Below are 144179 nucleotides of genomic sequence, written 5' to 3'. Positions count from 1 at the left end.
TATCTTGTCTTCTTCCCCTACTATGTCCTGCATTACTTCTTCAAGCGTAGCAGAAGAGCCACTGAGCGAGACCATCTCCTCAGTTTTGAGCCTCAGCCCAGTTCTTTCCAGACTCTAACCTGCATGAAGTTTGGGAGAAAAAAAAATATTTGAATTAGTTCTTGCTAACCAGTTTTCAACAGACCTCCAGATGTTCTTTCTGTTTTCTTTCTCATAAGGGATAAATTCTTAGCAGAGAAGCTGTGTGAGAGCCATATGCCATTTCAAATTCATTTTCAGCCTTTTAGCACATTACTGAAAGAAGTCCTTCAGAATTTTAAGGTTTCTACATCCAGAAAACACAATAGATTTTTCAAGGATCAGGGACCTCTGTAGGTATATACATAAAATCAATCCAGCGTTGACTTCTTCCAAGATTCTGAGTGTGTGTGAAGGTTGGTAAATAAGAGCTGAAGACCTTAAAAAATCTTCTTACTCTTTGTAGATGTACCTTTTGGAAAATACAGCTCTATTCTGATTCATGTGGTACTTGGCAATTCTTTGTACACTCACTAGAAAGGAGTAAATGTTCCCTCTTTCCACCCACCACCATACAAGTTTCTCACAATCATCACACGCATTTCTCTGGATGCTTTGCCTGATTGCCTGCACAAGTCTCTCTACTCTCCCAAGGTCTATTCAGCACCATCGGAAAGTCTACAAGTTTCGAACAGGATGTTTTTATTATCTGCCAAATGTATAGACACTTTCATTGTGTGGGGCCGGAGGAGGAAGAAGATGGCAAGTCTAGATCTAAATGTTTTTGGTTTTGTGCTTTGGGAAATCTTCTTTTACTCAAACTGATTCTGTAGTCTTTAAGCATCTATGTTAGAGGCAGGCAGAGGAACAAGTGGCAGGCAGGAGGAGTTTAGCTGGTAGACGATTCCTTGGAGTTTTGTGCCAGAGCAAGGCCTTGTACCAGGGAATTGTGATCTGAAGATTTAGACAGAAACTGGTCATGAGAGAGAACCCATAATAGTCAATTATTATGTTAGTGAAATCACAAAGGCAGGAGAGGTCTGTATTCTCCTGATTGATAGTGATGTGCAGATCAGACCTGATTCTACAGGAAAACATTGAAACCGCTTTAGAATAAAAATGCAAAGTTGAGACAGTGTGCCTTTTTAATTGCTCTATTAGCACGAAATAAAAATGCACATAAACTTTAGTGCTTTTAATATTACACTTAGGAATGTTTACTTGCTGGAGGTAAAGTGCTTTGAGAAGGAAAACATACTTCCTCACAGGGGCTGCTTCCCATAATTGGAGTATGACTGTTTAAATTGTAGCTCAGCAGAAATATTTTGATTCTGTGGGGCACCAGCAGCTCAGCAACAGTGCTGCCTTTCACATGCACTTCTTAAGCGTAACAGATCATTTAGACCCCGGGTTGGCTAGCCTCATATAAACCAGGTTTACAAAGAGTTATAAAAGCTTGGCTTTCCTCCTCCCTTCTCCTCTACATTCCAATTTTCCCCCTTATAATTCTACCACAAGGCAATGCAGTCAAGCTTTTCTTGGATCATATGAATCTAGATCAATAAATATCAGTTGCAGAATGGGAATCTATGCACAGGCATGTGCTAGAAGGATGAAATGGTTGTGTTAGCTTAAAGGAACCTCAAATTTGGTTTATTCTCTATTTGCAGGTCAAAATGCCTATGTCATATAGGTACTAAGCTGAAGCTGGAGTGGAAGAAGAAATTTCCTTCTGAAAAAGCAGCAAGACTGGAATGTGCTGTGGAGACTCGTTTTTCATCTGTAGTGGCGTGTGTGGTAAGCAAAATAATGTTATCTCTGGCTGGATAAGGGTACTACACATTATGAAATTAACCTGCATTTCAGCTGTCATTAGATAGTTATTGTCTACAGACAGATGCAAAGCATCCTATGGGAACATGGTGTTTGGTTCAAGAAGAGACTGTTGAAATCATTAAGGAAATTGTTTTTCTCCCAGTGCTTAGATCATGAGTCAGCTTCCACCAAGGACCTTCTCCTCTCCTCCCCTCATATCTGCCTCGTAAGAAATAAATGGTTTTATTAGCTCCAAAGTGAGATTCAGAGTGGAATTCAACCATTTGCAGAACAACCCTACAAAAGTTAAACATTATTTAGCAGAGATTCTTTGGGACCCAAGTGGTACACAACACTTGTGCTAGCCCTGAGACTGCTTACCTTATCTCGAACACAGGATCTAAGTTCAGTGAGTTGTAGATCAAGTCCATGCTCCATCTAGTGTATGAAGCAACTGGCCTTAAGTCATGATTCTACCACTAAAGCAAGCATTACTGGGTTCTGGAACAGTATCCTTAATCAGAATTTCTCTTTCTCTAACATGGATTTGGACCTTTGCATGTGAAAGTACAACATAATTACTTGCCCTCTAGACTGCATAATGATACAAGTATTGCCACAGTGAGATCAAAGACAGAGGGTACAGTCAAAGGCATTGCACCTTTCCAATTACAGATAACTCCTATGAAGTTACAGTCTTTCTGATCATAACTAATGTAGAAAGTTGAACTGGAATTGCACAGAAGTATCCTGAGTCAGCAATGATGATGGCAGCCTCTGAAACTTGCTGAATGGAGAACATTGAACATACAACTTATCATGAGTTGTTGCAAAGGCAATCGTTTTCTTCATGAAAAGCTGCTGTTTCTGTTGTGTTTTGCTTTGAAGAAAACAAGGTGCAAGATTTATCAGACAGGAATCATGACTGTGAGTTTACTTAGCCATCTCCTGGAGGCCTGTTGCATGATTCTAAGCAGTCACTTCTTTGTGTGGCCATCTCTTAACTTAGAAACTGAGAAATAATGATTCTCAGGATGTGGGATTTTTTTAAAAGTTAGAAGGGATCATTATATTTATCTCACTCAACTTCCTGCGTAAAGCAACCATAGAATTCCAGCTAGGACTTATCGTTCTCTTACAAAGTACTGTGCAATCCCTGGCCAGATGCAGCTGTATTCATGACGAAGTGAGTGGGCTGCACGCTGATACAGCTCCTTTTCATTCATATGGCAAGGAACAACATTCTGTGAATGCTTAAAAAACTAGAGATTAGTAGATTTTGGGTTTTTTTAGCTTCCCTGACATATCACATCTATAAAGTATGACCCACAAAAGTAATTGTATAATTTTTCCATACAAAAAATCACCATCTTGTTTGTCAGGAATATTTTTTTGTGAGAAGGCTCTCTGTTTCATTAATTAAAAAGCTTTAGTCCTATAATAATACCACTAAAAAGTAAGTAGTTTCTCTTTATTAGATTCATTGGGAGTAAGAGTACGTTTGCTTGAACTTAAGATAAATAACATATAGTTGTGTAAGATTTATACTTATATGCATACATTGGTAGCTTTCTATGTGCATAATCATATATATCTGTACCAGATCAAGTCAATCAGAGATGTCTCTTCATCTGTCTCACGTTTTCAAAAGCTGAGAGTTTTGCACTGCACAGCACAACTGAATAAAACAGGCCTCATCCTAACCAAGGTCAGATTAGATCTTTAGAAGCCAACATTAATGATGTGCATGAGGCGTTCCACACACAGATACCAGAATGTGTGTGAGTAGATTAGCACTTAGATGCTCAGACAGAGTCGGTTCCTTCAATAAAGCCACTAATTCTGCCCCAGTAATAACGACCCTTAATATGTTAATATCAGGTTACCCACTTTCTGGGACACAGTACCTTGATGAAGCAGAATTGAGAAATTGTGTGATGCAGCAGTACAGCACATCTGGCTTTCAGTTCGATAGGCGTATGACAATGTGGTATTAATACAGAAGTCAATAGCTACATGTTGCTAAATCTCATATGGGTCTACCTTGCTTTTTTAAATTAAGTCCAGAAGATGCCTTTGGTTTTAGAAGCCTCAAACTGAGCATAACTTACATTTCATTGTCTATTAGAAGAAGCGTTTAAAGTGGTTTAATTCTGCTGATATCATGTGAAAACACTAGACCTTGAATAAAAGATTAGAGAAGAAAAGGGAGCTTAAATTCATTTCAAAACCATATTAATATCCATCTCCTCCTCTCCACTCTATGTTCTGCTCACACAACGGAGCAAGAGCACAGTCCTTATTACTTGTTTTCAACTGCTGTGGGGAAAGTCCTCATCATGCAAACCCTCCTGCACCTCATTTCTATGGTCCCCACTACAGTGGATGTAGCAACAGTGAGGAGGCTCAGACCCAGCACAGAGTAGTCTGAACAATAGAAATGGAGCTTGCTGGAGACCAGGAAATACCTGTCATAGCACCCAGTAGGCTCGGGTTTTTTTGAATTTGGTCCAAATACAGATTGGTAGATCCTAGCTTCACCCAGTTAGAAGCATCAAATTTCCTTATAAATCGTGGACCTCAAAGCATTCTCCAAATGTTAAGTATTGTACCATATGCCATACTTACCTGTGATGTAAATAAATATTAAGAGATACATTTTACAAATGGGCAGTTCCGAATTCCCTGAAACTACTTTGCAAGCCTGGAACCAAGCGCCACCAAAGCTAAGAAGGGACCTTGGGATTTGTGACAATATGCTGCAGGTATTGACTATTTTACAGCCTTGCCAGAATCTGACAGCAGCAATATGGGAGACATTCCCTCCAGCTCTGTGCTACCCTCTGAAAAACTTCTTCATTTTTCTCTAGCTGCATTTGTGAAAGGAAAGTGCCTGTTCTCTCAATCAGATAAAAGTTAAGAGTGCCAGGAGAAAGGGATTAGAGTATCCTGTTCCTCAGGCAAGGTAGTACTTGGTAAAAGACGTGGAAAAACAAGACACCATGAAGAGCCAAAACATGCACAAGTCTGACAGTGTAAGTACAGTACCAGGCCAATGGTATCCTGGGGCGCATTAAGAAGAGTGTGTCCAGCAGGTCTAGGGATGTTCTCTTCCCCCTCTACTCTGCCCTGGTGAGACCACACCTTGAATACTGTGTCCAGTTTTGGGCTCCCCAATTCAAGACAGGGACCTACTGGAGAGAGTCCAGTGGAGAGCTATGAGGGTGATTAAGGGACTTGAACATCTCTCCTATGAAGAAAGACTGAGAGAATTGGGGCTGTTCAGTCTTGAAAAGAGAAGGCTGAGAGGGGACCTTACTAATGTATATAAATACCTGTGGCGTGGGGCTCAAGAGGAAGGTGCCGGTCTCTTCACAGTGGTGCCCAGTAACAGGACAAGGAATTATGGATACAAGCTAGAACATAGGAAGTTCCACCTCAACATGAGAAACTTCTTTACTGTGAGGGTGATGGAGCACTGGAATAGGCTGCCCAGAGGCTGTGGAGTCTCCTTCTCTGGACACTTTCAAAACCTGCCTGGATGTTCTTGCAGCAGTATGCATTTCATAGGTAAACATATGATCAGCAAATTCAGAAACAGGGATATAGCCATTGTTTTATTTTCCTGTTTTAATTCACTGAGTAGCACTTTCTGAGTCAATTCTGCTGCATATACTGCCAGATTTAAAGACCAGCAAATTTTAAGAATGGTGAATCTGAAAACTGGATGAGGATATGCTGGGACCCAGGAACAGGGAAATAACTTGGTTTGAACTACATGGCAGTTCACCAGCCTGTATCAGAACAGTACAATGATCAAACTGTTGGGATACTGTGTCTTTCTGTTCTCATATCTCCATACATCGATATTTCAATGCAGATGTGATGCTATGTTACAGTTGCACTGTAGCATCCACAGTTAAAACTCAGACCCCAATGATAAGAAGTATTTTAGAAAAAGAAAATCATAAAAAGCAGTCCATGGTCTGCAGAGCTTACTTTCAATAACCCCAGTTGTACAGCCTGTGGTGACATCCAACACACAACTGACATCACTGCGAAAAGTAAAAACATGCTGACTCTCATTGCAGTCCTTCTTATCTAACCTCTTACGTAAGTTAAACAGAGGGGCCACATATTTTGCCTAGTAGAGACAGTGGGCTGAATTAGGACCCCAGAGATGGTCACATGGATCACTTGTTCAGGATTGTATCAAGCCCTTTTCCTGCCCCATCATGATCAAGTAACGTTCTTGTGGCAACCACAATAATTCCCTGCAGGGGGCAGGGATATTAGGAAAGTATGTTTAGAGTCTCTTAATGTAATTTAGCAGCAGGAAACTAGGAAGGAGTGCCAGAAACATGTGAATAGCCAGTTCTTTGTTCAGCACTTGCAAATGCTCCACCTAGGCCACAACAGGGCAATTGCTGCTTCGTTTGAGTTTATTTCTAAGTAGTGTTTGTCTACAAGTACATTCCACACCTGATTTATGGCTTTTCATTTGCATGGGACTTACATAATAGTAAATATGCAATTGAAGTGTGCTTAATGAAAATCAGTATTTTTTTTCACTGGAAACTCATGTTGGACTTTCCAATTATTTGCATATTTAAGCTCTGTGACAATTCCAAGCCAAAGTGTTTCTCTCCTAAGGCCAAGGCTGCCAGGTGACAGTGTTGTCAACACCTCTTAGTGCTGAATGTGGTATGTAGCAGTTTTTTGCACCTGAATACTCTAGATGTGTCTTTGGTATAGTTCTGTGGTAAATCAGCCATAAAAATATTTCATTGTAATAAACATTCACTTAAACGAAGTCAGTAAGCAGAAAACTCTAAAAACTACTTAAACATATTGAAGAGATGGTATGTATTGAAGAGCCTGTTGTAAGGGAATGATTTAGGCCAGGGATATCTAAAGGCACAGAGAGAAAAAGTGACTTTTTCTCAGGTTATGCCACTGTTTAGTGGCTGGTTCACTCCTCAGCCATTGAATCATATTGTTTCTACTCCCTTTTATATTGTTTATATGAACATAACAGTAATTTTAGTTACAGAAGATTAATGAAGCAGTTTACATAGCAAATACCAACTGACTGGATGGTTAAGAAAACCCAAAACAGCAAAACTACCAATCCTTACTTATGTCCTTAAAAAACAGTTAAAAATATCAAGAGAAATTTATCCCTCTGTTGCCCTCAAAGAAAATACATCAGGGATGAGTTTGCCCCATTTTATTCAGTTTGTCCTCAATTTGCTAAGCTCATTAATTTTCTCTTGTTTTACTCTCTGTTAACTGAGAAACAGCAGTGCCTTTGCAAATAGGCTTTAGAGGCAGGAAATCTCAGGGTATGTTTCTAATTGCCAGACTTTCCCTCTTTCTGCTGTGCCAGTTCTTAAGGAAGCATGAGGGGGAGTGTGAGCATGAGGTGCCACTGGGGAAATAGAAAAGAGTATCAAGGTCAGGGTGAAAACCACACAAGAAGCAGGAAGAGATACTTGCAGTTAGGTTCATGACCTTTGTATTTTTTTCTGGTTGTCCGGGAGAGGGAGGAAGGGGGTAGAGAAGGAGAGATAGGAAGTTAACATTAGAGCAGATGTGTGCATAACCTCTGCTAGAAAACATCAGAGTTATGAAGGTTGCATTGAAGCCGATAAAAATTTTAGAGTTCTCACTGCTGAACATCTGGGAAAATCAGAGATACGTCTGGTCTTTGTTCCCAGACAGCTAAGGTAGTTCCAACAGGTAACGGTCAAAGCCTGAGTTTCAGAAGGGAAACCGAACCATAGAAAAAACTTGAAACATGTTTGGTTATTCAAAAATAAACCCACTAAAAATATTTTGAAAGCAACAACACCATTCATAATGAGTAAAACTGAAGTTCTTACCAAATATAATCATTTACGATGTTCATGAAGACTGGCAGATACTAGCCTTAATGAGAGACTTCACATTCTCATGAAGGTAGTTACATTCTTCTCTGTGTTCTGAATTGGGTGTAGTCATATACATGTCCTGCTCCATAAATACACAAATGGAAAACTGTGACCAGGTCAGAGTGCCAGTTAATTTTGTCTGGGCTTGCTGAGATCTCAGACATTTCAATTTACACACATTCCTGAGGAAGATATAATCTTTCTTTCCAGTGCCTTGGGGAATAGTTTTAGTGCATCACCGCAGACTGAGAGGGTAAAAATCTGTTACAAAATTCAAGCACAGTCTTTGCCCTATTTCATTACATATGGAACTGCGTAGTATTTTTTAATACTCTTGCCCTGAGAGAAGACTGTAAAACTCACTGGCTCTGAGGCAGTGGGTGATGGATCACTGCAATTGAAAGACGATGGGCAGAATTAATACTCTGTAAAACTGATGATTTGCTGTGAGGTTGGAAGGAATGATGAGTCTTTGTGAGTGGTGTGCCAGTAAATAAAAGTTGGTATGCTAGGTGTGTAGGTGATCTTCACCTTCATGTAACACTGTCCATTATGTTGACACCTGTGTCACTTTGAGCCATGCTTCCTGTTTCAGTAGAAAATGCCATGAAGCTACAAAGCAGTCTTCAGCCACATATAAAACCAACTCTGGATATTGTAGTTTTTTTCCAACCACAATTAGAAGAAAAGGGGTGTGTGAAATGATAAGTGGAAGGAATAGTTAAAATACTGGTATTCCAACTGTAAGTAGCTGCTCACCTACCAGCTTATTCTAGGTGCAGTTAAGATACTCCAGAATTTAAATGGCTTTTCAGACTCTATGTGTGATATCCTCTGGTGTTTCACACACGTGAAACAGTTTAGAGGTCTGTTTGCAAGACTTTGTACCTTCATCCAAGATGATGACTCTTCTGTGTGTGAGAGAGCTCTATCACTAACCATCTGTTGACAGAGAGAAGAAACTGAGTTCATGGGGATTCCAGGTTATGTTTGGTGGGACCTTGTCACCACCTCTGGGGAGTCAGGCAATAAGACCAGGCTTCATTTGCCTTTCTCCTCTGTGACATTGGATTCATATTAGTGAAAATCAGATCAGTTTCATGTACATCAATAATAAGACAATAGAGACAATAGTCTCTGCTGGATAATTAGAAGACGTGAGAGTATCGCCTACAATGAATGGTTCTCAGGACTAATTAAAGTTTGGTGTGATTTTTTTCTGTGAAAACAGGAAAAAAAATGGGTTTTTTTGAATGGAAAAAAAATAAAATGGAAAAATAGTTTTATTTTCAGTAAGCATTCACAAGGGTAATGATTCTATTTGAGATATTACATGGTGCTGATCTTTCTGGGGAGAGCTAGTGTAAGGACAGCTTTTGCAAACCGAGCAGATGGTGTCCAGGTGGTTTTTGTTGACATCAGAGAAGCCAGCAGCCTAGCTGATGTTTTTTTGTGAGCTCCCCATTCGGTCATCAAAACAATAATGGCTGCATCTGGATTTGCAGAGTGAGTTATGATGCACTCCCCAAAATAAGAATTCGCCTGAATTCTGGACTTTATCACCTCTAAAGATCAAAATGTGATCTGCAAGCAGAGGGGTGTGAGCCAGCAGTTGCAGTGTATTGTCGTAATAGATACTCAGAGAAAGATCAAGATTAAAACAATTGCAGGAGGAACTGTGAGAGGCTTGCTTGTTATTTACAGGTATTGATGATCCGTTTTTGCTTCCTTTGCAAGTTCATTCTTTGCCCATTTTCCAGTTTCCAACAAAGTCCTGTGTTTATGCAGCTGGCTTAGTGCTTCCATTTGCTGTACACCTTTGAATATTTTAAGTTTAGTTCCAGTGCAGAATATAAATAAGTTCGTTAAATACCAGAATTGATCTCAAAATGAGATTTTTGTTGCTTCTTGAAAAGTCTATTTTCATGCTTCCTGTTCTAAACTTCTGCCTTCAACCAGCATTCAGAAATTCCATCCATGTTCATATAGATTCAGGGAAGAAGACATCTGTGAAAGTTGACAGTGACTTAAGTAATTTTTAATGATAAAGGACAGAGACAAGTTACCTACGAGCACCTGCATGAAACTCTGAGTCCTGAACCAAAACCACAAGGATGGGTATAAAGACTTGGTTGTTTCTTTTGTCTCTAGCCTGAAAATTATTATATTTTTGAGAATCAGAGGAAATAATGTCTTCTGGAAATCTATGTTAACAGTAAAGATAACATGTTCAAGTACTCAGGGGCTGTGTCTACAGTTGGAAAACTTTCACACATTGCTGGGTTTGCTAATGGTGCCTGAGCCCAGCAAAGCTAGCAATAAAAAAGGTCCCTGTAGGCTTCATCTGCTAGTAAAGTAAACGGTACCAGGAAGCATTCCTCAACACTGGAACTCAGTTCTCTGTGCTGTTAGATTGTTGGAAAAGTTCCTGGCACAGTTTCACTTCCATTACCTGGAAATCGCATCCACAATTCATGGGCAGGGTTCAGGAGTGAGAAGTCTGCAGTAAAGAGTTAGGATGTGGCCACCCTGTTACAGGATAAGTGAAATTAATAGCATGGAAGAGGACTGTTTCACACTAGTTGACATTAGTACCAAAGTACATGCTCGGGTATGTATTAACTCTCTTAGACAAGCCACACACTAACTTAAATCAATCTTAATACCAGCAAATCATAGCTTGTTTACCTGAACACTTCTGTGAAATTTAATTGTGCTTACAGTTCTAGATGCTGGGCTAGTGAAGCACCATTGAAAAAGAGAGCTGTGATCTGAGTCATTGTGAGGTCCCCACCAGCAGCTTTCACTGACCTTGCCTATGTCTTGCTGGGACTGTAAGATAATATTCTGATGCAGAGAACACTGCTGAGATGTTCTGGATTCACGTTCCTAGAGATGAAAGTTCTTGTTTACCCACAGAGCACTTACAGTATGGTAAATGCAAGTCTTTTCTCTACAGAAACTTACCAGCATGACTTAGTCTTAAACTGGGATGACTGTTTCTGGACTAATAAAGCCTGATTTAGTTTCCATAACTGGCAGGCATCCTGATGATCATGGTTTTTTTTCAGACAGCTGGTAACTCAGCATCTGGTACAGAAGTTCATCTAAGGCCACCTACAGCCAGAACCTGATCCTGGCTTATGATCATCCCTAGGCAGGACTGAACTCTGTTCGGTTGCCAGTCTTCTAAGTCATCATGTTGCTCAGTGTTGGAATTTGACATAAAGTAAAAGTCCAAGGCATTCTTCCTGGCACTGCAACAAATCATTAGATCAAGTGGGAGGAAAGAGAGAACGTGCTATCTTCTCCTATGTTCAATATTACAAAGCAGATATTTGGGAGGTTGCTCACTTACCCTCTGCCTGCCATCACAGGTGGAAGTCACAGCAATGTCATCAGCTGCTGCCACAGAGAGTGGGGAGGCAGTGTGCAGAAGGGAAAGGAATTAGAAGTTTTGGTTTTCAAAATGCACAGTTATGAATGTGTGGCATGGGATTCACTGAAGAAGAGAGTGTTGGTCAGCTCTTAATGGCTCAATGCCAAGAAAGCCCTTGCTGCTCTCTTGGGATTCCCTTGGAGTGGCAGCACTTGAAAGATAAGCAAAGTGCCACCTAGGAAGGAAAAGAAGGGACAAAAATGCCAGTAGGAAGGAGAACAAGTGAGCTTGCTGTGGAGGGTAAAACAGCACCAGCATTGTTTTGAAAGACCTCCCTGATTCAAAGTAGGATAAAGGGGAGATTGGCAAAGGTAGATGAACAAAGAGGGGACAGGGAATGGTGACTAATAGAATAACTAGAAATGGCAATTGCTTGAATGACCCAAGTAGTGTAGACCAGTAGTGACATGCCTTATGCTCTCAAGAGTAGTTGTCAGTAGCACTTGGTAGAAAATGAAGCTAAATGAACTGTTAACTTGAGGCTTGTGACAAGTGCTCAGGCTCCTGAGCGCCTGAAACTTGCTCTGACAAAGGGCACTGATTGGCTCCCAGGCTGATGCTGTCAGTGTGGAGGCCAAGGGTTCCTTCCCCTCTTGGGGTGGTCTCGCTGGCCTGAGCGAGCCGTGTGTGTGGCAGAGACCCTCTCTCTGCCACTGCTTGTCTTGTACCTATTCTGCAGACAGACGGTCTCTGTCTGCAGGCTTGTTAAACTGGCATCGTATCAGCAGTAGATTCAATAAAAGAAACATGTAGGAAGGGAGAGTTTATTTTGCTGATGCTCTTTATTTTAGTTATACAAAGAAAATGACAATTTTTATATAGAAGCCATTAGGGATGCAAGAGATGTCGGTTCCTAGCTCTGGGCTTCTTTCTTTTTACCAGACTGTGGCAATGCAAATACAGCCCATCATGATATTTATATCTTTAATTCTTGCATTCACTGCATTACTAACACACTGATGGGCCCCTTGTTCTTCATTTGTCTGTTTCCTTAAACTTTTTGCCCTCTTTTTTATTATTATTATTTTTTCTGTCATGTGTGCAGTTCTTGAAGGTCAATCAGACGTCATGGATAGAGCCATTCTGTTCAGGGGCTCGCAAGCAGCTTGTTTATGAATGAAGAAGGCTTTGTGAACTTCCAGGGACCTGCTGAGCTTTTTTATAAAACTAGCAGTGGGACAAGGAGCTTGGGAAAGTAAAGGCCTATTACAGAAACAGAAAATGGAGGCATACTGCCAAGAAACCTGGACTGACATTCCAGTTTGTCAGAATAAAGTCCAAGTAACAAGTTTCTAGAAAACAGATCAGGTATCTATATATTCAGGATTCAGGCCTATTGTATGTGAGCACAGGGCAGTATGTACGCTGGAAGATTGCCACAGCAAGCAGTTGAGTCAAGATTTGAACATAAAGGTGTCATAAAATGAACAGATCACGAAGACCAGAGCTTTGTGGAACAGAAAACAGAAGAATAAACACAGCTGAAAGGAAAAATGTAAAAGACTATGTCTGCAATGCAGGAAATAAGAGATGCAAATTGATTGAATACTGCTGATCACAAATTTTTAACTGAATTTTTTCTATCTTAAAATCAGTGCTTTGTGCAACTGGAAAGGCATTCTTTCATTAGAGATATGCAAAAACACAAAAAATGAAATACTTAGACACCACAAAATAAACACAGGTAAAGACAAACAAAAAATTTTGACTCCAATGCAGTATCTAGCTCATGCAAATAATTTTGAAGTGAATATCCTCTTCATCCTGAATATCCTGTGGAGTTAAACATTAGCCTAGCTTTTATATACACATGTAGTATGTTCAGTGGAGTTCTACACTGAGATTTTGGTGGTTTTGATAAGATCTTTTCAGCTGTTATCATCTCTACAGAACTTAATAAGTTTGAATATGTCCAAAATACTGAAAGTTTAGCTTGGTTTAGTTTGATTTAGTTTGGTTTTAGTTTGGTTTAGTTTGGTTTTAGTTGTTTTTAGGTTAGTTTAGTTTGGATAGGTGAAGACTGAGGGAGGAATCAGAAGCTAAGGAATTATAAAATTGGTTACTCTGTGCATTCTTTTTTTTTTTTTTACTGGGTCATTTCTGTTGCAAAATTAGCAGCATCCCAATTGTTGGATGATAACAATAGAGAACAGAGAAATGTAAAGCAAGTGGCTCAGCCCATTCAGGTTTGTTTCATTTTGTTTCATTGGGCATTGCATTGTTGTTTCCTAGGAGAGCAAGCTAATGCTAGATATGATATGGCCTGCTCTGTAATAACCCTTGGAAGGGTATTACTACTTTTGTGAAACCAAAGTGTGCAACTGATTCTTATGTGTTTTAGGCATCAGTAGAACAATTAAAAGCAATCTGTTTGAATATCTTGAATTCTGTGGGCCTTTTATGTGTGTAGCACTGCTACTGCATTTAGCTGGAGAAAAAGTAGAAGCCTAAATTTCCTTTAATTTGAATTGTAGTTGCCAACATATTGGAAGCCAGATGAATGTTGTTTACTGGAAGTTTCACTGTTGTGCTCAGTTTCAGTTCCCTCAGGGATATGCTGATATCCTTCATGAAAGCAAACTTAGGAGCACGCAGCAAAGTAACACAGAGACAGGCAAGCAGAGGTCTAAGCCAAGCCTCAGTGTTCTTCCCTGACAAGGTGGCGGTGCAGCCACAAAGTCTTTCTCTGAATGTCTTTGACATGCACCAGTAACAAGTGCAAGACTTGGAGAAAACAAACCCGTGGTCTCCAAAGCTCCATCGCACCAAATAGCCAGTACAGTTTGAAAATGCTTGTTGTCGTCAAAGGAATAGTGAATTGTGGAAATCTTTGGTTAAAGGTACTTCTTTCTTGTTTATCACTCCCAGAGTTAGATTTTCTCCAACTTACTTTCCAACTGTTGCCTTCCCGTCTCTGCATCATCACCATCATCGTCATTCCTTTCCTCTGTGCTCCTGATCACCTTTTCCGTATGACCTTGTCTCCTGGGATATTTCTAGATCCATGCAGTCATGCTTTTCTCTTCTCTGTACATTTGACTCCGGCTGCTTTAATGTGTCGATGTGGCATGTTAGGACATGGTTTAGTGGTTGACTCGGCAGTGCTAAGTTTACAGTGGGACTCCGATCTTAAAGGTCTTTTCCAATTAAATGATTCTAAAATTTTATGATTCTGTGTTCCATGACAACTGGGCACAATTAAGCCCTGTATATAAAATAGGGACATTTCACTTAATCTCAAATTTTATGTTTGAGCCAGCAGAATAAAACAGCAGTTTTGGAGAAAACCCTGATCAGCCCCTGAATCCCTCATTTGAAATATACTCACTGTAGAATTCAATTCTGAAACTTTACCATACTATTATGTATAGACAAATATTCATTTTTATCCCCAGTGATTTTGGCTAACTTTGAATTTTTTTAAGGGGAGAAGACGAAAGGCTTATCTCTGGCATAACAAAAACTCATTTAAATTTCAAATCACTTTTTCAGCACAACATTCTGAAAAAAAGTTGTGAGAATATATTTAACATGCACGAAACAACATCTCATTCCATAATTTCATTACTGGAAACAGCTAACCCTTTTCAGCACAGTGTGAGAAGTAATATAATAACAATTCTCTGTCAGACATTTAGCATGTGAAATTCCAGTTCTAACAACTAGTTTTGGCAAAGTCTTGTAAGTATCCTGAAGAATGCGAGGTGTTGATATGCCTAATGGCTGTAAGATGAATATTGGTCATCCTGTACAGCTTAGGGTGAAAAATAACTTTAAAATATGGTTTTTGTTTTTGATATTTCACAATACTTCCAAATCCAATCTCCCATGCTCCAGCTGTACTCAGTGTGGGTGTGTTTTTTCCTCTATGTATGTATCCTGTATTATATCCAAAATTATGGGATTGATTTAGAGATGAGCTATTTCCTCAGCTTTGATTTCAGGCCTTGCAAAAGTTGGAGATAAGAAACCCACTAATCAAATTGAGAACAAAGTTTAGAGTGACTGAAGAGTTCCTGAGCTGGGCTTTAAGAAGATCGATAGTTGGTTTTTTTTGAGAGGAGACAGCTGTACAACCAAGCAACAGAATCAGGAAGGAAGTTGTCTTTTGTAGACGTGTTAGGATGGAAGAAAGATGACTATTATATGTTTATTGCCTCAATTTGAATCCCCAAAACTGACAAACCTAAAATGTTCTTGGAGAGAAGATTAACACTGTAGAGGCTATCATGTGCTGTTCCCAAGAAGAAAGAAAGTTTGTTGGACATCAGTTCAGAGGATCAGATCACTATGTGAATCACTTCATGGGTTTTGGCTGACGAAGGAAGACTGAAGCCAAATTACAGCGACTCCTGCAAATTTACCTTGGAGGGCCAGGAAACAAAATCCTGATCTATACATCTGCTGCTCTATATGGAAACATCCATCCTCTTTGCATAAATGTAGTCTCGCTGACATACACTTAGCAACTCCATTTGACCTTAAAGTAAGACTTGAACTGTGGAGTGACAATTTTGTATTCTGTGCCCCATTTGCTATCAAAAATTCCCCCTGTTGCGAAGGTCCAGCCTGACAATTCTGCTGCTAAGAATTCCTTCTACACTGAAACTTGCCATGTAAGGATTCAGTAAAGACAATAGATTTTTATTTATACCCAAATCTGTTTTGCTGTTTGGAAGCTATTTGAAAATGTTATGGTCACTAATTGATTCAATATTTTTTGACAAAACATTGGCATGGCTGAGACCTTGTTTTTCGTAGACAAAGTCAGCACCACAGTTTGTTTTCATTCTTTACAAAGGCTTTGCAGCACATGCAATCTAAACCCCTCCTTCCTCTGTTTATCTCCTATGAGCTTAAAGTACAGATGGTAGAGTTTTCTTAGGCGGTGTGTAGGTTCGGGAAGGGTCAGCTCTAATAATCATGCAAACCTCTCCTTCCTTCTACTTCTGTCGCTCAGATCCTGGCCTTAAACCTCCTTGACTGGTGAGCTTCACAGTGCACTGCAATTGTGCTCATGTCTTGTAAGAGACAGAAGGATATTTAGCCCATCTTGCAGCAGCCAGAGCAGGAAGTGCTCCTACCAGCTATATCACAACCAAAAGCCTTCAGTATGATAGCTAGGAGACCTGGGATTTCCCTAGCTGCACACACCAAGTTCCTCGAAGTTTTAGGGCCACTCGGACAGAACAGCTGGTGCGAGCAGAAGTAATAAGGCTGGAGCAGAATGGAAGGGAGGCAGTGAGCCTCTACAAAAGTCTGTATTTTAGTAGCCACAGTAGACACCCCTACCTATAATTAAGATACCAGCCACAAACCACTCACTGAATTTCATTTTCTTGTAGGCTGGAGAATAGTGACGCAGATCTAAGGGCTGTGGATCAGAGTCAAAGGAGACTCTTAAGTGATGCCCACCTACAGAAAATGCCAAAGGTGATGCAGAATGGCATCCTAGTCCTGAGGGGAGAAAGGAGTCTCCTGGGACTTTGCAGAGGGCTTGGTAGAGGAAAGAGCATGGTAGATTTGTTAGGCTAAATATTTCTCAGTTGAGAAACAAGTATTCTTTAAATGCACAAATAACTCTGTTCCACTCTTGAGAAGTGTCAAGACTCAGAACAGTCCCACTCAATGTATGTTCTCCAGCTCTCCAAATGGTCTCACCTTGGAACTCCGGTCTATCGTTACTTTACCTCTTGTTCCTTGCTTTGCTTATTACACTCTCTAAATACTTCTTCTCACCACTATTTTTTCCCTGCTAATAAATCTATCTATCTGTCTATCTATCTATCTATGTATCTGTCTATCTATCTTAAATTATTTGTTCAGAGCTCTTCCTCGTTTACCTTTTCCCAACCTCTTGGGTCTTCTCTGCACTTTCATCTGGTACAAGACACACAAAAAAACAGATGAGGAACTTCTGCAAACTCAGGCCCAGCTACCAAAGGCTGGCTAGGTGTAGCTGTGAAGATCTCAGACTTGTAAACTCCAAGAAGCAATGAGCAAGGAAAGGCCTGGCGAAAGTTTAGGTAAGAAGTTAGTGAAAATATATTGGTAACTTCTTTGAAAGCAGAGATCAAAAGGCAACACAGTAAAAATTGCATAGCAAATGATTGATCTGAGGAACTCATTGGCACAGATGTCATGGAGACTAAAAGTTTACTAGGTTTTCAGAAACAGTCAGATGAATGTGAACATCCAGGGCAAATTACGAGGAATATAAAATTCTTGTGCTTTGTAAAACAAGCCAACTGCAATAGAGAGTTCTTTTCAATTTACAATTGGCTTTTTCTGTTAAAGCAAAGCTGGTTGCTTTCTGCTCTGATCATTGCTTTCCTGCATTCTTTCTTTTTGGCATATAGTACTTCAAGCAAGACCTCAAATTCTGTGTAATTTCCATAGAGCCCCAAACGAGGCTTTGCGATGACTGTGATCTCTTGAGTAGCGAAGCTCTATAATCTTATCTGGAGAGTGCCATGACAAGATCAGAACTCATATTGTATATAACATATTTTTCCCCAGCATTGTGAAATGCTTCAGTATTTTTTAATACCAAACCAATGTTTTGGAATGCTCCTCAGTATAAGCACTTCATATTCTTATACAGTGATAAATGAAAGCACAGTGACTTTTGCTCTTAAAAAAAAAGTACTGAAAAATTTCCAAAACGTAAATTTTATTCCAGTAGGAGAGTTTATTGAACGGATCATGTCATCCTGCAGTTTTATTCCATCTACTTTTGTAAAATTTGTATGAATTTAAAAGAAATATTTCATTGGAAGTCTAATCAAATGTCAAAACTGTTGTCAGGATCATTCTTAAGAACATTGGTGGCCTGCAGGGAAACAATTTTTACCTATATAGGTCTTGATGTCTTCAGACATAGCATGTTTATTCTGCTGCTTGATTGCAATGGTAAGAGAGGTTGCACGTTCCTCTCCTAAAAAGGCGTAATCAAACAGCTGCTCTTGTATGACCACAGTGACCTAACAGTGCAAGAACACACCTGTTGAGCTACAAATAAGATACTGACTTTTGCAAGAAACATCTAGAAATGCAGACAAACTCAGAGTAATTTCCGCCCTGACTCTTCAATGAAAGTACACCAGACCTGATCTATTGGGGTGGAATATAAAGGACTCTTGCTTTTTTATCCCAAATTTCTATCTCTGCATGAATCAGAGGCCCCGTTATCCCAGGTGCCCTATGATTTTTTCATACCAACAGCGTAAAACTGGGGCTTAGGTGATGCAGAAGCATAGACGGTGCTGTTGTCTTGGCTACAGAAACGGGAGTGAATTAAAGCATTCTGATACACAATTATAAACTGTGTTAAACTTTGCAGGTGACAATACTAATCATGTCTTACTGGAGGTCTGAAACAGAGCTAAGGATTTGTATGCAGTTTCTGATAAGTCCTTAAAAGCGAAGGTCTCGTTTGTACAGCAGTAATATTCTTTAAGGGCAGTGGGATTTTAACATGTGACTTAAGGCATGATGCATTAAACAAACCATCCCAAAGTGCTGGAAATGAGCATTTTCTATATCTGAAGTGACTGTGAAGATCTTTTTGTAGTTCCTATTTAGGACTTAGGCAGTTACAACTGTTACTGAGTTGCCATTAGGTTAATAAGAGCTTTGCTTAGAAAAGAGCACAGTTTCACAGAATCATAGAATACCGGGTCGGAAAGGACCTCAAGGATCAGTTGGTCCAACCTTTCTTGGCAAAAGTATGGTCTAGACGAGATGGCCTAGCACTCTGTCTAACCGAATTTTAAAAGTGTCCAGACTTGAAAGTTTGGCCTATGAAAACCTTGGAGCTTGTTTGTATTATTTGAAATAACTTAACTGAAATTATTTTTATCTAAAACTTATTGGGACTATACTACCTCAGAGCTCTGTTGTTACATTTTTCTTGCGGTTTTTTTTGAAAATTGTCTTTTTTTTTTTCCTTAAAATCTTAAATCAAGATTTACTCCAGGCATTTGTATAGTGTATAATTAAAACTTACAGCATTCATATGTCTATTGAGAGAAGCAGATGAAGGAAGCATCAAGAAATTGTTCTTAATTTTCCAACATCTAAAATCAGAGCCCCTAGCTGGAAGAAATGTTCCCTTCTCATTGCCTACAAGTAGTTTCTGTAATTGACAAAATGGCCTGTTATTGTTTAAGTGTGTTTGGTTCTCCTGTGGTAGGTTTTATATGTTTGAGAATTGACTGGAAAGAAAAGCAGTGGCTTTCCCAAGTCACTGTTTCATTCATACAGACTGAGCTGTAGGTATGAGATTAACAGGGTCTGACATGAATGGGGCTCCTTCTCTCTCAGCCCTATTGGAAAACAAAACATATACCGACATACATTTGAGCAACTGTGAGTTGACTTTGGAGAGCACTGCTATTTTTACACGATAACAGTCCATTGGATTCCCTCATAAGTCTTTCAGTTCTTCATTACATGAGGACTTTTCCCAAACTGCAGGGCAGAGAGCAGCATGTATGTAATCCCTGTTTCACACTAATGCATCACATGTGCTTTGGATTTCAAACATCAATATTTGTAGGAACATACAGTAGGGCTCTTTCTATGAGCAAGGATTGGATTCTCACACTAAACCGCCCTCCACAGACTCTCCATAATTCACTGAGTATGGACTTTGCTTTTCTTTATTTAAATATTTGGACTTTAAAATTGCCCCTTTTTATTCAAGTACTGTAGAACCCTCCAGTAACAATCCAGAGAACTACGACATGACATTTACATGCACGTTGCTGCACAGTCTTTATTTCTCTCCTAAGATAATTGTTTTAACTGATCTTACTGGCCAGGTTTTCATCAGGTGTAGATCGCACATCTGCACCTATTGCACCAACTACATCCCTGCACTGACTGGAGTGATACGCTTCTCCTGACATACATGTTCTCCCATTGGCAGGTGCATGCTTCCTGTGTGAGGCCATCTCTGTGCACCTCAGAAATATTTCCTATACTCAGAGCAGAGTTCAGAGCTTTAAAAGATGGACAGCAGGGTCTGCTACACACCTGAGGCCATTCTTCTTGCTCGCTTGGATTTCCTTAGGTGCTCATACCTGAGAGCTCAGTTTCCAAGTTTCTCCTCTTCCTGGCTGGTTGCCCATCACTTCTCTCTTCATTTTCTGTTTCCTTGTGAAGACCCTGGCAACCTTTCTATTTGATAGTCTGGACCTTCTTGTTCCACAACAGCTAAGAGCAGGGGCAGTAGGAAGGTAGAGGGTGATTGGTGCCTGCCTGTGTGCAGGATGCCTGTTCCCTAGTAGACTGTGTGTGCTGTCTTTAACAGCTGCCCTTCTGAGGAAGACATCCCATGGGCAGGAAAAGAACTGCAGAACCTGATCTCATTGTGTGGCACAGTCTCCTTGCAAAGCTGAGGGCTTTAATAGGTTCCCAGGTGCCATCTAAGAAGATGAATATACTTTTGGTGATTTCTACAATAGTTTGATGTAGGTTTATGAAGGAGAATGTGTGCTTTAAGTCCAACCACAGCTTTTGCAAGTGATTAAGGGTTGCTACTCATAGTGAATAAAGCAGCCGAGCCCTCATGTATGTGACACCAGCGAGAGTCAAGCTCTGTTCTTTGCACACAGGCTACTTTCTAGGGGTGATGACTGACTGCCTGAGTGAATTTGGACTTTTGGAAGTTCTGCTGCTCTCTTGACACTGCAGACAAACCAAAGGACCTGCCAAAAAGCTGCCACACGTATTTCTGGCTTCTCAAGAGACCTTCCAGCTGAGGTGGGAAGGGCTACTCTTTGCCCTCTTAAGAGATTCAGAAGTTAAAATGCGTGCTGACATTTGTCGTACCTCCAGCTACCGTAGCGACCTGCTGCTTGAGGGGCTCTCTGTGACGTTACTGGTGATGGTGGCCTGAGACAGAGAAGTGTTATTTAACAACAATTAAAGCTACCTCATAAAAATTGGTTTTCATGCTGTCTAGCAGTTTATTTGAAGCCTTGCTGAAGGACAGCTAGAGTAGGTCAAATCATTGCTGTCGTAGAAGTGTTTTTTCTTTGGCAAAAAAATCCAGATCATTACAGTATGCAAGTTCCTAGACATGTTACATTTTACTAATTAGATAAAGCTGAAATACATTGCGTGGATTAAAATGAATCAAGCTAAAGCTATGAACATATTGATACATATGTTTCCCTCTTACAAATGAAAAAAAAGCACATGAAAACTTGATCGTGTTAACATTCCTGATACGGTCTGGCTATGTAAATTTGTCATTAAGGTTTCAAAGTCACATTTAAAAAGATCACTTCCTTGACAAAAAACACAGTGAATTTTATCAAGTCAGGAGGAAGTACTTTATGACTTTTTTATTTTATTTTGAAGATTATTTATTTTATTTCAAAGATAAATAAATTTCACTATGGAAATGGTAAAATGCAGTGGAATAGGCATGTCTATGGCTTTTGTAGTCTTACAATATGAGACTCCACGATAGATTAGTCTTAGGCTTGCATTTACCTACATGCTTACTCTGAAGCTTATATTTAAAATCCATTTTAGCTTCAGTGGAGTTTAGGCCTGAGCTTAAAGAAGGTTGCTTTTGTGAAGAACATATTTCAAAGACTTCCTCAAATAATTTATGCTTACAAAGTATTAAGGTGTGCAAGGGTATAAGAATGAATAACACAGAGGTATGCAGAAGCTGCAAAGTTGAGCATGGACTGAACTGACCTGGAAACCAGACGTGTTTTTATAGCAGCTGTTACTTCAGCTCTGTTCCTGTTGAAGATATAGCTACCAGGAGAAGTTGATAATAATACTTTCATAATGGCTCAGTCTTCGCTTAGAAAGTCAGGTGATAGTAGAGTGTGAAATACCACCTGGTACAAATATGCTGTCCTGGACGGTAAGCAGAGAGACGAAGCATTCCTTATGGAATCATAGAATGGTTTGGTTTGGAAGGGACCTTTAAAGAACATCTAGTCCAATGCCACTGCCTTGAGAAGCCTGATATTGAACACTTTCAATGATGGAGCATCCACAGCTTTGCTGGGGAACCTGTTCCAGAGACTCACTATCCTCATCGTAACAAATTTCTTCTTTATGTCCAATCTAAACCTATACTCTTTCAGTGTAAACCATTGCTTCTTGTCCTGTCACTACAGGCCTTGGTAAAATATTTCTCTCCATCTTTCTTATCAGCCCCTTTTAAGTATTGAAAGGCCACAGTAAGGTCTACACAGAGCCTTCTGTTCTCCACCCTGGACAACTCTAACTCTCAACATTTTTTCTTAAGAGAGATGTTCCAGCCCTCTGATCATGTTTGGGGACCTCCTCTGGACTCTCTCTAGCAGGCCCGTGTCTCTTGTGCTAGAGCCATGTAAACATGGCTGTAACTCAATCAAGTTGGAGAGATCAGCTCCATGACCTTGAGAGGTGGTACCATTTCAGATTCAGTCTTGCATTTGGAAATTCTTGCAACTGAAATAAATAAATAGGTAGATAGATAGATTAAATAGATAGATAGATAGACAGATGGATAGATAGACAGATGGATCCAGAGTCCAGGATTTTGGATTGGTCACCTTAGTAAAAGTTGCAGCTGTCCAAAACTTCTCCACAATTTTGAAGAGATCTGAATGTCCATACTTACAGAGAGGTTTGAGCAGCTGTAGGAAAGAGGAGCTCAGTGGCACCAGCAGTTATGAAAATGTGGTTTCCTGAGGTGTAAAAAGGTAGCACACCCCCTGACACCAGGGTTACTTTGATCTTTCAAATATTCACAGCTGACAATACTGGCAGATAGCCAGGACATGGGGAAATGTCCCCAGCAGAATCCAGAGTTCATCAGCTGCTATGTGTGGGCCTTTGGTGCTTTTTTCATTTGTGAGGGAAGCAGCAGCAAGTAGAAGGCGATGGTGAAGGAAACAGTAGTGACTTACTGTTTATGTGCAGATTCCAACAAATGATAACGAGACACATGTTGTTCAAGAATATAAGGGGATCGAAGAAGGGGAAAGATACCCATAATGGTATGTACTGCCATGATTTTAAGGAGTTTTCCTCTCAATATATCTGCAGAGTAGATGAAGAACATAATTTGGACTGGATGAAGCTGGATTGGTTAAAGTTGAAAAGTACTTAGAGGCAGAACTAATAATCAGCACAGGAAACCCCATCAGCTTAAATGAATAGATGTATAATAAATATAACAAACATACGTATATCAATGCATGGTGAAAAAGTGAAGTGGTGTTCCAGTGCTTTACACAGCTAATCAAGCATCCACAGATCACATGGGAAAAGATGTGAAAGGATGTCCAGACTTGACTTCTAACATGGTTCTTGCTGAATCCCTGTGCACTCTCTGGGCCCATCAGTCTGTCTGCAACGGGATGTTTCCAGCAGGTAGGAAAACTGAGAAAGCCAGTCCCAGCACTCGGTGTGGCACTCACGTCTCCAGAGAGCAATGTGCTACTATTCAGAGAGCCGACAAAGTGCACCATCAGTTAAATCATGGAGGATGGCGACTTCCTGACCTCTCATGCTGTGTTCTAAACTTCACCATCATAAAACAAGCTGTTAAAGAAACAACTCAAAGCACTGTAAGTCACCATCGTTACCGTGATGTTTGAGGTTGCCCGAATTATGTTACGGGAGGGAGGAGTAGATGGAGGGAAAGAAGGGAAGCATCTAGTTCATATAAACTAACTCAGAAATAAGAAATGAGAAACAAGAATCTTATCTCCTTATTGCTTCTTGGGTATAATGATTTTTTTTTTTCACAGAAACTTCTTGTCAAAATGTCAAAGTACAACATTGTTGCGACAGAAACACTTCACAAACATCTATCTGGAAAACTTTTCCAGCAAGAAAATTGACATTTTTTCAACTAAAACTAGCACTTTGCTTGAAAGGTGATTTTATTTCATAAAATTAAATTTTAAAGCATCTTAGAAGATACGACACATCATTAGATTAAGAAAAAATGATCTCCCCTTTTACAATTAATGTTAGAAAAAAATACTGGCAGGGGAAAAACCAGATTTTGGTTTTGATTCATGGAAAAAACCCCAGATAAATAGTTCACAAGCCTAAGTAAGCTGTTCGAGTTGAACAGCTCTTATTTCTTATTGCAGTGTCCTACAGCCCACTTTTTTTTGAGTTGGCAAATGGATTTCGTCAGTAGACAGCACACAGTGCTAGCTGCTATCATGCATTAATGCTACCATAACTGAACCTTGACGACTACATTTTATAAGTGGATCTTTATATTAGACCTTTGTGAAACTACAGAGTCCCTTTCCCTTCCAGGCTTGATGAACAGCTTAGTCAAGGTTTTGACTATCTGTTTCATTTAATTATATATCCCTTGATTTGTGGTTCAGGAAAGGCTGTAAAGGAGGACATCACATTTGCAATCCAACCTCAAAATGTTTTCAAAATCAGCAACAAAAATCCTCACATGAAGTCTTATGAAAACAACTCTCTGGGGAACCACAGGCAGTACAGCCTAGTTAGTCTCTGTGTTTACTGAACAGGGGGAGATGAATGGCTGACTTTGATTTTTTCCTAGGTGTGCAAATAAGGAGCATTAGACTTGCTTATCCTGAAGTATTTACCTTCATCTGTCAGTGTTGGGAGCTGAACACGTGTCTCTGTGCCCCAGGGAGGGCACAAGACAGGAGATGTAAGGCTGAGTTAATGTGGCTTGGCAGAACTACATAGTACCAGAAAGGCAGGAGAGGGCAGACTGTCAATTTACAGAGGTAGCGGGTACCAGAAATCATAAAACAGAATTTTTAGATGCTCAGTCAGTCCACCTAACTCAGACATCAGAGTCTCCAATGAGCACATAAAACAAGAACAAAGAAATAAAGGCAAGACCCCTCAGGAAATATACACCAACTCCCTGCTCCCAGCATACCTGAATTTGGGAGCCATTAAATTCAGGCTCTGTCTGAGGCTCCATATTTATCAAGTGACCTATTGTATTAATATTGGAAGAAAGTCCATCTTTAAGCTTTCTGTTCCACGAGTGGCTCAAGGCACATGATTCATGTGGTCAGTGACATACAAAACATATAAAAGCTTATCTGGAATCTCCTCCACTCAGAGCTGTAGCAGGGTGCATTACGCACTCTGGAATGATGCTCCAGGTGTAGAGCTGGCAAAGCAAAAATGCCAGGTAGGAATAATCTCAAATAATTAATCTCATGAGTAGCAATTTTAAGGGACATTCTGGGATATAAGATAAACATGGAGGCAGAGTCCTATAGGATATGTAGTCTTGCATTATCTGAGGTATATTTTGGTTCATAGGCAGGCAAACTTTAAAACCATATAGGACCACTGTGATTATACAAATCCACATAATGATTTATACAACAATGTTGCAGCACATGGTTAATCTGTGGTGTACTGCTTAAAGTTAAAACGAGTGTCTTTCCAAATATCTGCCAGTGATAGAGAATCCACCATGTTTCTAGCAATTTATTGCACTAGTGAATTATATTCTGTTATATAAACTGTTAAAATATTTTTCTTATTAACAGATTAAAACAGAAAACTCTTCCTCTTGTGGGTGTTTTAACTCAGATAAGATTAATATTCTGAGCTGCTTAAGCCTTTTGGTCTAAGGCAGGTGTTCAAGATTTTTGGTCATTCTTTTCAAACTGTAAAGGTCTGGAAAAGAGCCATAATATCCTTGACAAATCAACACAAGCACTAGTCACAGTAGTCGCATGTGTTTTTTTCAGGTAGAAATTTTTTGCTGGGAGTTACTGATTCATTCTCATGCCATGCAGTGGCCAAGGTGAAACTTCAAGTGGGAAGTTCAGGTCCAGGATGGAATTTCTGATCAAACTGTGAAAGCAGCTTTTAGCACAGGCAAAGGTCTGTAACGAGGCAGTCACATGCATAAAGAAAAATGACGCCAAAGTTTCTTGTCTAGGACAAACACTTCAAGGATGTGAACTTGGGTCTCACAAGCCCTTGGTAAGGTTTCTTTGATAGGCTGTTTTGGAACGTTTCATGGCAATGCACCACAAAAACAGAAGCTGAAATATCTGTTTCTGAAAACCAGAATTCTTATTTGCTGATCAGCCCCAGATATTTCAGTGAAGGTTTCATTAGCTTTACAAACAGAAGTAATAAACTTCCCTTATCCTACTTGCCATTCCTGTGACTATATTCTGGCAGCAAGCAGAGATTTAAAATGGAAAGTTTAAAACAACTCTTTCAACTGCAAATGTTGTCTCAAGAAAAATGTCCTTTTTACATTTCTTTTGGAAATTCAAATGCACTGTTTCTGTCTAGATCATTCTGCACTAAATCATGGGGTCCACATCTTCCCCAGAACAGATGGAGAAGGATCTCATCATTCCTGCACTGCCTTGTTCACCCTTAGGTTGGCAGGAAATTTTTTAAGCCCTTTTCATGTGGCTCATGAAATTGCTTATGGGTGGGAGGGGCAGAACAGAGGCCAGGGAGTGTGATGCCCAGGGTAAATCTGCCTGAAGTGCTGAGCAGCTTGCTATACCGAGTGCTGTGTGGAGGCTATGTACACGGTAGTCTGCAGATGGAGGCACCCCGCTTCTGTGGTCACACACTCTTTTATTAAATGGGCTTTTGTTAGGCTTATAGTTAAGATTAATGCAGCTCAGTGAAGTACCAGCTCCTTGACTCTTCATTTCATGGGTAAATTTCAAACTGGACAAGTAATTAGAATATCTCACCCCCTACAACTTACTATGTTCCTGAAGTTCAAAGAACTATTCAGTGATAAACAGCTGTTGCTGATATTAAAGTCATTTTCCACATATTGAAATCCTTTATTTTCAGATATACAGGGAACATTATGATTTAAGACACTGGTTATTCTGAGATAGGAAAAGCTACATTTTACCATTCCTTTAGAACTAACCACTGTGGGGCAAAGGCTTTTGAAAATAGTATCTTTTTAGTATTTACATTCATACTGCCTTTCTGCGTATAAAAGGTTGCGTCTAAAATCCAGTCCTCATCTCTCTTTATTCCTTTATAGGCTAGGAGCTAGGCTTTTACACCATGCTAATGCACTCCTCATCTCTCCCACACGTGACAAGAGAAATCTGGGAGATGGCTTCCTCTATGGTGTACCTGCCTAACATCAGGAGCAATTTTGCCTCCAAAAGCCTTCTTTATTTAAAGTAGCAATGGTAATAGCATGAGGTGCCTTTAAAAGGACACTGCAATTTCAGGTGAGTATCACTGATTGGCACATCTCATATTGGGCCATAAAATAAGAACAGCAAAAGCACGTATATCACAGGACTTAAAAGTTTGAGTGGGGTTTTTTTCTAACTTTTGCAGGATGAAAAAACGTGCCTTTCAAGATTCCAAGATGTGAGGAAAATAAGCTCCAAACTTCTTGTGCTCTAAAGCCTTATAGTTCTTTTGGTTGTCACGAAAAGCTGATTTCCTGATTGTTGGGGGTTTGATTTCTGATTCCAGAATTTGACAACACTAAATATATTTTCCTAGAAAAAAATGGAAAAATGCACTCAAGTAAAAATCCCTTTTGCTTGTCGAACCTCATATCTCTTAGAGAGGTCATCCTCAGCATCCCTGTCATTATCACCATCCCTGTCATTGTATGTTTTCTGCTGCTTGTAACCTCTTTGCCGGAACCAGCTGCCTAAGGAACTTTCCAGAAAACATCAGATTAGGTTGCTTCCCTGGGAATATACTGGATTCTGGCATTCTATTTTGAAATTCTGAACTCGGTCACTTTCCAAACATGCTGTTCAAGAGCCTGAGGGCTCTATTTGTTTCAACTGCCTGTTAGGGTCCATGTAGTACTACCAGATTTTACATAGCACTCTGAACAGCTCTAGCTCAGTCTCTTTGATTGGTAGTCCAGGGCAATGGGAAAAATCAAAACAAAATTAAACAAAATACTGAAGAAATTTTGTAAAATACTCTTCTCTACCCCTCATCAGGTTTTGCAGCCTTGAAACAGCTTGTTCAAATAACTTCAAATCTGTCAAATTATCAACTGCCTACAGCCCACTCATGGCAAATTTCAGACTCAACACAGTAAGAAAGAAAGTTTCTCAGCAGAGATGCCAGTAAAAAAGGGATTTGCAGAGGAAAGCAAATTTTGTCCTCACCTGAAGACTGTAAGATAGTGATTCAGACTTACAGAATGCTATTCACTCAATTCTGAATGATCACTATATCCTCTACATAACAAATAAAAACTCAGATAATGCACCCAGTTCCACCCAGTCACCTTCTGAAAACAGCAAGAAATTGTATCTGCTTCCAAGATCCTTCAGTGCAAATGCGTAAGACACACAGAGGAAAGCAATATTCACTGCATTTCACATCCAGGCACAGGAAGACCAAGTGGATTATTCCTTGGCACTGAAGGGAAAGAATTAAACTCAGATCTATTGAGTCCTATCACTGAGCTTGATCTACTTTCAGGTCCATTTGCATATTTCCCTTAATATCTGTCACTATTTCTAAAGTAATTTGAAATCTCTTGATGAGAAAATGAGCAAAAATAAAATGTATTCTTACTTATGCTACAGTGGAAACATACATTTATGAAAGAGGTAGAAAATACTGCATTCAGATAATTCAGAAGTTGTAAGCATTTCTTATTGCCCATTGATTCACCATCTTTAGAAGCCAGTGAACAGATTTTTGTGGGTATTGCGAGGCTTGCATGAGCTGAAATTTTATTAAAGTTTCCAGAGGGATGAATCCACTCCCTTTTTGACCCTAGAAATATCTGTATCCTAACAACTACACAAAACAATAGTGAAGTGTGACTAAACGTGAATGGCAATGTACTGCTGACAAGCTCTGACCATTAACATTTTTCTTTCTGTTTAACTCAGCGGGCGAAAGGCAGCTAACAGAAGCTGTCTGCTGTTATGAGCACTCACAAGCGTTTCATTGTGAGCATGCAAAAGAAAATGAGTGCAATTCTCTCCGAGAATGCTACTTTCTAGGTTTTCATTCTTTCTTTACAGGTTAATTGTGGATAAATGCAAAGAGCATATTTAGAAATGGGACACTTTCTTCTGTTGAGATCTCTGAAGCCTGCAACCCAAACAGGTGAAATAATTGAGACATACAAGGCCAACATCTGCTGTGCAATTGTACTAATATGATTAGTTTTGCCATGGTGTTACTAAAAGAAGAATATAGTTCTTTGATAGCTCAACTGATCACGTTTAGATGTCTGGTGAAGTTTGAATGTGGTAGGAAAGTTTCTGCAGGGGTCAAAAGTGACTCCCCCTCACACTAGTACATAGCCTCATTATTAGCATACATATATACACTGACCCCCTTAAGACTTCAGCAGGGTATGGGGAGGCACAGAACTCAGCAAGTTTAATCTGTTAGAGATTCAGGCTTAGATAATGAGATACTTAGATTACTAGAACCCATGGGTCTTCATGGGAATTATGCATGGAAATTTTTTCTTAGAAATGACGGAACTTAATTTTCACTTTCCCAAGGGTTCAATTTTATACATGAATGAAACTGCATATACACAATCTTTATTACATACAAGTGACAAAGGCTAATATTAAATGTGAGTGCTACACAAAAGGCTAGCTTGAGGCTCTTTCTTCACATTTCAGAAAGCCATACTAAAGTATATTCTGAGTTCACCTTCCTAAAGAGAACAGTGCATTTGCAAATCGGTCAGACTACTTGCTCAAAGAAATCGAGCGAGGCTTTCCTAGGAGGAAAAATCATTTCAAGCTGTGCATCATGTAAAGTTGAGACACCAGTAAGCCTCCAAGCCCTGTGCTTCATCAGGTACCAGATACCAGACTATGCACTTCACAAAACTCTACGTGCATGTCTGGCTGGGAGTGACTCGTTTCATTCACTTCATGCATTTGCTGTGTGCGCGTGGCACCGCCGAGTGTCAGAGGCTTTAAGGCTCCTGCCAACAGACAGGTAGGCAAAAGGCCAGCACTCTCTGGCTGTGCCTCAGCTGGAGCTGGAAATGCAGCTAAGACTAAAAGAAGAGCTGGTACGCAAAGCCCTGCAAGGGTATGTTTTGAATTGCTGCTTCTTTTTAAATGTTGCCTTAAATCTAGATGGCGCACCTGATGTTTATCTCTTGTGGAGGGCTGGAGTATTAACAGTAAAGCTCTGGCGTGAAATGAATCACCTTGAACAGCCAGAAACTGCACTAGAAATGTCTGTATCACAGAGACCATGCAAACAGTACTGGAGTCAGGCTCTGTTCCAGCAGTCTTGTTGTGCTCTGCAGAGGTTTGGGGTGAATACTTACAGTTAAGCATATGTTGACATGTTTTGCTGAACAGAGAATGATTTAATATATGTATTTTTTCTGTGAAACTAGAGCCTCTGTTCCAGGCTGCATGTGATCAAAATAGGAATATATTTTTAGAAAAATGTACTGAGAAGCTGGATGTAAAGAATATTGTGAAGGATGAGAGAAGAGCATCTGCAGGTAGAAATTCTCACTCATCTGGGGAAGAATTATTTTGCCATGTAAATGTGATGTAAGGGTTGGGATTATTGGCCTCTAAATATCATGTCAGCCGTCAGATGAGAGAGCATGCACTTGGATTAGAAAGGAAGAGCTATTTGGCTATACAGTAGCCCTTTGAAAAAGGTCAGGAAGATTTCATTGTGTGAGGCTTCTTCAAGTGGATATCTAGTGAAACACCTTCATCTCCTGAGTCTGCTCATGTTTGTCAAACTGAAGCACATCTGGCTAGTGATTTGTTATCTTTGAACAACATCTTTAAAATGCAGGTATCTTCTAGGAAACTGTGTACAGACTGCCCAGCTTTTCTGTTCTCTTTTAACTTACAGGAGAGGAGGAGTCAGGCTGCCCAAAGCCACAAGCACATAACTGTACTTCACCAGCTACATATGTGTAGTGTCCCTGGAACGGATTCTTGTACTCCACCGGAGTCACTCTGGTTTTACACCAGACCAAGATGGGAATCAGGCTGTCCAGCACAGCAATTAGTCATTTCAGCTTGGCTCTGTCCTTTTTGTTTCATAATTATGCCCAGAGCAACTAAGCCAAAAAAGCTATTAGAAAGATACGTGATCAATCAAATTTATTTTGTATTAATTTTGTGCATGTGGGAGTTTCTTTGGTTTACCTTTTCTGTAGGTGGTAAGAAGCAGGAAGCACATGGATTTCTGGCACATCAAGGGAGGGAAATGCCATAGATGGGGGGGAGCAGGGTCAGGAAGAGTGGAGAGAGAAGCAAATCACATTCTGAACATCCGCTGCCCAGAGGCCATGCACTGAAGTGGTGCAAGTAATATTTGTTTGTTTGAAATGTCTTAATTTGGCTGAAAATTTGTGACTCCTAAGGTCTTTTTGAAAAGTAACACTTTCAAAAGTGAAAAATAATAATATTTTGGGGGCTTTTAAGTCAATCCAAAATATTTCAAATGTCTTGTGTTCTTTTTTTCATCTATACCTATTTCAGACTAAATATACTGCTGAATTTAATCTAAATTGTCACATTTGGTCTTGTTAACAGAAGTAACTTCACATATCTCTTGATAGTAGTAATAGGATGTCTGACCTAAAATTTTCATGTGATTCCCGTTAGTTACAGAACAGAGCATAACAACATCTTTGGACCTTCCTGACCTCTAAGAAAAGCACACGATAAACACTAGATTCTTGATTTAGCTCTATTCCCCCCTGCAGAACCTATACATTTTCACTGATAGCTATTATCATTAGCTATCAGTAAACAGTTGATTGAATCTTTTGAGATCAATGTCAGAGCCTTTAAGTGGGTGCAGGTTATACCAGTATATAGCAAGGAACCCAAGTGCAACGTGTTGTCATCTGCCTTTCCCTTAGCAAGAAAGAGGCAAATTGCTATGCGTTGTTGATTCAGCTGGAGCTCCTGGGTGGCCCATGTGTAGTTGGTCACAGGTAGATGTGTTGCAGCAGTGCAGACAAAATCCTGGATTATTATGCTATGACTGGCTCCAGGAAGAAAGGTATATCCTACCAACCGATTTGTGATATATAAAAAGTATTCTTGGCCATTGGTACTGTTTTGGGACCCAGAAACAGGAGAGGAGACCAAGAGGAGAGGAATGTCTCTCCAGCTGCTCCCCAAGTCTTTTGCTTCTCTCCTGGCTTGATCCCACTGCTTTTTATCTTAAAGTTGATTTTTATCAATTGGTAATATCACAGATTAATATCATCAAATGTGTGACATGAGTGCACTAGCGTAGGAATATTGTTCTTAACATGCTGCTTGCAGCAAAATCCACTGGCCTCTGATTTTTTGTATACAATATGTATGAATGGTGGATAAAGGCCAATCCCCACCTGTCTGGTGAGTAAGGCACATTTTCTTTTCTGGTACTTAATCTACTCCAGTTTACCAAAGAAGCCCCCATCACTATTGGACTTCAGGTTTTCATTACAGTACTATGTAAAAAGCCCTGCTAAACTGAGGTCCTCAGACTCTTTCAAAAGGTATCTGGGCTAGAATAATCTCGAGCTGGATCAAGGATGCAGAACTATAAATTGAAAGCGTGCTACATGGAAAGTCTCTGAAAGCAATTTCCAGGGTATAGCCAAACACTTGTGGGCAGCAGATAACACCTTGTCCTTCAGTTTATCAGTGGAAGCATCAATTCACATGGTGTTATATTTCTTCCACCATATCTGAAAATAATGGAAAGCACCTCCATAGACACTCAGGTGACGCATTCCCAGACATATAGAATGGTACATTTGTGTGGATCTCTATGTCTACACAGTGTTCTGTATACTTACTGTTCTTTGGGCTGAGTACCATCTTTCAGAGCTTAGCTTCTGGCATTTTTCTGTAAGGGAAAGGGAAGAACTCCTCATCTCTACAGCATCCCCCTTTAGGAGGGCCATGATGGAGGTGGGCTGTGGAATCTCACTGCAAGCTCACTGTTCGATACTGAAGATAAGTTTTCAGAACAATTTTTGAAAGGAATGGCAAGATATTTTGTTCTCCAGTTTCCACAAGAGACTTTTCCATTTTGTTTATTTCTCCAGCTGATGAGGTAAGGCATCCAAATAAAAGCAGTACATCAGAGAAACAGAAGGCAAAGGATCCCATGTAGAACACTGACACTGGAAGCATTTCCTCTCTTTTATGTACTAAAGTTCACTCACCTTGTTGCTTCAGTAGACCAAATGCAATGCACTAAGGAGGAGCTCCTTGCAAGCTCTTTCTATGTTATCCTCTTTCTGCTTTCTTACTTTGCTAGGGATGGTAGTAGGTCACAGTCCTAAGGCCAAAACAAAGTTCATTTGGCCAAACATGTGGCCTTTAAGATGATTAACTGGAGGAGTATGCTGCTGTAGTAGTGGGGATCTCAGAGCTGCCTCTTGGCTGATTATATAACTGCCTCTCCTATATAACTATAAATATTTGTGCATGCAACATAATTAGATTTCTCTGCACTTTTCAACAAAGTACAGGTCCTTGCCTGCAGGAAGACATCCCATGGTCAGGAAAAGAACTGCAGAATGTGCTCTCGTGTGTCACAATCTCATTATGAAGTTGTTCCACCCTTTAGAGGTGATGAGCACATCTGGGTTGATATCTGACTGCTGGTATCTAGGATATCAGGGACTTGGATGTGACAGGATTCACTTGCAGGGTAGAGCACTAAGAGAGAAAAACTTTTTTCCTACTCCATTGTCTCATTGTATGTATTTGTACTCATGAAAGAATAAGGAGTTAATATTAAACAAAAGCGAGTGCTTAATTGCAGCCTACGGGTACCAATGATCCGGATAGCATAGAACAAAAGAATGATGCAGCTGTCAAAAAGAAGAACTGATGTACTTCATTCTGAAAATGTTCCTTTGCACCTACAAAGATAGGAATCCCAACCTCTGTCGCCTCCTTAGTCGGTAAAACAGCTCCCTCTACTGCAGCTAAGTCAGAAATCTTGTCTATGACAACCTGTGCTTTGGGTTCTTTGACAACAGCATATTTATGAGCTACTTTCAAAAAGCAAGGTAGGTGTTTTCAAGGTCAGGTGAGATGGCGAACAGGTAAGAGGAGGACTTTTTGTTATTCCACTTGCATCATATCCTGGCTGTTGACAGGAGTGGTGCAAATCACCACGACTGTTCTCTTAATCAAGGAAATCTGAGTATCTCAATCCTTTGATCACAATAGTTAACAAAAAGCAGACAAATGTTTTCACCTACATACTGAAGAGATTTCTAAATTTTGGTTTTTTAACGTGAATAGAATATGTTAGATAGAGAATTCTGGAAGCTGAAACCTGTTCAAAGTGGAAAGGGAAGAATTATGAATGGAGTCTGTTCTTGCATTCCAGAGATCAGAAATTCAATTTCTGAGCGTAGCCTGATTGCTTCGTGTCTGCAGGATGGGTTCAGTATTCACTTGGCAAATGGATATAGTACAAGAATGAGTCCTAATGACTGTAGATTGCTCAGAAGCATTAATGAATGTGATTTTGTGAAGCAGCAGGCTCACAACAACCCAGTCTGGTGCCTCAGTGGTAAAACACTGATGATGAGTATTGTCTTAGTCCACTAAAACACCCAAACCCTAATCCTACTGTTGCTTTAATATAATTGGATTCTCAAATGTATTCACTGAAAAAATATGCAGACAGGAGTTTATACTTTACTAAGTCAGAAATCTTGTCTACTAAGTCAGAAATCTAAGGTGCTTTGCCTAAGCAGGCTAATTCTCTGCAATATAAAAACAGACTACTTTTCAAACTGTTTTTAACTGATAATGTGAATTTCCTTGGTCAAATTTATAGAAGGACTTAAAAAAAAAAAAAAGAGGAAATGTGTCCTGTGTTTGATTTTTCTCTCCCGTTGGCCACAATGCCCTGTCATTAAAACTAGCTGAAAAGGTTATAATCTAAGTTCATTGCAAAGTGAAATAAAAAGCTGAAAAAAATTACACTGCATTATGATAAATCTGGAAAAAAAATAAATCTGTTACTGTTTCAATCAAAACATTTCAGCACTCAGAAATGAAAACATTTCATGTTTCTCTATCTGATCTTATCTGAAACACTTTGTTGAAATTACACAGAAAATGAGATCTGGAATAAGAAGATACATATAGCCATATGGTGGCAGATAAATGCTTTGAAATGGTCTGAGACAGTTCAACAAAACAAAATAGTCTGTACTTTTTGCAGAACAAACTCGAAATTTTAGTTTTCCTGACTCAAAGGCCGATCCCTTTTTAAACACTTGCCACAATATCGTTATGCAGTAGACCTTGTCTTACACTGGCTGGCCGGGTCTCTAGCAAGCAGAGAAACCAGAATCATTCTCGTCCTGCTACCCTGCCACAACTGCGAGCAGTTATATTACTAGGCTCACAGTAGCCTTATATTTATGCAGGCTGGGGGCTGACCCAGGGGAACCTCAGTCTGTGGATGTGTTGGAGAGTGTTGAGAGAGCAGAGCCTTTGAAAAGGATGGATGGAAAGCCTTAGATGAAATTCTGTGACTTCAATTGCTTGTGGAGTGGGAGAGATTCATGACAGAGACTGATAAAAGAGAAATAAACAGAAAACATGTGGCTGCCTTGCTATGTCTCTTGCCATGAGCAGAGGATTGAGAACTAAGCATGATGCCAGCTCGTTGTGTTAGTTCCAGAGAATAGACACATGTCTGGATGTTGGGACGTCTTGTGTTCCCGGCCTTTTGGTTTGTCTAGGTGAAAAATGTCGCATGTATCTCTGGGCCTCATTTACAAATAATTTCAAGTCAGTTTTACAGGAAATGGCCCCTGAAATGCAAAGCTTAGAAGGAGAAAGACTGTAAGGAGGGCAGCTGTACTGGTTCCTCTTCCAGCCTGGCAACTGGTTGTTAGAGAGCCCTTCCCAAACACAACTTCTGAGGGAGGAAGAGGTTGGATACAGCAGCAGCTCCCCATCACTCAAGCAGAATTGCTAGGCCTAGGGCAGAAGAGGCCCAGAATGAGAGGAGAAGGACAAAAATTTAACCAAGGCCTCTTGTATAGAGCAAGACAACTATAATATTATGTGAGCGTGCAAGAGGAAAAAGAAAAGATGGAAAGAACAGATGTGAGCTGTCAATGCAAAGCTGGAGTGCAAAGAGAGGAAAAGGCTGTTGCTGAAGAAGTCTAAGAGAGAAGACAGATGATGGGGAGGAGGGGAAAGTCTTTCAGTGAGAGGAAGGAAAAGGAGACAAGAAATAAAGACTCTGCATGGGAAGAAAAGTAACAGGGAGTCTGATAGGTTGAGAGATGGAGAGATGATAAAGGGAATTCTTGCAGAAAGAGCTGTGTGAATATGCAATGCAGTCTTCTGATTTGATCTCCAGAGAAACTGAGTTTCCATACCAGTTCCAACTCGCTGACCAAGTGCAAATTGTGTGCAGCTAACTGACCCCCTCTGGGACCTTCCTAATCAATCATGGAGCCTCCATTAGACCTGTTAGCTTAAGCTAGTAACTCCACAGCATTGCTGGGCAGACACAAGTCCAGTGTGGGGCAACTGTGAATTAAAGTCTGAGTTGAATCTCCAGTGAAGATTTACTGTGTAGATTTACAGAACATTTACTGCAATGTGACAATGATCTCAGCTGGAACTATGGGGTCCTAATGTAGCACAGATAATATTAAAAGGAGAAAAATTAATGTTAGGGAGGAAGAATGAAGATATGCTTTTGTGGTCCTTGAAGCAAGTAAATGGATAATGAGCCTTGCACTTCTTGTGCTACTGGTTTTGACATGGCGAGTGTCTAATGGAGCCTTATTTTCTGCTTGAATGCAAGGAACAGACTTGCCCTTGGACTTGCAGAAGGTCGTTCAGTGATGTTGGTGATTCATGGTAGCAGGGCAGTGGTCTCCTGAGAGCAGTCAAGAAATCTGAATTTGCAAACTGGAAATAATGATATTGTGGTGGAAGGCTCTCATCTGCTGCCAGAGACTCAGCGGAAGCTTGTTCCAAACCATGTTTACCACAGATGTCTCCTTTCCTTTCTCTCACCAAGATTCATTCCTGGCACATAAAGATGAAAAGGATCATGCAATTTGCCACTTCTCTTGTCCAAACAACAAAAATTTTGGAAATTCTGACCTTATCCAGAAGAAGCTTTAGGGGAAACAAATTAGCTTTCTTCACCTCAGTAGTGATTAAATGTCAATAAAAGTTTTATTTATGGGAAATAAAACTTTCTGACAGCTAGGCCCATATTTGAACTTCTCCAACCTCTGCTGGAGTCCTTGACAGTTGGGCTAGAGCTCCTGGTTTCTGCAGAGGCTGGGAGGTTGTGGAGACATTTTTTGTGCTGGACTGGGAACAGAACACAGGGACTCAGAGAGTAGCTCAGGATGAATGTGAGACTGATCGACAGGCAACTTCTCTGCATCCTGGACTGTATTAGAAGGAGTGTGGCTAGTAGCTCAAGAGAGGTTCTCCTCCCCCTCAACTTTATCCTGGTGAGGCCACATCTGGAATATTGTGTCCAGGTCAAGAAGGACATGGAACTGCTTGAAAGAGTCCAACGCAGAGCCGCAAAGATGATGAAGGGAGTGGAACATCTCCCTTATGAGGAAAGGCTGAAGGAGCTGGGTCTCCTTAGCTTGGAGAAGAGGAGGCTGAGGGGTGACCTCATTAACGTTTATAAATATGTAAAGGGTGAGTGTCAGGATGACAGAGCCAGGCTCTTCTCAGTGATGTCCAATGACAGGACAAGGGGCAGCAGATACAAGCTGGAACATACGAGGTTCCACAAAAACATCAGGAAAAACTTTTTCACTGTGAGGGTGACAGAGCACTGGCACAGGCTGCCCAGGGAGGTTGTGGAGTCTCCTTCTCTGGAGACATTCAAAACCTGCCTGGACACGTTCCTGTGTGATCTACTGTAGGTGATCCTGCTCTGGCAGGGGGTTGGACTAGATGATCTTTGAGGCCCTTCCAACTCCTAACATTATATGATTCTGTGAACTTTTAGAAGACATCCTACCGTTGTGCTGTATTTGCTTAAACAAAGTCAAATTCATAGTGCAAAACCTTCAAGTGCTTTGAAATGGGAACGACTCACAGTGTCCCATTTGGCTTGTTTTGATCACAGTTGAAATCTAGCAAGAGGTTGCTGCCTCTGAAGTTCAAACTTTTGGAACAGGAGAATCATTCCAGCCATTAAAACCTCCTTTTGATTCTCTTGTGTTTGTCAATGCTTGCCGTGTAGAAGCCTTACTCTGACATTTTGTATCAGCAGCAAGTGTCTGTATGACAGTCTCATTCTTAGAAAAAAAATCGCTTATTACTCTTATCTCCTTTAGCAGTTGTATGGACTTAGAGAGATTTGTTTATTTTGGGGAGTTCTTCTGTTTGTCTGTGAGTTTTTTTCCCCACAAGAAATGAGAAGGAAAGTTGGGCAAAACTTATATTTTAAGATGAAAAGAAGGAAGATGACTTTGTAAAGCAATCATTTAGTACCCAGAAGAGGGTATTTTGTGTTGCAGGTCTACCAGATCCTTCTTCTCAGAGACCTGTAGCAAAGTATGTGGTGTTCTAACTCACAGACTTAGGCTACAGAGATTACCACTTGCTTCCGTTTGCTTCGCTTCTCTCTCCCAAAGATTCCTTACCCCTTGGAGAGTCCTTATACCACTATATGAGTAGTTTAGCTGATCCTGAAACATGTGCTATATTGTTGCAAGTTAGTGTAACATAACAAGGAAAACCAAAATCTCTGTTGGCTTCCTTGATATGCTAAGCTATATATTATTTGTAGGGGTTCAGGATGTTTGTTTCTATCAGCGTAGCTGTCCATACAGTATATATGTCTGAGAAACAAGTAAGTTGGACAACTCTGGTTCTTATTTTAATCTATCTGTATGTTTGTGAGTTGGAATGCTCTCATCTTTCTAGGGCTGATTGAAGGTCAATATTCGTCAGTCTGTATTTCACTGAAGATTTTTTTTTACTCAATTCTTTCATAAAAATATCGATTTGCAAGAATCCCACTGAAATCCAAACGCAATGTTGCTTCTGTCGGTACAGAATGTTTTAATACTTATTTTACTTCCTTCTCCCTGTATGGATCTGATTGTTTGGTGCTGAGAAACTGAGATTGAAGCCTTAGTCTTGTTTCCTTGCATCTCAGTAGGTAACGGAGTAACTGTACTTGTATTCTCCCAAATACAGAAATAACAGAGACATTTTGTTTTTCTATTCCACAAGAAAACTGAGTATTTCCTATTTTTTCTCATCTTACTGGAATGAAAAAGTGAAATCTAAAAAATTGCTAGTGGAAATAGAAAAAAATAAGATTAAGTTTCTCGAAATGTTGTTTCAGTAGTTTAAAAACATTGCTTCACTTTGATCTTTAAAATGCCTGCCCTTTGTACATAGAAATTAAATTTCAAAACAAAATTTCACGTTGAGAAGAAAAATAAATTTAGAAGAAAGTTAGTCACACTTACACATATTTTGACATTTCCCCCCTCCAAGCGCTATGGTTTTCCAGCAAAGTTGCTTCATGAAGAGAATATGAACAACCATTAGAACATGATACCTGTTTTGTTCTTGACATTGGACGAGGATGCCAAGGCTAATCGTGGTATATTCTCCTCCTCCTTTGTACATTAGTGTCTTCTCTTCAACTATGTCCCTGCAAAATCAGGCTGAAACCTAGGTAAAACATCTGGCAGAAAGCTGGGTGCTGTAGAGAGTGTGGTAGCCTACAGAGTTGAGAAAATAATCAGCTCTTGTCCTGAAGCATGAAATTCGATTATCCTCTTTTTCTCAGACCAAATCTCTGCCGTTATGTCTGCCCATTTAAAACCCCTGTCTCAGTGCTTAGTGCTTTGCCCCTCGCAGCAGTGAACGCGGCCATCTGACTATGCATTGCGTGCTATAATCTCTCTTCAGATTTATGTCACAAGACATTGAATTTCATTGACAGCCGCAGTTCATATCTCATGAAATGAGTTCAAAGGATGGCAGGATGGCGGGTTAATTTTCTTGTCCTCTCTACCTTTGATTTTATTTTTTCTAGTGTAATGCCCCCCACCCTTCTCTAGAATAAATAAGCAGAACCGTGCTTTTTCAGCTTTCCTCCCATATGTGGACTGGATTTACCAAACAGCAGCTTACAGGGAAAAGCGAGGCATGGGGAAACAGCTATCAGTTTCCTCTAGCTGTGTATGTATCATTTCAGTGAGGTCCATGGAGCTGTTTATCTTTTACAGAGGGCCTACCCAGGACTTTGTAGAAGTCGACACGAGATGATGATAACCATCTTGCTTTGGAAAAAATCCAAGAGAACTTCATGTAGGAGTAAGTCAGCATCTGAGTGACATTAGCAAAGACACGTCCAGTTCCCAGTTGGAGAACATGTGTTAGCCATAGCTTGTAAAGAAAGAGATTTCAGATGCAAGTGAAACAGATCAGCACTTGCAAAAGCACTTGCAAAACAAAGCTTAGCATGAAAAAGGAAGACATGGCAGGAGCGTGTTATATTCTATCACCTGAATGTCCAGCTGCCTTCAATTACAGAAACCATTTGACAAGAATGGAAAGTGCTTTTGAACACCAGCAAAACAACAACCACGGAGATTTGCAGGCAGATGTCAGTGAGCTTTGTACTGAAAACAGTGAATGGAAGTACTAGGAGATGTGGAGAAATGAAAAACAGAGACACTGGAAAAACAATTCCCCTTTCTGCTCTACCAGCATATACCTTACATGCCAGTAAATCAGTAGTCATTTTTCAATATGATTGTCACCTTCTGAAGGCATTTGTACAGCTCCATTCCCCTGCAGCACAGCCATCTCAGAATTTTAAATGCTTTCATTCTTTCACATAAAATCAAATACTATAATGCTATGTAATAGTGAACAAATTCCCTTTATGCAGAGAACTGGTACACTTTGAGCTAAATCCCAAGCATAATGCAGCCAAGATTCAGTGTTACAATGTCTGACTTAGATGCCAGGTCATAGAATGAATTTACAGTCCTCAATTAGGTGATCAGACTCCCTACACAATGCAGAAGGAGGTAGATGTCTAAAAATGTGTTTTGTGTTCTCCTGTTAGATACTCACCAGAACCTGTTAACCTGCACAGTAACTGAAAGGGAGGAAGAAAGTGAAAAATTGTCTAAAGAGGGTTAAACATCTAAGTGTGAACTGGGTTGAGGCACCGCTGGCATACTGGGCAGCCAGTATCCATACGTTTCCTTGCTGTGATATTCCACCACATAGGTTGGAGAACACCTAAGTGGTGAATCCTACAGCTGTGCCAGGTTGTGCAACAGTACCGTACGAACATCCATTTTAATGAGAAAAAAGCTGTGTCATGCTGTTTGAAAAGCTTCTTCAAATTCTAGTTTATACTTCCCATGTAACTCTTCATAATTTTCCTATTAACTTCATTTTTTAATGTAATTAATTTTTTAAAGTTCATTTTAAAATAATTATGCAACTCTCAAATATACCTACCTGTATGTATTTTTAATTTTCATTTTTAAAGATGAAGAATTTTCAGAAGCTGTTTTACTACAATGTACATATAAGGATTCTGAATTTTTAGGAGATTAATGAAAGCATTTCACCTGGACTATAAGAGTGGCCATGATACATGAATAGAGCTGGCCAGTACTTTATGACTGGCAAACTAACCTCTGGTCAGTGCCACCATTCTTTGTGGCTGCATTACAGAATAAAAGATTAAGATAAAGGTTAGGTTTGGGCTTTTCACAGGATACACATTTATATTCTTTAGCAGCACTGAAAAGATTCTTATTTGCTCTTATTGGAAGAAGAGTTAGACATAAGTGGACTGTGATGTCCTCAGAAAAGTCAGACATCATGTATCACTTCAGGACTACACAAGAATAAATGCCAAAAAGTAATTCTCATGTAGAAGCCAGAGGACTGACAAAAACATTGTTTGGTCCCCTCTGAAAATCTGAAATACCTGAGCACTTTACTACTGCTGTAGCCTTTGGCTGCAATGGAGGTGATTGTAAATTTCAGATAATTTGTATGTATTAGGAAATAAGCTGATCGCAGAAATATTCTAGAATCCCTCCTAATTTACACCCTACCACTCTGGTTCTATAGCCCACTGCCTATTCCTTCTTAAGGATCTTTCTTTTCCTCCTCTTATCTGGTTTTAAATTTTCATGCTCTGATAGCATGTTTTGAAAAATCAGGTCTTTGATATTTGGCCTCTGTCATTTTAAGAAAAATAAATCAAGGTTGTCTTGCCATTGTTTAGATAGTTTAACAAGTTAAAGGGGAAAAAATGCCCTACTTACTGTGTTTCTCTTCTCCATTCAGTGCTATGATGCTATTAGCATCTCTGTGTTTCTGCTTAAAATGTCTTGACATTTTTTCTTTATATGTTTCTGAAATAAGGAATAATTCTCTCTCCAGGGGAACCACACAAAATGCCTCTTTTATTTTTTCATTGTGGGGTCTGCAATCTTCATAGATATTACAGGTTGTGCTTATTAGGAGGTGCGGTCCATCTACATAAAAGCCCAGTGACTCTGCTTTGTTTTTCAACACATTTATCTTAGCATAATATCCCCCCAAAATGGGTTATGTGTCCTGTGCTCACAAACCAAAACTATTTCTAGTCTATCCACTTGGATGGCTTGCTCATTGTCTGTTTTTTACCCTATGCGCAGATTTCCAAAAACAGTTTTCAATGCAAAGGAAGAGAAATGTTTTTAAATGAATCAAACCTCCTTTTCTATAGAGACAGGTGAAATCCCTGTGTTTTTAAACCATTTTACATGTGGATCTCAGCATAATGCTCAAGTTCATATACACAGAGGTACAAGGCAAGTTAGTAAATACTAAGCAGATACGTAGCGCTTTTTTAAATTTATCTCAACAGCTACAACAGTTTGCTCCTGTTACTGCCTCCCACTATGTAAAAGAGGTTGTGTGTGCTTCTGCAGCTAATTAAAATTGTGCCAGAACAAAATGGTCCTGAAAGAGAAGTCAATTCCAGTTCAAAGTTTGATTTTGTTCTTATCAAATTGCAAGTGAAGCAAATTGTTGAGGAGGTGTAAATTGGATTACATTCAGATGTATATTGCAATGGGGCAGCACTGGCAAGCTCTTCTCTCATCCTTTGCCCCCTTATGACCCGCCATTACAAGAGACTAACTGTGTTACATGAAAGAAGATTCTGGTCATGGTGGTGTGTTGGGGAGTGTAAAAGCAGGCTTCAGCAAGAGCATGTGTGTGTCTTGTGACAAAGAACAAACTTGAATATGATGTTGTTCATCATGATCAGTAGTAATAAAATTTGTTGTTAAGAAACTGCTTACCAGAACCTAAGCAGCACTCTGTAAGTTTCAGGGAAATCATTTGCCACATCAGCTTGACTTTTTCTAGGCTTCATGGGGTTAGGTTACAAGCACGGAAACTTTCATGCATTGAGTATGCAATGGGAGAACTTTCTTATTGTTCCTGGAACACAGCAGAAAATCATGCTGAGAACTGGAAGAACAACTTAGCAATAAAAAAGGTGAATACAACAAATAGTTCCCAGGATATGAGCTTTCAGGCAATGCAAATTAATTCCTCATCCCATCTGGTCTCCAAGCAATGGGTGAACCTCTAAATAACCAGAGTTTGGTTAATAATTCAAAAACTGGAATCTCCCTGCAGTCACAGTCATATGACTCTGTGTTTTATCTCCAAAATGCCTATCCTCACAAAACCCAAGCAGCAGAGCCCTCATTAGTATATTGTATTAGATTTGTTCCTGAAACTAGAAGGACAACAATCACCACAAAAAAATTAGCACCCTCTGCTGCAGTCTCCAGGTTGTCTTTGGACATTTTCGCTAGCCTGCCGAACAAGGCTGCCATAACGTTTGCTCACGAGGTCCAGTTAGACTCCATTCCAGTGTGGAAGGCTGGCTCGGAGCAGGTATCACATTTAGACTTGACCCTGGAATTATGTCAGAATCACTGGCAGAAGCTGTTTGCTGTGGAAGGCAGAAGGGCTAAGCAACAAGATCCTGGCATAAACAAGTGAAAAATCAGTGTTATTGACCAGAACTATGTTTATGACTTAGCAAGCTGGAAAAGCCTGACATTTCTCTGGGCATGTCTAACTGGCATGTTTGCTGCAGATAACCCAAGCTGCCACTGACTTGGCCAGAAAACACAAGACTAATATTTTCCTTTGTATAAACTGTTCCTGAGCTTTTTCCATAAAGTATTGGAACGTGCTTTTCATCAATATAGGTTGGCATGACTTCTTTTTCCAACTGTTTGGAGGAGGGGGGCAGGATGGAGTCAATGTTTTCATTTCTAAAAATAAACATCCCACTTACACAGCCAAAAAATTGGAAACCTTCACTCAACAATAGTATTTAGAGTTTCCATTTGCTTTGGCTTCCTCCTCTAGATTCCAGTGTTGTGGAAGAATATTTGCTGTATGAGCAGTACAGGTTTATGTGAACAAAAGCTTATCATGACAATCCAGCCAGTCAGCAGAGTATGGCACGGGCTGGTGAGACCAAGATCCATTAGTTTTAAGAACAAAGTGGAGTAGAAGGGATTGCTCTTCTTAGGCCATCGAAAATCACAAGGTGGAGAATCCAAAGAGGAGCAAATCCTCAGGGCAGTCCATGTAGGTCATCACAGATGTCTGCTCATTACTTCTGCTTGCCTTTTTCCTATAAAGGCTGCTGCTTTGGCAACTGTGTGGAATGGGATGATTGGTGGCACAACGACAATTGCAGTTGTGGGCGCTATCATCTGCCACCTACTGAACAGTAATTAATAAGGTCTGCCCTGAACAATACCGCTGGCTCGTTGAACGCTGACATGTGCAACAAATTCTAAAGGGAAGAGACACTCGGTCTGGGGTCCCACCCATGCACTCCTCGTCCTCCTCATCTTCTCACCCTACTTAGAAGCATTTTTTTTTTCTTTTTTGTTTCTTCTTTTTTTCACAGCTAAGGTTGCAGTGTATAAAAAATTACTGCAAAACGTTTTGCCTCTTCCATCTATATCTCCAGCAATGTCATGGACTTCATTGGTGTAGTATAGCTAGAGCTCCATTCTGAATTCACCAATAGCTGAGTTTATTTGTTTATGTTGATCTTTTGCAGCTATAAGAGGTCTGCATGTTGCTGAAAATCACTGGTTGCTTCCCTTTTTAAGTGCAACTTTCTTTGCTCAGTAATCACATTGTATTTTGTCACGTTCTCAAGTTTCATTTTAATACAGTTCTTTAAGAGACATTATCAACCAGAAATAAAGGAAAATAATAATTCTGTTTAATCCAAAAGAATCATTTTACTGCTGTTGGGTGAAAACATTAGCAGAGAGACACACTATTTTTTAAGTAGTGACCCATTAAATTGCTATCACATTTTCCAACACTGCCACATCTGCGTGCAGTTTAATTAATGTGCATCACACAGTAGGCTAAATCAGGTGGAACTACTCTGACCTTTGCAGGGTTATAATTTCCAGACAGCCTAAACTGATATTTCTACAACTGAATGTGATACTCAAATTCTGATTTCTGCTACAGCATGTATATCTAGGTTAAATTAATCACTAACATAAAACATCCCAAATAGACAAAGAATTTTGTTGCTTTAGTGATGCGAAACTCAGAGCAGCATTAATTGTGTATTTGTCTCACACAGTACTGTGCTTCTGTCCTATAGAGATACCCCAAGCTAGCAACATTTGAGCAGGCTTCAGGGACTGGAAGCGATAAACCTATGTAAAAGTGACCCTCAGCTAAATTAACTGTCTTGCTGAGTGATAATCTTCACAGCCAAAGTACTATCTAGTATAAGCCTATGTTAGTGTATTACGCTGCGTCACTCAGAAGCATCAGCTTGCAGAGCTGTGTTTTATGGAGTAAATACTCCCAAGGTTACAGAGGTTACTGCTTGGCTGCCTGACAAAATTCAGAAAGCAAGCAGGGTAAAGCACAGCAAGCAACTTGACCTCACTACATTATATGCCCTGCTAGGGCCTGGAGTGCTTGTCATTTAGTTCAGTGATGCAGACGTGAGGCAGGTCACGCCTGGGCTGCCTACCTGCTCTGTTATCCTTTGGCAAAGAGAGCGATGATGCTTCTCTAGGCAGAATACAGTGACAAGTTTACCTTCTTAATGTGAAGTATACTTGGACCCATGCTGAGTCTTAATGGGGTGCTAAATCCATTCCCCTGTGAAGGAGCCTTACTACAAGGATGTGCCAACACACTTTGAAAAGGAAGTGAATTTAGGCTTTAATACAGGAAACTGCCCATGTATCTATCTGTAAAGGCAAAAGTGAGTGTGACTGGAATTAAATTTGCATCTATTCTTAATCATGCTGCCATCATTGCTTTCCATTAATTTTAACAGATGTGCCAGGTATGATTTTATTGGCTAAGTCCCATGAAAGTGTAGACAATGTGCATTATTGCATGGCTGCTTTGTAGAATTTGGAAACAGATGCTGTTGACTCACTTCTGTGGAATATAAAACTGGATTAGAAGGAAGACACTTCCTGCTTCTCTCCTGGAAAATTTAGACAGGAATTAACTGTCCTGAACTTGGCTATTTTGAATAAAAGTGAGAAAGTGCAGAGTACGTTTTATATACATGCACACATGTATGTACACATTTTCTTTTTTAGCAGTAGTGACTCATGACAACTGGAAACTTGGCACCTTTCCTTATCCCAGGTCTGGCGTTGTGCCCACTCTGTATATAGAAGGAGTGAAAAGCTTTTCAATTTCTCCAATCCAATTCATTATGCAGCGGTGCACAGGTTGCCACATGTGCACTGTTAGGAAGTCTCAGTGCAGATGCAAATAGACCTTGTCACAAAATATGGGCATTCATCACCGGTGATGCTGAGCTTCCCCACTTGGAGAATGATTAGCTGTCCTGAAGTTCATTTACAAACTGATCAAAGCCGTGAAATGGGGCTGACTGGCTAATGCCTGTTTATTCCCTCATTCTATTTAAAACAAATTGAAGGAAGACCAAAAAGTGGATATTTTTGAATACCACAGGTAAGAAAGGCCTCCTACTCTGAGATTTGTAATTCCCCTTTTCACTAGAATAAAAGGCAACTTTTTTTGCAATTACACTTTGGATTCACATGATGTATGGACTCATCATAGCAAAAAAAGCCCCCAAACCTGAAGTTAGATGCTAGATGATCGGGCACTACTCAGAGCCACAACTGATTGTGTAAAACACGTAGGAAATCCTTAGAAGCTGATTATTTCTTACGATATGTAGTGTAGTACAAGTGGCTGAACTGGTTCTTTGTTTCTTTTTCTGATCTGGACAGTGCTATGAACTTGCAGCTTCCCTTGAGTTCAGTAAGGTGCTAATGGAATATAAGGCAGAGTTGAAGTATCTGGTTTGAACTAAAGAGTTTTGAAATTTGTGATAATGCACCTCCGAAGTATATGTCTGGGAGAAGAGGGAATGGAGAAATTTAAACCTTCATAAAAAAAAGGTTTCAATGTCACTTTCAGTACTGACTGACAATCTCTCTGCCAGCACGTGGAAAAGTTATGCTGAGTGAAGCTATCTCCTCAAATGTGAGTTACATGTTATGTTCTTTTCTAGCTCTGTTTTGGTTTTGGTTATTCTTAGAATTAAAAAAAATGAGAGATAATTTTACTAAAAACTTAGTGTTTGAAACCAGAGATTTGCTATTGGACATATCTTCATTGAACGCATACATAAAATCAGCTCCCTTATGATGCTGTGTACTTTGATTTTAGAAGTCAGGGACTACACAGCACCCCTTACAATGAAGTCCTAAACCTGATGGGAAACAATTTGCACAGTGCAATCCAACGATTGCTGCGATAACAAACAGAATAATACATACAGCAGAGGATACAGAAACTTTTTCATACTGAGAAGATGTCAGTGCCTTTCTGTATTCAACAGGGCCATGACACAGCGTGCTTTTCAACCAAATGGATGCAGACTCCAGTATTTCCAGTTGTGTTCTGCCTGAAACAATGTCTGCTCAAATGGATTCTGTGGCTCATCTTGGCAGCCTGGAAGAGCTTGGTTCAAAGTGTCCCTTTTTTTGTTAACAGTGATTCTTTTTCATGGCTGTCTCTCCAGCCCCTAGTTTCAGCTGGAGTCTGAAGCAGAAGTACTTTCTTAATGCTCCACAGCACAGGCTGGGGTTTTCCAGCCCAGCCAGATGCTGGAAGTCCTGGAAATCTTGCAAAAAATCCTGCATGTATCTGCCAGCTCAGTTGTTGCTTGGTTGTCTACAGCTGTGGAGGATGGCTTTGATGGTCTGGATGCGCCCTACCAGGCCTGTGTTCACATGTTCACGTTAAGATGGTTTGGTTGTGATCTAGAGAGATAGACAGACATACAGACAACTTTTTAGACTCTTTCCGCATTTTTACCCTACCTTTTCCGCATAAGATTAATACTGTCAGGTTGCAGCATATCTTGAGAATGGTATGGCACAAAGCTCTAAAGGCCAAGGCTGGAAGCAGATTGTCGCTTGAAGGGGAAACTATGGCTGTGCATTCTTCTCTTCTATACTAAAATCATATTAAACTTTACCAGTCATTTTCTTCTGGCTAGCTTTTTCTTGTGCCAGACCCTTCCCACTGACCAGTGTACTGAGGAGGAAGAACTTCATCTTTTCCATGCCTGCCCTTTAACACTGTAAGGGGAGGGCTAATGATAATTCTGCATTGAGAGTTCAAGGAACTTTAAGTACTTTATTTATTCCCACTATTCTGAACAATTGCATAAATCAGTACACTGGCTTGTGAAATTAGCTTGGTAAAAAAAAAATACTACTCTTATTTCTTTATTCCAATATTTTTTGCATCTTTTATCCAGCAGTGTGTCAAGTGTCAGGTTGCTGCTTCCTGTAAGGTGAAAAGACCGTAACTGTTAATTTGTCAGAAAACACCAGGGATGAGTTCATGTAGGCTAACAGCCATAGACATCGGTAGTGCTAAATCCTGTTATACATGTTAGATAAGTAACTTAGAGGAGAGAGGAAAAAAAGAAAGCAAACATCTTACCATAACCCAAGTCTAGATGGGAAAAGGGAAAAATTGTTTGTGCCAACCATCCCCCCCCACCTCTTTCCTCCCACCATTTCAGTACCAAATGTAATGCAAACCTTTGGAGTGTCTCAGCTATTGGAATAAGATGTTTTTTTCATGTCTGGTTTCCATCTGAGTCTGGAGGCAGAAATGCCATAATACCACAAGACAAGCCTCTTGCATGCTACTTCTGATCATGGACAGGAATCTGTCCTGCCCCCCCGAAGGGCCTAGATGTGTGAGAGGATTAGCAGGCATCCCCCAGAGCTCTGGGAAGTAGTGCAGCATCAGGCCATCAGCTCCTTAAACTGTACTTTCCTGGTTACTGGGCATGCGCAAACTTTCCCAAGCAAATCTACGCAGCACATGAGGGTTTTCCAAACACAGAACCAGGCCAGCTAGGGGAAACTTGTGTGGGCAGATCCTGAAAAGTATTGCCCAAAATGCTCGTCAAAGATGAGTAGATCTTGAGTATTCTCAAATGCCTTCCATGTTACAGCTCTCCCTGTATGTTGCTTTTAAAATCACAGACAAATATAGCCATACATTAAAGAGGACCCTTGCATGAAAATAAAAATTGCATTTCTGAAAACATGTGCAAATCAGTGCAAGTTTCATGGAGTAAGATGAAGTAAGAATGTGTCATGACATTGGTTACATTTGTTAGTTTAAGAGCATTCTTCGGGCTTCTGTATACAGCAGCAAAATCCCTCAGTCTATCTTCCCTTACCCTGACAAAGTGCCCTCATTAAGGGATTAAAGATGTTATTGCAATACTGTTCATAATGTATACACTTTGCAGCCCCTCACATCTGTTTTCTGCACTATTTATCTAATCATCAAGACCCTTATTCATATTTGCCTTGAGATAACAGGGCAGAATACCAAAGGATTCCTAGGCTGGGAGGAAATGACAGAGGGTTGGTGTAATGGACTAATTAAAGGCTTCAAGGTCAAACTAGAGAAATCCAGAATTCTGTGGTGTGCAGAGAATCAGAGGATACACAGCGCTACCCCATTTTTAATGGCACAGGCATGATCAAAGCCACCTGATGGTTACTTTCCAAGGAACATCCTTCTGCCAGATCACCCACTTTCTGATAAGTGGATAATGTTCTCAACCACACATTAAGAGAGGTAGCAGGCTTTAATTTGCCTATGAGGAATTATGAGGAAGCCAGGCAGCTTGTGAGAGCAGAGAGCTTGCTCTCCGTAGGACACTAACAGGCCACATGTGAGTGAGTCCAACTTTGCTCTTTTCTTGCTGACCTGTCAGTTGTTTGACTGTCTTGGGTCAAAGAGCTCTGATGGCAGAGTAAAATACAGTGTGAAGACGAAGTCTGTATTCTTTTCAGTATGTAATTTCAGATATGCATTCCCATATCACTTTTACTGCAAATATGTAGAGCAGAAGAATGTTCCGATATGTGGTTTGTGATAGAACAGGGCTTGGTGGCTCCCTGGGTGGTGCTTAGTTTTCATTTCAAAAATTCCCGGAGAAAGAGAATTATAGAAAATTTCTCTGTCTTTGAGAACTGACAGTGGAATACTTAAAACAAGTCTGAAGACATTTTGACTATCTAAACATTGCCCAATGTTCTGTAGAGATCTTTATGGAAGAGAGTTTTAAAGAGATTTTTGAAGAATTTTAAGGTCACATGCTCAGCTTCCTCATCTGGCCAATGTCACTAGCAAATCAATTCTAAACAAATGACTGTTTAAGTGTGTGTTTAAAGACTCGAGAAGACTTGCCAAAATCAAAGTGATCCAAAGTTCAGAACAAGATGAAGCTGCAGTTTATGCAACCTGCAGGCTACTGCAACTTCTCTTTTTCCTGGGCATCTCTCAGCTGTAGAGATAGTGCTGAGACAAACTAAATGAATCCTTTTGGCAGCCAAGTGCTTTCTTCTGTTACAGACCAAAAGAGTATCTTACAGAAGGGCATGTGCTGAGTCCCGTTGAAAGTCATGTCCCATAGCAGGGTAAGTCCTACTGTGAGACCGGGAACCCTTATTGCATGATCAGAATTCTCATATGTTCTGTGATGCTACTGACTGTGCTCATTTTGAGGCCTCTGCTTCCTCAGTGGATGTAGTTGCAATTACTCAACAGACCTTGTATCCATAACTGTCTATGAAGCATGTCTGCTCGGAAAATTCCCATCTCTTTTTAGAGCACTCAGAACATAAATCCATTTAGGGCTTTTGCAAGCTTCTGTCACTGTATCAACAGCTCAATTTGGTTATGGATTTAGAGAGAACTGGTAACATGATCATAGACTCCTCTGACTTGGAAATATAGTAGAAACAACTGGAACTTGCTACACCCTGAATCTTCAATGGAAAATCCCTTTTGTGTTTGCTTTAAAGTTCTGCCTTCTTTCAACTTATCCCTGCACTGTATCTCCTTTATTTATAGTGGTTTGAATCAAATGTCCCTATTTGAACTCTGCTGAGCTAACAAGAGTTCGATAGTACAGATGAGAGCAGCTATTCAGACACATTCCTGTTTTCTAATTTGGGCCTTAGGAAGTGTTTGTCTGCCACTGTTTTCCCTTGGAAAGCAAACTGGCATAACGACATGCTGAAAATTACCCTAAGGTAGAGAATGAGCTTATTTTAACCAGAACTGGTTATTGTCCCAAACTAGAACCTCTGAATTTCAAGGGTTTCTTTGATTGTCACAAAAGTAAAGTGCACTGGGATCTGTACAGTTTTCAGTGTGCCAAATGGTAGGGTTAATGTTTCAAAAGACCTGAATTTCTCATCTGCTTTTCTCCTGGCTTCTCAGATCATAGTGAGAACATCAGTTTAAGATTTTCCTCTTTTCCTCTTTCCACACTACTGAAGTTGAATCTCATTTGTAAAACACCTTAAAATCTGTGGATGAGAAGTATAAAATATTGGTTCACCATGATGAGAATATGATTATAGTTATCTTACTAGTAGAGAAGGTGACTTTTATGTGATCTTCTGTATCTGTACTGAAAATTAGAGACTGATCAGAGATGTAATTAGTTAGGTTTTCACAACCTGTCTAAGTCTCTGTCCATCACACCCTGACAGACCCAAGGCATCAATAAAGGGCAGGAGGCAGTTTCCTTACATTCCATTACTATCTAATGATCTGGGAAGAGACAGTGGCTGGCGTGAATGGCCGTGATGAGCAACACACCGTGCTGCCTGTCACGGTCATATGTTAATCAACGTATAGTAATTTGTGAGAACATCAATAAATACAAATCACTCTCTAGGGGACTGCAATACATTATTTTACCTCTCAATAATAACAGACCTTATTATCTTGCAGGGAGAAACTCCTGTCAGGGCAATCAAGGATGGGCACTTTTAATGAAGACAAATGATCTCCTTCAAAGGAGCAGCGAGCCTTGATTTGGCTTAATGGCTCACCAGTACGAAGCATGGATTTAATCAGAGCTCTAGCTTCTGTCACGCACAGGCCTTGAAGTCAGGTAATTGGAGGCAGGTGCTAAGTACAATTTAAATGAAATGTCTAGTTAATAAGGACAGTTAGAAACAAGCAATTTATACCCCTCCCCCAAGCCCTAGCCCTCTCAGGGATGTGAAGGCAGCCAGCTGTGCTCAGGAACCAGATGACTTAATTTCTCAGCACTGCCTTTCTCACTCCCAACAATGTGCTGCTACTTTTAGCTTGCCAGATGTCCCAATTGGAGAGATCCTCTTTCAGATAAGATGGGCAACTGAGGCACTGTTAGAGCTCAGTATGCTTTGTTTTGTACTGAAAGAGGCAGCTGAGCCAAAATCTGGACAGAGATGAGGTCCATGAGATTCTGACTTTTAAGCATCTCAAAGTCCAGGAAGAGACTGCGAAGGAACAGAGTAGCAGTGTTTCCCTAAAATGTGTGTCATTGTTCACCCCTAAACTGTGGATCTGAATGAGGGGATTTGACTCTCCAGGCTGTATTGTGAAGGTCATTTTAAATGGTCAGAACTGCTATGTCAAAACTGGAGTACATATGACCAACAATGCCTTTCATAATCTAAATTGAGGAGCCTTCTAAAGAACGCCGTGCCCCCTTTCCCACCTGCTACCCTGTTATGTTTCGTTCCAAGAACATCATCACAGTTCATGTTTCTTTTTATATTTTTTTCCTTTTTGGTGGTGTTAGGACAGGGAGGTGCGCAGATCCTCTAAACTTGTGGGTGCCAGCAAGAAACTTTCTACAACCCACCGCCTATGTGCAGTTCTGTTTAGAACCATGTAGGAATCATCAGCATCAATAAGTCTTGTTCTTTAAAGGAAAGTCTTACAACATTTGTGGGTTGTTTTTTTTTCCCTTGAAAACTCATCTTATGGAGCCCTGTGTTTATGACGTAAAAAAGGCTTGTGGCTGGGGGAGAAAATCTGAACAAGTTATCTACACCAACTGCAACATCAACCTAACACATCACTGAAAAAGAACTACTTGTTTTTAAATTAATCTTAACAGCTTTGAAGAAAGGCCTCTCTTATTTTCAGGCATTTGATGTCAGCAATGCTGAACCTTATAGGGAATATAGGGAGTTATAGGAAGTCTAGTGAATAATAATAGATTTTTTCATATTTTAGATTTTCAGATGTGAATCAACAGAAAACCAAACTGGGTTTTAAACTCTATTTATCAGCTACTTAAAAGCAAGGTCTAAGAGGCAAAAACATACTAAGAGCAGTACTACTACGGAATCTCCCTTGTCCGTTTTAGGTCTTCCTGCATGCCTTGAAACTCAACAGTTAAAAGGTAGCGCACTTATAACAAAACCAAGATTTTAGTTCTGAGGCAGCAAGTAATTAGCCACTAGGTGTGCGAGTATTTTCCATTAGCATTTTTTTAAACACAAGCTGGAATGCAGCTATGCCTGTAGGGACTGCATGACTGGGAGTAACCACAAACCTTCACTACAGGAAGATTTCTATGATCAGCTTCTGTGAGACTCACTTCTTAGTCAAGGAAGTGCACACAGGCAAGCAAGGACCACTGATGCAATTAAGGAGCCAGGTGTCTTTATGTGCTTTCTCAGGATGACGTGTGCTGGTTTGCTTTGCACTAGTGGCCAGGCAACTGGTAGGACTGCCTCTGTATGGCAGGAGCAAAGCTGCTAAACCTGAGCCGTGGTAGGTGCACCTACTTCTGGAAGCATGACATGGCAGTGATATTGGAAATTGATTTCTCTCCATTAGTATTTCATTATTTTAATTCATGATTATTCAGTTCAAGATTCAGTTCCAGGTTATTTCAGTTTAAGATTAGTTGCCCTCTAAGGAATCTTTTTTAGAGATGAATTAAAGTAATCCCTGGCTCAAATTGCTTATTGAAATGCTTGGAAACAAGAATTCTTCCTGAGGGCCTCTGCAGTTTTGTCTAGATTTTGGGAAACCAAAGAGAGTTTGGCTTTTCAGATATGTTTTGAAATTCATTGTTGATTTGTTGATTTTTTTTTTTGATTCTTTTCCCTTCATCTCTTTTTTTTTTTATTTGGGGGAAAAAAATGAACTATCATTAACAGATGAGAAGTAGAACAATCTTGAGAATGCAAATGGGTCAAGAAAAGATTCAGAAGTAAAATACAGGCCTTTTAGATTAGAAGTTAGTGTTCAGCTTATCAGAGTCATTTTACCCTTCTGCTTTATGGTTTGAAATCCTTCCAATAGCCTGAAAGGTGGAAAGTTTCCCACTAGTTAGAGAACAATTAATATGCAAAATGTTCAGATGGCCTTTCAAGTTTACAGCAACATTGTGGTCCTGGGTGTGATTGCAGCTCAGGTAGCTGCAAAACATCTGCCAGCTATTAGAATTACTAAGCCCAGCTAAACTGAGTACCAGAGGCAGTGGACGTTCAACAGCCCAGGCTGCACCACGAAGTGAGGAAGGCCGGCTGGTGTGTGAGCAAATGTATTGTGTCAGTTGTGGTCATGGCTGGCCAAAGTGAAGGAGAGAAGCAACATTCTGTAAGTGGCAGAGGTTTGTGCTCCCAATCCCAAAGTAATTTCCTATTCATGTGTGTATAAATAGGGTTTGTCATGGGCATGCATTATCAATAATACTGATGGGTGGGAGAAAAGAAGGGTAGTTTGATTCTGTACTAGAAGGGGAGAGATTACAGTGTCCACCCCACACTTTAAATGTTGGTTGTTTCTGTGAACCTGTCAGAGCAAGATGTTTGTGGAAGGAAGCTAATATTCTGTCAGAGAATTAAGGATTGGAAATGCTATGATGCTGTGTTTGGCCCAGCTGAAGATAAAAAGAAGTTCCCAGATGATAAGAGGTTTGTAATAACCGTGTAGATCACTTTTATTGATGTAGGGGAAAAAAAATGGAGAGAAAGCCCAGGCTGGGATTGCAGTTCCCCTCTCCTTCTTGGGAAGCAAATTGGCACCAGCTAATCATGGAGCAGTGAATAGTTTATGTGTTTTCTGTCTGCTGCCCTGAACTATTTTAAAAAGATATACAGAATTCATAGAGACACGTCACACCTTAACAAGTGCAGGTATTCGAGTTCTAGATTGGAAGCTATTTTGATAGTCCAGGAGGACAACATAACACTGAAAGCTGCAGTGGGCAGGAGAAGGAGTGGGCAAGTCTAAGGTTGCCTTCTGAGTCACAGAAATAATGCGTAAAACTAACTCCCAAGCTGAATCACCCTGTGACTGTTGTCAACTTGTCAGGGCACCAAAGAGTAAGGCCAAACCGTGCTAGTTCTTCTGCATGCCCGTGGCTGTTTTGTACACTATAGGGAGAAATGTGCACTCTGTTCCCAGCTACATAGGACAAAGAGGCTTTGCTGTTTTTATGGTCAAGGATCTCTTCATTACAATGTCAATTGTGAGAGCTGGTGCAATAGAAACCAAGTGCTATGCTTCCCTAGGAGCGAGGTTGCAGAGGTTCATTTATATTGATCAGGATTTGCTTTCCCAGCTCTGGGAGCTGCTCATCGTGAGGCCAAGTCATTTTGTCCCAGTGTGTACTTCAGTGTCTGTACAAAGCCTGGAATAATGCTACCAGCCTCTCAGAAGTGAAATGATTTGAAGCCCCCCAAGAAAGGTGCTATACAAGCCCATAGTCAAGCCAGCCCTAACAATACCTCGTGGAATGTGTGCCTTTCATGTTTGTTCTGGGGCCGTGGGGAACAATGCCCTTTGAGAACAATAGATGTCTGTGATTCGTGGTGTATTTCCTTCCCTTCTCTCATTAAAATCCATTCATTTCCAGTTCAGCCTCTTCATTCTCAAACATACATCTTGGACATTTGTCAATTTCTATTCATTTTGCTTGGTCTGCGCATCTAATCTCTTTGAGTCTAAACATTTCCTCTGATGGCAGAGCCTTGAGAGTGCTATTCTGCCAATTGGGCTGCACTGCGGAGAGCCTCTTGGCAAGCTGGCTCATTCTTGGGGAACACGCATATTTGAGAAGTGAGACCTCAGGCATTTATGCCGTGCAAGACACCACAATGCTTAGCACTCAGTGAAACTCAGAAAGAGAACCACTGCCTTGAAAAGCAAGGTGCTTACTGGCAAGTGTTTGTCAGGATGGGTATGGAAAGCTGGCTTCAGTGCCCGGTGTAGCTCACGGCTCCCTGTGCAGTTCCAGGCAGGTCGCTGCATCTCAATCTGCAGCCCGTAAAGCAGTAACACAAGGTTCCTTCTTGTGCGTGGTGTTGTACTGCCTGCCTGCTCCGCCGGCTGTTCCAGGTAGCGGAGAGCAGAACTGGGATGGCAGTGTTCCCTAATAATAAGTGAAGGGACTAAACTGTCCAACAACAGTGAAATCACGGCAGCTTTGGCTCAGTAGAGATTCAGCAGTGTTTCATCCACTGACACAAGGAAAGGCTCTGTCCTCAGCTTCTTAGGTTTGCTGTTTTACCCCTTTCTCTTTAAAAGGGAAAGACGCTCTACGCGACCGGCACTCAAGCAGGAGGCTCCGGCTGCCCTAGCTCCAGAGATCCTTGAGAGCCTGGTGACATCTGGTGGGAACTGGAAGGATCACAAGTCTTTTGTGATCACTCCCAGGTATCCCTCAAAACCAAGCCATAAATATTTGTATTTATTTTATGCACAGAATTATAAGAGTACAATACTAAAGCATGATGTTATAATGATGCATACTGAGCACTGCCTGGTTAAGAAATCAAAGGGCTTGTGATGCTGGTGGGACATAACAGAGCTGAAATATGAGAAAATTGGCACTGGATTTCTGCAGGCATCTAAATGCCATCTTTTTATCAGCCTGATCAAAAAATAGGCACAAAAAGCAAATGAATGCGGATCACATTTGCTCCTCATGTGCTGCCAGGCCCTTGTGATATAACCAAACTCCATCACTTTTAAACTTTGCATAAAACACATACATCCTTTAGCCTAGAAAGTACCATTGTGGGTATGTTCAGCAGCCCACTTGAGAGCAGTTAGGTACATGTGCCCAGAGTATGGATTAGATGAGGGTCCAGTGAAAGGAAAGGCAGTGAAGTTAATGTTAGATTCAGGCTAGTTCTGGCAATTTTTCCATTTTTTTCTAGATCTTTTCAATGCTATAAACATAAGCAGTATTGCCTTTGCTCTCATTTTTGCAAGTGCTCTTTCTGGATGTAGCTGCATACAGCATTTGTGCAGCTTCACAAGATAAAGCAAGTAATAACCAACATCCCCTTAAAGGCAGAGGATTCCCTGCATTTATTAAGGGTTTTGTGAGGTCTTTGATAAAGGGGAAAGAACATAAAATGTTACCAATCTCCTTTTCTTCTTCATCCCTCTCTAGGCTGTGTAAAGGGAAAAAATGGATATAAAAGACAGAAATCAGTAAAATGATGGTCAAAGATTTCAGAAGCAACTGTGAAGGCTACACCACAGATCTGTCTGCTACTGAGGATTTAGAATGTGGATACCTAGCACTTCCTGAAACTCAGCCTCCCTTGAAGTGTGCTGAACTGAGACCTTGAAGTCACTGGTAAGTTTAAGCAATCACAGCCTGCTGCTGCAGTCTACTTATCTTTTCATCCTTCAGTATGAAAGAGTTAAGTTAGAGGACAAATCAGGGTGGATTTTCAGGGTGAAATCCTTCAAGTCCAAAGCGGATATCCTCTTAGCTACTTAGGAGAAAGATTTTCACTCAAAGGATTCAGGTTGCCTGCCTTGAGCTGAACAGACCTTTGCCTCCCTTCCCATGCCAGCTCATCTCTGCAGTGATGTCACGACATGTAGTATCACTGCTGGTAACCTTATTAGTGGAGCCAGTTGTCCAAAGACCCTCATATGGGAGGCTGCTTGCGTTGTATGAGCTCTGGCCCTATTGTTTCTGACAGCACTAGGTGACCTAATTCACTCCAGTGGGTCCATCACACAGAGCCTCACAGGGTGATTTTCCCCTCTGACAAGCCGTTGCCACCATCTCTCCTGTTAGTACTCTGCTAGCCCTAACCTCATGTTCATGCAAACACAAAACTCCACACAGATGGGGCCCTTACTGAAAGCTCATCTAGTTAGTGGGTGTTTACATGGGCATGGTGAGCACAGGCTGTGAGCCTAAAGCTACTTGAGCAGACCCTAGGCCTTTAACATAGCAGACTACATGGAGTCTTTGGAGTTCAGTGCTGGGCAAGCCCATTATTTTAGTTTCACAGACCAGTACTGGAGCAGGAGACAGTTCTGCTGATACTGAGGTGTTCATGGTACTATTATGACACAGTGAAAAGCTGTCAAGTCCATACCCAGAGATTAAGCCGTGTTCACCACCATGCTATACACATGGCACGTTTTGGGGCAGAAAGATTCGCTGGCACAAACCACAGACAGGAATGAAGGCAAAATCCCTACTGACAAAGTCTCTAGTAGCTGTGGACTGTTACTTAGTTGAATGTTTTTTGACTCTGTTCTGTAGAGAGCAGTGTTACATATGTGCATACCTGTGCGCTCACACGAAAATACACACATTACTGTGTCTTAGGATGTGGAGTGAACAGATGTCTTACTTTAGTATAGATTGTTCTGTGATTTGGCAGAGAGTGAGAACATTACTCCAAAGAGTTAAAGAAAGGTGGGAATTCTCTCTGCCTGCCCGATTTCCTGCACAATTTGTTTGCAGCCTGCAGCCATCATCAAGGTGCTCGCATGGCACTGTGCCCTGGTGAATGCAGATGGCCTTCCCAATCCTGCCAGTTTTTTCTCAGACCAGGAGAGGCCATGTGTGTTTCTGAAATAAAATGGATTAGAAATGGATATAGCCTATCTATTTCAGAGGACAAGGCAATTGCAATATTCAGATTTGGTACCCCCAGCTGTTGAAGAAGTAATTAAAAATTAAAAACAGATTCATCACATCCTAGTCAGTGTTCCAAAAGCAGCCTGACAGGAAGAAAAGTTTTGGAGGGAAACCTCAAAGGAAATTGAATATGTGTAAACCCTGTGGCTGAAAGCTGTGGAGAGGAGAGGGTGTCTTTCCTTTGGTGGGCAGGGAGAAGAACACCCACAATGCATCTCACAAACACATTAGTCACATATCAGTTTGGTGGAAAAAAAGGGATGAGGGTGTGATTAAACTTTACCAGCCTTGCACTGGTAAGAAGCGGACAAGGGCATGGGACCAAACGTGCTTTGATTAAGAACCAGCCTCTATCAGCAGCAGTGTGGTACAGATCCTAGAAAATCTAGGCCATGGTAAGAAACTGTAAGTCCTGTATATGGTTTGCTCTTTGAAGACTTCACAGGGAGCTGATCTGTCTAATGATTTTGAGGCAGCTTGGACTGAAGCTACAAAGAGCAGAAACTTTGATAAAATTTTCTCTTCCCTGCCCAAGGCTGTAGACCCTTCAGCTGGCTACAGGCCAGTGCAGTCCTCACCACCTGGAGGTAGCCTAGCTGCACTTCCAGGGACTTAACACAAAAAGGTGAGAATCAAGGTGCACAATCAGAAGTAGAGTGTGCGAACTTGTTGCCCTATTAGTTTTATTTAATGGATGTATTTTAAGATATCTACTTGGTAGTGGTGCTCCCAGCTTATTCTGCATCCTTCTCAGAACTCCAAGGAGATAATCAATTTTCACCAGATGCTTTAATGAAGCTCAATCCAGTGTTGTGTAAGTCCCCAGGAGGAGGACTCCTTGGATAATTGAACCTGGCCTTTTGAGCTGCTGCATAGTCTAGCAGAAGAATATAACCCACTAGCCACCCACAGTCTTAGCTAGTGATCTAAGTGATTGTTGATGAGAAGGGGAGTAGGTGGAGAACTCTCTGTGAGATTGAAAATCTCAGCAGGAGCTGGCATGGAGTGCTCTGGAAGGAGCTGCTGTTGCCTAGAGCAATGTTGTTCCAAAGGAGTTGAGCGTTTGTACTGAGCTGAGCGATGTGGTCAGCCCACTGCTGCTGGCTTCCCAAGCTTTGTCCAGATTCTGATTATGGAAACAGTTTTAGAACTTTTCATCTAAAACTGCTGTCAAGCAAAAGGAATGATGCTCATTCTGCGCTAAGTGGCTCAAGTTAGGTGATACTGATGGATTTTCTAGCTGTGAAATAGCCACTTTATTCTTGCTCACTGTTCAAATGATACATAAGCAGAATCCAACTCTTTCCAGGGGACAGACACATGCAATGAAAATATTTCACAGTCATGTGAAACATTTCCCTTAATGAAGCAGCTCAAATTTCCTAATAATAGAGATGAATGCTTACCTTATGTACCCTAACTCACATAGTGGTGGAGAGGAATGTGCGGTAAGTGAAAAGTGCAAGAATTAAAAATATTTTATACTTTGTATTGTCTTTTTCTTGTGCGTTTTTCCTCGACACTTCACAAGCATAACCTGTGACTCATGCATCTCCTCTAAGATGGCAAAACATACAGATAGGATGAAGAGAGGAACTCAGGAGTTCTGGAGGATTATGTGAGGTGCTATTACAAGTTAAATAAACTACATTTTATTTCTTTTATCTACTGAAAGTCAAAATTCCCCAAGAGTCATTCTAATATTTCAGCTTAGGATTCAAAAAAAAGTCAGGTAGCTCTGTCTGTGTTCCTGTTGAATATATGACTAGAAGTTTTGCCTGAATTATTTGATAAAATAGGTTTGAGGTAGAGGCAGGACAGTTTCATGAAAGACCAAGGTTCAGTTCCTTCCTGTTATCAGTGTCATCATTCCTTTGATGACGTGGTGCTAAACTTGCAGTAAAATCTGCAGCCAACTGAGTGAGGTTTGGGATTTCCATGCAAAGGCTCAACAGTTTTGGATCTATTATTTCACCCAACGTTTCCAAAAGCATGTGAACTAAGTTTCTGTCCACTGTAAGTGTACTTTTGCATGTGTTACTGATTGTGGCAAGACTGCAGACCTGGCGTGCTCACTCCTGGTGCTATGTCTAAGTTCCTGCCTTATCAGCACTTTTACATACACAGTAACAGCAGTTTCCTTGCACTCATGGTGGGGATTTGCTTTGCGGGTACTAGTGTTGCTATAGCTACGTTTCCCTAATGTTCATTATTTTTCATAGTGTCACTCATCCAAGGACGCTGGCATTAAACAAGCTCACAGCATGTCATTCTGCCTTGGGAGCTATTGGTAGGTGTGCTGAATGGGCCAGGAGGTGCTGCAGCTGGTGCTTTGCCTGGGCTAAATCTACTTCAGCCATGAAGGAAGTGTTTGGGGAAATATTTAGGAGCCTTTTTACAGCAGGATGATGGGAAGGGAAAGCCTACAATCACTAGCACTGCTTTCCAAGAAGGTCAAACAGGAAGGAGGGGAAGGAATTGTCATCTCTCAACAGAACAAATGCAAGGATCGGAGGGAGTACAGGCAACTTCAGTTAATTGCTGGATTGTGTAATAGGCTGGGCGGCTGGGCAGCTACTGTATAGTCCCCATTGTGCCTGTCGCCTGGTTTGGGGCATGCTGCTTTCGGGCATTTTAGCCGTTTTTTGGTTTTTGGTTTTGAATGATTTAATGAGCAAGCCAGATAGCTGTAAAATTCAGAGCAGGATCTCAAAAAGTTCACTGTCCCTCAGGCCTGCATGTGTATCTGCTGCTGTGCAAAAGGGGCAATGAAGTTTGAACAGCCACCTACTTCCTATGAGAGGGAGCTATGTATGGAACTCAGTTGCACAAAGAAAGACACTGAGGAGTTAAGACTAGCTAAAAAGTAGAGCCAGTTGCTGGCAGATATTGCAGACTGACATTGCAGAGACAGTCCAGACTCTGCATCTTATCCTGAACTCCCATATTGGCTTCTCAGGCCTTGAACAGTGTATAAGTGGTATTAAAACAGCAGCTCTCATACTAGTAGTCCCCAAAAAAATGTTTCTCCTAATTTCAGTAGACATGAAGCTGTTGGATGAAATCTTGTCCTTCCGCTGAACATCTGTCATATAAGGAGGAGCTGAGAGAGCTGTGGTTGTTTAGCATTGAGAAGAGAATGCTCTGGGGGAATCTTATCAATATGTACAAATCCCTATATGGGAGAAAGTAAAGAACTAAAGAAGGCAGAAGCAGACTCCCCTTAGCAGTACTCAGTGACAGGACAAGACACAGTGAACGAACGCAAATTGAAATGCAGGAAATTCCATTTAGAAATCCTCTAAGGCTGATCAGGTACCAGAACAGGTTGCCTAGATAGGCCATGAGGTCTCCATACTTGGAGATATTTAAAACCCATCTGAACACAGTCCTGAGCTGTAGAATACACTACTCTGAGTAGGGGGATTTAGACTAGGTGTTCCCCAGAGGTTTCTTCCAATCTCAATGATTCTGTGGTTTTGTGTTAATTATATCATATCATATCATATCATATCATATCATATCATCATATCATATCGTATCATATCATATCATATCATGGCCTAAGCTGGAAGGGACATTTATTGTTCCATGCTATAGTGCCTGGAGAAGCACAAAGTTTGAGGTTCTGTTATTTCTGGTGTGCATTATGTAACTGACAAGAAAAATTACACTTATATGGCACTACAGAACACTATTCTGGGTTCACAAGCTTATTTCTAAGCCTACAGAGCTACATCAGTGCAAGATTATGTGCAAATCACACAACACTTACACGTATCCTTATAAGTGCTGTGCCCTTCCAACACACACATTATTGGACATTTAAAAGACCACTGTGATAGTAGACTGTCACCCTCAGTTTGCTTAGACTACAAGGGTGAGCTCTGTTTTCAGTGTAGAGATCTCTGCTGGCAACTTTTTTTGGTAATATTACAATAATATTTAATCAACTTTGCAAGTGGTAGGCACACAATCTTCTTGTTAAGTCCAGCTTTGTGATTTAGCAACTAAGAAATACTGTTTTCCTTCACTGGTAACTGTTTTATACCTGGAGGTGCTGTTCCTTTCTAATTCCAGTAAGAAAGGCACTCTGACTATGCAAAATATAATTTTAAGTGTTGTTTATTAGAACTAACACTACAAAGTAAGATAGTGTAAATAATCTTACGTCCTTTCAGATGCAGGAAATGCCAAGTTGTGCAGCATCAAACAGGCATCTGATTGGGCACAGCACACCGCCCAGACCCTGTCTGTGAAGGCATTACCTCGTTTTGGTCATTTGAACTATTATATGATTTTCTCACAAGAAAACAACTCCATTTAGCATTTCTACTGTCCAACAGAAAGAATGTTCACCTGTGAACTTCTTGATGCACTTTTAGATAAAGGTAAGACCTCTCAGGTGGCATAATCACCAGTAGCCAGTGGGAGCTGTCTCTGTGTTACAGCTAGCTGGCTAAATTTATTCTGCAGCTAAGATATTCACAGAACAACACAGGCCTCAAGGCTAAGTTGTATGTGCAGCAGAGCACAACACACACTTGAGCCTGCTCACGTTAACCGGTATGTGGATCGCATTCCTCAGTGTGAAGTGATTAGGATCATTACACCAAGATACCTGACACTATCTCCAGTCCTCATTCTGCAGATGAATTCACAACATACGTGACAAAAGAAACTGGTATATAGAAGTTATTTTACACCATATATACCCCAGCCCAATTAAATTCGGCTGCTCACAGTGTTTCATAAAACCAGTTCTTGTAAAACTCCTGGAGGATTTCCCATTACCCGTAGTTTTCTGTAAATGAAGAAAATCTTTCATTCCAAAAGCGCCCCTGCTTTAGGGTCAAGAGTACGTTTATTTATCAGTTAGGCTCTTGTCAGATCAGGACAGATCCTGTCAGATTTCTAGGTAATTGCGATTCCCGCTGTCGCAGTGGCGATTTGCCCATAGATGGCAGCATTGGTTGTTCCTTTGTCGTACTGACGGTATTTGCATTTACTGTATTTGTTCCGTTGCAGAAGATTCTGTAGTTGAGTAAGGCCACAAACTCCAACTGAAGAAGCAGTTAAAGAAAACTTACTGACTCATCTCTCAGGCTCTCTATGAAAATTAAAAGCGAGCCTGACTATATTACTAGAAGTTGTAAAAATACAAGTTGATACTTTTTAAATTCAGCTGTTCAAACCTGACAATGTTATTGTAGCCAGTAGCACCCATTTTGGCATGTCTGGGTATTTTAAGGTATCTTGCCTTTGCAGATGGGGCATTAAAGTGCACAGAGCCAGCAGCATGAAGCATTCCTGAGTCCATGAAACTCAATGAAGATATTAAAGGAAAGGATGGGGACAGTGGTTTCCCCCTAATCACATGATTTTGTGACTTAGTAGCTATGAGATGGTTGTCCTTGCTATAGTTGTTTTAAAATTGAGATTAAATGATAGACATAAAAAACTTAGCAGCAGTTTCAATGGCAGTGAAACCATCTCTTCCCCAGAGTAAGATAACAAGATGCGCAGTTCTGTGGACAGAACTAGTGTGTGAACATAAAGTATGACTGACAAGTTTTAGTGCCACCGTATGAATCTGAGGACTAGCAGGTGTTTGCTTGTTTTGAGTGCTTGTCATGGCAGGCATTGCCTCCAACAAATCTGTCCTTTTTGTCTGCATTTGTACTGCAGCTTGTCCTCATGGGTGACTTAGGCAGTAGAGTCACATGATTTAGAAATAGAAATAGTGATCTCAGTGCCACTTCTGAAGTAAGCAGAAATGGCCAGAGCAGTGTGATACTATTTTCTGACTTTTGTGTAGACAAAGAAGCAGATCTTGTATCATCTTGGTTTAGATCTCAAGTTTTACAAAAATGCTCTAGACCTTGGACGAATTACCAAACCCTGCTTCGGTTCTCTGTGACCAAAATGGGACAGTAGATCCTCCCTGCCTTCCAGTTTAGCCTGACTTGTCAAGCAGTGTGAGCTCTTTAAGGTGTGGGTTGTCTCCTGTGTCAATGCATATCATAAGCCTTGATCTTCATGAGAGTTTTGCATGAATAAAAACCACGGAAGAGGGACTCTCATGTGTGCTATGTATGGGGGGAAATGGTGTATGAGCTGCTGAAAGTAGCCAGATTCCCCCATACTTAAATGCTTCTTAGCAGTCTTCTAACTGTTCTCAGGCTTTGAGCTCACTGGCCCCATCTATAAAGGTTATGAATGTACCCCCGTAGTACAATGTAGAAGAAGAAACCTGTGAGGCACAGAGAATCCTGTTTCAGTGGTTTGGCTTGTTCAGGAAGTCTGCAGCAGAGCTGGAAGTTGAATCCCTGAATCCTACCTTTAAAGGGGAAGCTGAGAACAGATGGTTCCTTAGCATCTCCAAGAGATGCTAACAGCATAACAACATAACAGCAGCCACATCTGCTGAGCACTTTCAGGTGATGACTCATTCTTAATTTCTCCAGACATGGTGTCTGTCATAGGAAGAACCTGTGTCTACCATTTCAGTCCTTCCCTTCTCAAAATTTTCTGCTGTCTCGGCTGACTGTCAGCAGTGGGGCTCCTGAGCAGTACTAGTACTGAGATGACCACCCTCTAGCTTCAAACATGCGCAGAACCCTTGCAAGTCTGAAGTTTTCTTAAAATGTTTTCAGGCTCTGGATTGAGAGACTTGCTCTGTGGGATCGCTCTGGGACTGTGACAGATGGAGAGCCTGTCACCCAGCATGTGGTAAATTGAATCTATCCGGCTCCACTCAAAGTTGTTTTGAGAGGCTCTGAGATTTTCTCAGAGGGTGGGTGAAAATTTCTTTGTTATGTAACAGATTATGAAATATCTGGAAGGACAGTTCTGTTTTATCATACTCTGCAAGCAGCCTTAGAGGACTTGATCTGTGTAAAAGTTTATGTCTCATCCAAAATGAAGTTCAGTCTGAATGAGGATGTTGCTATGGGGACCATAATCATAAGATCTGTTTACAAGCATTTAATTATTATATTCATAAAGGATAAGAACATGGAATATGGCAGAATGTCTCAGAGGTCAGAAATACCTGCTTTAGGGGAATATACAAGAGATACCATCATCTCTAAGCCTATAAGATTATTTTCCCTAGAGCTCTTACTGGTTAGTAGTTATGTATTACAGCTGTTTTTTCATAAAAATAAATTAAAATGAAACACAGTGTTTTCAGAAATATTTTTAATATTCCTGTAAAACAGGAAAAACTTCTGTCAAACAGCAAACACTTCTGTCAAACAGCTGCAAAGATGATACACAAATGTGCGGGAATGAATAATGCCATGAAGATTGTCTTCTAAATCCAGAATGCTTGTTCTAAACCACCTTTACATAAAGTACAGGAATATTTCACTGAAAAGCGTTTTAAAGTTATTGTGGTACAAAAAGTGAATTGTGCATTTCTGTAGAGCATAGTGCATTCATTGCATAGTAGTACATGTGTAGTAATTAAAATCAACGTGAAAGGCCAAATACCAAATGAAGGTAAGAAAATTATGAACTGGCTGATGACCCTTGACAAAACTGTGGAAATAGTCTTTCATATGCCACATAAAAATAGTAAATGCAGAAGGTATGGAGAATAATACTTATTGGAAGGCTCAAATTCAGTGAGTTTAAGACAAAACATTGATTTCTGTTTATGTATATACCAATATAAGTCCAGGGTTTCTTCACTAATTTAGCATTACTCTGGATCTCTATAAATAAGTTTGAAATGAGCATCTAGCTAACGTAATAAATTTCATTTCTGTCTTTTCCTGACTTCCAGCAGAATATCTGAAGGCAGAAAGGAAAAATGGCCCTTGACCTTAATTATAATTGCATTGCAGTGGCTTTTTCTAAAAGTCATGCTTTTAATTTGTATTTAATCCCTCGTTCTTTCTGAACCATAAACCCTCTCATTTGTAATTAATATAAACAACTATTTTATTGTCTTGTTTTTAATGCAGTTTTGTATTCAAATGCATGAATATTTTCTCCTTTCCTGAAACCAATGAAGTTTTAAAAATATGTACAATTCAGTTAAATATATGCTGTTATAATTTCCTATGTTTAAAAGTTATTCTCTCAATGCACATCTAACCACTTCCATATGTATCACCTTCTAGGTAAAAGACTTTGAAGTAGTACTATAGAAGTGAGTACAATCTTATCAACTTGAACAGCAGATCTCTGCTCAAATCCACTCAAACTCACACTAGCAGAAACGCTTTTTACAAAAGAAATAAACTGTACAGAGAGGTATTTATTCTAATTTAAAGATCTGATTCAGCCCCTACTGAAGCAAGTGGGACTTCTCACAGATTGGTTCAAATCCTAGATAGGAATTACGAGATTAGTTAATCAATGGAAGGGATCAGGGGAAGATGAAATGTATGTGTGTAGCCACAATGCATGCACAGTCATTTCATCTGGCGAAGTATTGTATTTCTTTTTAAATGGATGCAGAATGAAAGAATACTGGTGCTATCTACAGGTGTTCAGATTGCTGGGAAAAATTAATATTCCATCCTGCTCTGAAAGAGAATAAACTAGGGTTTAAAGGCATCCTATTCTTTCTTTCAGTTTCTTGATTTAAGGTATCTAATGATGCTGGTATAAATTTCTGGGCTGGAGTGATGACTAGAAATGGTTCTACATTGTTTGAGCAACCAAAGGTAAACAAATTGTGGCCTTTCACACAAAAGCATAACTACTGTAGAAAATACTGATTTGCAGTCCAGAAGCCAGTAGTACACAACAGTATGTAAGGGAAAACTAACCTTCCAGCCACACCAGCAAGATCTTAGATCTTTATAGTCACTCTCTGGAAAGTAAAGCTAATTCCTAAGGCTGCCGCCTCCTTGTCACAGTCCCAAAATATTTTCCTAACAATTAATATACTATTACACAGAAACATGTATATTGTCCATGGCAATTTAACAGCAGTGCTACAGTGCTGAGTGGTTGTTTCTCCAAACCGTCAGCCAGATTTAAATGATTTGCTGTCCTGGCTCCAGCTGGGATAGAATTAATTTTCTTCCTAGTAGCTGGTACAGTGCTGTGTTTTGGATATACTGTGAGACTAATGTTGAGAACACACTGATGTTTTAGTTGTTCCTATGTTCTGCCATGTTCTGCCAGTGAGGAAAACTGACACAAAAAGCTGGGAGGGAGCATGGCCAGGACAGTAGACCAAAACTAGCCAGAAAGGAATATTCCCTACCATAGAATGTCATGCTTAGTATATAAACTGGGGTGAGCTGGCTGGGAGAGGGAGATCACTGCTCGAGCATCGATCACCAGGTGGTGAGCAATTGCATTGTGCATTACCTGGGTGATATTTCTCTGTTTTTTGGCATATGCCTTTCCATTACTCTTATTAATTATTATTATTATTATTGCTATTAGTTTAGTTTAGTTATTGAACCATTCTTACCCCAACCCATGAGTTTACTTTTTTTTCTAATTGTCCTTCCCATCCCACTGGGAGTGGGGAGGAGCAAGTGAGCGGCTGCGTGGTGCTTAGTTGCTGGCAGGGGTTAAACGTGACACCCAGGGCACGTTAAGCAAGGTTTTGAAATGCCTTAGAAATCAGAGTAACCTAACAAAGCATGTAATACAACACTTGTCTGTGCTGTCTTGACATCTCTTTAAATCAATTGCTGAGGGGTCCCTGGAGTCCAAGGGGAATAGCCACACAGAACAGTTGTGTTGCAGTCAGTTGGAGTCCATTGCTTGAAGGTTCTGAAGGACTTCCAGCACAACTTCATAACAGAATAAATATTCATCCTGCGGAGACATCAGTGTGAAACACCTGGTTACATTCAACACATATTCTAGACAAAGAAGGATGAACTGGCTGAAGTGCTGTCTATAACATCAACATCTTCGTAATATGGATACAAAAACTTAGATTATAGCATCCTTGTTCTTATTCAGGGCAGTACCTGTAAGCATGTGCTCAAATCTCATTTAGGTCTGTGAAGGCTATCTGTTTGCTTCATTTTAATTACTCGCTCAATCATTATCCTGAAGAAAAATATATCAAAACACACTAAAATATTTGCCTATAGGAAGAACTTATCTGAATCTTGTCTTGCTTTTGTTCCCGCCACTTCTTTGCTCTGATTGGCCACATCATGTCTTTTCCTGTGTGAAAACTCTTTTTAGGGGTAGGTTTAAGTCAGCAGTAGGAGGTTTTTCTGAGGTGATGATAACTCAGCAATAGCAAAGATTCAGCTGAAGACTGCAGTTTTGCAGGGTAGAGTTTATGGTATCTCACCATCCCTGCTTTTCTTTTTGCTAAACAGAAGGGGTAGGGGAGCTGCTATCTGAACTATATTGATGCAATGCTTTTATTTCAATTAATTAGTGAAGGGACAGAACTTTCATATTTAAATCTAGATACCACCTTTTTGTGCTGTTAGTTTCCCTAAATGAGAGGGCTAAATTATGCTTTGAGCCCCATATCAAAGCCACTAACTGAAGCTTTTAAAAATCATGATCTGGTTGAATATTGAGAACTTACCTTAGTTCGGATCATGCCAAAACGCTGATCTCTCAAATCTCTCACTATATGCTTGATGTTGAACTACCAAAAGAGAACAGGTTTTGTTTTGTTGTCATGCAAATTGGAGAAAAAAAGACTTAATCATGTTCAGATGGGGAAGCTGTGACCCACTTCTTTTACAAACAGTACATTATCTTTGTTGTTTAAAACAAGAAAAGCTGGGTTTATTCCATTTTGTCAGCATGAATTCTACCAGGACTTACTTTAGTCTAAGGTACCCCCACATGTTCCATACAAGTTTTTAATACTTAACAATGATGTGTTTGATACTTACACATAAATCTTTTTCTATATAGCTGAGCAGAACTTCAACACACAACAAAATTCCACTTCTTCCAATGCCAGTGCTGCAGTGAGCAATAATAGGTCCTGTACTGTGAGCTTTTCTCATGTAACAAATAAATTGTACAAGCTGCTTAGCCAGTTTGGGAATATTGTGATCTGGCCAAGTGGTAAACTGCAAATGACTAATAATGCGCTTCTCTTCTGTCTGGAAGAGAAAGATCAGAAATGTTAAAAAATATGAATCCTAAGATCAATTTTCAAGGAATTCCACTGAAAAATTTTCCTTCAGGCTCATTCTTTGTCAATTGTTTGTCTACTCTATGGTTCTTCAGCTTTTCATACTTGACTCTATTCTTTTATAAATGCACTCAGAAGACACAGTGCTAGGGTATTTACTTCATATAATTTTGATGAGGCACTGAAGTTACTCTGTTGTCCCAAAAAAGATGTAGTTAGCTTATTTGTTAGAAAAGAAAGCAAAAACATTAGTTACATTAGAACATTCCAGTACTGTTTACTAGAATGTTTTTTGTAACTGAACTGAGATATACTAACAGATGAGTAGTGTTATGATAGCTGCCATAGTAAGAGCATAAGATCTTACATCAGCATCATAACTGCTATGCTGGCTATCAGATATAAAAGAACAATTTGTGATTATATACCCTAACATACAAACAAAATCAACCAACAAAATGCTTACAAGAATAATCATAATGTGAGTGAAGAGTATTATTAATTGAATGGTCCTGGGACAGCTTGCCAGCTATTAAGCTGAATGCAAAAGTATGACCTGGATTTTTACCATCAGAAGAATTTAAATGTGTGTCTGGATTTCTGCTGAAGTAAACCTGTGGTTTTCTGTAGTAGTGTAATACTGGTCCAAGACAAACATATTAAGCATAACATGTTCATTGAAACAATCACATATAATGGCTCAACTTGCCATCTTCGTAATCTTTTGGGAGGGGTCATATCAAATGCTTTACTGTGTTTCACACAATAAAGTGAATAGTGTTTTGTTCATATAGAGAAATTGTTTCCTTGATGGAGAAAGAAAACAAGTTAGTTTGGCACAAATACAAATCTGATTATTTCATTAGTTAGTATGTCCTTCAGAAATTTGAGGCAAGACTGATGGACTTACAGTTGCCCCAATTTACATGTTCTTATACCTGGATTCTATACTTGTTACATTTCTAGAAATTTGCTGCTAGATTTGTATTTTCACGTGTATTCATGTCTTTTCATGAATGAATGAAGTATCATTTATTCTAAATTCTGGCATGGAAACCATCTTCTTAATTTTTTTTTTCCCAACTACCATTACACAATATGAATCTGCTCTGGCAGCCCTCACTGATTTGATTTAATGGGAACAGTAAGCAGTGCCATAGAACACTGAACACACCAGCTCTGTGACTATTAAAGGACTAATTTTTGGACATTATTGTCCAAGTGTATGTAATGTGGGATCCATTGCTTGTGAAATGAGCAAAGAAGCATCATCTCAGTAACCCTAATTTCATGTCTGTTATTCAGTTTTTTACAGAGAAATCAAAAATTTTACATACAGAGAAAACAATACCACTAGTATTTACTCATGTAAAATATCTAATCAATTTGACTATATGTGAAAGTATTGTCTACTCAGCTTACCTGCTTGTTGATCATTTCTATTGTTCTAATTACGATGTATTCCAGAATCTGGTAATTGTCTAGCCTGAGATGGAAACTGGCCAAGTCTATGGAGTTCTGGGGAGGTTCAGGCCAGTATCGATGACATCTGACTTGCCCTCGCTCCACTTCTTTTGTCATCATGGCAATCACATCTGATTCACTCTCCCAGACCATTTGCCAGAAATCAGACATAGTGGATGGCAGAGGTCCTTGGGTTATAATATAGAAATGTTCCTCTTCTCCAACTTTCATTCTAATGTAACTTGCATTAATGTAGCCATTCTTTTCTCCCAGAGGAACTCGTGTTTTATCATCTGTACAGAAAGAAGAAGTTGCTGTTTCAGCTGTAGATCTGAAACAGAGTTCTGCCATCCCTAGCACTCAGGAGATGAGGAACCTCAGCCTCTAGCAGCAAAGTTTGCATCTGGCGTTTAGCATATATTTGGCTAGTAGCACTAATATTAATTACTGCTAATATGAATTCCCACAGATAAATTGTATGGTTCACTGCAGCTTTATTTCTCTTAATATACTTGCAAGAATTATATAATCTTAATATACTTGGCAAGAATTCTAATTACAATAGAATTGTTGGGCTGTGATTCAAAATATTGTATCCAACACTGCTTTTAATGTGTGGCATGGGAATGTTATCACTGGCTATTGGTGTAATAAAACAGGAAGCTTCTGAGAATGTATATTGCATCACTAATATGCTACAAATTTTGCATGTGTTATCCTGCTGCTGCAGTTTAGAAAGGCATCGAGTGTCTAGAAAGTGTTCTCTGTCTGTCCTGATACCCTTCAGGAATCATTGGGCAGTACACTATTTTTCTGGAAATCCTTATTAACAGCAGTCATTTGGCTATAAAGACTCACATCTTCGTTCTAAAAAAACTTCTCATCAGTGATGGAACTTGTTTCTGACTCAGATCAGAGCACCTGAAAGCTGTGGTTTTATATTATGGTTTCAAACACTTCTAACAAATCTTTATCTTTGCAAGAGCTACATCACTCCAGGAATTCGACTGTACTTTTCAGAATTTCACTGCATCACAGGCAGTAGACATAGCTGTACATTTAAATAAAGAACTGCTATTATAGTTTGAGTTACAGGTGACCACAGAAATGGAGATCAGTATCTCTGAAAAAGAGAGAAGGAAACATCAAGACAGCTGGCCCTCTATCAGGCCAAGAGCTGCCTTGTGGAAGATTATAATTGAGAAAATTACATAGTGTGCCATGAAGACATACTTTTATAAATTCTGCCTCTTTTGGAAAAATCTCAACACGTTTTCTTAGTGGAGCTCTCTGTGACTAAGGCTGTGGTGAGATTTGCACCTCCTATATCTCAGTGTTACAACTGTGTCTGTTTTCTGACGTCTTTGTTCACTGAATGTATGTAGTGTAGATACTTACATGGAAGAATATCTCGGTATCTGTTTTTATCCTGGTTTTCTGGTGCTTTGCCAGTTCTGCAATCATCTGTTGGTTTCACACGTTCTAAAGCCTAGATCAAAGAGAAATAATCAATCCATGTTGTTCACATCCTTCATAAGCAGCCTTTATAGAGTTGGTGTGAGCAAACTTTACTTCTGGGTCTGTGACCCAAGATTGTCAAATAGCCTTCTTACAGAAGAGAATCAGTACATCATTCTCTAAACTTCTAGGCAAGAAATTCAATTGCTTTGTATTTTCTTCACACTGCACAAAATTTCTAGGGTTTTCAGGTGAGATTTCCAACCCACATTCTCAGTCACTGTCATTACAATTCCCTGTCCTATATTGCTGTAAAATAGATATTTGGAATACTGTCTTGGCCAGATGTCAGCATTCATAATTGATAACATGCTGACTAAAACACCAACTATTGCTCTGGTAACAGGTAGTGAATGTGAGTGAATACTCTTCAGTGATGGAGAAAGTGATGGATATAAGGAACAACATCAATGATGTTAAGTGCAAATCATATGGTCATTAAGTATTTTATAGCAGATTTAGGGGAACAGAATGCAGTGTAGCCTGAAGCAGGAATGTGCAAGTTACTTTCATGTAAAATTTTGAGTTTCCTTCACTTTTCTTTATTCTTTTACCTCTTCTGTATGCATTGCACAATGCTTAGCCATCACATTATGCCACTATACAGTGTATATGGACTGAAACACATGACAGTTCTTTAATATCTTCATCAGGTACTACAGCTTTTACTCAGATAAAATATCCATTGACATTGGTAACCAGTGCTTTCCCTATTAGATCTTTACATTTTCTGTGCAGTCGTGTGACTCAGCTCATAGTGTGCTATTCTCACATCAGTAACAGAATGGAATGAATGAAAATTAATACAGGCCCTTAAACCTTCAGGGAAAGTCAGCAGATTCTACACACTTGAGCCTGTGGGATTTTGTACACAGAAAGTCTGAGATATAAAGGCAAGTGAAAGAAACTGATAACATTGTAATTACTAGGGAGACATGTTAGCAATCTATTTTACTGGTGAGGAATATCTCCTTTAAAGGAAATTCTAGTGGTATATTGAAGATTATGAAATAATCTGTTCTTTGGGAATTTGCTGATAACCAAATACTCTATTTATATCCTGAACAAGGGATTTTATATGCTTTCCTAATTTTACATTTTTTCTTTATTTATATGCCATTATATGTAATTATATGTTTTTCATTATCTATGAAAATGTTACTTTTTAATTTCACAAAGTTCCTGACCTTAATAGCATCTTGTGGCAATGAGTTCCATGAATCAGTGAACTGTGTGAAACATTTTCCTTTCATCAACAAAGTGTTTCAACACTAGTGCATCCCTAGTAGGTTGGATTTCTTGGTTTAGTGCAACCTCTAGAATAGTGCTTAGGCAGATGTCCAGCAGAGCTGAGGGAGTAATAGGAATAAGTCTGTCTAGGAAAAAGCCATTTGTACCCTACTTTTGTGTACTATTTATTTTCAATTCTATGTGGGCACTATCTTTGGACGGTGAACAGTGTAAGCCTGACCTGCGTGGAAAGAGAGATCCAAATACTGTAGCATCACCCAAACAGCAGAGTAGAAGCCCCATTCTGATTGGAATAATTCTGAGAAAGTGGAATCAATAAAGATATACAAGTTGATCTCCCATACAGTATGCAAAAGGCTCGCACAAGGCACTTTCTTAGCTCTGCTGAACACTCAGATCTTAAAAAACAAATCACACTTTACCGTAAACTCCTTTAACACCTCTTGATTCTGAATCCGCAACTCAAGGCTTCGAATAAGACCTGTGATGCGAGTCCTTGGACCTACTCCAGTCAGTGATTGTTTGAAGTTAATTAAATGAGTCAGTTCATCTCCAGAAGTAAAGGTTCTGCCTATATATCAACAAAAAAAACCAAAGTGGTTTTTAATTATTATTGTTCCTTTTGCAAAGTCTTGGCTTTAAAAACTAGGGGCTGTCGTACTTAAGTACATTTTGACGCTTATACTGTGGAAGTGAAATGTGAAAAAAATATTTTTGGCTTACTTATGTTCACAGCAGAAAGAAGAATAAGTTAGCACCATGGATACAACCAGTACCACATTTTTTTGTGATTTGGAAGCAGATCCAACTATTGCAACTTATGGCTTCATACAGTTTCTAAATACACTCTGTTCTCTAAATCATAGAATCATAGAATGGCCTAAGCTGGAAGGGACCTTAGAGATCATTTTAATCCAGCCTCCCTGCCGCCAGGGACGCCACCTCTCGACTAGATCAGTCAACACATGGTGACCAAACGGAAATCGAACTCGCGTCCTTAGCGTTGTTAGCGCTATGCTCAAGTGACTGAGCTAACCGGCCCCCTAATAAACTGTTCTTGCAGAACTGTAAACGTTAATGCTAGTTTATATTGATACAGGATACTCCGGCCACGTCTTCACAGGAAATCATCTTCACGTGTCCAATACTTTCCTGAAAATTAGTATTGCTACACTCCACTGCTACGAATAATCACTGCAAATTCTACCTCCCTGAAGTAAGAAAACATCTTCTGTTTTTTTCATCTTACCTCACACTCCCTTTCAAGAATGAGTTGTGAAGTATCTTTGATGAATCAGAACCAGGATTCAGTTTACTAATTAGCTCATCCTGAAGTATATGTCCTAGTCTAAAACTTGTCAGATGGATAAACAATTACACCTCCAGAAATAGCACCACTGTAGTGGAGCAATTGAAGAATTTTTGCTAACATGTAGAAAAAAAAATAGCCTGTTTTGTAAATAATAGTGATTTGAGGCACAGAAACTATGGAATTTCTCCTTTTAGTCATAGGCTGCTGTTGGCAAAGAATAATATGCAAGCTGTCTCAAAGAAAACATGATGATCTGTTCCACAGGTTTGTCGTATGCTGAAGAAATGGGGCAATGCTATCATTGCTACGCCTAAGTAATCTCTGTTACAAAAGTGGTATGCTTTTGTCTGGGCTACAACGTGCACCTGCCTTGCCTGAGCTTTGAAGAAACTTTCTCTTCTCTAACCCTCATACACGTGAAAGTGTTTCTTTTAACTAGTTGAGAATGCCAGTGAAGACAGATCTCCCGCTCCAGACAGAGTGCACTATTTCCCATACACCTCTCTTTCCTTCCAGATCAAGTAGAATAAAACCCCCAAACTTTGAGCAGGTAATAGAGGCTAGATTGATTATAATTTTCTGTTTGGGAGCCAGCACAGCTTGGTAGTATAAAGGAGATAACTGTGGTTACTTCTGATAAGAGCCATCAGCAATTCATTGCTTCAACAGGGCAAGAAAAGGAAAGGAAAGATCTGTGTTTCAGAGAATCTATGGAATATCACAGCATCCTCAGTATGATTCCTTTCACAAATTATTCTTGTTTGGGGCAGAAGCAGTTTGATTTCCTATAGGAAGGAGTAGCAGATTCTTTCTGTAAACTATCTTCTGGTATCAGAGAGGTTTTAGCACCTGAGCTGTGAAAGTACTTCACTATACGTTTAAGGACATCAGCTCTAGAGATTTTAATGAAGTTACAGGAAGTGAAAGTCTTGAGGTAGAATTTGACCTTTCTTTCTATGTTTTTGTGTAAGCATTTAATTTACTTTTTTGAGTTGTATGGGAACAGTTTCAAAAACCTATTGCATCCAGTGACAACAAGCACATTTTGTAGTATACTCCTGGAATTTGTTCCATTGATTCTCAAAGTCTTCTTTGTTACTCCCTATCATATATGAAAAAGGCCTTCTACTACATCTAGTCTGTTTACTGTATCTCCTTTAAGATAATTTTTTTGAGGACAAACTAAAAATTTCCATTTTTTAATTCTGCACTGAGAAGCTCCCACAAATTTGCTACTGACTCAGATTACAATGTTTGGGTTTTTTTGTTCAGCCACTGAGCCAATGTGCCATTTCTTTGTGCTACCCAATAATGTATGATGTGAATAAATGCTCAAATTAATTCAATAACTTTCTTTTCCTCTTTTTTGCTCAGTTGGTATACCCAATTGAGTATAATCAGGATATTCAGAGATTTTCCCTTGGGGAAGGATGTAACATATAACATTACAAAAAACCCCACAAACTCCAAACAAATCCTAATCAAAAACCAAAAGAAAAGACACAAAAAAATCCCACAAAAATAAATTGTTGCTCATCCTTTTGAAATTGGTGCTCCAAAGCAGAGGCCCTCTGAGGAGTGGCAAGTGGGTGACAGCCAGCAGAGCTGCTCTCGCTAGGTTCAATTAACTACATTCAGACTCATGTAACTTCCTTCTAGCAGTTCTCCAAAAGAGTTGGAGAGCTCCTGACTCAGGCCGCCTTCTTGTGGATGATGGTCTTCATATGTAACAATGGTAAAAATTGTGTCCTGAGTGCCCTGGTCTTTGGGACACAAAGAGAAAATCCTTAGCTTGTATACAAAGGATTAATGTTTTTCTCACTGTACATACATAGGAAGAGCTGGCCTATAATTCTAAAGAAAACAGAGAAGTTTTTGTGTGGTTACTTCTAGGTAGAATGGAAATCCTGTGGGGCATATCATCATCTTCCTTGTTCCAGCTGTCTGACTCACGTTCGGCATATTTCTGTGACCTGTAAAACAGGTGTGCAAAATATGTCAAATCTTCCTCTACTCACTAACTCCAATACCCTCAGACCTAACATTTAACTATGTCAGTAGGCTTAAGCATATCCCAGTGTTACATTATCCTATCCTATGTATGATTATAATACATAATGTTAGAAGTAGTAAAAGGTACACTTGAAAGGGACAATGAGATAACAGGCAGCAGCTTTGCAAATATCAGTAACCATTGCAGACTGTGCATGTTCAAATTACACAAAGCTTTTGCAAGTAGAAATTAGAAGTACTAGAAAATACTGGCAGTGAACAGATTCAGATGACAGAATAGGAGCTGGAAAACCATGCAGTTTGCAAAACAACCAGAAAACATACTTGTTATCCCTATATATGATAACTTTGTATCAGCCATAGATGCATTTATGCATCTTGCACACAGAGCAACATAACTTAATAATAATCACATCCAATTAACTGGTATATCACAAGATAATGTTTTATTAGCAATGAGATAATAGCAAGTGGCTCTGAGCCTATGTTTACATGAATGTTCTCACTTGCAGATGCTCTCAAAGCTTCTTTCAAACTTTACTCTGCAATAAAGTAAGTTAGAGAAGATTTTAATCCCTAAATGATTGGCTACTGTTCTTACAAAATTTTAAGTTTTAAGTGTAACTATTTATTCCTTCTTTCCATTTATGTGAGTTATAAGTGATAAAGAATCATATTTCATGTGTGCTGCATCATTGTAATAGACAAAACTGCCTGTCTTATCAACAGTCCATTATTCTTTGACTTCCTATTGTACGGTAGATTTAAAACTTGAAGTAAAATTCTTCTCTTCTAGTACTCTGTAATTCCTTTGGAGTGACATCCTCAAATTCTCTTGATTCCCAGATGTCTAGAGTTCAGCATCTCTATTGCTACAGCCACAGTAAGCACAGGCTGCAAGACCTGCTCGGAGCACTTTGTAAAACCTGCGGGGACCCTGCTCACACCACAGGATGTGCTACCACGGTTCTCTCCTCCTCAGCCAGAAAGGCTAAAGCTACCTTAGGTGCGTCTGCATGAGCTGTGACACCTGGAAGCTTCCATTTCATTTATCTTACTAGTTATGTGAAAGCTGTTTAACAACTCGTAACTGCAGATGGAGCTGCATTCCAGTTCAGCTGTATTTCTCTCATTTGGGACGTAGGAGTGTATTTGCGTGCCATATTAGGACAGCTCTGGAAATACAATAATAAATAATACTATTTAAGAGTTTTACTGCATTTGAAAGACTTACTTCTCTGAAATATTACTAATGAGATCCTTATAGTCTTGTCCAGCCAACTGACCTTGAAGGGGCGAATTGTGCATACTTTCTGGATCCTGTGGGTTTAAAATAAGAAAAAGCTGTGAAAAATCAGGACAAAAACATCAAGAAAATAGCTGCTTTCATCAACATTCTTTCTCACATCTGACAAAAATATGTCCTTCACTCAAGAAAGAAAGGGAAAACAGAAGTTTCAGAATAAAGTATGTAGTTTGACTCATCATTGCAGTATCACTAGGACTAAGAAGCCACATCAGCTGCTTTTGTGAGTTTCATAACAATACAGTCTTCAGACATCTCTACCACATTGCATGCATAATGAAACTTTGAAAAGGTTCCTGTTAGTTATATCTCTCTGATCTCATAAAGAAAATGCAATCACAGAAATCGTGAGTCACTCTCTTCTGCTTCTCCCACTTCTTAGCAGCAAAAAGCACCAGTGTCTGAGATGGAATTGTTGGTAATAATTTCCTTTTTTTATCTCAGACACAACAGTGCCAGCTGTTAGGAGCATGGTGCAGCTGCTCTACTGAAGCAGCACTCAGCTAACAGACAAGGCAGACCCTTTATCATCTTCCATATGCAGTAGAAGCAATGGTATTGGTGGCTGTTTCTTCATCGCAGAGATTGATAACTGGGTCCTGCATTTAAGTAATGATGTAGGACTCTAAGGTCCCTTCCAGCCTAGGCCATTCTATGATTCTATCATTCTAAGACTTCTGCCGTTAGTGTGTGGAAGCGGCTCCTTTTCAGATGTAACACTTGATAGATAATTATTTAAATTTTAGTTCAGAGTGGTGTTTCTTCTTTCTTTTTTTTTCTACCTCATATTCCAGATGCACTCAGAAACTGCCTTGGCATGTTACACAGTGTAAGCTACTGAATGCTCCCCAGAATCTTAATGGTAGCTGCCACTTAAACCTTATTTTCTTATTTTTGTGCTTGTATTTCCCCATTAGAATAGCGGAATCCATGGCTGTCTATTTAACCTGGAATTAATTTACCCAGTTTCTGTATCTGCTGACTACATTGACTGGAGAATACGGTATGGATTTTTGTTTTCTATTTGTCAAGGAAAGGCATTTTAATGATGCTTTTTTCCATCTGTTTTTTTCTTTCTTTTTTTTTTTCCCCAGTAGCTTGGCATTTTTGAGGTCTACATCTTTGGAGTAGATGGCAGCTGTGCTTTATAAAGTAAAGCATAAATAGTTTCTATTCATAGGAGACAGCTAAAGGCAAGCTGGAAATAATTGAAGAAGAGAGTTAATGGAACCAATTCAGCAAAAAAGTTTAGCATGTGCTTAAAGTTAGGCATGTGCTGTGCTGAACTAGATAAACTTAACCACATGCTTAAAACTAAATTTGTGCCTTAATACCATGCTAACTCAGGGATCTAATAAGGAACTTGTAACCTTAGTACTACTTCTCATTGATATCATTTCTTGGGTGTACTTCTCTGTCAGATCATAGACGTCACCTTGTTTTGATATTACATTTTACCAATCTCTAACAGTTTCCACACCCCTTCCAACAGTGTCCTTAAAGCTTCCTCAAACAAATTTCTCTTCAATGTTTTCTCAGTGTATGCACATCAAGGATTTCCTCTTTCTAGTTTGATTACATTGTTTGTGGCAGGGTTAGAGTTTTTAAATTATTCTGGAGGATAAGACGATTTATATTTCTCACATTTTCTGAGGAGAGATTTTACAGTTGTAAACTTAGAAATAATAAATTCTATAAAATTTATAGATTCAAATAGGACTCAAAAAAAAATAATAACCATGTATGAAGAACTTTGGGTGCCTTCAAGTTCGGAATAATGGAAGATAGTTAGATAGAAATCCTTTAACATATACTTTAAAGTATATGTTTTGAAATACTGAAAGAATGGTAAAATTAATAAATCAGTCATTCCAATATTATAAAGCACCAGAACTAGATTTACACATGCATGCTTTCTTCCCCCACCCTTTTAGCATATATGTATTATACTAATCATATTCTCTTATCTCAGTGGAATCCCCTGATTCATTCAAATGTTAGCAGTTGCAGTCATTGCCACACACTTCCCTCGCATTAATCTTTTTTCATTGAGGAGGTGTGGTTCTTGCCCACATTACAGCAAACCCCTTTTACAAGCAAATATATGAGTACATTGCCTGATGACTTTCTGGGAGCCTGATTCAGATTTTACCTTGGTGCACATCTGGTTGGATTCTTCTTCCTTGAAAGTGAAAACAGGCTGACCTTGCAGTCTTCCCTCAGCACTATCTAAATACCAGAAAACAAAATCAAAGTAAAATGCCTAAAAAGTATGAAAATATAGATCCATTTCTTCTGTGCCGCCCACACCAGAGGACTTTGATCTAGGAAGAGGTGCTTAGATACAGGGCCAGAAACTGGCATGAAACATCCTTTCATGGATGCTCTGAGATGGTTAGTACAGCACAAACACCAGACATCACCACTGAAGAAGCCAGCATAATTCATGTTGCCAGAAGATACACTGAAATAAACCCCTATATCAATAGCAGTTATAAAACTTCTGAGACAGAATTTAATTTTGCCCTCCTATGCCCAGCCCATTCCTTTAAAACATTAAGAGATAAACTGCATAGATTAACTTTGATGTCGTTGGGGTTTGCTGGTCCAGGAAAACAGGTTAAGCTTTCTAGCATCTACATAATTCACTAGTGTCATGTGACATGCAAATAAATGTCCCCACATCTAATTGCTTGAATTTGCAGAGCTGAAGAAAAGGCTAGTCTCGCTGAATATTTCCACAGCCTTCAATAGAGAAATAGCTTTAATCAGCCTTTTTATAACTGTCTGTCCCTCCATATTTTTTTTGAATCATTAATCCCCCAAATTAAACTAGAATAGAGATGGGGCGCTGAACATCCTCCTTCCAGGCTGGTGCTGAGCATAGCTTTCTCATCCTTACAGAAAAGCTTTGCTTGAAACAGGGTAGCTTCCAGTAAGTGAAGGAATGTCCATTGCTGTGTCTAGACACAGGCTAGGAGTTCCACAGAATTAGGTTCAGTCTAACAGAAACAGGGGGAAAAAAGAAAAAAGAGAACCTTGAAGTCTAGAAGCAGCTTTGCCTAACAGCAGAATTGCCTAAAATACCTTTGCGGGTAAGTTTGCACCAGTAAAGATGACTAGATGTATAAGTGTTTGCTGTAAAGTATGTCCAACCCCCACATCAGCTCTGCATCTCTTCCTAGTCAGCGAGGGAGAAAGAAAATAGTAATGGCTTATTGCCTGAAAAGATATGAAACAAAAGCTCCAATTTGTTATCAGCAGAGCTGAAGTTATATTAAGGAGGATTTTTTATATTTTTCCCACGGAAGTTTCTTCATGTTATAGGAAACATTTATGTGTTTACAAAAATAGGAAGTTGAGGAATATAAACCCATAATCTACTGGTAATAGTATACCCTTGCTTCCGTTCCCATTCTGAAACAGTATTTAAATTTTGAGAGTTCAGTAAAGCAGAGCCTGCAGCACAAGTTTTTCCCATTAGTCAGCTCCCTAAGTACTGCTCTGTGCAGGTGGCTGTGGTCTCAAATTAATAGTAATTAACCTGGGAGCAGAGGCTTCTGGATGTGAATGTGAACAACCGCAGAGGGGAGGGGAGCTGTCTGCCAGGCAGAAAAGGAGGTGTGGTGTTTCCAAGAGATAAGGTAGGAGTGCTTGGACGTGAAATTTGTAGGGAATGTATTTTAGCAGCTGGGCTGATAACTGGCTGTGATTCCATTAGTGAGTTGTATAAGATTAGGAACCTTTGTGACTTAAAAATATAAGCTGAGTTAAAGAATCTTTAAGGGTCTTGCAGCTTTGCTTCCGCTAGTCCTAGATGTAAACAATCGTACTTGGCCATTCCTTCCCTGTGGTCCTATGTCTCGCATAGCTTAGCCAGAGCTGCAGATCAGGGAGCTGGTTTTCTATCTACAGCTATGAATCAGGAGTAACTGCAAAGTTGTTAATATTGAATTGTTTTGCTAATAAGAAATTTGAATTTAGGTAATACGTAATCCCACTTTTCTAATATGCTGAGTGGATGTAGCTGCTTACCAGGCTCTGCTTTTGTGTTTGGGGGGGAAGGCATGCTGTTGCTCTGATTGCCTGCGTAACCCCAATGCAAAGTCATGCTTCGGCAGACAGTGAGTTGAACAGTGCCTTGAGCCTTGCGTAGCAAATCTATAACTGTTTGGCGTGGCAGGCCAGACACAAAAGTCTCATTCACCTGAAAAATACAATGATATGTACTTCCAGGTTCCTGTAACAGAAAGCTTTTTTTAATCACGTATCCCAGCACTGAACAATATTTACATAGTTTCTTTCCATTGCATGTGTCCTCATCACCTCCCATTTCAGTAACTTGCTTAATCCTTTCCTCTCTACTTCTTCATACCATGTTTGCCAGCAGTACACCACAAAAATATAGTCTGCATCTCTTCGGAGACACTCAGAAGGCATTATCTACCCCGCTCTTCAATGGAAGATGGAGGAGAGATGGAAATAAATGACAAATAGAAAAGCAAACAAAAATATTGAAACTCCTGGCAGGGGAAGAAAAAATAATTTGGGGTAAAAAAGAAAAGATTGTTCATAGTAAAAAGTGCTTAAGATAGTAAGATTTCAAAGATTCAAAAGATCCAATTCCAGTGCTTTTTGCTTATCTTGATAATACCTAACTGGCACCAATGGCAAGTTCATTTCAGTATCTTTCTGGTTAGCTCCTATATACACAATTTGTCAATTAACTCTTGTTGCCCTGATTTTTTTTTTTTTCCATGTATAATCCTTGCTGGGCACAGTTATGCTCTAGAGTAGTTGCCCTTTGCTGCTTGCCCTGCTATTCTTGGTCTGCTTTTCTGCTGGAGCACCCAACAGCCGAGGGACACCATCTTCTACATGTTACTGTGCCAAGTAGCCTTAGATTTCTAAACTGCACAACATTTATACTGACCAGAATGCTCAGTATAGAGTAAGTAGAGAAAATAGAGGCTAAAGCAATGAAGGACAAGCATTACCTTAAGTAGGATGTCACCAACTTGAAGCCTCCCATCTATATCTGCAATGCTGTCCGGGCTGATGGCTTTTATTAGGATAGCCCTGCCATTTCTTCCACCTACCAGTGCAAATCCTAGGCTTCCATTTTCTGCTTTTTCCAGCTCAATCTTAATAATGAAGTCCTACAATAGAAAAGGATGCAGTCTGAAGTGGAGCTTATTCAGGGCTGTGTTTTGTCTGCATTTTTAATACCAAAGAATCCCATTATGCCTCACAGTCCTCACTGGCTGATGTGAATTGTGGAATATATCCTTCTTTTGGATAGGTATATAGGGCTTCCAGTGATTAACATAGCAGCTGCATGCATGTATCAGAAAAAAAATAGTACAGGCTTGTTTCTATAATCTGTTTTAATAATTGCTGGAGGGGAAAATAACCTCTTAAGCACAAGGAAGCATGTACTTTTACAATATATCAAATACATCACCTTCATCGACAAGCAAGTCACTCATCTCCAGCATGGCAGCAATGCAGTACATAGTCCATTCTTTTATTGTTCTATAATGCAAATTTTAACCTCGCAACCCCAGTATACCCATCTGTTTAGCACTTCATTCAGTTTTAAAACCAGATACTGTTTTAGGGTCAAGTATTATGTCAGAAGTAGTAGCAGCCTAGAAATGTTTATGCCTTGTAGCATGACTAATTCCAATGTTGCAAACATCATCCTCAGAAGTTATTTTAGCAAATTGAACAGATAAACCATCATGGATTAAATGGTGCAGAGGAAACAGTAAGAGTGATGGCTTAATCAAGAGTGAGAATATTGTTCCAATTTTTCTGCTGGGTTAGGGGTCTACTGTTAATGAGAGACAGCCTTTTTTGCAAACCACAATCAATAGAAAACTAGTAAATCTATTCCCATGGAATATCAGTCCCAATGTAGGTAATTTCAATTCCAAATAACATTGTTTTCCACATGTTTGCACAAACAGAAGTGATGTTTGCGCTTCTAAGAATTTGCAAGCACTGTATGTTGAACATGGAGATTACTTCTTTCTTCAAAGAACACACGTGTGTGTTTTAGGAATTCATTATTTCAAAATGGCATTACTTTTGCCAAATTCAAACAGTTATGGTTTATGTCAATGCTGCATAATACTCCAAAGGTTCAAACTAATTTTACTGTCTTTTCAAATGCCCCATCTGAGAATTTCAGAATGAAGCATCTGCTTCAGGTTTCAAAGATTTTTGTGGAAAATTCCTCACAATTACACTTATTTTCCCCAGAATCCCATACTGTGTCATTGTGTATCTTTTTCCTGTGCTTTCATTCTAAACAAAGGATTAAGCTTGTAAGCTCTTAAAGACCTAATGAAGGGCTACATCCTATGAATTGTGCTTATATTACCAAGCTGGTAAAACAGTGATAATGTACATGGAAAAATGGCAATAGAGGCGTCCGACTCCAGGAGGTGCTCAGTGCATTCCAGTCTATGAATACTGAAGCAATTCAGTGCTTCACAGGACACTCTCCAAATGCATTATATTCACATTTTTAAAAGAAATTGGGGAGATAGCCAATATGTTAAATATAAATTTGGAAAAAAATGTCACCCCACATAGCTCCCTTCATTGAACCATCTCACACTTGATAAAATTGTTCCTTACCTTAGATTCTGGAGAATCAGGAGTGTTTTGCTGAGCACCGGAGTTAGTTTCCTCCAGATATTTCTCTGTGAAAGAGCAGTAACAAGTTTTACACAGTTGTACTGGTAAAATTTTCTACAGTACTACACTCAAAATTGTATTCAGAGACATAATAAAATATTTTATATTTGACATGTAAAATACAAAATAAATTCTGTGGACTGAATGTCACCTTACACTGCTGAACTGTGAACTGAGCCTTCTGTGCATTATCCCTCCAAACTTTATACCTCCCAGTGAGCAGGTCCCAAAACGAGCTTTAAAAGCTGCATGTTATAGGGTAAGAGACACCAGAGGGACAATGGGTAATGTATAAATGTTCTCTGAAACTCAGGGAGGCAACTTTATTTGCAAAGAATTAATCTTTCCCAGGTGCTGCTGGCACCAGCTACAGACTTATTGTCTTTGAAAGAGAGTGGACAAAATTTTACAAACCCTAATTGAAAAATACAAAGTTCCTTACCATGGTGATGCAGCAGATGCTGTTCTTGGGCATTCACGTTTTCATTTGAGAAAGAAATATTGGCTTTCTCTGTCTCAGCAGGTGGCCCTAAAAGCATACATGTAGATTTGTTCTGACAGGCCTCCTGCTAACCTTCATATACACAAGGGAATGTAAACTCTGTGCTTAGATTATGAAACAAAGCATCACTATCCAATATTGATACCATATGAGGCAGTTTGAGACTCTTACTACTGCATGATTAAGTTTGCCAATTAGCACAGCGATATAAACAATTCTGTCGTGAATTTCAGAGATATTATATCAGTCGTTGCTATTTTTAAAATTGTAACAACAATTAGAGATCAGACTGAGTCATTCTAGACATGTGGCAATGATTAGGCAGAGGAAGAAGCAGGGTGTGTGTTAGTGTCTGCAGAGAGGGATGTGTAAGAAGACACTCCCACCTCTATGCACCCAAGCCCAATTTTGGGGTTTTGCTGTATCATATCTTGATGATTTTAGTTGTCATCCACAGACTACTCTTAATGTATGAATTACAGAAAATGAGGAGTGTTCTGTTGTTTTGTTGTTTATTTATTGTGTTTTTAAAAACCTCCCTGTCGCATTTGCAATTTAAGTATGTATTTTGTAACTAAGAGAGTCTAGAAAAAGAAGGCTTGCTTCCTTAATAGCAGATAATTATAGATTTATCTATAAATCTGTCAGAGATATTAGCAAGCAAAATCTATAGTAATCTGGTATTTGGTGTTCTAAGTGCCTTATAAAAGAAAAGAATCTTGTTCATAAGAGGGACAGGTAATTGTACCATTGTAGAGTTCATGAATCTGTATCAGATGTGGTCAGATCTGGTAACCTATTTTGAAGGTGTATTGAATAATCTTGGTATCTGGAAAACTCATGGAGCATGGATGTGTAAGTAAGGTCACAGAATCACAGAATGTCAGGGGTTGGAAGGGACCTCTAGAGATCATCTAGTCCAGCCCCCCTGCCAGAGCAGGATCACCTACAGTGGGTCACACAGGAATGCATCCAGGCGGGCTTTGAATGTCTCCAGAGAAGGAGACTCCACAACCTCTCTGGGCAGCCTGTGCCAGGGCTCTGTCAGCCTCACAGTGAAAAAGTTTTTCCTAAAGTTTTTGTGGAAATTCCTGTGCTTCAGTTTGCACCCGTTGTCCCTTGTCCTATTAGTGGACACCAATGGAAAGAGCCTGGCTCCGTCCTCCTGACACTTACTCTTTACATATTTATAAACGTTAATGAGGTCACCCCTCAGCCTCCTCTTCTCCAAGCTAGAGAGGCCCAGTTCCTTCAGCCTCTCCTCATCAGGGAGATGTTCCACTCCCTTCATCATCTTTGTAACTCTGCGCTGGACTCTTTCAACTCTTTCAAGCAGTTCCCTGTCCTTCTTGAACTGAGGGGCCCAAAATTGGACACAATATTCCAGATGTAGCCTCGCCAAGGCAGAGTAGAGGGGGAGGAGAACCTCTCTCAACCTACAGGCCACCCCTCACCCCAGGATGCCATTGGCCTTCCTGGCCACAAGGGCACATTGCTGGCTCGTGGGCATCCTGCTGTCCACCAGGTCCCTTTCTGATACTTGGGGTTGTTCTTTCCCAGGTGCAAGACTCTACACTTGCCCTTATTGTATTTCGTAAAATTTCTCCCTGCCCAACTCTCCAGCCTGTCCAGGTCTCTCTGAATGACAGCACAGACTTCTAGTGTGTCAGCCTCTTCTTACAGTTTAGTGTCATCAGCAAACTTGCTGACAGTGCTCTCTCTTCCCTCATCCAGGTCATTGATGAATATATTGAACAGGACTGGCCCCAGTACCAGCCCCTGAAGGACTGCACTAGATACAGGCCTCCATCTACACTTTTTCCTACTGACCACAACTTCCTCAGTTTAGCTACAAGGATGCTGTGGGAGACGGTGTCAAATGCTTTACTGAAATACAGATAAAGAACATCCACTGCATGGCCATCATCTGTCCACCTGGTTATGTCCTCATAAAAGGCTATCAGGTTGGTCAGACATGACTTCCCCTTGGCAAAGCCATGCTGACTGCTCCTAATAACCTTCTTATCCTTGATATGCCTAGAGACACCGCCGAGGATAAGTTGTTCCATTGTCTTTCCAGGGATGGAGGTGAAGCTGACTGGTCTGTAGTTACCTGGGTCCTCTTTCTTGCCCTTTTTGAAGGCCTACCAGGATATGCATTTACCATGTTTTAACTATACCACAGGAACTGAGAGTACACATAACATTATCTGTGTCTTGTAATAAATTTGAAGAAGTTTGTTCTTCAGTAAGTGAAATAAGCTGCTTACGTCTATAGAAACAAGCACATGACTAGTTGATATAGAATAGGAAATCTATAACAAGCTTGACTTGGAATAATTTCTTTGGGTAGCTATATGTCAGTATTCAGATAAGTGTGGGCATATGAGCAGTTTTGGCCCAGGGTTATTTCTGCATGATTACAAAAAAAAAAAAAATCAGTCAGGTAAATGAAGCTGTGGGTTAGGCGTGACTTAAGATTGCAGCCAAACGTACACTAGAAAGCATTACTTGCATAGCTAACACACTTTCCACACAGTGTCGTAGACGTGATTCCTCTCCTTCCACCTGATCGTGCAGATGTAACCTCTGCGTGGTGAGAGTCCTTTGGCTAGAGGGATTCTGGTCAAGTCTTTCTAGTGCAGGTTTTCAGGTTTTGTGTCACTTATAGTATTAAATATTGTTCCCTGATAGGAATGCCCTTGTACTGAATAAGGGATGTTGGTGCTCCCTGTTTCAGATTTTCTATAGATTTACTGAAAACAGTTCCAAAAAGTAGGTATAGAAGATGTAGTGTTGGCTTATATTCAATAGTGTCTCAAAAAGTGCTGGAAAACCCCTTAGAGAATAGGGGTGTTGAAATATGACAATGTCAATTCCCATTTAATAACAAATTAAAAAAATAGAAACTGACTATGCAAAATGCAATAAGTATTTTTTTTTACAGATAACTGTGCATTTTATTTCTATCTTTAAAGAGGACTAAATCTCTTCAGACCCTTAGAATGGTTGTAACAGAAATACTGAATGCCGACTAACAACCTGTTAGTCACTTTTTAAATGCAATGAATCAATACATTATGCTTAGTTCAAAAATCAGAAGCAAATTTTGAACTAAAACCCCAAAATATTAGCCTTACTTACTATTTTCCTGTTCTATAGGAACCACTGGGTTGCCATTTCTGGGGGCAGAAAAAGTGAAATACGTGAGCCATTAAGAGCTGCATGCTTTGTGAAGCACATATGAAAAACATTTTTAGAAAGTCAGTAGTCTAAACTGTGGTTGTGCTTCTATGATTGTGTTAATGGTGTTTTCCTAAATAACATTTATATAAAACATTTCACTGTATTTAACAGCAGTCAAAACATTTTATTTAAATGGGTTCAGGAAAGGAAGAACGTGTCCCAATACAGAACTGCTTTGTGATACGTTTTGAATTCAGTTTCAGTCCCTCCTCTATAAAGTGGCAATGTTCTTTTGCCATTTCCTTTACCCTATTTTTGTTTATCTCCTTAGACTGTAAATTCTTCGGGGTGTGCTGACTACTAACTGCTTGTGCAGCAAGAAATATAATGAGGCTGCAGTTTCTTCATCTGCTAGACCAGTGCAAGTTAATAAAACGCTGACAAAAGTTGGAACTCCATTAAGACAGCTGTGACAGACATGCTGTCGCTCACTCTGGTTCTGTAAGTTATTCATGTGCTTTTGGGTTACTATTTGACTGTTCCTCTGAGATCTTTGGAATCTATTTGCATATCAGTCCAGGACCTCTGCTGGCGCTATATCAGACTGCAGAACACAATATATCTAAACTGCAGCCAGGAACTGATAAGAGAAGTGATAAATCCTGGGATGACCTTTTGTTACATGGTACAGATGAAATGCTGCATTTTTAAATACCTTTCTAAAACATTTGGCTGTTGGAAGTAGCTCAATGTTTCCCATCAGAGGTAGTTTCTTGCCTGTAGTTGTGAATCTGAGATTTTATGGAGAAGGTTTGCATGACTAGTGGAAATATAAAAATTTTCCTAGAGAACAGAGTATCTGAGACTGGTGGCCAGCCTCATGGCTAAAAGATTCATGTTTGTGTAATGGATGACGTTTGAAGAGTTCTCATTTGTGCTGCGTGAGTCTACTTTGTGTACTCACTGTGTAATTGTAATTACAAGGAGTTAAGATATCTTACGGATGGTATGTATCAGGTTGCAAGGTTCAGACTTTGGAGGTAGAGCATTTTTCTTGTAGTGTGTGTTGATTTTATTGTTTGACTTGTTGATGTAAAATTTAGAAACCTGCTTCAACATGGGGATTGAGTATGCTCACATTTACCTTGTCGGCTCAGGTTTACCTTGTGGCTTTGATTTGGACATTCTGGGTGGCAGCTTCACACACTCTCACTGCATCATCCAGGCTAATGCCCTCAGTCCACAGTCCACAGATGTAAACAATCTGATCTCGTAGCTGCAAACTGCCTTCCACACTGGCAGGAGAGCCAGGCACTATCTCTAGCACATAAATACCTTGTAACTTGCTTCCAGCTCCTCCTGTCAGCTTCAAGCCTAGAATAATGCAGAGAAAGCATCTTTTGTGGCAGTGTGTTTTGAATTGCACTGTCAGGGACACACAGCCTAATGGAACAGATGTAGGTCATGGAAAGATAGGCTGAACAGATCACCAACATTATAAATAGCAGTCCTGCCCCAGTGAGATCAAGTATAAGAGCTGGAGTGTTAGAGTGAGAAGTAATTAGATGTTTAAAAAGTATGGGGGGGGAAAAAAAGGTATTGTCCATCTCTACACTTGAACTATTCCATAGAGCTTTATTTCACCTGATGTTGAATAGACACTTGAGTAAGACACTTGGCTGCGTAGCAGTAACTCCGTGATTACCAGAGTGCTTGAGTGCCTTGCAATCTTTAGAGTGCCATAGGGAACAAAGACATACGATGACTAAGAAGTTATCTACATAGTACAAAACTGAGCTGTGCAACAATATTCAAGCAGTCTCCAAACAAGCTAGTTTCTGAAATGGAAACCTGAGCAAATGCAGCTATGCTCTTTCCTGACTGCAGTTTTATCCCTGTGCAATACTCACCGCATTCTGCAGAAATACCAAGCTATTCACACTGTGAGGATTTCTTTTATTGCTTCTATTGCTCAATGTGGATAAAGCTTTGTGTCTGTGGTGAATCAAGGATCTGAGTGGATGTTTTTTGAACAACAAACTATTACCTTCAAACTTTGCCTTTTTTCCTTTTTTCCCTCCAGATAGATCTTTGTGTATCTCAACAGGTAGCAGACATTATTATCTAACTACCAACAAGTTATGTATATCAGTAACATAAAAATAAGAGACTGGAGATCTACCAGAAACTTCAGCCAATGGGATGATAATACAAAGATTATTTTTTTCCATCTATCTTCACGAGTCTAATAGGAGATATTTGTCTTTCCTTTAAAGTCTTCCTCCAAATAAAGCCCTCCATCCTTGGTCACAGGTGGTGGAGGAGAACATAAATGTGTAAATGTCATTCAGGATCATATTGATCCAAGATCACAGTTACTTACAATTGTCTTATGATTGCTGCAATCTCTGTCCAAAATAGCATGCACAGTATTTGCTACGCACCTAGCTGTCCATTGGCACCTTTTGTGAGAGTAATTTCGGGAATCTCTTCTGGACTAATAGAAGGATGTGGGTCACTGTCAGCACGACCAACCACAAGGTGCAGATCAGGAGGAGATCTTTGCAGTAAAGTCAGAACTTCATTGCATCGTAAAGATGTGACATCAATTCCATTCACCTAAATGACAAACCGGTAAAATGATGTTATAGATCTCATTGACCATCCACTCTCAGTTTTGCATATGAACATAAATTAGTTTTCTCTTTCATGTTACTGCTGTTCTATGGTATTTGTTGTCAGTTAAGATTGCAGAAAGATTGGTTTTTTTAAAACTTTCATTTTTTCTGAATGCAAAGCTTTTGTAAAAATAGATGTTTAGTTTGTTTTTTTTTCTTGAAACTGGAGGTCTCGTAACAAAAACCAAGGAGGAGAGTCTAATGCAACAAATTGAAGATGAACCAGGCTGAAAACAGGCTTTACTCATACATCACAAAGGACGTAACTCCTGCATTCTTTGTATGCAGCCTATCCTATTACATTAATTCAGTTTATGTAATTTAATTGGGAAGGCATTTAATGTCTTGGTTGTCTTGCATTGCTGCTAGATGATTCATGTTGTTTGCCTACTCATACAGTTTATTTGTTGTATGATTCATTTGCATTTCAATGCCTAAATGTGTGATAAACTGAACCCTATGAAAGAAGAATGCCGAAGCTAAATGACATTTATCTGCAAATATTTTTTTTCCCTCTGAAAATTCAAAGAACTATTGTACCATAATGATTCTGTCTCCCTTTCTTAATCTTCCATCAGACAGGGCTGGATCATTCAAGATTTCATCAACATACAGGCAGTTGTCCACTTTGTTAAAAACTACAGAGAATCCATAACTGTTGTTCTCTGACCTTGTCAAAGTCACGAAGATCTCCATTTCCTGTGAAAATAAGCACAAGATATGTTTCATGCAGGCATTTCTGTTGCTTCGTTAACATATTCTCTTATGTTTTATATGCAGATAGGGATCAGGTCCTCAAGTGGTATAAATAAGAGCATATGTAAGGGTTTCTCTAGTCTGTCACTACCTTATTCCAGAATTAACCTTACTTCATTTTACCTAGTGGAGCTTCATGGTGATTGCTTCACAGGGCCTAGTAAGGCAGAGAATGCCATTGGGGACTGGAATTCTGGCATTTGAAATATGTAAAGAAAGGCTTGGAGTCCTCTGAGCTGACAGTCATTACAATAGTAGGGTGCAGAGATTGTTATTATTGCAATTGCTGTCCCACCGAAGGAAAAGACTGAAGCTAAATTTTGTCCTCAGCACTCTCAAATGAGTAGGAATTCAGAACTTCAGCAGGAAAGCAAGATGTTCAGCATTTGGCAGGACTAAGCCTTATATTTTGAATAGTAATTAGCACAAGGATCATGCTTTCTTATCAGGACACTACATCAGTATCACTGTAACAAAGTGATTTTCCACATGGTTTTAAAACACGACAGAAAAAAACCCAAGCAGCTGGCTAATTAATTTTAGAGGCTACTAGAGGGCTTTTAGGCCTTTATACGCTGAGAAAAAATCTGCAGAATGCTGGAAAGTTGAAGAGATACTAAGATGGCAAGAGCAAGGAAATTGTTCTTAAGGCAAATGGTAAAGAATTCTGAAGATCTGGGCATAGTGGAAGGCCTGCTTTACTTGAGGGATGTGGACATTCAGGAAAGTAAACAAGAGCCATTAAGAGATATCATAGATAATGAGTTCAGAATAATGTTTAAGAATGTTGCATTCTTAAAGTTGTTTCTTCTCCCTTATTGCATTCTACCCATTAATAATCTGGTGCCTAACACATACCCTAATGCGATCTTCCTTTTCTTCCTTCTCTTCCTCTAGTTCTTCCAAGTCTTCCCATTCATTGTCACTGTCATGTGTCTCTCTAGCAGGCAGGGCTGATGAGAAGGGACCACAGACACGGGGTTGTGGGGTCGCCATGGTTGTGGAGAGTGTTTCAGAGCTTCCTCCCCGTGAAGGTGAGGTCACAGATGTTGAGCTGATAGTTGGATACTCTTCATCAATAGGGGTTAGAGAGAGAGTTTCAGGCATACATTTTGTGTTCGATAGGTCATCATCACTCTTATTTAATATGCAGCTGGAAAATAAAAAGATTGCAGTGCTGGGGTTTTCCTCCATATGCTTTATTAGATGGCCACTGAAAAGTCTACTGCTTATGCATGACCTTATTTTAATTTTAACTGAAGTGCTAGTTATGGTATTAAATTGCTGTCTGGGTCCACCAGTGTTACTATAAAAATAGGTAAGTTATCAATATTTTGCAAATCTAGTTAAAAATTTTTTTTAAATATCAGAATTTGAAACAGCCTTTGCAAAATCTTGTACTCTTTTTTAAAGACATTAAGTAGTATTTGGTTGCTTCTTGAAAACAATAATTGGATAATCGCTAGACCATTAATTATTTTGTCTGTCATAAACAACTTGTCTGGTAAGTGGTATGCTTGTAATACTACTCCAATTTCCATATCTGCATTTTTCTTGAAAAACGAATGCCAGCCATACTCCTGTTTCCTATAGGTCTTTCCTTGGTAAACAGAGCACAGACCAGAAACATGAAATATAAAATGATTCCTGTCTCTCCATAATAAATACAAGTCCTGACTTCTCTTAGTACGCTTGCTTTTTTTCTTATGCTTGCCTTGAAGCACAAGCATTGTCCTACAGAAATCAATGAATTTGTTCAATTACTTGAATTAAAATTATTATTGATTTTATTTCACTGTATTGGAAACATAGTATTCAGCACTTTTGATGTTCAAGCCCAGACTGCAATCATATCTGCTCTATTTTATGTTAGTTTGGCTGTTGTCATTAATGAACTCTAATAGATTACTACTATAGCATTGTTTCACATTAAATTCACTGCTAAAGCTGATAGAATGCTTAAAATATTTTTAATGTGTTTTCCTCATATCAATCCTTATTGAAATATTGCTAATCCTTATTCATCCTAAAACCCATTAATGCTTCACACAGCAAAGATGCCATGTCATTTCATATAGAGCACTTAGGCCCTTTTGCTCTCTGATACAACAGAACTGTCTACCATCTCCCAAGCAAACAGACACAACCTAAAAGAACACAAATTGCATATCTTATATGAAATCACTGACGATCCCCAGTGTTAAACTTTTATTTCAAAAGTTGTGTATAGTTGGCGAGAAAGTACAAAGCATAGTAGCAAAGGAGACATTTTGGTTGAATACAGCTGGTAGCCTTCAACGGTATTTTTTAAATGCTAATGAAAATAAGAAAAACATGTAGGCTCATGTCGTATGCCCACAGTGAGGGAAGCAGTCGAGTCTGTTAGTTTTATCTGTGCAGGGAGGAAATAAGTTATTTCCAGTGGCACAGCAAAGCTGAGTGAAGCTGACAGTTCATGCTTTAATAGCTGGACAACAGATAAAATACTGGGCAATATGACTGGGATCATTAAAAGAAATGTTTAAGGATAGCAGCAAATGCAGTCTGCTTCTTTCTTTTGGAGACAGGAAAGAGAAGAGTAAGTTCAATGGATGTTGGTGGGTGTCATTGAAGCTGTCATGTGCTAGTGGAGGGCTGACTGACCTTCAAACGCTATGAAAGGTGTTTGGCAGAGCTACACAAGCTCAAGGCGATGAGTCAGCAGTGGCTTAATCACAGCACAGCTTCTAGCCCATCTGTACATCACTGTGGGAAATAATTGAAGTCTTAGTCCTGCAAGCCCATACACAAGCTCCGCTGGCACGTTCAACTTTCTTTTGGAGTCGCGTGACCCCTGCATATGGACCTCACGGGAAAACTGTGGGTTAAAGTTTTTCAAAGCAGCTTTTTCAAAGGCTCTTATTGGTGGCAATGAGAAGAAGAGTAAAAAGACTTTTCCATGTGAAGATTTCTAAATTTGCATGAAAAGTTTTGAGCAATCTGAAGAACTTTCTTTGTTATTCAGAAGGAATGCTTTCATTAATTCCTATTTACTTCTGGGAGATTGTGTGTTTTTAGCAGGAAGGATCATCTAAACTGACTTTATGTTTCAAATATAGGCTGTCTTAAACTGCTCTGGCTGCCTTTTGAAAATGCATACTAAATGATACTGAGAATCTACCAAACAAAAACATTTATTTCAGAACTTCCTTCTTGAGAAGAATCCAACTTTTCTTGGAATTGATATTTTCCCACCATAAAGTTAGTTTTGTTGAAACTGTATCTCTTGGCAAATATGCTTGCTACAGGCATGTTTCTGTTGGTTTTAATCTCAGCAGAGGGAGATATGACTACACATATGTAAGCAGAAGCTTCACTCATGAACGTGAGTGAAGCTTCTCCTCTCAAGAGAGAGGAGCTAAAAGTATGAATTGCTGTTATAGCCCCACTTGAATTGTAGTCAGCTAGCGCTGTTACTCCCCAGAGACTGGAATATCTGACTGCCTGGTTCTGTGCTTGATGAATGTCAAGCGTAACAAAAGGATTTCAAGTGACTGTGTAGAAAAATATAAATTAGTTTCTAGATGAAATTGCTAAAGCTGTAAGTTAAAGGCTTCTAGGAGACTTTCAATTTGGTTTTCCACCAATCATTTCTGTTCTGATAATTTTGCACTGGGAAAGATTATTAAAATGTAATGAATTGTCTTCTGTGTGCAAGTATCTGGTGTATCCTAAAGAGTGCAAAAGGAGGCGAAGTCCATTTGCACTGTATTTTATGGTATAAGACCTCTGGCTCAGGGCTTCTATTGGCTTCTGAAGACCAGAAAATATTTTACTTTTTTTGCTGCATGATCACAGTTTGTCTTCTGAGGTTTTTTATTTTCTCAGAAAAACTTTGAAATTAGAAGACCATGCAATAAGGAAGACTTTTTTGTTGCCTATTTAAGTCAACTCAGAAAATTGAAATTAAAAGATCATACAAAAAATAAGAAAGTCTTTAGTTTCTATTTAAGTCAGTAAGAGTCTGTCTACTGATTTGTAACTGCACCCAGCTTCAGCTGAACAGGATTACAGTAGTTTAATACCCATTCAGTTGTCTTACAATGTAGATTTATGCCAATTTCTAGTAAAATGAGAGTAAATAGAGACAGCAGATTAGGATAGCCAGAATAAGATGGTAAAACAGAATCAGCAGTGATTAGAAACAGATGATAGCCCTGTAAATAAACCTAAGCAATTCACTTTCAAAATTCTAAGAGCCTGAGGAAAGGCTGCAGAACAGATTTCAGTATTCCCTACCTTTTGGCCCATGCAAATTCAGATGGTGAGCAGCAGTTCTGCTTCATTTCTTCCTCTAAGGAGTGGTAGACTTCAGAACTGGCAGCTTCTTGGTGAAACTTCCAAAGATGCTTATAAAAACCTTCCCTTGAAGTCATGAGGTTTTCTATGGGCTTCTCTCGAAACTCAGCTTCCTGCTCTTCATAAGTTGAGCTGTCCTCTTCAGGAGGCTCACTGAAATCTGCTGCCTCTGGAGAATCCAAGCAGTCTTCGAGGTCTGGAGAGGTGCTGCCTCCATCACTGGTAGACTGATCCGTACTATTTCCTGCCTCTGTGCGGCCTGGCATTTCTGCCACAAACTCCTTAATTGGAGATGGTGCTGGAGTCTATCAAAATAATGGAAAGGTTAGTGTAACACCTTTTTTATCTCCCATCTTCTCTCCTTTAAGAACAAAATAATTTCCAGAGGCAATATCAGAATACAAAAATATTAAATGGTAACTGGAAGAGAGGGAAAAAATAGAGGGAGGTACTCTCTCACTAAATAACTGTTTTGTCTTTATGCTTATCGTCTGCATTCTTCAGGATTTCCAGACAGAAGTTCACTTTTCCCAATGAATTCTTTGCTAGAGGTGGCACTTTCTTATTTCTTTTCCTGTCATGCCTCAACTTTGTGTCTATGTTCTCTTTATTGAAGTGGCTTCCAGATTTGACTCCTGTGCAACTGACCACAGAAGTCAGCTAAGGGCACATTGCAGGAGCGCAACAGGAGCCAGTTTGTTATCTGGAGATGGTTCTGAGAGTTATTTCTGTCCATGAACAGCTTTTATAAATCCTAGTGGAAGTGGAACCGTGAGTGGGCCATCCTGCACGGAGCAAGAGGAATACAAGTATCTTTGTAAGAGTACTTGCGTATGTGTCCATGAGTTGTCAAGGAGGAAAAATAATGCTAGTACACCTAATGGCACTGTTTTAGTCTCTGCAGTTTCTACTGTTTGTTTTTTTCTTTCCCTTTTTTAACTCTGCAGATTCTGCTATCAATAAGCAGTTGAATAACCAGTTGAAACCTTTATTTCTTTTATTTAAGTTTATTAAGAGGTAGCATGGATGGCAAAAGTTCTTTATTTTCCTCCTGCTTTTGGGAGTAATATAGCTACCTCAAGCCCATGAGTTTTAATATCTGCAGTTGAGAATATCTTCAGTTTCTGGCTCAGAATCTAGTAGACCCTTCACTCCAATGACAGCAGTGCACTTCAAAAGTTGTTGAACTGGGATAAACATGTTTCACATCTATCAGATTTCCATTATTTTGGTTGCTAAGGAAGCCAGGAAGGGAGAGAATAGAGGGCCTTGGAGGAAAGGTTGCCTTGTTCAAGACTGGATGGAAACTGTAGTAGTGTGTTTCCAGGAACAAGTTGGGTGTTTTTACAGAAACACGTTTACTGACAGAAAGTTTGCCTTACCAGGGCAGTCTGCACTATTTCTGGAAGGACACCTTTTGGTGGTCTGCAAAGCAGTAGGGTGACTTCTGGAGGAGCTCCTCTCAACAAGTGCAGGACATCCTAAGCAGGAGGAAGGAATATTAGATTTCTTGTGGAACATAGTCTATAGTAAATAGCATTTTACCAACTGAGATGGAGACAATTTTTATTGTGAATACTAAATTCCTTGTATTTGTGTCTCTCCAAAGTGTTTGGAGGCCAAAATTCACTACTGTATGATTGTGATGTAAGTCGACCATAGTTTTTATGTGAATGTGTTTTTAAGCCAATTCTGTTCACAAACTTTTTTTCTACCAACAGACAAGACACACAGGTTTAAATTAATTATTTTTCTTTTCTGGAAGAAAACAGGCATGTATAATTACAACAGCATCAGGTGTCTAGAACTTTGTCTAGAACAAAGTTTCCAACTGATTAGCAACTGTTGAGCACCTAACAGTAGATTTTATGCATCAGAGATAGAAAGTTAGCAGAATTTCTTCCACCATTTAATTGATAAGAATTCTGTTAGGAAGGGAATTCTTCATAAGAATTCTAGAGAAGAATCCTCCATAGAAATCAAATTCATTATACATATTTTCTGACTCTTTCTGGTGATAATTAAGTTTAAATGCAGTTTCATCCCATTGTCTTTATTGACACGTTACCCATCTGGAGTCCCAGTGATAACATGGCCTGGTACCTGATACAGGAGTCCTTGAACAGATTTTCCATTCACAGCTAAAATGATGTCTCCAACTTCAATTTTGCCATTCTCTTCAGCTGGCTGCCCTGAAAACAGTCTTTTGATCCTGATAATAGCTCCTCCAAGGTGTTCATAAGCATCTCCTTCCATTTGCAGAACACTAAAGCCGAGGCCTCCAGAGTTCTTTGTCAATTTGACTTCAAATGTATTATCTGTTCAAAGCAGGGATTGGAAAAAGAGTGGGAGCCGTGGCATATGTACCCCCTAAGGAGCTGATGTAAGTTAGACCCTCAGCAGACCTTTTGCCTGTGTGCTGCAGAGGTAGGTCTACTCATACTAATGGAAAAACTCATGTGAGCCCTTGAAATTGCACAGGCAGAATAAGAGCTGCATTTTATTCCACTACATGTCCACAGACCTTATGTCATCTGGTACAGGCCCATAAAGGGAGAAGCCTTTTGTAACAACATAAAAAGGTTCAAATGCTATCCTTTTCTGACATTCTTCTATAAGTGTTGGGTGGATCTTACCATTCCCTAGCTGTCTGATATTAGTTTGGGTCCCGCACTAACCAGCATAAACTAGAATAGGAGCTACTGCTCTTTCTGGACAAAAACAAGAGACCAGTCCTTTCACAAATACCATACTTGAAGCTGAACCCCATTCTGCCAGGGACAATGTAGAGAAGTAACTGCCCCATAGAAAAGTATGGTTCAGACTTGGAGATGGCCTTACAGGAAAAGAAACAGCATTTATTTGTTGGCTAAAGTCAGTGAAAGTGATCTCTGAATCTTATGCTTGTAAGAAATGAAGTGATGGCAGTCTTCAGTCCTGGGGGGCAGCAGTTGACCCGGGCTTCACCACTGTCACAGCATCAGCAGTTGTGCTGGTGGTGCTCCCCTTGGGGAACAGACTGGTAACATATCAGCACAGCTGCCTCCTGCACGAAGGGACACAGGGACATCCCCTGCCAGCCCTGTCGCATGAAAGCTGAGGGATACAATATTTTTGCCTAGGATAAATTCGGCTATATCTAGTAACTGTAACTCTAAGTACGTCAGAAATATTTTCTTCAGAATTGATTTTTGACAATTAATAGTTTAACATTAATATTACACATTATATTTTTATTCAGTGTGCAGTTTTCCTTCCAACCCACAGAAATTTTGTAGAACTATTTTCATTCATTCCTTATTTGCGCATTGTAAGAAGTCACCCTGAGTTCCCTTTTTATCGCTCACCATCTGTCAAAAAGCAGTAGTCCTTGCTACCATCTGTGAAGGATGTTGCCTCAGAAACAACTGTACTTTGGTCCTCCTTTCTGTCATTAGCAGTCGGGCATGGCTCTGCCAGTTGGTAGCTTCCCCTTTCTAGAACCAGCTTGGCAATCTGGAACAATGATGAACAATTCCAGTTACATGGAACACAGTGAGCCCTAAGTCTTTTTACTTTTCAGGAGAATGGGGTTGCGTGGGGTGGGGGGGAGAAGTTTCTTTCAGCTCAGCTTTGCTACTGGGTATCTTATTGAGTTCTGCTATTACACAAACCTGGCCGGATTTCTTAAGGTGTTCCACAGCCTGTTTATGGGTGATGCCACAGAGGCTGATACCATCTACTTCCAGCAGACGATCACCTGAGGCAAAGGAAACAAGAAAAGGGTCAGGTTGCTCTGATGTTCAAGTTCAATGGGTGTAAATCTTGAGGCTGCCTAAATTGCAATAGATCTTCATGCTTACGTGTGCTAAATTATGTTACGCTGTATGAAAGCAATACTGCTCATTGGTTCGGCATTCTGTAACTAGCACTTAAAACGTACCAGGGTATTGTGTAAGTAAATGCAGTGATAGTATTTTGTTATCATAGCAGCACTGAAAGTAGATATCAGAGTCACTAGCTTGATGTGCAGCCACATAAAGCATCAGTACAAGGTTGGTATGAGGGCTCCTGTTGTTTTCAGAGGGATGTCTGCTTGTAGGACAGAGACAGGCTGAGGAATATATGACCTCCAATCCCAAATGTGTTTCACTGTCTCTGTGGCAAACATTGCACACTAATGTTGAGATCTGCCACCCAGACTTTACTACCAGACATGTTACCTGACTTTATCTGTCCGTCCTTAGCTGCTGGTCCACCAGGAATAATTGACTTCACATATATCCCACCGTGACGCACAGTAGTGTTAATTCCACCCTGCAAAACATGTGCTCACAGGTTAGAGTGGAATCTTTATATGTTCTTCCTCTCATAAAAATCAGAGCAACTTACATATGCATTGCAAAGAAACTGATTCAGGAATTACTTATTTTTTAAAATATAGGTAAAAAATGAAAGAGGATAATACTCCAATGTCCCATGTAGTTGTAATATACTTCCCTAGGCAGTAATCTTGTTTTATTTTCCCAGGAAAATGCAATGCATTTCTACATGGCTATACAAAAACATTTACTAAATGTTCATAATTTTCTTCCATATGCTAACATAAAGATGAAGCTTCATTTTTCTTTCAGTCTCTAGCCCAGCTTCCAAACTATGCCATACCCATTTGGCATTTATTAACCTTTCAGACAATAGCTGGACTTGTGCAGCCACTTGAAAGCCTATAGCTCAGAGAAATTCAAATTAACCTAACAGTCATGTTCTGTCCTACTACATCCTCTGGCCAAGTACAGATGAAAAAGGAGCCCTCAATTTCTTCTGTAGGCTTCCTACTTCATTTCAGCAAGGACTCTAAAGGCATCTCAGCCTGGAGGGATAAATTCAACTTTGATAGCAAGGACAAGGAATTACTATTCAAATACAGCAGATGGTTTTCACTGCTGCTTTCTCTGGTCATTTAAATATGTGGAGAACTGTATTTCCTTATGTTAGGAAATAAAACTGACTAGGAACCTTTGGTTTTCAGAGTAATAAGCATGGCATATCTTGAGTTGACTCAGCTAAACATCCCATTTGATGGCTTCTGGTTGTACTGCTTGTTGAGGCACAAGCCAAAGCTGTATTGAAGGCCATCAACAATTAAACAGTGCCTGTGGGCCACTACTTGAGCCTATGCCATGGTCCTTTGTAATCTGCTTGTACAGACACAGCCTCTGAGTTCCAGGAGCTCCAGGGGAACAGCAAAACCAGTCATGACTTGGAGAATTCTTTGCATCGCTGCATTTTCTAGAGTCTCTATCTATGTCCCTCCCTGACCATTTTCAGCGGTAGGTCCTGTTCTCAAAGTGAGTAAGGCTGAAAAGGGCTCGCACTGCCATGTGCTTTATGCTGGGACACTTCTTTCACAGACTCTGTGGGCAAGAACCAGGGAATGAGCAGAGCCAGAACTTCATGCTTTCTCTGACAATCAGTTGGACACTTAGGTTTGAAACATGCCGTGCTAACAGTTTTTGTTATCAGCCTATCTTTCATCTTCGTTCCACATAAATACACTTCCCTCTGTGTTTCCTGGTCATGTGCCAGTTTGACAGACACACTGAAAGATTAACAGTAACACTTGCAGTCACACTGATTCCAAAAGTCCCGTCTTCTTTAACAAGCTCCACAGTATAGATTTCCTTTGAGTTGGTTTCAGATGAAGATGGTAAGTGCGAAGAATCAGCTTCCTGTCTCAAAAATATAAACACTAATAAGACTATGGCATCTCAATTAAAAAGAGGGGGAAAGGAAGGGGGAAAAAAAAAAAAAGAGGCTTTCCAGAAGAAAGGGTTTGCTCCTGCTGTCACTGTAAGACTGGAGTGGCACCATTTATATCCCTGACTTTATTTCAAGCTTACACTAATATTAGTCAAAATAAAATCTGTCTAAATGTGCATGAGCTGAGTATAGAAGGGAGATGGCTAATAGTAGAAAACTAGACAAAAAATGTTTCTGGTTTATGTCTGACTGAAAACTTAAGAGATTGCAAGAAAATAATCCAAATTTTGTACCTCCACTGGAAGAGATAAGAGAATTTTAAATAACGTTTTATGGAACTGTTTCCCTGTTTTTCACATAGACATGTCTATCATTTTCACATTTCCAGTGTAATTTAACAAGCAATATCTTCCAACGTTTTCTTTCTCCTTTCCCTGTTTTTTAAATTTTGCTGTTGCTTTCCATTCTTAATATAGCTGGCATGTTGTTGAGACACATGTGAAGCATAATATTATGGAACAGTATCAATATCTCAGTTACCTCTACATCCAGGCTATCAGCTGAAGGAACTGTAATTCTAGGAGCCAGTTTTGGTGCTAAACTCCAGGAAAGTGCCTTCTCAAGTTCATCTACATTTATGTTCTCATCTTTGGGGATAGCTGTATGACAATCCTGAATCTTTTTTCTTCCACTGTCTACACAAGAGATTTCAGATCCGCTAGTGCTATTTCCTCTTGATAGATTCTTTTCTTCATTTACTCCGTCTTCATACATGTCTGTAAAGCCATACCAAAATAAGCTGAATGCACACAGTAAGTAAACTTGAAGGCAAATACTACTATACCTCAGCACAGGAGGACAAAGTAACTTCCTAAATCAACTGGTTGGGAAATCAGGTCTATAAAGTTAGTCAGTCGTTGTAAGCATGCTACTTTAATAAGTGTGAAGAAATGTGTTTGCTTCGTCACTGCCTGTGATGTTTGCTCCACATGTTTACTTCAGTGCGTTTACTTCACTACATAACTATTCGAGAAAATGCCAAAATTCCCTTGATATTCAGCAACAAAGCCCATAACATACTTTTCTCTCACTGACTGTAGAACAGAGATCATGATACAGACTAGAGGTTGACTATTTCCACTGCTAGCCTATGGTTATTATAACTGGCACTGAGTAACCAGAAAGTACTATTACATCCCAGTGCCTAATAAATACCAGTGCTCTGAGTTAACTATTAGCATTCCATAGCCAGGAGACACATTTGCTTTTATACCTTTGGGTTGAGAGATGATGAGTTCCACTTCATCAGGAGAATTCTGTATGATTTTAACTGCAGTATTAAATGAAACACCCTCAAGGCTAATATTATTCACAGAGATGAGTCGTCCTCCTTAAAAAAAAAGGATAAAAACAAGACAAAGCAGATCTAAATAAGGAATTAAATCCAGAGTAGCTAGCTTTAAACCATGAAAGTATTTTAATTCTAATAAAAACTAAGTACAATGACCTGGTTTGATGTTTCCAGCTCTGTCTGCAGGTCCTCCAGGGATAATTGAAGCAATAAAGATACCAAGGTCTAATTTTCCTACATTTTCTCCTCCAATAATTACAAAACCTGCAAAAATTAGATAGCATGAGAATGCAGAGACACTGGCAGTATTAGAAAAGATGAACATCAGGAGCGTAAAAGGCTCTTTCTCCAATGGCTTAAGTTTTATACATAGTCTGGAGAATGGGGAGCTCTGATTTACATGGCATTAAGATCTTGATTTGGGAGAACTTTAAGCTCATGTTATAATTAAAGTGTGCTGGTGACTTTGGTGGCTATTTAAATATAATTTCTCAATAAAATACTTTCCTATCTTGGGATTTTTAAAGATTCCAACTACTTTCTTAGAAGAATCATAAACTATGTGGACCTTAGAGTTTAACACCTGCAGGAGGAAAATAGTATAAAACCTCATTAGATAAGTTTGAACATTGTTCTTTATCATGTAGTCTAGAACCCCTAGACCAGGCCCCTAACTTCTAATGGATATGTAAAGAAAGTAAATCTATTGTCAAGTAGTTCAATTTCACTATTCTAGCTCAGAATATTCTGCTTATTGCAGAATACATTCTTCTAACTGGTAGAGCAATTGGGTTTGGGATCAAGATATTCCACACAGACCTGCACCACTTAGAAGTTTGATGTTTAATTGTGTTAATGGTCAGCTATGAAACCTGACGGTCCTCTAAACTTGTCCAGAAGAACAGGATACAGTGTGATAGTGTATCAAAAATGTGTAACAAAAACGTGTAACAAAAATGTTATCCAAATAAGAATCCATAAATCGGGAAACATCCATGTTAAGCTTGCGTATACATTTTGCACCCACCCAGGCAATAGCTGAAGGGTTTGCAGAACATGATCTACCCCTGTGTAAGGTCTAAGATAAATAAAATCACTCTTCATGTGTTTCAGATACAAAACTAGACCCTTGTTCCTTTCATTCCACTCTTAGCACTTGGTCCTCTTGACCTTTGTGGCCTTAGTTAATCCTCTGGAAAAAATGTGCTCCTGATTTATGTGCTTAGTCCTTTCAGTCTCGGAAATTCTATGTCCTTGGCAAAGATTGGTAGTCTCATTCTATAAGAAGAATAACTGAGGTGAAGAAGCTTACGGTTTTGCCCAGCTTGAGTCAGCAAGTATCAGTGTTAGCACCAGGATCTGATAATCCTGGTAACAAACATAACATTCATGCTCCTTACTTACCAAATCCATTCTTAGGGTCACGTCTTAGGCTGACACAAATGATTTCTCTTTCTAGACCACTTAGCAAAACTTCCTTTTGGATGGCTGGTGATCCAGGTGCTGCAGAAACAAAACAGCTAGAATAAATGCAGATTAATGCAGGGAGACAGTAGATTCATATAGTATGCAGAACTGGGGCTTTGAAAATAAAAAATATATTTTGTCCTTGTTTTCAACATTACCATTACTTCTGAATCAGGAAATTACTTCTAATTCAGGAGAGAAGCTTGAATGAGTATTTTGAAATTTTTATTCTTTGGAAAAGTATATGTACAGTTGCTGTGTAAGTTCTTCCTATAATGTTCTGTCCTGGATGACTATCTGTCCTGGATGGCTATGTATTTATCCACAATGTTTTTATTGAGATTAGCATATCTCAAGAGCCAGGAATGTAGCACTCACTGCATGTGAAGGTGATTTGGGCACAAAATCTCCTGTGAGTTTCTTTGGAAACTCTAGCCTTTGGCCCTGTGGGCCTTTTGGCTCTGTAGATGCAATCCAGTCAGCACTGATTGCAATGGTGCCTTTTGTAGTCTTAACACTACTTGACATTATGCAATTGCCACAGTGTGTTTGAAGTACAGTTACAATTTTTAAATGGACGAATCAAATAACCATAGCTTCATATTCTGTAGATCTGCTCACTGTGTGCAGTATGGCTTCTGTTAGAAAATGAGGTGTCCAATTCTTATTCCGGATTTTGTCATGAAAATGCAAGAACAGAGGAAGAACCTGGAGTCTGTGCTGTCTCATGCATTATCTATTGAGTTGTAGATAGCTATGGCAAACCAAAAGGGGACCTCCGAGTATAGGGATATTGCCCCATGTGAGAGTCCTGGGTGTGCTGAACTACGTCTCTGAAGAGCATTAGGTACCATTTATAGAATATTTTTATCCTTAAATCCCTTACCACCAATGCTATGGAAAGCAGGACCAAAAGGGAAGAAAAAAAGCTTGTCTTGTTAAATTCTGTGTTAATTCCCAGGAATAGAAGTGCAAAAGGATATTCTTTAATCTGGAAGTAGAATGTAATTTCATCTCCTGCTATTGAAAAAATAAATATAGAAGGATACTCTCTCTCTTTAAGATTATTATACTCACCACTGATTGTGTTCTGAGTTGAATGGATGGAGAGGTAGTCATAACTCCTTTGCTTTCCATTCAGATTGATGTGCATTTCTGACTGGGATAGCCCTGATGTGGATCTGTGCAGGAGGAAAGGAAGACTGCATTACGATAACAAATAAGCAATGGTGTTTAGCTCTTCACTGTCATTAGTCTATCAGAGCCAAGTAGGGAATGCACATGTTTATAGCCTTGCAACATGTATTCTGATTTCTGGGCCACATTTCATGGTAGGGGAGAGGTAGTTTATCCTCACCAGCATTTGCTTCCAAATAACAGCTGCCTATAGACTACTCACATCATGACTGATTTCCCCCTGTGTTTTTCTCTGAGCTGAGTGCAGGCATCGGGAAAACACAGCGTAGCATCAGTATGATTCACTTAGCCTTGCTGTCTGTTTAGACAAAACCACTTCTGAAAGTTTTCCTGGTAGTTTGTGTTCTTCTTGGCTCTGTTCTATCTATTAGTATCTTAAAATGCACTAGAATTCATCAAAGACCTTGAGACTATGTGTAGCTATAGTAACCGCCTACACTAGTGAATGTACCAATGCAAAAGAAAAGAGAAGAGTTCTTACACTGTACTCTATGTTTTGCACTTTTAGACATAGAGGAATTAGTTAGGTAAGATCTGCTCAAAACCATCTTCCACTGTGTATTCAGTTCATATACTTCCATTTCCAGAGAATATACACAGATATTAAAGCTTTTACTTTTATTCTCCCTTATTTTTATCCTTCCCCTTAACCCATTAAGCGGTTCACTCCTGAGTCTGGTACAAATTTAAATGTCACTCTTTGTCAAGTTCTTATCTGTTAGACTGTTCACTTCCTGCCTGTGTTTGCACTACTGCTGGCACCATGGAGCTCCAGGTCTCCAGGTCTTTTTGTGTTACCACAATAAAGACAGGGAAGAAAAAAAAAAAAAGTCTGCCTCAGTATTTACCATCGGGTTTTGCAGTGGTAGTAGTCTATGTCTGAGTATTCTCACACACACTTAGGGGAAAAAACAAACCTACCTGCCAAGGTTGCTTTTGTGTCTAGTCCTGGTGTTGGTTTCCACACTGAGGTTATCACAAGATTTGCTCATCATCCCAGCAGAAAGGTTTTCCACGTTTCCTCCATAAAGCACATTCTCTGAACGAGACAGTCTCTGAATCAGGGCAAGGTGTTCACGCTGAGCTGCGTATGCAGAATTTGATTTGTCTATTTCCAAAAATTTACTTTCCTCTGAATAACAAAGGAGAGAGGGAGAGGAAGGAGAGATAAACCTACTGATAGTATCTTTTTAAGCTCAAAGATGCTTTCTGTATAACTTTTTTAACATGCCAGCAAAAAATATTGACATCACAGATATATTCATTCTGGTGTCCTTGAGAATATGTAGGTTCTGGAATAAGTGGAAAGGGTTTCCAATTCATTTCTTCTATAGAAAATACACAACATATTTAGATTTCATATCTATAAATTATACTGCAATTTCACTTTCCACAAAGACAGATGAAATGTACAATCCTGTGTAATTTAAATCTGAATATCTCTGTAAAGTATGTTTTGTGAATGTTCAGTGTATGAGAAATATCTGTCTTTCAGAGACTGAATTAGCCAGGTCGGTAGTTTCTCATCTTTCATGGGCCCACCACTCTAGTGTACGTATATCTGAGAAGACAGCAGCTCTACTAACACATGCTCTCTTCAGTTCAGAGGGGCCAAGGAGCTGGCTGTTTGCTCTGAGCGATTTGCACGAGTGAAGTTGAGTAGGAGACTCTGTTGGTGGCAATGCTTGCTATCCAATTTTCCACCTCTGTGTGAAATCTGCTACTTGCTTAATGACATACAAAGTCTGCTATATATGAATCTGTCCTCTCAGAAGATTTTACTTCCCTGAAACAAGGTACTGCTGGAAAAGGCATTGTTAATTTATTTCAGTTCTCAGCTGGTGGGCTAGAGAGAGACTTTGAAGGAGAGAGGGAGTGCAGGCGATTGGAGACACACTGGAAAGTAAAACAAGAAACCTGCTTGGTACAGGGTAGCACAAATGTGGGCTTTATTTCAGTTTGTACATGACCGCTGACCTCCCATGTGTTTTCCTAACAAGTATTAGCCGGAATACAACTTTCTAGAACACTAATCTGCAGCATTAAACCTAGGCTTCCTCTTTCCTCGGTGACTTTGATCAGGGGTATTTGTTAAGGCATCAGAAGGCTTAACTGTCCACTGTATTAGAGCAGTCTTAGAGTTGCCATGGTGATCTCCAAGGAGGGGATTGCTAGCAAGTTTTGAAGAGATGATGACTTATACATCTGAACAGTGCAGCAAAAGCAAAAGTTTCTCTCATGGAGAAAGAGACTTACTATCTATTACAGTCTTGCTATGGTGGCAAAGGCAGCATTTTGAACTACTATCCGCCGTTGCCTTCACAAAGCTTTTATATCTGGGACAGCAAGTACATGTTGAACTTCAGAAACTGCAGTCACACAGCTTGTGTAAGTCTGGCTTGTTTCAGTGATTTGGGGTGCTGGTAATCAGGACTTGGCTTAATTTTCTTAGCTCTCAATCTTTTTGTTCTCATATATGGAATGTAGTAATTTTTAAAATTATGACTATCACAAGCAAGTGTGACACAGGAAACTTTAACGTTCACTATTAACACTCATTTTTATGCTACAAATCACAGTCCCATTAAGTTATGTTTGAAGCTACAGGAGCCCAAGCAAAAGAAGTTGCCTTGAACCTAAATGTCATTGTCGCATCTTTTTCCGTGCTAATGAATGTGCAGGTGGAACTTCATTTTTCATGTGGTGATTTTAATGGGAAAGAAGTAATATATCAGTCATTCTGTTATATCCCATGTTATAATTTGTTGCCAGCACTTTTACAGTTTTACTAGAGAAAGGAGTGTCCCAGCAGGTAAGGTGTGATACTTGATTCTCCTTCTGTGACTCACTGGGTCAAATACTCAGTGGCTGTAAATGATCATGAGTCTGTTACAGGCAATGGATGAGCTTGTGAAAAATGACATTGCTCCAGTGAAGTCAAAAGGGATGACAGTTGTCAGTTTAGGCTGTTATTTCTTATGTGCCTCAGTTTCCCCACAATGATCCTCACCCATCTCTCTAGAGTATGCTGAGAACCATAGTGAGAAGTGCTATGTAACTGCCCTGGGCTGAGCAGAAACTTGCCTCAAAAACTATTGAAAAAATCTAAAGTCTAGGGAGGTGTTAGTCATACCTTCCACACACATTGCAAAACCTAAGATAAGAGCAGCCAGCAGCTACATAGTTGAATTGGTATTACTGATGTGTCTTTGGTTTAGTGGTTTTGCCCTGGGACTGAATTGTAGGGCTGAACTCCAGTTTTATGCAAAGATAAGGTAACTGAATTCAGCACCAGCATATCTGGGCACTACTATAGTTATTCTTTGTGTGAAACATTTCTCAGGTTACATTTGGGGTAAGTCTGTTTCTTCAGAATTCTCAGCAGGTTTTCTGAAAGAGAGTGTAACCATGCTTTTTAAAAAAAATCTGAGTTTAGCTACATAGTTATGATCACCACAGAACCTCTATCCCCTGCATGTGCCCACTCACATGCTAAATTAGACTTACACACCTCTAACTTCCAGTGAAGTAGGAGACATTATTTTCTAGAAACATGAGAAACTGAAGCACAGTGAAACTGATGTAGCAGGTCCTCATTCTCAGCTTTGCTACATACACCTTTCCTAACTTAACCTCGTCCTATGGCCTGAATGAACGAAAGTTCATTTATACCTCACCTGATGAAGTTTGCCGAAGTTGCCTAGAATTCATCTGAGCATTGAATTTGTGCTGCGCAGAGCAGAGATCCAGTAGATATTTACACGTTTTTGCTGTATCGGTAATGAAGGTGTGTTTCTTGCCACTGAAGCTGCTTTCAATCATGAATTTTTTTCTCTAAAAGGAAAAGAAAAAGCACAGCCTGCTTCATATATCAGTCATTACATCGAGATATCTGTCACTGGGATCATAGCTGCCCTAAAGCCATAGCTGTGTCTAAAGTCAAGAGCCTTTGGCCATTGACTATGTTTAGAGCAGGTTGATAGAACTGGCAAAATTTGACCCTACAGATGTTAAAATGGTTAAATCTAATTAATCTGAAAATTAAAATATCTTCAAGGGGCAGAAAGGCCATTTTGGAAGAGCAAACAGGCTGGGAAATGTGTGATGCTGATGTCAAACCTACACTTTATGATGGTAGATTCATAGATCTCTGGTGGCATGGTACCATTTGGAAAAAATCACAAACTTGTCACCAATACTGGTTTGTTAACATATCAATATACTGACAAATGAGAATAGGAATAATGAGATCTGGAAAGAGGGGGACATGATCCCATGACCTGATGGTAGGAAAACAAAAGAAAAGAGAGAAGTAAGGACAAGAGAGGAATGAATATGGTATATGCCATAAAGAGGTTTGACATGGTCTCTGTAGTAGTCAACACCAGATAATTCAGTTTTACAGTAATTTTACTCCAGCCTTGGAAAAAAGCCTCCAGATATATACCTCACTAACAACTGGATATCTTGGTATCCACATCCAGATTGAGCCTTGATTTTAGACTGTTCTCAAAAAACAGTGGCCCGTACACATCGTCTAATTCTGGCTCTCAATGCAATAAATTTATCAAAGTGACAGGAAGAAGGGGAGTAAAGTAGTAAAGTGGAGAAGAGATACACTTGGTTTCAACTCACATGAGCTGAAATTCTCTCTGTTTCACGCCACTGGAATCTTAAACTGGCAATTCTTGTGTGATTTTTGACTTCATACACAATGATGCCTTTGGCACAGATTCCCAGGATGATTTCCCCTCCCGCTGCTTTCTTCTCTGGGGACACACGATAGAATAACACTCCATATTCAGGAAGTTGCTGAGTCACCTTGTGAATAAAAAGTGTGTTTACTATGCATTATTCAAAAAGAGGCGTGGGAAGAAAAGGTAGGTAGATCGGAGAGGGAATGGATTCAAGTGTCAGCACTGATGTACTCAGCATTACTGCAGCTTGGCACTTGTGGGCATTTCTGAAAAGAAATCCATGCAGGTTTAATGCTGCTTGATTAGTATTAAACCTTGTTTCTTTCCATTTTCTTTTCTTGTCTTCGTTTCCCTGAGTAAACTCAGAAACCGTGAGGTACAGCAAATATGGTGCTCTTGGTGAAACTGCAAACACTTTGGTGCCAGGGCTACTCAGACATGGTTATTGGGCTTGTGTGGTTTCTTTTCTACAATAGTGATTACCAGCTGGAAGTCTTAACTGCAATGGTACCACAGCTCCCAGCGTGCAGTGAATTCACTCAGGTACATACACCTGTTCCTTCATGGCTATCAACTTTTACAGTCAGACAATATAATTTTCCATTGCCAAGAATCTTAAGTTCTAGAGTTTGCTAAATTGTACCTCAAAGTATCTCACCTAAATGTAGTGGTGACTTTTGAGGGAATTTCACTGCCCCAGAATTCCCTTCAGTGCCAGGCTTTATAGTAACAGATCTTCAGCGCTCCCATGAAACTTCTTTCTTGCAAAGTGCTCCTTGCTGGGTGAAAAGTTAAGGAGGTTTATAGTTCAAGGAACTGAGGAGCCAGCTTCTGCCCCTGCCATCTAACTGTGCAGAGGACACGCTGAAGAACTCACACAGAGGTTCTGGGTTGTGGTGTTTGTCTTTCTACCTCCAGCACTTGGCCACAAAATGTTAAAATGTAACTCAGACCCTTTACAGAACTTTGGAATATGAGGAGGGGTTTGTGTCCTCTTTTGTAATCTGCAGATAAATATGAGTTTATGCTAAATTTTTTTTTTTCTGGGAAGCTAATGTAGAATCCCCAAATGACTTTTCAACCATGAATAGAGATTTTCAGTGACCAAAATAAAACACTTTAAGAAGATCTGTTTTTCAGAAAGTATCTAGAGCACAAATGTTCAGGTTCTGAAAACTGGGGCATCTATAATCACTAGCTGAATCTGGGTTTTAATTTTTAATCCCTTTCATATTTGGAATTTGCAAGTTCTTGCCATGGGGGCTATCTTTCTCACTTTGTGTGATGTGTTGACTCCTTCTGCAGACTTATTCACTGGAACACATACTGACAAAGCTGCTTTTCGTCACTGGATTTGCCATGCATGATGGGACTGTCATTAAGGCTAAGCTTCAATCTATTTCTTCAATTCCACTGACACTGTCAGGATGAGGAACTAACATAATTAAACAGCAACTGAACTGAAATGATGCTGTAAATAAAAGCATGTGGCACTACTGCAAAATGCCTACAAATATTTATGCATTTTCTAATCCTTGATATTTCTCATTTGATGGAAAGCAGATAAGTTTAGGGGAGGAGAAATTGGGGGGAAAAATTAAATCCTGTATCATCATGACACTCTAGAGCCTTAGAGAAACAGTCATATGAGAAAATACTCCAGATAACTCCTTCCTCACTTCCAGGGTTTACAGATATTTTAAAACAAATAATCACTACCTGTCTAGAAAGCTGCTATAGTTTCAGAAGTCCAGAAAGTGCTTCTTCCTGTTTTATAATTTTCTCTAATACAATCAATAGGTATATTTATAATCATATGGAACCCAGGCATGTTGGTAACATGGTGAAAATTGCATCAACCCTCAGGATGTTAACTCTTTATAAACTATCTGTGAAAGGAAGCCTACCATGTAAATGTGATGTAGGTTATTTAGAGTGACAGTATCTACAGCAAAATGAAATTCTGAGGTTTTTCTTGACTATTCAAATTTTTTCACTGTATCTAAGATCCACCGTAACACGCAAGGAAAAAATAATAGACAATAGTCAATAAAGAAGGTATTTCTATCTGAAAATAAATTAATAAGGCTTAGGGGATGGCAAGTTACCTTTAAAAATTCTAGTTCAGCTTCATCCTCAAATAGGGAACGATTCATACGATGTAATTTAGCAAGCTCTCGCTGTACATATGCCAAGGTCATTTTCTCTATTCGGCTTGCTGGAATGTAGTCTTCAACACGAAAATAGCTCTTTCCGTGCATCTTTGAGAGAAAAAAAATGAAAGAGCAAAAGAAAGAGGAGCCTTCTGTTCTTCTTTGACTTTTCTTATTTGGTGCATTTCCCTTTTCCGAGTGACCCCTATGCTGTAGTCACCCTTTTGCCTTTCCTAAAAGAAGGTGGGGAACAGCGGGCGGTGTCCTGACAGCCAAATGTGGCTCTTGCTCCTGTGCTCAGCCAGGTGCTCAGAGCACACACTATTTCTCTGCGTGGGGGAGAGAAAAGAGCTGCCCCGCACGCACACCAGCAGTCTTGCACTTAGAGCTGACAGCTACAACTGCGTCAGTACAGCCTGCAGTGGGACACCCAGTGCCGAGATGGATCCAACTAGATGGGTCAGACCACTCAGAGTTCAATTAATAGAGCTACACTGATTTATATAACTGAAGGTAGGGCAGAGAACATAAATGAGTACTTTTTGTACACTTCAAAACTAGGATAACTACTTTAGATATACCTTCTTGTCTTTGCCGCGTGTGGATCTGAGCCTATACACAAAATAGCTGTGAATTCTAGAGTGTTTATTCCTTTTTTTCTCTCCCATGTTTTCTAATCTCTTTAAGACCCTCTGCACATCCAAGTTGTGCCTATGTTGGAAATTTTCTACAGTTTTTCTGGAGCATCTGGGCTATGTTATTAATTATGAAGACCAAGAGTCTTTCATCATTCTGACATATTTCCTGCCAAATTTCTCTGAATCATTACTGCTCCTTAATCAGGCAGATTTTGTAATTTTTGTAATTAAATCTGAAAAGTAATTACTGAAGGACTTATCTGAAATTATGTGCTATTCAAATTTCTTATTTCAACTCTATGACAAACAAAAGCTGAAAAAGCTGTTAAAAGAGACCTCTGAGAAATATTGTATTATTTATCCACACCTCAGAAGCATAATTGCCAAGCTCTGCCTGTAAAGCCAAAGCGCCGAGTTTCAGGGCAGTCTCATCATTGCAATATAATCGCTCCTCCAAAATATCTTTACGAAGCTGCAGGTAAAACTGATGCCTTGTCAAGCCATGCCTGGAACACAAAAAAGTTTAGGAACACAAGAGAAGCATTGAACAGTTGCACTAAATGCTACTGGTTTTCCCACAGTCAGTGGAATCATGTACTTACTGGATAACATTGAAGTGGTTGACAAAGAATTTTATCCTTAGAAAAAGTGTGAAATTAATGATGGAGGTTTTCTTCTTGGGTTGGTCATTCCAGCCATCTGGGGCCACTTTGTAGAGTTTGGTGTCCTCATCCAAAAAGAAGAATTCTTTACCTGAAATGAGAATTTTGGAACCTGTAATAAGTCTGAAGAGACTTCAGTAGCTCAGAGTTCTGCTATCTTCATTCAGTGCATCACTAGCAATAAAAAATAAAATGGATCATGGAAGTCAGTTGAGGTTTATTCTCTGTGTCCTGGCTTAACTTGTTGCTTCTTTGATGGAAAATTTAGGATAACACCTAGTGTGTAATTTAGGATTACTATTGTTAGATGCTGGATTGGTCTGATATCTGTGGAATCACTCAAGAATTGATGGGCCTTGCATTCTGCTCACAGTTTGGGTTCTGCACCCCATTGTAATCTTCATGCCCTACACACAAGGCATGTTTCTTCCTACTGCCTCAGTAGGGCTTGCCATCAGAAATTGGCTAGGAAACTGTGGGTCTTGTAGATTAAATAGCTGAGCCTAAACTCCAGGATCTCCTAAACTCTAGGAACAAACACAGTCACCCTTCCTCAGTACAGTGCTCCCTGGAATTTCTGCTGGAGTATATGGCTCACTATTATTCCAGTGCAAGGCTGGAACACAGCCTTTTCTGCATGGGAATATCAGCCTGTATGGCTGTGCTCATGCACCCTAGGGTACACATGCTTTACGTCAATGAAGTACAGTTTAAACCAACTTACCTTATTTTTGCTTAAGCTTTGAATCTGCTTTCATCTAAGGATCTTAAAAGATCTTACTGGAATTCATTAATAAGTGCCTACAGAGGCGTCGAGGCACTAACTACCAACTGTAGTTAGCTGTGTTTCATTACCTTTCAGGTAAGCCAAGCCAAAGTAGAAATGTTCCACCAAGTTTGCGTACGCCACCACGGTGTTGAAAACATCTCTTGCCTTGGACTTGATGTCACATTGCACCTCAAGGCACTGCCCATTGAGTAGAATCACATTGAGATCCCTTTGGGACAAATAGGATTTCCCTTTTTTAGTCTAAGAACATGTAACAAAGAATAAAGAATGAGTGCCAAGTACAAGCAATGCAAGTTCCACAGCATTTTACTTCTGAGGCCTCCTAGTCTACTGTCTCTACATAACCTGATGGAATTGGTCACAACACTATGCTATTCCTTGCATCCTTTCTCATACATTGATATCCCAAACATTTCTAATTTTTTTAAAAAACAGGGAATCCTAACAAAACAGCTGAACATATTCAAACTCTACAATCAGCAGGATTTTTCTAGATTTTAGGGTAATTCCAAATTTTCTTTGCACTCATTTTTACTGCTGTATGGTGTTAGCCTTTTACGTTACCTTAATGAAAGTTAGAGGATGTGCCTGTAAACTGGAGGAGTGCAATATGTTGGCACTTGATGTCACATTGTATTTTTACTCTTCATCTCAAAAGTCTTGTGCTAAAGTGAACATTCTTAGCTGAGAAGGATAAATTAAGCTATTTTCACACCAACAGAAATAACTACATAGCACTAAGAATTAAATGACCTCCTTTCATCTCAATAACCCTGCAGGAACCCGAACTTCGTTTGGGAGGAGGACACAGCAAGAATATCGGTTGGGATTCAGGTGCAACTTACAAAGAACCCCAACTAAAATGTCTCTAGATTAGTTCTAAATTCTTACTTACCACAATTGATCCAGGCAGCTGTAAGGTCACTGGTGGTTCACTAGACAAAATAATAAATTCTGGACCTGAAAACTGTAAGGAGGCAATTTAGAAATTTTATAAATGTCTCCTTAATGTAATGAAGACCCCAAACGCCAGTACCAATGAAACCCATTTCTGTTGATATGTAGGCTGTAGCTAATTGACTTCAATGTCTAAAAAGGTGCACATGCTAACTGAAGACTTCTCTCTGGGGTCTCTCCTGTGTGGACTTTCTAGGGTTTAATTAGGGGTAAGCTCATGCTGAAGCCTTTTCTTCTATAAAGGCACTTAAATCAAGATCCATTTCTTTTGCAAGGCACCTGTTTTCATGACACTTAAAGAAACTTAATATCTTCTGATACCTTTTCCCATTTGATTCCCAGGGTATGAGGAGGACAGTCACAGACATGTACACACATGCACATGCACACCACTGTGATTTCATAAGCCATAGGGAGCCAGACTAAAATGCAGAGCTGCTTTCTTCCCTGTAATAAAGGTTGACCGATATTTCTTATTATTCTTCTGCTTTAAATTTAACAAACTTCAACAGCATAAGATGCTACGTTTTTATACTGAGCTTCCACCTCAAGGGGTTTTTGTATTGGATTTTTTTCAGAAACATCTAAGCTTTTAGATCCTTGAAGTAGGCAGAAATAACTATATGTCCGCAAGTGGTAAGATGTGGGTCCTTTCAACCGTTATCCATGACTTAGTACCCTAACCCATTTAGATCTTTTTTTTGAGAAAGTTTATGGTTTATTTCACAATAGTAGTATTGTCCTGCCAACACAGTGCAGTTTTATATTGCATATAAAGAGGGACTAACACTTTGTTGTAACAGTTGCTGGATTCCTTCTGAGGAATTCATTTATTATTCCAGCAAAAATCAAAATTTAAAATTACATTTATTTATAAAAAGATAATTTTCCAAAGTATCTAACTGAAATTCTTGATCAAAGTTCTGCCACTGATGAGTCTTGAGTTTGTGAACTGGAAACAGGTGAAAGGACTCAGCAGCCTGAAACCTGTCCTTTCTTCCACAACAGAAATCTCCATGGGCAGCAGCATTGTGGAGTTTTCTGTGAATCAGTTATTTCTGGGGTTTTTTTGTGATCCAACTGCCGAAGAAACATCCTTCCCTTTTAACAGAGTCCTGTAGCAAATTAGCAACTAGAAATAGACCCTTAGGTGAAGTATTGGCTTGCCATATGCACTGCTAGCCTAAGCTCTCTGCACCATTGACCAGCAAGTGGTTTGCATTCAGTGTTTCTGTAAAAGGTTTTTGCTGTTCTAAAGCTCCTGTCAAAGTAGTTGGTGAAAACAGTCCATAGGGTGTTTGATGTTTGGAGAAATCACACATGGAGGTCACAGAGGGTTGAATTATAAGCTTTTGCTTAGTCTTTATGGATAAGATCTTTCACTGCCTTCAGTCCTGCGTTATCACAAGTGGATCGTGCCTAATTTGGAGTCTGTCAGTTTAGAATACTCATCTAATCAGATGACTCAGTAGCTTACATGCACGTCACTGGCAAACAACAACTGGATGAGAGGTTTCTCTTTAGTGATATTTCCATTTTGAAATCAGCTTATATGTTTTTCGTTAGTCACCTTTTCCTTCCTGTGGAACAAACATTTCTGCGATGCAGCAGCTGTTGTGTAGTCCTTTGTAGACATGGAGAAGGTGGAACCTAAACTTAGCAGGTTCTGTCTGCTGTTCTTCTGAGTTCCACTAGGGATTTCTTCTACAGCGCTGACTGACCTTCAAAGAAAATGTCATAGTGAACAATATATATATACACCATGCAATCAGAACAACACAGGCTCGAGGACAAAAAACTTAAGGTACAACCAAAATTTTATGAAATCCAGGGCAATGTCAGTTATAAGTTGTTAAATGCTTCTTTACAGAAAAATAATTTAACAGGAATAATATCACCAATGCTCTCTATAAATAAATACAAACTCTGCTTTAATTCAATAACAGTCTTTTATTTTTTTTCCACTTTGGCGAGACAGTTCTAGCTGGTTTAAATCTGATGAAGCCAACAGGCAAAGAATTTGGCTCCATGCTTTTCTGGTAAGCCTATAGGATGAAGTCAGTTCCTCATTTCTTGTTTTCCGAAGCAGAAAAACTTCAGAAAACTCTAACACTTGTTACATTATTCACAATTTTTCAGGAATGGGACCTAAATTATTTGAATACTAATTCATTAAAATAAATTAATGTCTTAGGAGCTGAGGGAATTTTCAATTTCATTAAGAGAAAGGTGTGTAAAATCTCAGATCAGATAGCTGTCTTTATACTATACTTTTAACTCATAAAGTAATGGTGTTTTCCACACAAGCAGGCACAAATATGCTTAGAATAAAATTAAAATAGAATATATACTCTTATCAATGAGGAAAGAATGATTATGTGGCATAGAAGGAAAGGTTTTGTTGAGGTGGATTTTTGTTAATTACATTTTTAACAAATGCCAAAGTCACGTGGCAGCTTTTTTTGTTATCTCAAAGTTTTATCCTTTTCTTTGGCATGTTGCAGAGTTGCCTTGAAGGACTATTCAGGAAGCTTCAAAAGGTTTTTATCAAAGTTGCTGGAGTAACTGGAGATCTCCCTGGTATTCAGTGACAGGACACATAGGGATGGTTCAGAGCTGCATCAGGAGAGGTTCAGACTTGGTAACAGGAAGCTGAGAGGGTGGCCAAACACTGAAACTAGTTTCCTAGAGAGGTGGTCAATGCGCTGAGCCTTTCAGTGTTCAAGAGGCATTTGGACAATGACCTTAACAAAATACTTTATATTTTCCTGAGCCTTGAAGTAGTCAGGCAGTGGGACTAGTTGATTGTTGCAGGTCTCTCCCAACTGTTCTATTCTGTTCTAGTTCACATTCCTCTTTCTATAAAGATTTCTAGATATCTTTGTTTCTCTCAATGCAACCTCATTAAAATCAACATTTAACTAAGCAATATTCCTGAAAATGACCTGAAGTGACTTCTGTGGGTATAAAAATACTATTAGCTCAAAACCCAAGATACTGTATTAAGATTTTCTCTTCCTTTGGAAAACACTCTCTGTTACTTGTCCTGAGAGGTGGGAGATGCCAGACTTGACAGCTGTATCTTCTTTATATACAGACCATAGCTCTGCATATACTTACAAGCCTAACTTTATGAAATGTAAATTATGTCAGCTGGATTGCTTACAGAAATGAGCATGATGATATTAGTAAGCTTTATAGACAGTAAATCCATCACTTAGTTTTGTGTTAGTTGTCCTTCTATATGAGAAATTGGTGCTTTCCAAGCTAGTTATTTCAACCCCACTGTTGTCACAGTACTTACAATAGAATGGTGACCTTGGTAGAAATTCAATTGCAGAGGCTTATGACCAGAAGTTGGATTTACAATCCCTGAAGTTCCAGCTTGCTGGAAATCTAGAGAGCTCATTTTTCAGCAGAGGGGAACATTTTCCTGGCAGCATGATATTAGATCAAGGATATCAAAACGATACCCAGGTTTGTAGTGAGAGGCATGGCAATTGCTCCAAAATGTTCAGTAAATAAATCTTTTATTACTGATATTATTGCCAGGTATGTGATGCACATATAGATGTCTGAATACAAACACATATATATGTGTGTGTAGACAAGTAGGCAGTGGCTTCCCTATTCACAAAGGCTACCACGATCCTGCAGCCTGCTTGTAGTTCTTTCTTATTGCAGGTTTAGAGGTGTATTAGGGTATGTCACATCACTGATTATCATGGCTGATTTATCAGGAAGTTCAAACTGTTTATTTGGGATACATTTAATTGGGAGTTGGTCTAAATGGAGCATTTCCTGTGGTCCTGAATTACTCATGACATGGTTAACTGGGTCAAGAACTCAATTTAAATGAGATGTCAGGAGGGATTACTTACTGGTGCTTAACTATGGGACTCTGGTCTTTGTGGTTCCTAGAGGCTAACAGTACTTACATCTCTTCATTGGGAAACAGCCATGATTGAGTAGAGCTGCACTATACTAACACCTAGTCTGGAAAACTCTTGTTTGGCAGCAGTGGTGTTTCTCTGGCTTTTAAAAACGAGTTACTATCAGTTGTGCAATTCTCAGCTTTCATTGTCTGTGTCTACAAGACTGCTGTACACCCCACAGCTGAAATGAGGCTAATCCTCACGACAGAGCAGAGGTCTTTACTGCTTGTGTCTCTGGGTTACCTGTAACTTCACTGAAGTGGCAGCACAGGGATAGATATGGCTGACACAAGTGAGACAAATCAGTCTAAGAACTGAGATGGAAATGCAAATAATCCACTGAAAATTTGCCAGGAGAGGTTGTGGACGGCCCCTCCCTGGAGATGTTCAAGGCCAGGTTGGATGGGGCCTCGAGCAACCTGATCTAGTTAAGGGCATGCCTGCCCATGGCAGAGGGTTGGGTTAGATGATCTCTAACGTCCCTTCCAACCTAAGACATTCTGTGATTCTCAAATGATAGATCATATACATAATCTGTCATAATCAGTCCAGAACACATCAGGCCTCCACTAATGTGATAGCGAGGCAAGACCAGATCCAAAATCTGAATGTAGACAGATATGGACTCTGCAGAATGCCTTGCCAGTGGAAGCAATGACTGCTTATACCTGCATAACAGGTTTTCCCGTTCCACACCCTCTGTGGGGCTGCTTCCCAGTAATAACGCTCCACACTCTATGTGGAGCTGCTTCACCTGGTAATAAAACAACTTCCATCTTTTAAGAATATGAGTTCTGATTACCTGTTTATGAAGAGCTTGTAGCTGCTTTGTGTCCTTGATCCACTAAGAGTGGGGTCCCATGACCTGTGTGTCTGTTGAACTTTCCCTGAAATGAATAAAGGAAATTTCACAGTTGAAGAAATGGTAGCAGCACTCAGCATCAGATTTTGGGACAATTACAAGAGGAAGGATATTTAGACTGGCTACTTCCTCCCTTGTGTTCTTGCTTGGGCATGATAAATGGCTTTTTGATAAGGCTAAGTGACTAGTACACCAGCAGTATTCCCAGTTCTCTAGTTATTGTTACTTCTTAATAATCCTTCCTGTTAATATAGTTTGCAAAATAGCTATGCAGGTACAATGACTGTTATTTTCATGTGTATGAGGATGACCTACGAAACAGCTTATGCTCTTCAGAGATTATCCCTAGTATTCTTTGTTCTTCCATTTCCAGGCATAAAATCAGAGTGAGAGGGTGGGGGGAAAAGCCATGAAACTTCTCTGGCTTAATCAGAGTAGGATATAAAATCCCTGAAATATTCCACTGGTTATTTGCTACATTAAATGTATTGTGAATATTTTTCCATCATAAAAATCTAGTGGGAATATAGGATGGTTTGTGAGTCATTAGCAAATAAGATTTTTATAATTTTTTGCCTTCAGTGATCTCTGCTGCTACAGAAAGGATAGGTAATGCTTTGTCCAAATACATAAACACTGAAATTTAGAGATAGACCCAGAAAGATGTATTTGAGTTGTAGTTCCATGAACATTTCTTCTAGCAGAGAGATGTTTTGCATCCTTTAGGGAAGGAGTGGGAAGGTAGAATTTTTCCTCACTTGGTTCATTTCATTGATTTCATTTGAAGAATTGTATATAAAACTATTATATAGGCAGAATAATAGAGATGATGAGTTATGTGGAAGCAATCATTTTTGTCAGCTTTTCCTCCAGATAAAACATCCCTGAACTACACCCCGACACTTCGCTCTGAAGTGGAAACGTGACATTGAATTCTTCAATACCAGCTACAAACTGCAATTTTAAAAACTAGAAAATATAGTGTCACATTGCTAAAATATGCATAAACATGTTTTTTTCAGGCTGCAGATGGTAGTGACAAAATGCTAGATTTGAGATAGGCCAAATACTCAGGGCTAGTTACCAACATTAAGATTCAGTCCTATGTTCTGAAACTATGTGTTTTTAAATGAGAAAGCCTTGCAAAGTTCTCTGCTTACACTATAGGTTTCACATAATTGTATATTTATACTTTGACAAGCATATAAAATTCCCCTTAGTTTTTCTGCCTCAGCTGTTATGGCAGCAGGACAAGTTGGCTAGTTTCAGCAGCCCAACTGCCATGCTTTGATCTCAAATCCAACACGTTCCTGATGTTTAAGTAACGTGTGGTGCTCCAAGAGGTTAATCCTGTAGATGATTAATTTATTACATGTTAAATGAGCTTCTAAAGTACAGTCTAGATAGAGATCTTGATCTCTCTTGTTAATGGTGCTCTGCTAGATGGTACTACTTCTTTTCAGAGAAGAATGCGTTTTTCTAATACATTATGTCATGAAAGAATGTCTGCAGCAAACAAGCTCTCACATTCTGCGTTTTCTCCTGTATTTTTAGAGTTTTGTCTCACATTCTGTGTTTCAGTGGAGACTGACACACACACAGATTCACTGGAACGAGCTTTGCCAAGTTTAGGACCAATTCTTTTTTTTAAAAAGGACTTATAAAAGAGGGTCCTAAGTTTACCTTCGCTATGTGCCACTAGGTGTGTGACTGACACATATGCATCACACAGGGAGCAGCTGCAGTCCTGAGTTTTTATTGCTGCTGATACTGGTTGCAATGCTGGAGCTTCAGAAAAGTGCCTTTCAGGAGGAAAGTATCAACAGCAGCACCTTCCTCATCCTTGAGGCTAAGGGCTTGGGGCTGAGAGACTATTACATGTATGTGGAATTTTTTTTTCCGTCTGGGTTGTATTTGCTTTCTCTCTGCAAATTGTCTCCTGGTAGACTTGCGATAATGCAGTGGGCACCAAGATTTTTTGCCATCTTTCCTGGGGAAATTAGTCACTTGAGTTCATGCTCTATGCTTTTTGGTTTTGCCTAGTAAAATTTAAACCTTTCAAATTTGGAAGAGTGTGGGTAATATGTTCCTATGAATTTCAGGACAGTCAGCAGCTGGTGTCATAAACCCAAATTAATGTTCCCCAGTGAGAAAAGGCAAGGATGGACTACTCAGCAGTTTTCTGTTATTTCTGGCATTAGTGAACTAACCAGTTGGTATGCATACCTTGTTGCATCATAACTGGTACAGTGGATGCTAAGGTTATTGCCTTACGGAAGAAATTTCTGGGATAAAAGTCCCACACATGCTTACAGAGCACATTTGAATCCATGCCACAAGAGGACCTAGTACGTCATTTCTCGTGGAGGCTCACAGAGGCAGGAAGTAAACCCCGAAGTAGAGAAGTAAACTTCTAACTCTGGGTCTGGAAGCTCAGGAGAAGTGCCCCAGGCAGCATGAAAAAAAAGGTTGAAAGGAAATGGGAGGGAGGGTAACTGCGAAATGGGGAATAGAAATGGGCAGGAGTCTGAGAATGGGGAGCTGGCACAATAAGCTTTTTTTTTTATAGGAGACACTTGGGATGACATTTGGAAACAGGAACTTCTCGCTCTTGGGCAGTGGCAATGTCCTTTCTAGGTGTCCCTTGTTCAGACTCCAATTTAAAAAGAAGTTGCACATGCACAGCAGTACTCTGCTTCTGCTGAATTCCCTTCTTTGCTTCATAGTGTCCCTCTACACTGTGATTTAAGTGGCTTGGGCAGGACCCTGACTAATGCCTACCACAGTGTCTTCACTGAATGATTCCTCTCCCAAACAGTTTCTTTCATGCTGTTCCTGCCATAAAAGGATGGAAAGTGAAGCTGAAATTCAAACTCTGGTATCTCCAGAAAAAGTAAATGAGAAGAGCAGCATTACAACCTGGCACCTAGCACAACAAAACCAACATGCCGAGCAGGAAATACACGATGGCCTTAGGACAAAAATGAAAAGAAACCAGAGATTTGTTTTGTTGTTTATTTCCTCTAGATTTCAGAATTAGTCACTTCGATTTTGAATGGGCTTGAAGAAACATTTATCCCCACCATTCAAGTCTTAGGTATTACTCATAGATTCAACTGATTTCAGTGCTGCAGTCTTGACATTGCCTATCACATACATTTGTGGGGTATCCCCACCATTTCTCATCTCTTTCAAGACCTCAGTTGCCATAAATGTGCTGGCAAGCTTTGCCTGTGATCTGCTGACCAGCCAGGCAGCCTGGCAACGAAGTCTTGTAGCTTTCTTTTTTTGTTTGTTTGCTATTGTTTTTAAATTGATTGAAAGGAGAAGTGCTGCGGGCTGACAGGCTGACTCCTATTTTTACCTCTGCCATCAGAGTGGTTCTAAAGAAGTTTACCAACATGGTAATAGGCACTTTAAAAATAAATATCAATATCAATAATATAAATAAATATAAGCCCACTGGCAAAAGGGAAGTAAAGCAAGAAAGAGGTGATGGTGCTGCATGGTAACCAGGCAATATATAGCTTTACAGTAGGACACAAATGAAAAGGAATCCAATACAAAAGGATCTTTCTTCTCTGCAGCTCAGCACAAATACACCTCCTTAGTCACATAACTACAAATGCATGGGGATACCTATCACCTGGCCATACATAGGTAGTCTCATAGTTCATAAACACAATCTTTCAGGAAAATCTTACCTCTCCCATGTCCTCGGTTAGAGAGAATCAAAGATGTACTTTCAGAAATACTATTAGAGTCACTGTAGTCCACGGAGAGTTGACTGTAATCTTCTGTTGACCGACTATAATTCATTAATCTGGACCCTTTGTCTGGAAACAAAAAGGAAATATGGTGAATCACATACTTTAATTATAAATCACTGTATCTGCATGATAACATAAATAACATTTGGCTTGACTAATTTTTGTACAGTCTGCATCTGTCTGTCTTCTAACCCTGACTTAAATTCCTTAAGGACCAAGGAAAGCTTGCCAACTTCATTCTATTACTTTCATAATCTTATTCTGACCCAAAGTACTTCTTCTAGTTCTCCTCAGCCATTCCAAATGAAACAAATCTAACGTGTTAATTCAATTCTACACGTTTAACTGAAAGGTTGCAAAGTGCAGATAACCTGCAAAGTTCTCCTTCCTTGTATTCTGAGACTCAAAACCTTCAGCTGCAAAGTGTTCTTTCTGTGTGCAGGATGGACAGTGCCCAGATACAATCCACTACCAGAGCTGTCGGCAGATCCTGAGTTATTAAAAAGTACATATTTCTGTTACACCCTAACTTTACTTTGGTTGCATTGTCTCTTGTACTTTTCCGTAATCATTAAAGGTGTTAATTCTTTTTTTTTTTTTTTTAAATGAAATGCTGCCTTGAGAAGTGTGGCTTACACATTCTCAATGTAATCAGCATCCCAATTCAGTGAATTCCTTCAGCGAGTGTAAGCAAGATGACCTGAATCTCTGGAAAACACAGAGATCACCCCAGATGCATAATGACTAGAACCAATAGAAGGGACATGGTGGGAATTTGTAGCTAATAGATGGCTGAAGTTGGGACCATCCATTTTGGCAGCAGCGTAGTTTTCACCAGCTTATGCAAGTGTGAATCTATAAGTTCAGTTTCTGAATGAGTGAGCCAATATGATTCAAGAGGTGGTTTGTCTGTATGTTTTTAATTATCTCCTTCTCTTATGACCTGTTATCTCCTTTTCTTATGACTAATAACAGTTAATAGAAATGTTCTGCAAGTATTTAAGTGTGTGTTTAATTCTAGCCGAAGTTAATGTGATTTGCTGAGTAGGAATTGGATTATTCATGTGCCTAATGTTGAGCATATTCAAAAAAAAAAAAGGACTGCATAGCTTGGGCCAGCCTTCCCCTTTCCTCAGAATTAGATTTCTGTTGAAGTGAATAATACCACATAGTGACTAGAAAAAAGAATTATCTGAAGCTGAAGTCCATGTTTAGCTGCAGTTAGAGAATTAGCTTGAGGGATAACAAAATCTTGATCTTGGTCAAATGAAATGTGAAATTAGCATATGCTGTTTTATTTATGTAGTAAGCAGGATTTGGCCTTGTTTCTTGGTATCACTCCAGCAATCCACATCTGAATTTATAAAATGTCTTTTGAATAGAAAAATGGAACTACAATCAAAAAGAAACCACAAATCTTTGCTTGAGCAATTAAATAGGAAGTTTGAATATATATTCCTTAATGGCAACAGGATAACTTCACCTTCAAAAATACACTGGAGTATACGAAGTACAAAAGCAGTTTTGAAAGTAGTGGGGTTTTATATGCACAAGTTTTATGCAAAATGCTTTAAGAGTTGAATGTGTGCAAGTTAATTTGTTATCATTGCTTCACAGCCCTCAGACTACTGTCCTTTGAGGAAATAAGGAACAGAAATCTAGCTGACTTGCCTCAGAGTCTCTCTCTTATGAAGTAATTTGTATGTAAAGCAATAAATATCTTATCCAACACTATGTGTAATCACTACAGCATGAAATTAAACAATTCACCTAGGTTGAGAAAGGCTCAGAAAAGTCTGGCTGTATCCTTATTAGATAGTTCAGATTTTTTACCTTGGTGAAAATTCATCTGGGAGGACAATGGTGAGGTGTCCGATATTTTCTCATGCAGTCTTTTTCTTATTACATGACTTCTGTGAAGCTGAGAGGCTGTGCTCTCTTCGGTGACTACCCACTCTACCTGGAAGACATGAGTACTGCAAGTCAATGTCATATGATATGTGGACTTCAGACTCTCATACTGAAGTGATCCTTGCCCTCTGCTTGTCAGAGACTGCTGATTTGGTTGATATAAGCAACTTCATTTTCTCAGATTAACACAAAGCAGGATTGAATTTCGATGGTTTCGTGTTCTCATGCTGGCTCTGTGTGTGTGTGTGTGTCTGTGAGGCGACATCCTCTGTTACAGTGGGAAACAGTAATAGAGAGCGCAAGGGAAAAGGTCATCTCAGACTGTTAATGAATATCGATTGAAAACAGAAAAAAATATTTGCTGTGTGTTTTCTTCCAGTTTCATTCAGCTTGTCAATAATAAATGTTTGTTGATATTTTGCATCTTGAAAAAGACTCATGTGATCAGGCTTGATTGCATGGCAAATGTTCAGTTTCACTCAAGGATGATGAATGAATTTCTCAGTATGATGTAGATGTGTTTTCTTTGAATTTCAGAAAGAAAATCTGAAACCAGAGTGGCAATGGGGAAACCTTTTCTCTTGTGTGAAGTCCATTCCTTTGGCCAATATGCAGTCTCTGTAAAGGTTATGATTGCTTTGGAATTAACCAAAGAATTGAAGATACTGTAAGTGCAATAGCTGAATTTGTATAATTTCCCAGGAGTGTGAGAGTGGTGTGAGAGATGGCTTTGTTGTCTCATCTGCTTGTACACACACCCACTCAGTTGTCTGCTTAGAAGCTGAGAACCAAATTTCACTTCATTAATTCATACAAGCATTAATTTCAAGCAATTGCTTACCTATATCCCTTGTTGCTGCTCACCTCTCTCACCATAGAAAAGGAGATGATTAGAGTATGAGAGTAGTACCTACCTCATTGGCACTTCCCACAGCAAACTGGACCATTTTCTTTATGTAGACACTTGCTGGTAAGGAAGCCGATTCCTTCTGATGTGCCTCACATGCTTCCAGAATTGACTCAGGAGAAAGTCTTTTACGTGGCAGATCTTCACATAGTGTCAGCAAGAGCATGTGTAGTTGGTCACTCAGCTGGAGGGACTGAGTCAAAATGGAGATACTGTTAAAAGACATCTCCCAGTGCTCTGAAATCCTGTGTAAGCCAGGACCAGGAATTTCTGAAAGCCTTTTACCCTGAGGCAGAAATGGGCACTGAATTCCTTTAGACTTCGAGAATTTTCCAAACAGGCAGCATCACAACACTAAACAGAGCTTCTAATGGGATCCAAGATAGTCTAGGAGGGAACTGGCAGCTACAAGGAGGGTCATCAGCCCACATAGTGTCTTCCTCGTGACAGACAACAGCTCAGCCTGCCCCATAGCTTTGCTAATTAGATTGTGGATCTGGAAGATTCATGCAAGTAAGACATGTGGCAGCATTAGCTTCAAAATAGGTGAGGAGTTACACCAGCCAAAACGGTTGCTATAGACACCAAAGACTTAAATTTTAGTCATTTAGCTTATAGAGCCTTTTCTATTAGCCCATGTATACCTTTGAAAGGAAGGATAAATCTACTAAAAGCTTGCGCTGTCCAAATCAAAAAACATGCAATCAAAGGCGTGGATATAGAAATTAAGCAAAATGTGTGTCACAAATCTTTGAAAGGATTCTCGGTAAGCAAGAAATGGAAAATTTGAACTAGCAAAGACAGTGGTAGAATGTGCTCAGAAATAAAGAGAGTTATTTAGTTTTATTTCAGCGTCCCGCTCAAAAAAGCACATAAATGTGCACCCACAATCATGCCAACATGATTTTAGTCCTTTTAGTCTTTCCTATCTTCGAATCATTTAGGTTGGAATATACATTTAAGATCATCAAGTCTATCAAGAAACAAAGTCAAGATGAGGCCTAACTAAATCGTTGATTTGTATGAACTGGTATTTTTGGTGAAGCCTGGACAAGCTTTTCAGTGCTTTCTAGTGGTCCAAAATATAAAGCCCCTCTTACTGAGATGTCAGATTATGCCTTTCGGTCTTTGAACCTACCAGCATATAACAGAATAAAAGAAAACAAACATATGTATGTAACTGACCTGATTTGGAGGAACCTGGTAGTCTGCTGACCAATAGAGGGTCATTCCTAAGGAATACACCAACATCTGTCAAAACAGAAAAATAAACCCTTTATCAAGTCAGTATTATGTACAGAAAAATCTTGTGCTAGAGAAACCATCTTTTTCTGTCTTTGGTCACAAAATGGCAGAAGCCAAACTGGTAATTTTTTTTTTTTTTTTAAAGAATAGACTAGAAGAAACATATATAAATACAGTAGTGACTCTTGGCTTACCGACTAGAGAGCGTGCAATGAGTGTTGTTCAGCTTGAGGTGGTGAGCCAGGCTGCCCTCTGGCCAATGAGCTCATGAGCAGAAAAAGAAATTTGAACTCCTCTCTCAGTTCTGAAGCTCTTTCATTGCTGATTAAAGCTCTCCCCTACATGTGGGACTGAGTAGCAGTCATGTCCAGGAGGAGGATTACTGGAGTTAGGGCCATCTATTCCAAAGCTTCATGCTTCTGCATAGCATCTAAGTGATCCATTATGTAGGAGTCTGAACTACTGTGTTCTGCCTGAGGGAAGTATGTGTTAATATGGTCCTAGTGATATTTAAAACTTTTAGGTACCTGAGTGTTCTATCTTACTGTCTTGCCAGAGAGTCTTATTTGGCAGCAAGAAGGAGTAAATCGTTGAAAAAGCTGAACATATTTCTGACATCCTGGGCGTGCTTCCACTCTCTAGTTGTATCAATAGTGCAGTCTTGCTGCTTCTGGGATTACACTTACCATATCTAGTCAAACGTCATGTTCATAGAATTATTGTTCCTTTCTGTGGGCCTTTACACATAATAAATTTCTGCAGACCTTGAGGACTGATGTTCAGAATTGAGTCTGATATGGACATGCATGCTAATCTAATGACTAGCTGTAAGATACATTTAAATCTTTTTAACTGTAGACTAACTTGCTTAGTGTTGTTAGAAATGGAGTTTAAGAGTAGATACCTAGTACGCTTCATTAAAACCCACAAGCTTGTCTTTGTGAGATTCTGTCAAGATTTATTTTGTAATATACCTCACCTTTGTTAGTCCAGTGCGCTGGTTTTTACTTTGCCTTTGGAACAATTCTGGTGCGCTGAAAGGGACAGCTTCTGTCTGAGATGCATTGTTTTGGAAGGACAAATTTCCTTCAGCAGACAGTAGTACCGACCATGGGCAAATCACACAGATGGCAGGATCTGAAAAATGTTGAAAATAGTGGAGTTCTTAGTGTTCACATCACTGCGCCCAGAAAATCATATTGCTGGCATCTCACCTGCATAGCCAAACCCATCACTGAAGCTTCCTGGAGATGTACCCAGAAGGCAGTGGAATCGTGTTCATTTATGCCTGGCTGATTTTGTCAGCTGGAATGCGCTGATAGTTAAAGACTTTATTTCTCTCTTACGTCATTTCATACATATAAACAATATATTGATTTCAATGGAATTCTGAAGCCTAAAAAAAGGCAGAATTACATCCCATGTGCAGATTCTGGAGAGCTGGACATTTACGGTAGATCTTTTTATGCAAAGCACAAGAGAATATCAGAAAATACTCTTTCTAACAAAGCATGAATACTTTGAAGCTGGCCTTTACAAAGGACCTTAATTTAGGTTCCATTAAGTTGCATGACCATAGTACAAGTCTCTTTTCTGTGGTATTTTTTTGTTCTGTGTGCTGCTTCTAGTCAGTCAGCTCTGCATTTTAGCAACCTATCTTTCAGTCTTTTGTGTCAAGAAAAGCCAAGTTACTTTTCCAGAAAGTCAATGTCAGGAGTCAGTATCTTTTTATTTTCATTGTACAGATGAAGTAATTGATGCAGAGCCCGGCTTTGATGACTACACTGTATCAGTCAAAAGAAGCTGGGGTATCAGTGGAAACAAGTCCCAGTGCTGTAACCTACTAAGCTTTTCTTTAAGTGGAAGCATCATTTCAAACTAACATGAACTTCGAGATTTTTTCTACCAGAATGTAAATATGAAAACTATCCGAATTAAAACTTAGACCATGTTATACCAGGAATGTGAAGAGCCATGATATTCTAGCATTATTCACATCCAGTCTTTCTGTCTGCATGTCATTTCTGTTAAAAGAGAGGGGATACTTCAAATGGAAGTGTTTTCAAATAATAAATGTAGACTCCTAAACCTGATAATGTCCTGAGGACATTAATAGGTCCTAACAGGCCTGGCCGGCCTCAGCTGGGACCTACTTTTACCTATAGTGCCAGGTGCCAGTTAAGCTCAGCCCAGGGCCTTGAGTCCCTGCCTGAGGTATGGTGTAGCAATGCCTGTCTCCCACTCAGCCACAGCTGTGCCTTGCCTGACTTTGGATCTCACTGATCCCAACCCACAGACTGACTTCCCAGCCTGACCTCAGACTTGCCTTGTCACTGTGGACTTGCCAAGTGATCGCTGGGCTGTCTGACCCTGGTTGCCCACACCAGACCTGATCCTGACGTGGCTTCCCAACTTGACCTCAGACCTGCCTTGTCACTACAAACTTGTGAGGTGGTCTGGACTCTCAGCTGTCAGTCCCAGACCTGCCCTGTTTGCTTTATTTGGGTAGTAGGGGATAGGGCCCTAGCTGGCACAGGCCCTGCCTTGCCACCCATGTCCCTTAGGCAATAGCTTGCCTTTGCTGTTGCCTGGAAAACTATTTGAAGGTGTCTCAGTAAGGGACAGGATTCTTCTTGTAAAGGGCTGAGCACTCTTTAAAAGTATCATTGTGGAGATCCACTGAGGTCGGTACCAGTGGTCTGAAGCAGGAGTGGAAGCATGAGGATATGAATCTTTTGCAAACACTCTGCAGTTTCATACACATTCAAAGTGAATTGCACATCTATGATTTTGTTAAAATATGCATTAAAAAAGCCTGATAAAAAGCACCTAAGGTCAAGAGATCAGGAGAGTGTAGTGTCAGCTTAGCGTCTGGCACTGAGTTACTGATCTGTGATGGACCTGAGCTTCCAGGTGGGCAACTCCGTGCTGCTCTCCTCTGCATGTTCCTAGTGCCTGTCTTGTCTGAACTGTTCTATGCTCTTGTTCCACTAGATAATAGAGAACTAACAGTATCATCAATCTGCTATGGTGTTCCAGTCTATTAAAAACTAGTTGATAATAAAAGTTCATCCCTCTAGCTATAGCAGAAGTTGCACAGAACTTGTTTTCAGTATTTTGTGTTTTCTACATGCTCACGAGGTAAGAATACATCTCATCCATTCTGCTCTCGAAAGGAATACACATTGTCATAAACAGTTCTCAAAATGTGACAGGTTGCTCAGCTGTGCTTTCTTGTACAGCTGGCCTGCTTGGCAAGCATTCATCACGGTGATTTGCCTAGGCATTATGATAAGTCACATTATTATCATCAAAGATAAAAGTCTTTTACTAGCTGAATGAGGAGCCATGTGGATTTGCCTGTCCTCCTCTGTCAGTACATGAAGGACACGATCCCAGCTGGCACTGCTTTTTCTGTGTTTATGTGTTATTCAGGCTTCAGGAAGAACTCTTCTGTCTTTAGATGAATTAATATCTGATGTGTAATTCGGAAAAAAAAGCAAAAATTTGTATGAAGATATCTTATGTAGGCAGAACAGTCTGCATGTAATCCCAGCAGCACTGAAAGATTTCTCATTTTTATTAGCAATATGCTATCATTGCCATTAGGGCTTTTTGTCTCAAAAACCCCTCAACCACCTCAAAAAGCTAAAATAACTCAAGAAGGAATTTCCAACAGTGAGAACTATAAGAAGATACTTTTCACCTCACCTTTGTTAAGGTCTTCCAGAAGCTGCACTGTGGCCAGGTACAAGAGTGACCATATTTCTTCTTCCTCTAAAGGGCTTCCTTTTGCCCATAGGACCTCGGCCAGTGTCACACAGGAACTGCTCATGCCTGCTGCAATAGAAACCAGATTTTGGACATACTAACATAGACTGAAGTGCTCAAAGCACCATACCGATGACAACTGTACCCTTCTCTCACTGGAAGAAATATTTTGCCAACCACCCTGCTTCTTTGTCATATAAATTAGGTATCGTTCATCTCTATTTTAATCTCAGTAAGAGTAAATAAAGGGAACTGAACTGACTTCCTGTAATCATTTTGAGTCCTTTTACTCATCATTTGGAACCAATCAGAAGATTCCATGGGACAAACAGTCTTCATTCAGGATATCCTTCATGAATATGTGCTGTGCAGTCTTTGTGAGTGGTTATCTGAATGGTAGGGCATTGATTTTGCTGTTTACTTGGATGTCTATAAAAACGTGACAGAGTTAATCTAAGACATGAGAAAATGGCAAACCAGAAGAGATGCACCATAACATGAAAGGTTTATAAATGTAGTCCAACAGAAAAATTGAGTTTCATTCATTGCTCAGCACATTGATCAGTAAAAGCATGTAGACTCTTACTGAATTAATTGATAAGAGATTTTCTTAGTCAGATACCTGTAACTCAGAACTTGCTGTTCATCCACATCAATACACATATAAACTTGCTTTATTTCACTAAATGAAACTACAAGATGATTCCCTCTGTGAGCTGCTGAATAGCAATTTAGTGGCTCCCGTCATGCTGTCCTATCTGATAGGTACACAAGACCTGGTGTAATGCAGAAGAATGTTGGTTCACACACTCCCCCTGCTTTGTCTCAGCTGCAGTGCAGCATCAGATCATTTAGAGAAAGGCATCCTGTAGTGAATCATAATTTAAAGCCTTACCTGTTGAAAAAGTATTTTCCTAATCCCAGCTAACTAGAAATTGACTTGTGACTTGAAGCATAAAGACTTCTTTTCCTCTGAATGTTTTATCTTACTAACTATTGTCAAAGGCTTTGTTCTTCATAAATGCTGCATCTGACTTTTCCATTTCGCTAGTTTTACATTTCTGTAATTTACTAGACGAGGCAGAGCTACTCTAGGTCTACATATCTGTAAGGAAAACTGAATCTGCGCTTAAAATTTACTAAAATTTTTGACCTTAGTTTATGCTTTTACTGTTACTATCCTGTAGCAGTAAGCTCCATAGATTTGTCATATGTTGTGTAAATAAGGGCATAATGTGAAAAGTTGGAAGTGATCCATCTGTTGCTTTGAGGTTTTGGCATTGTCTGTGGACCACCAAGTGAAGACACTAGAGCCTAGGATGCTATCGTCATATGTGGGATTATAAACATTATTAAAAAATTACTTTGCTTACAGCCTGAAAATAGATCTTCAACCCTAACCATTTCCTCACCCACTTACTGCTACCATTTGCTCTCATCCTGCAACAGAATTTGTTGTGTCTTAATTCTTTGTTAGCTTCCCATTTATTGTGCAGTCTTCAACAGGTCACTGCAAGAGCATTATAATGTCAGGACCAACTTGTTGCTGATTAATAGATTATTCCGATTTGTTTCATGGGGGCTTGTCCTGGCTCACTAGCTTCAAACAAGGAATCACAACATTGCAAGAACAATCCCTTGCTGCAATCACTATGGGATTATAGACCAACCTAGTGACATTTTAAAGAGAACCAGGGTCCTAATTTTAGCCTTTGTAGCTTCAAAGGATAGTAAAGCTTCTTAAGAACCTAACCTTAATTAGAAGAGACAGACAAATCTTCTTAATCTAAGCCATCACCATTTCTCTTAATAATAAATTACCGTGATAGCATTTCACTTAACCCTGTGGTACTGGGACTAAGCAATCAATTCACATCTGCAGAGCTAGAATCTGTGTGGGTAATTTACCAGCCTGTACTTAGTGCTGGTTTATTTGACACTGTACTGGGGAAAGGAAATCCTCTATTTTAGTTAAAAGTGCTTATACTAAGTGATTTCAGTGCTGAAATTTTTAACTAGCTTAAGTTACTCAGTAAGCAACTATACAGAGTGCAAGTGTTACAGAGCCAAAGTGAAATCAGCAGTTACACCAGAGCTGCTTCCCTTTTGCAGTGAATATTTTTTCTAAGCATGAAAGATCAGTAACAAGGATGAATTAAATTAATTCTGCTAGGAATGATGTGTAAAATTCTTCCAAAAATTATTAGATTGTATGGCCATGGAAAGCATAATCTCTTTAAAGTGTAATAAATTATTGCCTTAATGCAACATAGAGTTAACTAGTGGGTTATTTTACAAGCAAATTGGCAACTGATTTTTAAAAATCATCAGAATGCAATCTAGTTTTGGGTTATGTTTTTGCCTTTTGGTTTTCAAGACCAGCATGATGTGATATTTGACAAAAATATAACTGTATGAGCTCTTGGGGAAAAAATACAGTTGATCTCTTTTTACAGTCAGGCTACACTATGTATGTGATATGAGAGTAAAAGTGATATAAAGATATTGATATCATTGTAGCACTGCACATATTCATGGTCCCTCAATTTAGTAAAAGCTGTGATCCAGACCCAAACAATTCTCACCTTCAGATAAGCTACAACTGATAAGGGAAAGCAGACAAATTAAGAGGCAGGGAGGAAAAAGTTAACAATAACCTTGCAAAAAGGGACTTGATTGTTTGCAGTAACGCTACACATCAGGAAATTATGCTGGATCAAGTTGAGTCTGCAGGGAAAAATTAGAGCAGCAGAATGTAATCACCCGCTTTGGAGTGTGGCCAGGATGTAGAGATTAACGATTTTGTGCCTGGGAAAAGTAGCCAATAAAAATTGGCTTCCAGGGCAAATTTGTGGTCTGAGGTCAAAGCCAAATCTTCTGCTGACTTCTGTGGAAGAAGGTAGTGCCATCCTAATAGGAAAATCAACCTGAAATGTCCTCCCCATTCTAAACTTTGCCACACATCCATTAATTATGTGGACTGTCTCAAGTCAATAGATTTTACCCTGCAAGAATTTAATCTACTCTTCTTGCACAAATATGAAAAGTACACTGAGGTGAGGCTAACCCCTCATTTTGTCACAAACATCCACCTATTTATCATATTTCTTTCTAAATTATTTTATTCTGTTTTGGTGCATTCTATTTTATCATACATGTAAGCTTTATTCCAAACAGTCATTGAAATCTAGGGTCAGTAAAAGAAATTTAATTTATTGTAAAAGAAAGTGAACTACAGCTTTGCATCTGAATTTAACACTTAATAACAATCACACACTAGTAATTTCATATGCCAGGGTCACTTTATGTGCAATTTGGCTTTATTAGATTTGGCAATCTTATTTAGTAAAATCTAACAGAGCAAGTTGGCTTTTGTCAACCTCATTGTTTACTTTTGCTGCTTTGTTGACTGTATAAAGACAACAAAAGAGCTAAAAACTATTACTTTTGTAAGGAAACTGACCTCACCTTATCAAACACAGTCATGTGAAATAAACATCCTGAAGAGGAACAAATGCGTTTAACAGCCCTTTTGATGCAAGCCTGTCAGAGGGAGTTTACTGAGGAGTTGGTTCAGGTGTAGAATCAGTTACTGTGGCACGCAAGTCTTACCCATCACCTGGATGATGGTGAAAAATCAGATAAAGAAGGGAGCTCACAGGGATGGTGAGGAAGGAGCAGTCATGTTTAGGTTTCGAAAATCTGGGGTCAAGTTTGTTTCTAGTCTACTTTTAAAGGCATGAAGCAGGAACAGATTTGCCCATTTGGGCATCCTGAAGAACAACTGGAAATGAGAGCTTTGACAACAAGTTTGTGTATGAACAACAAAAAAAGGATTAACCAAGCATTCTCTGAACTGGAAAGGCTTCTGCCAAACTAGAAATGCCTTTCAATTTTTATTCTCTGGAAAATGTTCTTGTAAAGGTCTTGTCTTTCTTTTGACTGAACATCCAGTTCTGGGTCATTACTCTATCTGTATATAGCAAAATACCTAGCTGGAAACTTAGCCAGCTTTTAAATTGCTGAACAGACATAGATTTTGTAAATAGTGTGTGAGAAAGGTTATTGCCTATTTATGATTTGGACATAATTGCCCATCACAGCCCCTCTCCTAGAGGCGACTAGTTGACATGAGCGAGCCAGAGGGGCCACCTCAGTCAGTCCTCTGACAGATCTGAGAGGTTGCCAACCTCAGGCACCCCTCTCATGAGGACAGTATGAGTGTAGGCTTGCACTGACAGGCAAGTGAGAGTGGGCTTGGCGTGTAACCTTTTCCATCTGCACCACTGTATACAGAAAAAGTTGTCTACTCAAAACCATATGTCTAAGCTGATGTAAACCCACTGCACATGAAGACACATGAGGTTGGCTAACACTGGTTTCGCTTAATTTAACCACTCTGCTGTGTGGTAGCATCTGAATCTCCACCAGTCAATTTCAAAGTCAGCTTTAGAGACCAGGAACTGTTTCTTCTAGCGTGGTGTTGAAGGACACACCAATAAAATGACAAGTCTACACAAGTCCATTAAAAGATGGTCTATAGCCAACTTTCTTTAGATACAGTATTTTTTGTAGCCTTCTGTCCCTTTCAGCTGTTGCACTCCAATTTCTCAGGTGTCCAACAGTTCACTTTAGGCTGCAGGTGCTGCCTGATAGTCTAAAACTACCTCTTGTTAAACAAATGACCAAAACCAATGTCCCAATCCTGCTTCATTATAGCCAGTTCCAAAACTTCTTGTATCAGTGGCAGCAAGGTGAGGTGGGGGAAAAAACCTTTTTGGAAGTCAAGATTCAGCCAGAGGACCTCAGATGTTATTCTGCAAGACATGAAGCAGTCTGCTTTCAAATCTGAACTGATTAAATGCCAGAAAAGATGGGAACTTGAAGTGATGTTGGAGGGCTAATATACTGATTTTAAGGGCTGAAAAGGGGTCCACAGCAGACAGATTAGCAAGACCCTTGCTAATTCTTAAAGACCTTTTTAGAATGAAGAGCAGTTAGAAAAATGCATTTTTAGTTAGCATCCTTTTACGTGACATGAGGTGCTGGACAATGGGTTAATTCATAAAATAATGTAATTTCTGAACACACCCAGGTGAGGACTTTGACCTAGAATTAGTCTGTCTATCCTATCTCTGGATTTTCCTCTGTGGTTCCACCCCTCAAAGATTAATAACTTACAGTAACACTTCACTTTGAAGTGCCATATGTTTAAGAGTAGCCCAGTGATTAATTCATTTCTTTATATCTGTATGACACAAGAGTTCAGAAATTTCATCAAAGGGGACTTAAAATTTACTGAAGACTAGAAGTAAATTAAAACACAAATGGTATCTGACTAAGGGCAAGGTGCTCTTTTAATATCAAGTATTCCACTGGAATATGAGATTAGGGGGATTAAAAATAGGGCCAGTATTAACATTTCAATTGAGCTATGGTTTTGAAATCATCAGTGACAATTCCAAAGTAAATTCGCAGAATATACAATGTGTCCCAAGCTTAGCAGTACATTGATGTGACATGGTGAAGGCAGCACACTTCCTGTAGTCACAGGTGGAGAAGAAACAGATGCAGAAAGCAGCAATCTCACTGCCTCTGACTTCCCTCAGTTGTGGTGCCAGGGGCAGCATTTGGCATGAACCTGAAGCATGGCCAGAATCACATCTCTGCATTCTGTAAGGAGGTATTTCCAGGAAAATACTTAATTACACTTAAATATTTTATATATTAAAAATATTATTATTTATAAATGGGAATGTAGAGACATTTTTAATTGAAAATTATGCTAGTATGAATGCAGATTAAATATTTTATGTACAGAAAAATTTCAGAATTGAAATGGGAAGATAGGGCTTGCTTTTTATGGAGGCGCAAGATTATTGCGTAGCACATATATATTAAACCAGTTCTGGGTCTCTACAGATGGTTTGGGACAGTGAAATAATACTGCCCCACTCAAGAGCGTCTACAAGTAAATATTCTTCAATGAACAATTTTCACATGACTATCACAGTCGTTTGTTGCTCAAGGCTGCATATTGTTTGCTTCTTTAGAAAAAGAAAAAAATATCCAGACCCTGTATGGAGATTTTGAGAGGTGTCAGTCTCTAAAATAACGAGGACTAGGTCATTAGGATATACTGAAGAAACACTGAAAGCTGGGACCAAACTGTCTGTCAGTGAGAACCCTAAACCTGCCTTGGTTTGCATCTGATCCATAACGATCCATAAAAGTGTAACATGCAATCAGCTACCGAGGAAAGATGATCACTTCAGTCTGTAATTGTGAGCTTTGGATAGGGTTTGACTGTGATGACAGTTCTGGTTTAATACTTCAGGTTATATTTTGGTTTCAAAGAACAGTACTCTTCCATACGACAAGCTTATCAAATATAAAGCATAAAATTATTTACTCGGAAATGACAACTAAATGTAATGTTTTTACAGACATTATTTATCCATAACATTTAAAATTAAAACCAAGGTAAATTCACAAAATATCTTAAAATGTAGCTAAAATTGGTTTAAGGGAATGTTGTTGCTGTCACCAGCAAGGATTATTACTAGTAATCTTAGGGGAAATACAGAAAAAAACCTATTGAAAATAAATGTGATATAATAGCTTAATCATAACTGTATGAATAGAGAAAGAAAAAAGGGAAGGATCTGGGGAGATTAGATGCCCTCACTGTGACTTTTTTAAATGTCTTATTTAAATGCTGAGCTTCTTGTGCATGTGATGCATCATAGGGTCAATACAGTAACTCTTTAACATATTTAAAGTTGGTTCTTGATACATACTATCATTCATGACAATATGTTTTTTACCTGGAAATACAAGCATAACAACTGGATAATTACAAATTAGTTTGCTATTAGTTTTCAATGCTGCTTGTCCATGAAATACCAATAAACTTCAGCAACATGAAAAGTTGGAAGAGACTGAAAAAAGCGCATTTTTTAAAATACCTAGTTTAAAATTAATTTAAATCATAAACTGATTTATTCACATACATTCCATATACAAATTTTATATTCTGACTCATTGTACACTTGTTATCACAATTTGGGAGCAAATAGACTATATTCCTCACATCAGAGAGATGGATCTCATTAAGTATGAAATTCAGCTCTCTGAAATATGGGGTGGAAATTTATGGGTTTATCATTTGAATAAATACTTTTTAAAAATTCTGTTAAAGACAGGCGGAGCCAAATCTGTAAACACTGGTAAGTCAATAAGGGAGTTGCCTTGTTGCTAAAGCATGACTTCTCCTTGCAAAGATTATGGCACAGAAATTATAGCTGTAATAATACAGCCTTCATTATATAATATTTTTTCACCCTTTAATGTAAATTTCTTTATTTCCTTTCTGGAAACATGCACTTTAATCAGTAGGAGAATTAACCATGCTGTTGCAAAGCATTCAGCACTCAAGGGGGATAAAATTTCATTGCTGAAGAGAGACAAATTTCATTGCTAGGAAATCACAAACTTCTTTTCAGTTGAGCCAGTCTTTAAAAAGTCTAGTTTTGGAAGGAGAGAGTTGACATCTGACTCCTGCACAGTATGGTTATGTGTAAGGATGTTAAAAGATGTGGCTTTATTACAAGATCTATGGATATAGTTCATCAGGGACACAAGATATTATTCATGCCAAAAGAAATTGTACAATATAGATATAGAAATGTAGCATCCTACAGAATCAGACTTACAGGGCCAGAATCCGATTTCCTGTTTACTTCAAAGGCAATTTACCTGTGAATTTCAGAGGAGAATATTACACTATCTGCAGTCAGTTTGCAAAGATATATTCTTTCAGTAGAAATGTATAGAAACATCTCACTGGATATCTGCATTCAAAAGGAAGTGGTGCTATTTTTTTTTCTTGCTAAGCTTGTATGCCCTATCAGCTCCACTCTGGCTGACATCAAACTCCAAGCACCTCACAGAGTATCTATCTGAGAGCTACTGCCCTTCTTCTATTTTTTTCATGCATGCTTCATTAAAAGCTTATTCTATAAAAGAGCATACAGACTGTTGGCGGTGGCCCAAAACTGAATCTAATACATCTAATGCAAAAGCTACATTTCAGTGCATCAAAGATTGAAGCTTCAAAGGCATGCTGTCTGCTCTGCAGTGCCAGAAATAGTAGGACAGTAGAACTGAAGCACCACAGTAGTATTTCTCTGTTTATTGGCTTTTGTCCCTTTTTAGGCATTATGTACTACTCTTCAGTGAGGCAGCCTTGTTCCAGACATAGGAACTGGGAGTGAAGAATCCAATGATTGTGCTGATGCTGAGGTTAAAAGATATCACCACAACACGTATAAAAGAACCTGGGCAGGCTTTACTTAAGCTTCTTCAGGTCCCCAAGGAAAAATGGAGTCCCAAGTTAAAGATGAAGAGCCTATGCTGTCCAGGCTTCCCAAAGTCTCTCCATAGCTTCTCAAGGAGCTAATCCAACTGCAGTCAATGCTGCTGTGGTTTGTCTGTTGTTAGTATGTTAAGCAGGTACTCTAAAGCTAGGATTTTTCATTCTGAAAGTGTCACAGATGCATCTTTGTGGTAGAGAGGTATCCAAAGCTTCTGATCTTGGTTCTGATGCTGACTGGCTCATCAGCTAAGAAAGTCACAGTGTCTTCTTTCACTACATCACTGAGAGATGTGGTTTGCTATCATTAGTGATCCACTTTAGATGTAAATAGTAAATTATGATTATTTGTATTCCTCTGGAATTTCTATCTTAAAAAAATCTAAATCAGCAAGATTTATGAAGCATATACCAAAACTTTGTAAAGTGAGGCTGCTTTTATTTTAGAAACTGGAAAATGTAATGTAGGGACTTGCCTAAAAACACATTAGAGGGCAGTAGAGAAGAAATTAGGAAACCAGTTCCTTAATTGAGAGTCTTTACTCTCAGGCTGTAATCACTAGAAACATGTCTTTCTGGTGTTTGGAGTTCAGTTTCCTAAATAATAATACTCAGTGTAAACCTATGAATAAATAACGTACTTAAACATGCTTTCCAGAATCATGTGAACTGTGTTGTATAAATGAAGACTTATCCCTGCCGTAAGAGCCGTAACAATTTAGGGTCTTCTATTCCTTTGCCTTCAACAGAAAGTAGAGGTACTCCGAATTTTTATCAGTGGAATTCTGCCATAGGTGAATGATGTTTTTAACTCCAAAGAAGGCAGAAGGGTCTGAGCACTGACATTCTGGACCACAATCTGACCAACTCTATACTAGAATTTTTCATACAAACAAGCAGCCTTCTAATCAGAATTAGCTAATAACTTGAGAGAAATGAAATGCAATTTAATATAAAAAAAAACAGAGTAAGTAATAGATGCTGCTGTGCAAAGCCAAAAAGATGAATGCTTTAATACTTATTTAATTGTTAATGAGATTAAGAAAAATAAGTAAGAACCTACCTGTACAAGTTGGACAGATGTTGCATCCAGAATAGTCTGAAATCTTCTTTATTTTTGTCCAGTGCTGATTGTTTAAATCATTATAGTTGTAAATGCCACATTAAACATTTTCAGGATATGCTTGGACTCCTGTTCCTTAGTTTTCCTCTCTTTCTTTCCGTCTTCTCTCTTTCTTGCTCTCTCTTCCTTTCTCTCTTTTCTACTGCTTTGTTTATATCTCGTAACTAAGCGCTGTGTGGTCTGGCAAGTGGCTAAGCAAGTAAACAGTAAAGTTCCTTCTCTTGCTTGCAAGCCAAGCCTAGCAGCTCCTGGTTTGAAGTTGAGGACAACGTCATGTCTGCTGAGGCTGTTTACACTACTTCCTTTTTTTTTCTTTTTCTTTTTTTTTTTTTTTTTGATAGTTCACCCGCCAGGTAATAAGAGAGAGCTTCTACGAAGTGGCTCAATATAAATCTCTGGGTCCGTCGGCATATAAGAACTCAATTGGATTACCTGACGCACACGGGAGCATTAGATCTAAAGCCCTGTAGACTGATGTCCCTTTCAGCCCCCTGCCAATCCAGAGAGCAACAGTACACCAAAGCACAGACCGATGGTCCATGGGAGGGAGTGTGTCCTTTATAAGCAGCAAAATCTTTCAGAGTCAATAAACAATGCAGATAAGATTTTGATGGATCTGTCTGGCAGAAAAAAAAAGAAAACAACTGAAAGAAGGGAAATTGATTTTTTATTTCTTTGAATTGCTGAAAAATTCTGGTTGATTATTGCACGGTGGAGCTGTGCTCAAAGCAGGACTCATGGGATGCTGCAGGGCGACTGTGAACTGGACATAAGAAAGTGAAGGAAAAAAACACCTTAGCGGAGCAAAAGAAGTTCTATCGGACTTATTCAATAAGCTCTTCATATTAATTGTTCTTCCATTTTACCCAGCTCTTTTTCTCTTGGCATTCTATTTTGTTCCTTCTGTCTTCAAAACAGCTCTCTTCTGGTTGAGC

At 39.5% G+C, this 144179-nt stretch overlaps 2 protein-coding genes across 2 annotated transcripts; both read right to left on the bottom strand.

Annotated features, from left to right (window-relative positions):
* Window positions 1-69288: 69288 nt before the first annotated feature.
* Window positions 69289-94353, bottom strand: LOC104276661 (tyrosine-protein phosphatase non-receptor type 13-like). The gene is made up of 14 exons (XM_009873068.1): window positions 94216-94353; window positions 93142-93300; window positions 92368-92542; window positions 91087-91297; window positions 89882-89919; window positions 86176-86240; window positions 84525-84686; window positions 83563-83734; window positions 75319-75467; window positions 73526-73616; window positions 72086-72420; window positions 70416-70631; window positions 70100-70162; window positions 69289-69360 (listed from the first exon to the last, which is right to left on the bottom strand). The coding sequence occupies exons 1-14, from the start codon at window positions 94351-94353 to the stop codon at window positions 69289-69291; spliced, it is 2046 nt and encodes a 681-aa protein (XP_009871370.1).
* A 1087-nt stretch (window positions 94354-95440) lies between these two features.
* On the bottom strand, window positions 95441-133811 carry FRMPD2 (FERM and PDZ domain containing 2). Its single transcript, XM_009873067.1, has 29 exons — window positions 133688-133811; window positions 130956-131113; window positions 129917-129982; window positions 128739-128924; window positions 127747-127873; window positions 125848-125979; window positions 122084-122168; window positions 118917-119067; window positions 117285-117356; window positions 116455-116629; window positions 115540-115690; window positions 115305-115443; window positions 114255-114407; window positions 112085-112270; window positions 111127-111283; window positions 108371-108581; window positions 107330-107433; window positions 106190-106288; window positions 104942-105049; window positions 104708-104824; window positions 103975-104210; window positions 103299-103403; window positions 101898-101991; window positions 101307-101434; window positions 101043-101190; window positions 99799-100013; window positions 99078-99176; window positions 97636-98000; window positions 95441-95504 (listed from the first exon to the last, which is right to left on the bottom strand). Exons 1-29 carry the CDS (start codon window positions 133809-133811, stop codon window positions 95441-95443), a joined length of 4155 nt encoding a protein of 1384 aa, XP_009871369.1.
* Window positions 133812-144179: the final 10368 nt, after the last annotated feature.

Source organism: Apaloderma vittatum, unplaced genomic scaffold (genome assembly GCF_000703405.1).
Source record: "Apaloderma vittatum isolate BGI_N311 unplaced genomic scaffold, ASM70340v1 scaffold11997, whole genome shotgun sequence".
Lineage (NCBI taxonomy): Eukaryota > Metazoa > Chordata > Aves > Trogoniformes > Trogonidae > Apaloderma > Apaloderma vittatum.
Note: the sequence above shows the minus strand (reverse complement) of the source record. Positions and strands in the feature narration are given on the sequence as shown.

Bases quoted from the DNA above. Each gene is read 5' to 3' on its own strand.
- LOC104276661 (XM_009873068.1), bottom strand. From the start codon at position 94,353: ATGGCGACCCCACAACCCCGTGTCTGTGGTCCCTTCTCATCAGCCCTG. The intron at 91,298-92,367 runs GTGCGTAGCAAA...GCATTATTCTAG, and splicing joins AGGTGCCAATGGACAGCTAG to GCTTGAAGCTGACAGGAGGA. The intron at 89,920-91,086 runs GTAAACCTGAGC...TTCTGCCCCCAG, and splicing joins GTCCAAATCAAAGCCACAAG to AAATGGCAACCCAGTGGTTC.
- FRMPD2 (XM_009873067.1), bottom strand. From the start codon at position 133,811: ATGAGCAGTTCCTGTGTGACACTGGCCGAGGTCCTATGGGCAAAAGGA. The intron at 119,068-122,083 runs GTAATCAGAACT...TTTTCTTTGAAG, and splicing joins TACAAGCTCTTCATAAACAG to GTCAGTCAGCGCTGTAGAAG. The intron at 115,444-115,539 runs GTAAGTACATGA...TTTGTGTTCCAG, and splicing joins AACCACTTCAATGTTATCCA to GCATGGCTTGACAAGGCATC.